Source organism: Pristiophorus japonicus, chromosome 3 (genome assembly GCF_044704955.1).
Source record: "Pristiophorus japonicus isolate sPriJap1 chromosome 3, sPriJap1.hap1, whole genome shotgun sequence".
NCBI classification, from domain to species: Eukaryota; Metazoa; Chordata; class Chondrichthyes; family Pristiophoridae; genus Pristiophorus; species Pristiophorus japonicus.
The window spans coordinates 274,730,633-274,874,811 of record NC_091979.1 but is presented as its reverse complement, the minus strand read 5'-3'; the positions used below and the strand labels follow the sequence as shown (position 1 = coordinate 274,874,811).

Genomic DNA, 144,179 nt, shown 5'->3' with positions numbered 1-144,179 from the left:
AAAGTTTTGATGAAGGAATACAGATTCTCAGATGGTTGTTCACCTGCAGAAGCAGGTGTGGTCTTTCAGACTACACAAAAAGGCAACTTATGAAATATAGCTAAATAATTAATTTGTAGCACCTTTTTAAAATGGGTAGTGGGGGTCATGAAATATATATTTTTTTTTAAATCAGCCTGCTGTACTAAAGTCTATTTTCAAATGAATAAAAAGGGGACTACTGTGATTCAATTTATTGAGCCACTTCCAGCAAGTTCCTGGACTATTATTGCAATAGCAATTCCCTTTGTCAACACAACAACCTCGAAACATAATTTGCAGAGCACCACCCTTTACTTCCCTCAAACCACATTTAGTTGAGAAAGAATACTGAATAAATTATCCTTATTAAAAGGCTTCACTTTGGAGATCATTGGACACTTAACTACTTTAAACTGGGTTAGAAAATTAATCCGAAAAGTAGCTCCCATTCCAAATAGAGTTCTGCATTAACACGTTATAGAATAAGTGTGGGCATACTAGACAGCAGAAATCATGCACACAATAAGCAACAATATCCACTGAAAATTATATAATCCAAGTACATGATTTATCAGATTTTAAACAAAGTCATCTTTTTCCACAATATTGTTTTACAAACATCACAGAATTCTGCACATTATACTCCAACAAATCTCATGTATGAGTAAATTACAAAAGGCATTAAGCACAAAAATGAAGTTTAAAAAAAAGACCTACCTACGCATGCGTTGAGAAAGAGCCAATCCGATCTTTTCATTCTGTTTTTTATTTGTTTGAGTCTTTTAAAGTCCACTTCCAGCTCTTCTTTACTGCCAACAGCCCCAGGTGCCAGCTCAATCCTCTGAAAGTCCATTTTCATCTCAGATTCCCGTTTGGGTACTGGAGGAGACCTCCTCTGGCTATTGCCACTACTGCCACTGCTCCTCCATCGAGCCCTATCCTGCTCATTTATCAGTGATGAAGCTTCCTCCGGCTCTGCAAATTCAATTGCTTCCAAATTGTTAGGTCGAGGATAGTCACAGACTGCACACTTGCGAGACTTGGGACAGTTCTCATATGTGCAAGCCGTGCACGTCCAATGCAATGCTTTTGTGTTCAGTCTGTTTCTGTCATTATATTCTTCGCATGGGTCCTGAGAAGCCTGAACTGGTCTTGAAATACAACCAGATGACTGGGGAGACTCTGTAGGACTTCTGGTCCGGCGCTGGGACAAACACTGAGTGCATCTTATTGCTCTTGGCCAATTCAGGTAAGTACACATGTGGCATGACCACTTGCTTGCACTTTCTGAATTGTAGGATGATTTAACCCTTGGTCTAGCACTAGAGTCTGGACAAATCAGAGGGCTGCTGCCACCCTCTATACTTGCGGTATCCCAGTCTTGATTCATATCACTTGAGCTGCCCCTGATTGGATCTTCAGTAATTATAGTGCCATTTGGTCTTGGTGCACGACACATGGTGCATTTGATTGCAGACGGCCAGTTTTCATATGTGCAGTATTCACAGGCCCACTTTATTCCATATTCAGTCATAGTTGCTCACACCCAGCACCAGTTTCCAATTCTGGACTGGAGGCTGCAAAATAAAATTGAACAGAACTAAGTACAGAGATTCTGTACAAGAATTGTGCCAAAGCAACAATATATTCATTTTCTGCTTCAAATTATTAACTTAATTGGTTATCAAACTAATCAATGTGACCACAATACAGTACACACATTTGTTTGACATCTCAAACTGGTAATATGGCTACTGTAAAACACCAAGATGAAAATTTGGTCAGTTCTCAAAAAAAAATAACTGCACTACATATTTTACCACCCCCCCCCCCCCCCGCCCCCCACCCCCACCCAATGTTTCATAAACACATGCTTTGGAAAGCAAATCCAGAACCCATAGCAAAATCCATTTGTTCAGAATCAGGCAGGGCTCGTATTCTTACTCCCCCATTAATTTGTTTAAAACAAACTTCACATGCGTATGAAAGCTGTTTGGATGCAAATGACAAGTTTATGCACTCATATATTGGTCTTCAAGCGAGTGACTTCCTTTTACACCATTTATGTAAATCTTACATTTTACTAACTGGTCACATTACCTATATTTTTCTTTATTCAATAAATGCCTCAGTATAAAGTGACTTGTTGCGGAGAGAACTGATGAAACGTTGTCCACTGTACTTCCAGTTCCAGCATTTCCAATTGGCAGATTTGCAATAAAAATAGCATTACCCTGTACTGAATATTCTACACTGCTTCAAACAAAAGCTATTCTGTTTGATTTTGCTACTGGTACTCTTCCATCTGCCGCACTTACTCTACAAGACAGATTTGAGAGCATCAGCAGCAAAAACTATGCATACACGCCTTGTGGTTTAAGTTATGACTGCAACTTGCATTTTGTCTTCAGAAACCTTCCCCAACTTGGCACAAGGCATGTATAAATCAAAGCTAGACAGTGCAATTTACTCAAGTATTTGTTTGTATTACAGGGTTAGTATTACAGTAATGAAGCTACTCCTTGCATCCTAGCTTATTACTGCAATAGTGAACATTTCATCACAGTAGGTGGGGTATAGTAGTTCAGTGGTTATGATACTGGACTAATAATCTGGAAGGCTGGACTAATACAAGAGTTCCAATCCCACCATGGCAATTTGAGAATTTTAGTTCAGTTTTTAAAATCTGCTATCAGTAAAAAAGTGACCATAAAGCTATTGGATTGTCGTAAAAACTCAACTGGTTTACGAATGCCCTTTTGGGTGAAGGAAATTTGCTCTCCTTACCTGGTCTGGCCTATATACGCGACTCCAGTTCCACACAACTTTGGACTGCCCACTGAAATAGCCGAGAAAGCCACTCGTTTCAAAAAAGGTGGCTTATCACCACCTTTTCAAGACAACCAGGGTTGGAAAGACGCTAGCCTTTCCATTGATGCTCACATCCTAGAAATGAAAATGTTTTAAAAAGCACTGGAATTTTATTTTTTTTAAAATTAAAAATGAACCACCTGGAAAGCCCAACATTCCCAAGACCAACTATCAGATAATTGCTTGCTCACTTCATGGACTTTCTGCTTGTTCACTGGGACCAAACCAAATGAATGATCATAGAATCATACAACACAGAAGGAGATCACTCAGCCCATCATGCCTGTGCCAGCTCTTTGAAAGAGCTATCCAATTGATCCCCCTCCCCTGCTCTTTGCCCATAGCCCCACAATTTCCCCCCTCCAAAAGTATATATCAATTGCTATCAACTGCTTCCATCACCCCTTCATGTAGTACATTCCAGATCATAACTATTACTTAAGACAAGTACTGTAAATTGAGTTTTGATCAGAATGGACAGAACTTAGCTCCAAAGGAGTTGCATACCTGTATTACAAAAAAAGTTAAACCCGACACGAATCTGAGGTATTTTCCATTTATTTTTATTCTAAACTCATTCAGATAATCCAAGATACAGTAGTTGAAGCCAACTACCCTGCATATTTACTTCAAGACATAAAGTGCTTCAGTTATTCAGTAAGTCAGTCAGCACTTTAAGAGAAAAGTTACCCTATTTTTACAGCTGCAGATCTTTTTGGGGAATTGGAAATTTTCAGTTTTCATTTCTGGAAAAGGGTATACACTTGAAACATTGTCCTATCTTAGTATTTACAAATACTGACTGGCCCTCTGTTTTTCCAGCATTTTTTTTTAACTATACTCTTTATAGAACAAGTTGTCACATCCCTCAACTGTATATACATTACTGATGTTGCTCCTTGCAGCAGTAAAACCACAGTCAGCATCATATCCAGTGTAACATTGGAGCCTCAGCCCAGATGAAAATGTTATTTGAGCTCCAAAACAATGGCTACCCTCAATAGAAATTAGATTCCAACTATCCATGAAAAATGAAACTTGCCTGTGAACACATTTTGCTCTAAGAAATTAATTTTCAAAAAAAGAGACATACATGAATCCTTCCTAGAAAGTAGCAAGTAGTGCAAGGTATTTGCAGGTTCTGATTTCAGCGACTACTACTGTACCGTTTGAGAGATTCAGCATAACCAATAGAAAACAGAGATCCACTGCAAGTACACAAGATACACATTTACATTTGAGAGGAGAAATAAAATACAAAATCTGATTCACAGAATTTTTCCCACACATATATACTTCTGTATATCAAAACCACAAATGTAAAATGTTCTGGAGTAACTTTTCTTTTGAACCCCATAATCAATTCCAAAATGTTGATCTACTTGAGCAGTATCAATTTCTAAAAAAAAACTAGACCACATCAGGTTCTAAGTATATTAAAATTCTCATTTTTACAAAAAGGATAGTTACTATGTTTGATTTAAAATAATTTACAAAATCAAAGAAATTTAAGCATAAAGAAACTTAACAGACCATACACAACAGACAAAAATTAGTCAAAATTACTTTGACCATTTACAGTAGGTCTGTCAAACACTGTTAGAAAATGAATGCTGCAATGATCACTATTGTTTCTGAAAAGCAGTCTTGCAGTTCAAGACCAAAATAAATTTGAAATCCCATTCAAAATGTCATACCTTGCATGATTAAGGTACACTAGTTAACAAAATAGATAAAGAGATTCACTCGTTTAAAACACTGAAATTTAAACAAATATAAAAGCCTTCCATATATACATTAGGCAATAGCTTTACAACATCTCAACTTGCATTATGCAAGATGTCTCATCTGCAGGAAACTTTAAAATGCCTTTGATTCAGGAAAAGTGGATGCAAGCAGTGGAAGAATGACAGCACAATAAAAAACAAAGGTTTGGACAAATATTTTGAAACCAGGGAGGGAGGTAGGAAGTCAAATCCCATCCTCTCACACACATGCAATTTCCAAGAGATCAATACGGATCAGTAGGATTGCCACTGTTGCTTTTGGCCCAGTGGTGAGGAAGATCATTGTAGCACCCAGTGCTCAACTAACTCAACAAAAAAAGTTTAAAATTAAACTCGGGGCCTTCCTAGCCATATAGCTAAATCCCATAAAGGAACTTTTAATCCAGAGCAATCACTACACACAGAACATGCTATACATACACAATCTATCATAGAATACTCAAAGTTAGCCCTTTACTAATGGAACCTTAAGCCACAACATATAAATTTGAAGCAAAATAGCTTTTTGACTAAAGTTTGATATCATCTATACTATTACAATCCCAGGAGAGCACCTCACAATACAAACATTTATTTAGTACAGCAATTCTGAAACACCCCAAAACATTATGCCTTCTGATTATTAGAATAGTCCTATAGAGAGTTTAACAGTATTAAAAGAACATAAGAATTAGGAGCAGGAGTCGGCCATGCAGCCCCTCGAGCTTGCTCCACCATTCAGTAAGATCGCGGTTGATTTACGACCTCAACTTATGACAGAAGTACAAGCTTCAATGCCTGAAGGTAACAAAATGGAGCTTTAACAAGGTACAATCAAGGAATTAACAAATTATTATAAAGAAACATCTGCTACAAGACATTTAATGAGTGTGGAAGGGGAGAAACAGCAATAGCATTTACCAAAGAATAAAATTACATTTTCTGTTGCCACAACTTCAACATCACCCCCTTGGTCTAACTGAGATTACTAAAGATAGAAGTACTCAACACCAAGCAAGTACTGTTTAATTTAGCATCAGACTGTATGAGGTCTACATTCTGTTTTTTGCACTATGATATTATCCAATAATTTGAATTTAGCAAAAACCACAGCAAAGTGAGGATTTAGAGTTAAAATATCAGATAATTTGAATGAAGCAAATTTGAATTAAGAGTTGACTGTACACTGCATTTTGGATTTCAGTAAATTTGGATTAACTTAACTACAGCATTGGATTGAGGCGGGGGGGGGGGGGACTAAGAGGATTTGTTAGATTACGGTTTAGCAAACGTGACAAAACGATTCACCATAAATGTATTTAATAACCCAGCGTTTCTGGACAAAGAACCCCCATTAGACAAACTGTAAACGGGAACAGTAATAAGCACAGCTCGAAAAAAGACTCAATTTATAAACGTTTACAGACCTGACGTTAAACTGGAATGTCAGTCTCAATGCAAAAGATTTACAAAATACTGCAAAAATCACACATTTACAAATGTTTTACTTTTTGGTCACCGAGATAGTAACATCACAAAAAAATAAGGGTTTTAGCAACCGCTGTAACTAGCAATGGCGGAATAGGTGACGCTTTCCTGCTGGTACAGTAGTCTGTTTGCAAACACTTGGGCTGTTCATTCGAGGTAAGTAAACCTCCACAAACGTGGCATTCGGTCTGGAGCAAATGCAATTGAAAACAAAACCCCAGAGAAGGGAAGTCTATTATTGTTTCTCAACACCTTTTTTTATTTTTAAAACGACCGTAAATGTGAATGATTATACAGAGGATATTGTAATATCTATCGTACAGCTCATTTATGAAAAATCCGCGATACATAAACACAAAACTAACTTCCACCTACACAATAAAAAGTGTCAAACCAGTTTTTCCTGACGTGACACCGAAATCGTGACTCTTAATGACAAACTTTTGAAAACTGAAAACTCTGCTTAAAACTATTAAATAAAAGCTTTGTTTAGGCTGAACCCAAAATCAGTACAACAGGTCAGCAGAGTCCATTTCAGTATTTTTCTTTAAAGTAGCTGCTACAAGAGGCGACGGTGCATCTTTTACTCTAACTTCACGCTTGGAGCTTTAAAAGGAGCGGACCTGAGCAGATCTGACCTCACGCTGCGCCGGCCGGGCTACGATCAGGTTTCTGTCACTTCGCGAAGGAGCAGTAAAACAGCGCGATTGGAGCTGCGGATTTTTCGTTCCTGACAACCAGCAATTCGCCCAATTCCAGATCTCGGGCACCAGCCTCACACTCAGATGCGCTGGGCTGCCCCATCTTTACCTTATGCTTACGTTAGTGTCAGAGGGGCCGCATACAACAAACAGACCTTCTCCCCCGCGCACTCTCGCTCTCTTGTCTCTCCGCCGCCGCCGCTCCAGTCGATCTCGCTTTTCCAACCTCCCCCTCCCTCCCCCACTGCCTCCGCCGCCGTCGCTCTTTTCCTTACATGGTGGCCGGGTCAATACAAAAACCCCGCTCACTCCCACCGCACCGTCCGACTGGCGACCTCCGGCTTCCCCCAGCTCCTTTTATTTTATTATTTATGACATTTTTTTTCTCCCTCTTTCCTCACGCTCCTCCGTTCGACTCTAATGGCGACGGCAAAGACAACATAAGACAAAGTTTGCTGGGATATTTAAAACGTCACACCGCACCTCGCGCCCGCCCCTTCCCCGATTGGACGCTGCTCCAACCAAGGCGAGGGACGAATCACAATCGCCGTCCTTGGTGTTTTGGAATGGACGTCACCCCGAGTAACCAGGCTGTGACGGCGTCGCGTAAACAAAATGCGAGCGAAGGGGGCGGGCTCGCGGCCGGTCACGTGATGCGACCTGCTCCGCTTTCGATTGGCCCGTGATGACATCACACAGTTCGGTCGAGTGGAATGCTCCTCAGCTGACGAGTTTGTGGCGAAGTTTGTGCGCAGTTTACACCCTGCTCTATTGAAACTTTAAATGGAGTGACTCACCTTAAAATTATTGGGTTTTTAAAATCTTCTAAATCGAACTAACTCGACGCGGAGGATCATTCCAACTTATTTCGCGGTACAAAACTAATGGGCAACTTTCTGGGATCCGGAGGGAGGAGAAAGCAAATGTTTTTTTCGTGGGTAGTTAACAGAAATACGTTTTCCTTGCACATCTGCCTTTGGCGTTAACTTTAAGACCTGGAGGTGGCAAAACAGTTTGTTTCAAATTGATTTTAATAATGAAGCAATCTTCTGTTCCAGTCTTTCATATTTTCTTCAAATTTGAAATTTAAAAAATTAAGATGCTTTACTCTTATAGTGATTTGAGCACACAATCGAGGCTGATACTTCAGTGCAATACTGAGGGAATGCTGCGCTATGAGAGATGCCCTATTTCGGATGAGACATAAGAACATAAGAATTAGGAACAGGAGTAGGCCATCTAGCCCCTCGAGCCTGCTCCGCCATTCAACAAGATCATGGCTGATCTGGCCGTGGACTCAGCTCCACTTACCCGCCCGCTCCACATAACCCTTAATTCCCTTATTGGTTAAAAATCTATCTGTCTGTGATTTGAATACGTTCAATGAGCTAGCCTCAACTGCTTCCTTGGGCAGAGAATTCCACAGATTCACAACCCTCTGGGAGAAGAAATTCCTTCTCAACTTGGTTTTAAATTGGCTCCCCCGTATTTTGAGGCTGTGCCCCCTAGTTCTAGTCTCCCTGACCAGTGGAAACAACCTCTCTGCTTCTATCTTGTCTATTCCTTTCATTATTTTAAATGTTTCTATAAGATCACCCCTCATCCTTCTGAATTCCAACGAGTAAAGACCCAGTCTACTCAATCTATCATCATAAGGTAACCCCCTCATCTGCGGAATCAGCCGAGTGAATCGTCTCTGCACCCCCTCCAAAGCTAGTATATCCTTCCTTAAGTAAGGTGACCAAAACTGCACGCAGTACTCCAGGTGCGGCCTCACCCATACCCTGTACAGTTGCAGCAGGACCTCCCTGCTTTTGTACTCCATCCCTCTCACAATGAAGGCTTCTTGATTACCTGCAAACTAACTTTTTGGGATTCATGCACAAGGACCCCCAGGTCCCTCTGCACCGCAGCATGTTGTAATTTCGCCCCATTCAAATAATATTCCCTTTTACTGTTTTTTTTTCCAAGGTGGATGACCTCACATTTTCCGACATTGTATTCCATATGCCAAACCTTAGCCCATTCGCTTAACCTATCTAAATCTCTTTGCAGCCTCTCTGTGTCCTCTACACAACCCGCTTTCCCACTAATCTTTGTGTCATCTGCAAATTTTGTTATACTACACTCTGTCCCCTCTTCCAGGTCATCTATGTATATTGTAAACAGTTGTGGTCCCAGCACCGATCCCCGTGGCACACCACTAACCACCGATTTCCAACCCAAAAAGGACCCATTTATCCCGACTCTCTGCTTTCTGTTTGCTAGCCAATTCTCTATCCATGCTAATACATTTCCTCTGACTCCGCGTACCGTTATCTTCTGCAGTAAACTTTTGTGTGGCACCTTATCAAATGCCTTTTGGAAATCTAAATACACCACATCCATCGGTACACCTCTATCCACCATGCTCGTTATATCCTCAAAGAATTCCAGTAAATTAGTTAAACATGATTTCCCCTTCATGAATCCATGCTGCGTCTGCTTGATTGCACTATTCCCATCGAGATGTCCCGCTATTTCTTCCTTAATGATAGCTTCAAGCATTTTCCCCACTACAGATGTTAAACTAACTGGCCTATAGTTACCTGCCTTTTGTTTGCCCCCTTTTTTAAACAGAGGCGTTACATTAGCTGCTTTCCAATCCGTGGGAACCTCCCCAGGGTCCAGAGAATTTTGATAGATTATAACGAATGCATCTGCTATAACTTCCGCCATCTCTTTTAATAAACCAAGGCCCATCTCCCCACTTAGTTGGACATAAAAGATCCCATTGGCACTATTCGAATAAGAGCAGGGGAGTTTGCCTAATGTTCTTGCCAACATTTATTCCTCAATCAACACCTAAAACAGATGATGTGCTCTCTTTCGTATGGTATTAGCAAAACAAATCAAATGTTGGATATCCAGGCCAACTCTTCCACCCATGGAGAAGGTGGCAGCATCTACCATGATCAGTTTTGAGGCGGTTGATGGTTGTCCATTGTTGCGAGGAAGGTTTGATCCTACAGGTTGTACTGCAGGCTCCTCTATAAGGAATCCATTGCATATGTCACTGAGGGGTTTTGGCGACAGTTCAAAATGGCCTTCTAGATTTGAGACTGGTTGGTGGTAGGTTGTTTAAGTTGGCCTGGATCAGCATGTCTTTGCTGGTGTAGCGGTTGTATTCTCTGGATATTTGCAGCGTAGGTGTGGCGGTGCAATGTTTGTAAGCATGGGCAGCCAAGGTACTGGTGATAATTCTCATAATAGAATTCAGCAGGACATCAATGGATTTGACATGCGGACTGGATAACTATGCCGGAGAGCAGCACTCCACTGTAGAGTACACCAGGGTGAATGATGCCAAGTAAATTGAATTGCAATCTCTGATAAATTATAGTGATTAGAGGGGAAAGAAAACATTGCTCATATCTGTCCTGTGCCAATCAGCAGAATGCTAACTTTCTGAACTGATGAAGATGCCATAACGTGCTTATTTTCCATACCCCTTAATTAGGTATGGAGACTTTGAGGAACCAATCAGCTTTTTTTGGTTCGACAGTTGGAGTGATGCTGTAGTTACAGTGTAAATGTAGTTGGAATCTGAAGTCAGAGTTTAACCTAACATTGGAGCAAGGCACTTGAAGTCAGTTTAAGCCTCAACACTAGAGTTCACAATTCCAGTTGGTGACAGTTCTGGATGTTTGATCACATGATGTTCTGACCACATGACACCTTTTAAAAACTTCTCAAAAGCTATTGTTTGACCAAGCTTTCAGTCACCTCTCCCAACTCTGGTCATCGAGGCTCTTTTTATTACTTTTATTTTTTGTGGTTTTTGTTTCCTGACTCGCACCCCATGGGACATTTTTTTTTTTACATTAATGATTCTATATAAATGCAGAAACCAAGTACAGACAGCGGAAGGAGTGTGCGGCAAATCAGTCTCTCCACCCACCCTTTCCTTCAACCACTGTCTGCCCGCCTGTGACAGAGACTGTAATTCCCGTATCATCATCATCATAGGCAGTCCCTCGGAATCGAGGAGGACTTGCTTCCACTCCCTAAGTGAGTTCTTTGATGGCTGAACAGTCCGATATGGGAGCCATAGACCCTGTTACAGGTGGGACAGACATTCGTCGGGGGAAGGGGTCGGTAGGGCTGGTTTGCCGCGCGCTCCTTCCGCTGCCTGTGCCTGGCCTCTTCATGCTCCTTGCGTCGAGACTCAAAAAGCTCAACGCCCTCCCCGATGGACTTTCTCCACCTCGGGCGGTCTGCGACCAGGGTCTCCCAGGTGTCAGTGGTGATGTCGACTGTACAGTCTAATTCCCGTATTGGACTGTACAGTCACCTGAGAAATCACTTTGAGTGGAAGCAAGTCTCCCTCGATTTCGAGGAACTGCCTATGATGATGATGATGATGATAAATGCACAGCTGTTGTTTAGCCTGCAAATACTAGCATTACTTCAATACAGAAATACTTTCACCTAAAACTATGAGAAATACTAGCCTATTCATTAAACTGGTTGTAAGCATATCCCAGTCTTCATGTCCACGATCAATGTAATTCAGATTTTATCTACATGTAGGGTCTAAACAATTTTTTTAAAGCATCTTACATCAACCATTGAAAATAATTGATTGTATCTTGTAGAAAAACTAGCAACATCCTGGATTTGTAGGAACAATGCAGGTATCTTGGGTAAACTAGAAGGTTTAATCAGTGAATTGTGGGAAATCATAGTAAAGGGGACCAAACATCCTAGAACTGCGTTTCTATTTAAAACTTGGTAACAACTTCAACTTGGGTCTGATTGAGACAGCGGACTAATGAACTGATTGGTCTGTGGATAAATAAGTTTCATAACTTAAGAAGAACCTTGAGCTACCCGGATATCGGAAGAGGTTTCTTCAGAGTGATTTAGGCACTAGCAATGAGATGACATTTAGAATCTATTTGGAGACCTGCCAGTCATCGAGCTAATTAAACCATGGTAATTAAAGTTTCTGTCCCTCCTATTCCCAGCAGAGCCAGAGGTGCCACTGCACAAGGTTTCTCTCCTGCTATTATCTCCTGCCCTCACCCCCCGTCCTCAACAAGATCTCTTTCCAATCTCCGAAATAGATGTGTCATTTCCTTTGGAAAATGATCTTGTTGCTGTTTGTTCTCTCTCTCTCTCTCTCTTTCCTCCCACAGCATCATCCCCAGGTGGTTCTCCCTCCATTCTAAATGTGTCTCATTCACGCTTCTCCATTTCCCAGGTCACAATGCTACTGACGTAAATAGTAGATGTTCATTCTTTGGCGAGAGAGAGAACGTCCTGTGCATGCACAGGTATCTCCTCTTTATTGACTATCAATTAGGATGATTAAATCATTAATCGGAATTACTTAAACCATATGTGCACCCTCCTAAAGGGCCACATACAAGAATTTCCAAATTATAATAAAACTAATAGAAAAACGTATCAAATTATAATTTTGTTTCCTGTATCCACTATACATTCCAGACACTTTTGTGCCTACTGGTCACGAAAACCCTCGAGCGTACCGGTGGACACTGCATGCTCCCTCTCCAGAGACACCTGGGCATGGACATAGCCACAGAAAGGAGGCAGGCAAGCGGAACGAACACCTCCCAGCGATCTTGTTCTACCTGGACCTGTTAATGGCCACCTTGGCCAGGCCCAGGAGCAGACCGATGAGGGGATCTTCAGACTTGCTCACTTCCCTTTGCATCGGATGACTATAGATCAGGGGCGTGGGACTGAAGTGCAATGCACATGTGTCTCATCATCATCATAGGTGGTCCCTCGAACGAGGATGACTTGCTTCCACACCAAAAGGAATGAGTTTGCAATGTTTCAATGAAGGACCTGATATTCCAGTCCAGAACTCGAGGGGTGGAAGATGCCTTTGCGTGGATTTTTTTAACATGTGGTGACCGTTGCACATCAGCCACCACACGGGCTTGACAGAGCTAGGCCTTTATCCAGTGGCAAGCGTTAACCAGGACAACTGGAGACCTGCTCTGCTGCACGGACCTAGTGCGCACACACAGCGCAGTATGGGCTGGCCCGTGCTGCCCCTGGGCCCTCGACTCTTCTGAGCCCTGTACCCCATTTGCTGCACCTCCGCCACAAACTCTCGCCGCTCATCCGCCCCGATCTTCCCGCTTCTCTGCTGTACCTGGGCCCCGCCGATGTTGCTGCCCATGCTCCAAACGGTGACCTGAGTTTTGATGATGTCACCCAGTCGCCCACCTTGAAGCCATCGCACACTTGGAGCAGCTCGCGCCAGAAGTTGTAGTAGCATGCTCCAACTCTTCACACCATCGCAGGTCGTGAGGATAAAAGAGCTGGAGCATGGGCCCCTGCAACATCGTGGGCCACCTCGACCTGCGAGAGGATACCACCGCAGGACGGGAGGATAAAAGAAATGTATCTAGGTCACTGTTGGTTATATCAAAAGACAAGAGCACACCTTTGCAAATGCATTGAAACTTTGTATGTGCAGTGGATCCTGGGAAATGTAATCTTTTATATCCGAGACAAATTTCTACCCATATACATTTTTTGTTTTACATCAGGGTTGTTACAGCAGTGTTCTGATGCGAGGAATCAACTGGTTGGGTCGGGACCATGAGGTATTGCAATGGGTAAAAGGAAGTGTACCTGGAACACCTTATGGTTAGAGACTCGGCAGGATGTTTTGTGCAGGTTGTGGAAGAGAGTAAAATTGAAGTGTAATTTTTTTAAATTATTTTGCATTCTTATCTGTATATGTAGTAAGGTGGGTAAGGAACAGTCATGGCTACTATATGGGGATTATAGAATGTAATTAGAATGTTTTCCTGGTAAAATTTGATTGTGAAACTTTTTGGTAGAATGCAATTGGGTAGATTGTTTTTTCTAATCTAATTGGTCAATAATCAAATGGAAATAAGAAAAACACAATCTTAACCAATGAGAAAAACTAACGTGACCATCACAACAGATTCAACATACACCACAGACAAGAAATTGATCATAGTAATGTTTAGGAGTGTTATATATGCAATGTTGCAATATAATAGATAGAGCGGGTTTGATGAGCTAAATGGCCTTTTCTTCCTTTGGACTTTGTTCTATAATATACTAGTTTATCTCTCATGGCATTGCTCGTGGAGGGGGAAAATTGTTTGTTTCTATAGCTGCCTGACTGTGTCTAATTCCCATCCCTTGATCCCTCTATCCTTGTAAACCACCGCCCCATCTCCAACCTCCTTTACTCACCAAAGTCCATGAACATGTTGTCACGTCCCAAATCCATGCTGAACTTTCCCACAACTCCTTGTTGAACTTCTCCAATCTGGTTTCCGCCCCACCATAGTACTGAAAAACGGCCTTGATCAAAGTCACAAATGTCATCCTATGTGACTGTGACCGTGGTAAACTATCCCTCCATCTTTCTGTCTGCAGCCTTTGACACGGTTGACCATACCATCCTCCTCCAAAGCCTCCCCTCCGTTGTCGAACTGAGTGAGACGGCCCTTGCTGGGTTCCATTCTTATCTATCTAGACATAGCCAGAAAATCACCTGCAACTTCCCTCATTTGTATAATTACTTCTGGAATCTCTGGAAGATCCATTCTTGGTCCCTTCTATTTTTCATCTACATGCTGCCCCTCGGCAACATCATCCAAAAACACAGTAATATTCCACATTTACGCTGACACCCACCTCTACTTCATCACCACCTCTCTCGCTCCTCCACTGCCAAGGATTTGGCACACTGCTTGTCCGACATCCAGTATTGGATGAGCAAAAATTTCCTTCAGTTACATATTGGGAACACTGAAAGTGTTGTCTTCTGCTCCAGTCACAAAGTCTGTTCCTGAGCCACCAATTCCATTCCCCTCCTTGGCCACTGTCTGAGGCTGAATCAAACTGTTTTCACCAAAGCATTCCATTTTATCCTGAGTTGAGCTTTCGACCCCATATCCTTTGCATTACCAAGGCCGCCCATTTCCATCATCATCATCATAGGCAGTCCCTTGGAATCGAGGAAGACTTGCTTCCACTCCTGAAGTGAGTTCTTTAGTGGCTGAACAGTCCAATACGAGAGCCACAGACTCTGTCACAGGTGGGACAGATAGTCGTTGAGGGAAGGGGTGGGTGGGACTGGTTTGCCGCACGCTCTTTCTGCTGCCTGCGCTTGATTTCTGCACGCTCTCGGTGTTGAGACTCGAGGTGCTCAACGCCCTCCCGGATGCACTTCCTCCACTTAGGGCGGTCTTTGGCCAGGGACTCCCAGGTGTCAGTGGGGATGTCGCACTTTATCAGGGAGGCTTTGAGGGTGTCCTTATAATGTTTCCGCTGCCCACCTTTGGCTCATTTGCCGTGAAGGAGCTCCGTGCAGAACATTTGCTTTGGGAGTCTCGTGTCTGGCATATAAACTATGTGGCCTGCCCAGCGGAGCTGATCGAGTGTGGTCAGTGTTTCAATGCTTGGGGATGTTAGCCTGGACGAGGACGCTGATGTTGGTGCGCCTGTCCTCCCAGGGGATTTGTAGGATCTTGCGGAGAACTCGTTGGTGATACTTCTCCAGCGACTTGAGGTGTCTACTGTACATGGTCCAGGTCTCTGAGCCATACAGGAGGGCAGATATTAATGCAGCCCTGTAGACCATGAACTTGGTGGCAGTTTTGAGGGCCTGGTCTTCAAATACCTTTCCTCAGGCGGCTGAAGGCTGCACTGGAGCACTGGAGGCAGTGTTAGATCTCGTCGTCGATGCCTGATCTTGTTGATAGGAGGCTCCCGAGATATGGGAAGTGGTCCACGGTGTCCAGGGCTGCGCCGTGGATCTTAATGACTGGGGGGCAGTGCTGTGCAGCGATGACAGGCTGGTGGAGGACCTTTGCCTTACGGATGTTTAGCGTAAGGTCCATGTTTTCGTAAGCCTCACTAAATACGTCGACTATGTCCTGGAGTTCAACCTCTGTATGTGCGCAGACGCAGGCGTCGTCCACGTTCTGTAGCTCGATGACAGAGGTTGGGGTGGTCTTGGACCTGGCCTGGAGATGGCGCAGGTTGTAAGCCTTTGACACTGTCATCCGCTAGGGTCTATGGAGTGTCCTCCTCTGTTTCAGATGCCCCCAATACGATTCAGCAACGGCACCTTTTCAGTAAATTGTCTTCGAGTTGCATACGTTAACTTTTAGCCTCTAGGCTGTAATCTGCACTCCAGACGGATTAAACATAAATGTTGTGCTGTGCTAGTTACTTCTGTAGTTTAGTTCCACTCCAGCAAGGAGCTTGTTGACTGTGAGGTGGAGCATGGCGGCGAGAAAGATTGAGAAGAGGGTTGGGCGATGACGCAGCCCTGTTTGACCCCGGTCTGTACGTGGATTGGGTCTGTGATGGATCTGTTGGTAAGAATCACTGCCTGCATGTCGTCGTGGAGTAGGCGGAGGATGGTGACACCCTCAAAGCCTCCCTGATAAAGCCCACCTTTGGCTCATTTGCCATGAAGGAGCTCCACGTAGAGCACTTGCTGTGGGAGTCTTGTGTCTGGCACGCCCACTTCCACCTCCGTAATATCACCTGTCTCCGGCCCTGCCTCAGCCCATCTGCTGCTGAAACTCTCTTCTATGCTTTTGTTACCGCTATACAAAGACTATTCCAATGATCTCCTGGCCAGTCTCCCATCTTCCGCATTCCATAAACTTGAACTTATCGAAAACCTTGCTGCTCGTATCCTAACTTGCACCAAGTTCCATTCACCTATCACCACTGTGCTCGCTGACCTACATTAGCTCATGACCAGCAATGCCTCAAATTTAAAAGTTTCATTTTTGTGATCAAATCATTCAATGCGCAGAGATAGGGAGGGGCGAGGCCCTGGAGGGATTTGAAAACAATGATCAGGCAGCCACTCCCTTCGCTTGCCCTACCTGTGGTTCCCAGCCCCTCCCCTCCTCCACCTCCACCTCCAAGCAGGTTCCATGGCCCTTCCCTCAGTTTCCAGGTCCCGCCCATCCCCTCGGGTTCCAGGCCCCGCCCCGGTTCCAAGCCCCGCCCCTCCCCGCGGGGTCCAGGCCCCGCCCATCCCCTCAGCTTCCAAGACCCACCCCGCGGGTTCCAGGCCCCGCCTCCCAGGTTCCGAGCCTCGCTCCTCGGCCTCACACAGCGCTCCTGCCGCTGAAGATGGCGGCCCCGGTGCAGCGGTTGAGTCACCTTGCCTTTCACGTTGCCAGCAGCGAGCGCTTGGCCCGTGACCTGGTCCGCCGCTTCGGTTTCCAGCTGTGCGGCGGCCGCGAGACGGAGCAGGCCAGGCAGCTGGTGCTCCGGAGCGGCTCTGCCGTGATCATCGTGAACGAGAGCCGGGGAGGCCGGCGCCTCCTGTACGACGCGGCTCCGGACCAGGTGGTGGACACCGCCTGCAACGTGTCGTTCGAGGTGCAGGACGTGGAGCGGGCGACGCAGCGCCTGGACCGCCTGGGCTGCCCGATCCTGGTGCCGCCGAGCCCGGTGGAGGACGAGCTGGGCTTGGTCACCTATTCGGTGGTGGGTTCGGTGGTCGGCAACATCCGTCACACTCTCCTCGACCGGAGCGGCTACTGCGGGACCTTCCTGCCCGGCTTCGGGCCGCCGCCTTCTCCCGGGGACCGGGCTCCGGAGCAGGAGGCCGGAGTCACCCATTTCGACCACATCACCTACGCGTGTCCCCAGCAGCAAAGCGCCCAGGTGATGGACTGGTACCGCAGCTGCTTCGGCTTCCAGCGCTTCCTCACGAACCGGTGAGTGGGATTTGGACAAGTTTCCATGTAAGAAAGTAGAGCTTCTATCCATTCTGTACATACCGTGAATTACTTTTGAAACGCAGCGATAGTGGTATTGGCAATCTGACCTGTGTAAGTGTGCCATTTCATAACCATATGTTCACATGTGTGCACTGCCACACTTGTAGCAAGAGAGGCAGTGCTTGCATGTCAACACATGGATCTGTGGTTATTAACTGGCAGATTTATCTTTTGCTCTCTCCCCATCGCAAAGGCATTTGAGCTACTTCTGCCCTCACCTCATCCTCACTGCTGTTTAAACCTTGATTTGTACTTTTGTCCCTGACGACTATGTGTGCAGGAAGTGTATCCACCTCCAGCTCCTGACGGTCCGCGTTGCGGAGTTGGAGCTGAGGGTGGATTCACTCTGGAGCATCCACGATGCTGAGAATGATGTGAGTATCATGTGTAGCGAGTTGGTCGTACCGCAGGGAAAGGGTCCACAGCCAGATAGGGAATGGAAGACCAATAGGAAGAGCAGTGCAAGGAAGGTCGTGCAGGAGTCCCCTGTGGTCATCCCCCTGCAAAACAGATACACTGCTTTGGGTACTGTTGAGGGGGATGACTCATCAGGGGAAGGCAGCAGCAGCCAAGTTCATGGCACCGTGGCTGGCTCTGTTGCACAGGAGGGCAGGAAAAAGAGTGGGAGAGCGATAGTGATAGGGGATTCAATTGTAAGGGGAATAGATAGGCGTTTCTGTGGCCGCAACCGAGACTCCAGGATGGTATGTTGCCTCCCTGGTGCAAGGGTCAAGGATGTCTCGGAGCGGGTGCAGGACATTCTAAAAAGGGAGGGAGATCAGCCAGTTGTCGTGGTGCACATTGGTACCAACGACCTAGGTAAAAAAAAAAAAGGGATGAGGTCCGACGAAATGAATTTAAGGCGCTCGGAGCTAAATTTAAAAAGTAGTAATCTCGGGATTGCTACCAGTGCCACGTGATAGTCAGAGTAGGAATCGCAGGATAGCGCAGATGAATACATGGCTTGAGCAGTGGTGCAGCAGGGAGGGATTCAAATTCCTGGGGCATTGGAACCAGTTCTGGGGGAGGTGGGACCAGTACAAACCGGACGGTCTGCACCTGGGCAGGACCGGAACCAATGTCCTCGGGGGAGTGTTTGCTAGTGCTGTTGGGGAGGAGTTAAACTAATATGACAGGGGGATGGGAACCAATGCAGGGAGACAGAGGGAAACAAAAAGGAGGCAAAAGCAAAAGACAAAAAGGAGATGAGGAAAAGTGGAGGGCAGAGAAACCCAAGGCAAAGAACAAAAAGGGCCATTGTACAGCAAAATTCTAAAAGGACAAAGGGTGTTAAAAAAACAAGCCTGAAGGCTTTGTGTCTTAATGCAAGGAGAATCCGCAATAAGGTGGATGAGTTAACTCTGCAAATAGATGTTAATAAATATGATGTGATTGGGATTACGGAGTCGTGGCTCCAGGATGATCAGGGCTGGGAACTCAACATCCAGGGGTATTCAACATTCAGGAAAGATTGAATAAAAGGAAAAGGAGGTGGGGTAGCATTGCTGGTTAAGGAGGAAATTAAGGCAATAGTTCAGAAGGACATTAGCTTGGATGATGTGGAATCTATATGGGTAGAGCTGCAGAACACCAAAACGTTAGTGGGAGTTGTGTACAGACCTCCAAACAGTAGTAGTGATGTTCGGGAGAGCATCAAACATGAAATTAGGGGTGCGTGCAATAAAGGTGCAGCAGTTATAATGGGTGACTTTAATATGCACATAGATTGGGCTAACCAAACTGGAAGCAATACAGTGGAGGAGGATTTCCTGGAGTGCATAAGGGATGATTTTTTAGACCAATATGTCGAGGAACCAACTAGGGGGGAGGCCATCTTAGACTGGGTGTTATGTAATGAGAGAGGATTAATTAGCAATCTCGTTGTGCGAGGCCCCTTGGGGAAGAGTGACCATAATATGGTGGAATTCTGCATTAGGATGGAGAATTAAACAGTTAATTCAGAGACCATGGTCCAGAACTTAAAGAAGGGTAACTTTGAAGGTATGAGACGTGAATTGGCTAGGATAGATTGGCGAATGATACTGAAGGGGTTGACTGTGGATGGGCAATGGCAGACATTTAGAGACCGTATGGATGAACTACAACAATTGTACATTCCTGTCTGGCGTAAAAATAAGAAAGGGAAGGTGGCTCAGCCATGGCTATCAAGGGAAATCAGGGATAGTATTAAAGCCAAGGAAGTGGCATACAAATTGGCCAGAAATAGCAGTGAATCCGGGGACTGTGAGAAATTTAGAACTCAGCAGAGGAGGACAAAGGGTTTGATTAGGGCAGGGAAAATGGAGTATGAGAAGAAGCTTGCAGGGAACATTAAGACGGATTGCAAAAGTTTCTATAGATATGTAAAGAGAAAAAGGTTAGTAAAGACAAACGTAGGTCCCCTGCAGTCAGAATCAGGGGAAGTCATAATGGGGAACAAAGAAATGGCGGACTAATTGAACAAGTACTTTGGTTCGGTATTCACTAAGGAGGACACAAACAACCTTCCGGATATAAAAGGGGTCAGAGGGTCTAGTAAGGAGGAGGAACTGAGGGAAATCCTTATTAGTCGGGAAATTGTGTTGGGGAAATTGATGGGATTGAAGGCCGATAAATCCCCAGGGCCTGATGGACTGCAACCCAGAGTACTTAAGGAGGTGGCCTTGGAAATAGTGGATGCATTGACAGTCATTTTCCAACATTCCATTGACTCTGGATCAGTTCCTATGGAGTGGAGGGTAGCCAATGTGACCCCATTTTTTTTAAAAAGGAGGGAGAGAGATAACAGGGAATTATAGACCGGTCAGCCTGACATCGGTAGTGGGTAAAATGATGGAATCAATTATTAAGGATGTCATAGCAGCGCATTTGGAAAGAGGTGACATGATAGGTCCAAGTCAGCATGGATTTGTGAAAGAGAAATCATGCTTGACAAATCTTCTGGAATTTTTTGAGGATGTTTCCAGTAGAGTGGACAAGGGAGAATCAGTTGATGTGGTATATTTGGACTTTCAGAAGGCTTTCGACAAGGTCCCACACAAGAGATTAATGTGCAAAGTTAAAGCACATGGGATTGGGGGTAGTGTGCTGACATGGATTGAGAACTGGTTGTCAGACAGGAAGCAAAGAGTAGGAGTAAATGGGTCCTTTTCAGAATGGCAGGCAGTGACTAGTGGGGTACCGCAAGGTTCTGTGCTGGGGCCCCAGCTGTTTACACTGTACATTAATGATTTAGACGAGGGGATTAAATGTAGTATCTCCAAATTTGCGGGTGGCAGTGTGAGCTGCGAGGAAGATGCTATGAGGCTGCAGAGTGACTTGGATAGGTTAGGTGAGTGGGCAAATGCATGGCAGATGAAGTATAATGTGGATAAATGTGAGGTTATCCACTTTGGTGGTAAAAACAGAGAGGCAGACTATTATCTGAATGGTGACAGATTAGGAAAAGGGGAGGTGCAAAGAGACCTGGGTGTCATGGTACATCAGTCATTGAAGGTTGGCATGCAGGTACAGCAGGCAGTTAAGAAAGCAAATGGCATGTTGGCCTTGATAGCGAGGGGATTTGAGTACAGGGGCAGGGAGGTGTTGCTACAATTGTACAGGGCCTTGGTGAGGCCACACCTGGAGTATTGTGTACAGTTTTGGTCTCCTAACCTGAGGAAGGACATTCTTGCTATTGAGGGAGTGCAGCGAAGATTCACCAGACTGATTCCCGGGATGGCGGGACTGACCTATCAAGAAAGACAGGATCAACTGGGCTTGTATTCACTGGAGTTCAGAAGAATGAGAGGGGACCTCATAGAAACGTTTAAAATTCTGACGGGTTTAGACAGGTTAGATGCAGGAAGAATGTTCCCAATGTTGGGGAAGTCCAGAACCAGGGGACACAGTCTTAAGGATAAGGGGTAAGCCATTTAGGACCGCGATGAGGAGGAATTTCTTCACCCAGAGAGTGGTGAACCTGTGGAATTCTCTACCACAGAAAGTTGTTGAGGCCAATTCACTAAATATATTCAAAAAGGAGTTAGATGAAGTCCTTACTACTAGGGGGATCAAGGGGTATGGTGAGAAAGCAGGAATGGGGTACCGAAGTTGCATGTTCAGCCATGAACTCATTGAATGGCGGTGCAGGCTAGAAGGGCCGAATGGCCTACTCCTGCACCTATTTTCTATTTTTCTATGTCTATGTTTCTATGTCGCCTCCAGGCACAACCTCACCACAGCTCTCTCTACTGGCCCCTCAAGATCCACCTGATACAAATGGCAACTCATCTGTGGGTAGCACACTCGCCTCTGCGACAGAAGGTTTCCAGCTTCAGGTCGCGCTCCAGAGACTTGAGCACAAAATCTAGGCTGACGCTACAGTGCTGTACTTAGAGAGTGCAGCATAGTCAGAGGAGCTGTCTTTTGGATGAGCTATTTTTCTCTGGTTTCCTGGTTAATGCTTATCCCTCAACTAACATCATAACATTACAAAAAATGTGGTCATTATCTAATTTGCTGTGTGCAAATTGGCTTCTGCATTTCCTACAGTGCAAAAATTACACTTCAAAAAGTACTTCATTGGCTGTAAAGTGCTGTGGGCCATCCTGAGGTTGTGAAAGGCACTATATAAATCCAAGTCTTTCTTTATGAATCCTATTATTATATCCTCACTGATCTCCATTGGTTCCCTATTCTCCACTTTGAATTCAAAGTTGAAGTTTACAATTCCCTCCCCTTGCTTTGCCCTCACCCAACCTCTGCAATCTCCTTTCGCCTTACATGCCTACACACTTTGATTCTGGCCTATATAACTCCTAGACATTGCAGAAGGTCAATGCCTAGAAATGAAAGTCAGTCATGACCTTCAAACAACTTTGGAAGCTTGTCAGCACAGTTATTTTAATGTTGCTGCTAGTGTTATGGGACTCAATTTTCCCCAAAGCATTTTTTTGGCTTAAGTACGCCCCCAAAAAAATTCTAAGATTCCCCTTGCTGGTCCGGTCCCATTCTCGGTCCCCATTCTCCCAATCTGGTCCCATTCTCAGTCCCTGGTTCGGTGTTCTCTGTCTCTGTCTCTCTCTGTGTGTGTGTGTGTGTGTGTGTGTGTGTGTGTGTGTGTGTGTGTGAGTGAACCGGGGGCAGAGAATGGGACCAGGCAGCCTTCGGGTGGGGTTGGAGGTAAGTTGCTGCTATGTGTTTTTCAATTCTTTGTGTGTCTGGGCATCTGCTGCACCGATTTCCTTAACTCTCCGGAAGGTTTTTCTGCAGAGGCCACGTACGCTGGCCTATGCACAGCTGGAGTAACTCTCAGCTGGCCAAACTTCCCTAAATGGCCAGAATTGGCGTTGGTGGCTGGTTACGCCCCCTTTGGCTGAATAAAAAACTGACCTAAAAAAATCGTAACTAACTAACTGATTTACGCTGGTGCAAATTGATTGGGAAACTGTGGTTTTTCAACTTGGGCCAAAAAAAGCAGCCTGCTCCAAAAAAAAGGTGCAAATCACTGGGGAAAATTGAGCCCATGGAATCTATTCTGCAGTGTAAAAGGGGCAGTACTGTACCACGGCACTGTGACTGAAGTATTTTACAAAAGCCTATATATTTCCTCTCTGCCCACCCTTCTCCATCTTCGGCAATGGAGTTTTTAAGCTATCTTGGCCCTACACTCAGGAACGCTCCCCAATTTTAAAAACCATGGCTTTGGTCACATCGCCTAATTTTCTTATTGCTGCTCAACATCCATTTTTCATCTTGAGGAAATTTTCGATGGTAAAGGTGCAAAAGTTGGTTTGTTCAGTTCTTCAAATGGATTCGCTCATCTCCCAGTTGTGACCAAGCCTCGACACTAAACATTAGCCATATTTTTCTCTATTTGGATAGTGGGGTACTTTTCATTTTAGATAATCAGCATTGGTAAAAATTATTTTATCAATACAGACTCCCATCTCCAACATCCACTCATTGGGCTAGAATTTCATCAAAATCCGCCACCGCCGGATTGCCGGCCAAACAACCATTAAGATTATTAAATTAACACCGGCGAAAAATTGATCAAAATAAGCAAAAAATTCCATCGTGAGAAAAATGGGTCTTGCGCGTGGATTCTTGGCGGAAAACGCGATCCTGGTCAAATTGGGTGGTACTTACTCAAAATTTAGTCCAAGGCTGCGAGTTAGGCCTACAGAGGGGGAAAACAAAAAACATTTTTCCAAAAAATAAAAAATCTGAAAACATTCTCGGGACTCTTTTTCACTGAATTGTTGTTAAAGAATTAAAAAAAAACGTTAACTTTTTTTTTGCAGGGTTTCATACCTACCGCCTAGCTTCGGTGGTTTCTCATGGGCATTTTTTTCCTCCTCGCCTACGGGTCACCGCTGTGACCAAACTTGGGCGGTAGCGTTTTTTTTTGACGATGCACGCCGGCGGTCCACTCCCCAGCAGTATTTCGAAACCGCCGGCGAGACTCTTTGATGAAATTCCAGCCGGGTGGTTTTCTGCCGAAAACGAAGAATACCACCAAAAATCCCGGTGGTAATGCTCACAAAGTTCCAGCCCATTAAGTGGTTGGACCTGTACACCGAAGCCACCATTTCTATCGTGCTCTCCCGTGTAAATCATCATAGGCAGTCTCTCGGGGTCGAGGATGACTTGCTTCCACACTAAAAATGAGTTCTCAGGTGACTGATGAACTTATTTTAAACGGTGGAAGATGCCTGTGCGTGAATTCTTTTAACATGGCGTGGCTATTGCACACCAGCCATCACAATAAGGAGCTGATCAATAACAGTTTTGAGATGAGATTCTTTGCCAGACCCCTCTTTCCTGTAACTTATTCTTACATTTAAATCATATATCTTCATTATATGAAGCCTTGTACTGTTTGTAATTTCAAGAAAGATGCATGATGTATTAGCTGACTGCTGCATGTCCGTAAGCTTTCACTCTACCTTGCTTGCCTCTATAGATCTGCCCTCGACATTGCAGAAGGTTAATGCTCAGAAATGAAAGTCACAGTCATGACTTTCAAATGACTTGGGAAGCTTGTCAGCGCAGTTATTTTAATGTTGCTGCCAGTGTTGTGAAATCTACCTTGTAGTGTAAATAGGGCACTTCCACAGCACTGCGACTGAAGTCTTTTACAAAAGCAATTCTACTACACTCACAACAGGAGGCACAACTGAGGCTTTAAAAAGAATGTTCAGCGTTCAGTAGTTTCTCAGTTGTCTCTCCACATTTAAAAAAAAAAAAAAAAAATCCCCTCCAAAATCTAAATCCATTCCATTAGCTATTCCTATTTATTTATTTTCTTTAACTCCCCCCCAAAGTGCCGGAGACATTTTTTACATTAAATACAAGGGGCTATATAAATATAACTTTTTGTTTTGGGAGTAACCCGCTAAAAAGCTGAATTATTTAGAGCTTTTTAATGTGAATAATTTGAAACATGATGGTGTTAAATAATTTTTTTCAATTTTTCTAGAAGTGACAATGTAGATAATGGTTATGTCATTGAAGGGAATGACATTGGACTGCGCTTGACTGCTATGGAGTACTGGAAATGCAGTGAGGTTGGCATGTCAATCCCTCCTACTGAAGGGAAGAAAATAGACTGCAAGTTTGTGATCGCTGAATCCTTGCCCTATCAAGGTACATTATTATTTACAGTTATTGACACCTAAGTAATCTTCTCAGGCCTTACATATTTGTGCATATTGTAAATTAGTATTGTTTCAATACTAAGACTGCATTTTAAAGCAAGGATACATTCAGACATTCCTCACATATAATGTCTTCCAATGCCTTAATTATATTAATTAATCGTCCGGATATAATTAAGCCATTTCCATTACAATTCATTGGTAGAAGATCTAATATGAACCTTTTCTTTTCATATGTGAGCCTTCAGCAATAATGTATGCTGGTGACATTCCATGTGATTATAAACACGTCTCCATATTTAAAAAGGGGCACAAATTTGATTCAGGGAACTACCAATCCATTAGCCTAACATTTATTTTAAGGAGCAGGCTGGTTGGCTAACCTAACCTATGTTAGCAATAGCTTAATAAACAATCAGCATTAATTTAGATGGGGAAGATTATTTTAAGATGTTAATAAAATAGATATAGGAACCCTCTATACACTGATTTATTTGGATTTTCTGAAAGCTTTTGACAAGGTTCTGCGTGAAAGACGTCAACATTAAATCATGGAAACCCAGGGTAGAACATGCGGACTGGATTAAAAAAAGTTAAATAAAAACAATAAGAATTGGAGAATAATCTGAGAGATGTAGTGTCAGAGCATGGTGAAATACAGAGTTGAGTACCTCTGGGGTAAGTACTGGGACTCCTGCCGTTTCTTGTATATCTACATCATAAATTATCTGAATGCAGAAAGCAATTGTAAACTTGTTAAAATTGCAGACCAAACTAAAATAGGAAGAGCAGTAGGAACAGAAGATGCATTTAAGAATTTGCAGAAGGATTCTGCCACTACGGAGAAGCAAATGGAATGTTATGCATAGCTAAAACAGTGGAGGACAATTCTATAATGGTTATTCTGAGGCTTTATAATTGGGTATGGTTATGCAATCAGGCAGAGAAATGGCAAATTAAATTTAATACGGAGGAATATCATTTTGCATCTTGGGATGAAAAAATAAGTGTTTTGGTGTACAATAAAGGGACTAAGCACACCCAGAGTTAGAAATGGGCCTAAAGAAGAAAGAAAGATCAAATTGCACTTAAATAGTTTAAACAATACCTTGCATCCTCACTATTATTTTGTGAGATGACTCAGGGATAGGTCATATGGCCTTTTATCATCTCCACCAGGAACAATGTTTGGTCTACTGACTTTTGGTCCTGTCTCCTGCCTTACAAAATGAATATTCAGGTGTTTCTTGCTGCCTTATTCTGCTTTTTTTAATATCTGATATTGATAGTGGTCGCTGTTATGGATCGGAGATTCTCTTGTTTCAAATCATTTAAAGGACTATATTAATACTTGTTCAAGGGATTTGGTAGTTGTACAGCTTGTGATTATTTTAATTTGATTATTATGTGTTGGAAGAGGAGACGGTGTTACACATCTGCCGTACTGATGACATAAAAGGCAGATAAATCATCTTTATCTAGGTGGATTACTTCAGGAATAGGGCTTTAAACTAATAAGCAGGAGCGAGGGTTCAGATAAGGGTAAGTGTACAAGTCTGAAGAGAAAAGTCAATGCTGTAGTGCAGACTAGCAATTTGGGTAAAACCAAACAGATTGTGTCAGGAAGGGAGAGAGAGTTTAATACCAGTAATGGGGCATTAGTAACTTAAAGCCACATCAGGGAAAAAAATAAAAGTCAAATTACAAGCATATCTGAATGCACAAAGTATTCATAACAAAATAGATAAATTCATGGCACAAATTAGAGATAAATGAGTTTGATCTAGTAGCCATAATTGAGATGTGGTTCTGAGGTGACCAAGGTTGGGAACTAAATATTCCAGGGTACTTGATAGGCAAAATAGAAAAGGAGGTAGGGTAGCCCTGATAAAGGATGAGATAAAGGCAGTAGGGAGAAACGAACTTGGCCTAGATAGACAGGATGTAGCACTGAAGTACTGATCACACTTGATCAGCTCCGCTGAGCAGGCCACATAGTTTGCATGTCAGACACGAGGCTCCCAAAGCAAGCACCCTACTCTGAACTCCTTCACGGCAAACGAGCCAAAGGTGGGCAGCGGAAACGTTACAAGGACACCCTCAAAACCTCCCTGATAAAGTGCAACATCTCCACTGACACCTGGGAGTCCCTTGCCAAAGACCCCCCTAAGTGGAGGAAGTGCATCTGGGAGGGCGCTGAGCACCTCGAGTCTCGTTGCCGAGAGCATGCAGAAATCAAGCGCAGGCAGCAGAAAGAGCGTGTGGCAAACCAGTCGTACCCACTCATTCCCTCAACGACTATTTGTCCCACCTGTGACAAACTGTGGTTCTTGTATTGGACTGTATAGCAACCTAAGAACTCATGTTAAGAGTGGAAGCAAGTCTTCCTCAATTCTGAGACTGCCTATGATGATGAGACAGGATGTAGAACCAGTATGGGTGGAGCTAAGAAATAAAGGGCAGAAAACACTGGTGGGTGTAGTTTATTGGTCAGTCCCCTAACAGTAATCGTAGTATTGGACAGAGTATAAATCTGGAAATTAGAGGAGCATGTAACAAGGGTAATACAATAATTGTGGGGGACTTTAATCTTCTTATCGACTGGGCAAATCAAATTGACAAAAGTAGCTTGCAGGACGAGTTCATGGAATGCATTCAAGTTAGTTTTCTAGAACTATATGTCAAGGAACCAACTAGGGACCAGGCTATTTTGGATTTGGTATTGTGCAATGGGACCGGGGTAATTAGTAACCTTATAGTAAAGGATCCTCTGGGGAAGAGTGATCATAATATAAAATGTCATACTAAGTTTGAAAGTGATGTGATTAAGTCCGAAACTAGGGTCTTAAATTTAAACAAAGCCAATTACGGAGGTATGAGGGGCAAGTTGGCTGTGATAGATTGGGAAATTAGGTTAAAAGATATGACGGTAGATGAGCAATGGCAGCCATTTGAAGAAATACTTCATAATTCTCAACTGATATACATTCCCTCGAGGAATAAAAACTCCACTGGAAAGGTGGTACAGCCATGGCTAACTGTAGAAGTTAAAGATATTAAAGGAAAAGCAAAATATTGCGGATGCTGGAATCTGAAATAAAAACCGAAGATGCTGGAAATCTCGGCGGGTCAGGCAGCATCTGTGGAGAGTAAAATAGAGTTAACGTTTTAGGTCGATGACCCTTCGTCAGAACTGACAAAGGGTCATCGACCTGAAACGTTAACTCTATTTTACTCTCCACAGATGCTGCCTGACCCGATGAGATTTCCAGCATTTTCGGTTTTTATTAAAGTTAAAGATATTATTTGATTAAAGAAAGAGATTTACAATGTTGCCAAAAATAGTAGTAAGCCTGAGTATTGGGAGGGTTTCAAAAATCAGCAAAGGATGGCCAGTAAATTGATAGAGGGAGAAAATATGAGAATAAACTAGCAAGAAATATAAAAACAGATTTAGTACCTTTACAAGTATATCATCATCATAGGCAGTCGAGGAAAACTTGCTTCTACTCTTAAAATGAGTCCTTGGGTGGCTGAACAGTCCAAGACGAGAGCCACAGTCCCTGTCACAGGTGGACAGATAGTCGTTGAGGGAAAGGGTGGGTGGGACAGGTTTGCCGCACGCTCTTTCCGCTGCCTGCGCTTGATTTCTGCATGCTCTAGGCGATGAGACTCGAGGTGCTCAGCGCCCTCCCGGATGCACTTCCTCCAAGCATATAAAAGGGAAGACATTAGCGATGTCGGTCCCTTAGAGACCGAGATAAGAGAAATTATAATGATGAATAAGGAAATGGTAGCGGCATTACACAAATATTTTGTGTCTGTCTTCACAGTGGAAGATACAAATAACATCCCTATAATTGTGGGGAATCAAGGGTCTAATGAGTGTGAAGAACTTAAAATAATTAATATTAGTGAAGCAAAAGTACTGGAGAAATTAATGGGACTAAAATCTGACAAATCCCTTGGATCTGAAGGCCTATTCCCTAAGGTTTTAAGAGGTGGCTGCAGAGATGGTGGATGCATTGGATTTGATCTTCCAGAATTCCCTAGATTTTGGAACGGTCCCAATGTATTGGAAGGTAGCAAATGTAACCCTGCTGTTCAAGAAAGGAGGGAGAGAGAAAACCGAGCTACAGGCCAGTTAGCCTGACATCAGCAGTAGAGAAAATGCTCGAATCTTATTAAGCATGTGGTAATGAACACTTGGAAAATCGAATATAATTAGGCAGTTAACACTGTTTTATGAAGGGGAAATTGTGTTTGGCAAATCTATTAGAACTTTTTGAGTGTGTAACTAGCAGGATAGATAACATGCAGGCATAGCAAGTGATTAGGAAGGCAAATGGTATGTTAGCCTTTATTGCAAGGGAGTTGGAGTATAAGAGTAAGGAAGTCTTGCTGCAATTATATAGGGCTTTGATGAGATCACATCTGGAGTACTGTGCACAGTTTTGGTCTCCTTACCCAAGGACAATATTCCGCCTATTTTTGGGGGGAGTGTGCGGCCCCTTCACAGTTTCTTTAACATTGAAAAAGACAGTCCCAGGCTGTGCATGACTTGTAGAGAGCTACATGGCCGCGCAGCTTACAGGGAATGTTGCCTAAGGAAGACTAGAGGGGGTGCAACGAAGGTTCACCAGATTGATTCCTGGGATGAGAGGGCTGTCATATGAGGAGAGATTGAGTAGAATGGGCCTATATTCTCTGACGTTGAGAAGAATAAGATATAATTCTTGGAGGACTTGACAGGGTATATTCTGAGAAGCTGTTTCCCCTGGCTGGAGCGTCTAAAACTAGAGATCATAGTTTCCGGATAAGGGATTGGCCATTCAGGACTGAGATGAGGAGAAATTTCTTCACTCAAGATTGTGAATCTTTGGAATTCTCTCAATTGATGCGTGTATTCAAGAACGTGATCGATAGATTTTTGGTACTAAGGGAATCGAGGAATATGGAGATAGGGTGGGAAAGTGGAGATGATGTAGAAGTTAAGTCATGATCTTATTGAATGGCAGAGCAGGCTCAATGGGCTGTATGGTCTACTCCCGCTCTTATTTCTTATGGTCTTATGTTGGTTGCAAAATTCACTCCGTCGTTACAGACAATTAATATTGATTACCAGGTTCCAAGAAGACGACTCAGCTAGGGATTGCTAACCCACTGAGATTGTGAGTTTGTTGTAGCAGGCATTTCAGCCAGGGTGTTAGTTTCACAATAAGAGCATGTCTGACAGAGAAATAAATGAGTAAAGATTAACTACATAGTTAAACTAGCTCTTAATTGTAATCAAGACCACTGATTTAGCTTCAATACAAATACTGTAAATACATCATCGAACTCGAGACCAACAATTCACTAAATGTTCCTACAGTACTCTAATAAATATGCAATTTGACTCATTAATCACCATAAATCAGTAGATCTGACATACTATATGCTACATGCATTGTATAAATGTTGTATAGTCTTACCTGGAATAAAACAGTATTAATTCCTGTCGCTATGAGCACTACCATAGAAGATCTGTGCACCCGACGAGGACTGTGTGCTTGTGTGTTGCTTAATCTATTTGTTTACAATACATTTCTAAACATAAAAACCTGAGGTTAGCACAAGTTTAGCTCTGTTCACAGCCAGCCCTTTTTGTAGTTTGGCACTGATCTGTGTAAGAAATATATAAATGAGTTAGTGGATATTTTCACATACTTTTGTTTGTGTTTAGGTAAAAACCAAATTGACACATTTCTGGAGCAGCACCATGGAGCTGGGATACAGCATGTGGGATTGTACACAACTGATATAGTTTCTACTTGTAAGTCCTTTACAGATGCTGGGGTTCCATTTTTCTCTCCCCCTCCTGCATATTACACTGAGGTACAGTACTAGTTCAACTACTTTGCTGATCTTGAAAGGAAATACAATTAAATTGCAATGTGTCAAAAAGGCACCAATTAAATATAGTATTGTCTGTCTGCATAAAATGAAGTTTGTATCGTTTTTAAGAGGCAGTGAAGTGGCTAGTGATTAGATTTCTTTTATATTGAATTAATGATAGTCAAGCAGCAATAGGTTTGCACTGACTGCCTAGAACTATTTAAGTTTGAATAGTTGTCACTAACTGATCATTCAACTCCTCATGGTTTCTTTAGAAAAAGTGTTGTCATTGCATTGATGGAAGAAGTATTTCTTAAAATTTAGTACTTTAGGACCGTGCTGTCCAATAGAAATCTCTCACTTGCCACAGGCATGGCTACGGTCAAGCCACATGCACTAATTTTAGTATTTCTCACCTACATGTTGCCCCTTGGCGACATTGTACGAAAACACAGTCAGTTTCCATATATACGCTGATGACACCCAGCTCTACCTCAATACCAATTCTCTCGACCTCTCCACGGTCTCTAAATTGTCAGAATCTTGTCCAACATCCAGTTCTGGTTGAGCAGACAATTTCTCCAATTGAATATTGGGAAGATCGAAGCCATTGTTTTCGGTCCCCAGCATAAACTCCATTCCCGAGCCACTGACTCCATCCCTCTCCCCAACTTCTTTCTGAGGCTGAACCAGGCTGTTCGCAACCTTAGCGTCAAATTTGACCCTGAAATTAGCTTTCGACCACAGATCCGTAGCATAACTAAGATCCCGCGTATGTCCACCTCCGTAACATCGCTCGTCTCCACCCTTGCCTCAGCTCATCTGCTGCTGAAGCCCTCATCCATGTGTTTGTTACCTCGAGATTTGACTATTCCAATGCATTCCTGGCTGGCCTCCCACATTCTACCCTACATAAACTAGAGGTGATCCAAAACTCGGCTGCCCGTGTCCTAGCTCGCACCAAGTCCCGCTCACCCATTACCCCTGTGCTCGCTGACTTACATTGGCTTCCAGTTGAGCAATGCCTCGATTTCAAAATTTTCATCCTTTTCAAATCCCTCCATGGCCTCGCCCCTCCCTATCTCTGTAATCTCTTCCAGTCCCACAACCCCCTTGAGATGTCTGCGCTCCTCTAATTCTGCCCTCTGGAGCATCCCTGATTATAATCACTCAACCATTGGTGGCCGTGCCCCCAACTCTGGAACTCCCTGCCTAAGCCTCTCCGCCTCTCTACCTCTCTCCTCCTTCAAGATGCTCCTTAAAAGCTGAGTGAATATTGAGACCATGCCGCCAACAACAGTGTCTATTTCTCTCTTTATTTACTAATCAAGAATGCAATTATCCACATCTGGATTACAAATTAACAACATCTGGCTAGTGGCTAACACATTGGACAACACTGCTTTATGATATATTTAATAATATTACACTTTGATAAGAATGGAGAATTGGAGAGGCTGCCTGCAGAAGTAGCTGGCATGCTGCGAGGACTTTCTTGCCAATGTAATGCTGAATAAATTGTTACTTGTGTAATGCAACTCCCATTCGTTCACCCTTGTAGGTATATATGCCATCCATTTCTATATGAATGCTAAAAATCTTAAATACTGTGTTTTACTGCTAATCATGAAAAGAGAGTAACTGAGCTGAGAAAAGTGAATATTCAGCTCCTTTCACGTGCTCTATCTTCTTGGATCATAAGTGTGGTTGTGGAATTTTCATAATTGCATATAGTCTTTTGCTTGCCGTAGATAGCGTAGTCTCGATTTGTAAACATAAAGGAGTGAAAATCTGACTTGGAAAAAGTTTGTTTCATTTCATAAGGAATTCTCATCATTTTTATTCATTCATAGCTTGGCAAGTCACTAAGAAGTTTAAAGTGAAAACCATGGCTCCTGTGATTACGAATTCTTTTTGTCTTGGTTTGTGAACCAGCAGTTAAAGTGTAATGTGAACCTCTATATTTGCATTGCATTGCTTAAAATAGAAGTAAGTCTATTTGCAGTAAATTGGCTGATACTACAGTGTCTCCAATATTAGGAGCTAGAATCATAAAAAATGTGTTCTGTGATCACCCTGATGGCCAATGGCAGTTAAGTTGTTGTACTTACCCACTAGTTACCCACTAAACACATCAGAAAAAGATAGGGCTGGTGCCCTAAGTGAATTTTTAACAGCATGATAAGTCGTAAATACCACCAATCAACCTGTCTAGCATTGAAAATTTAATTTCATAAATGTGGAGAATCATTCCTTCAGAATTTAATTATTGTTGGAGATTTAAACCAAATTTTAAAAAACGTTTTCTTTCTGTCTTTTATCTCTCTCTCTCAATCCCATCTTTCTTTCCCTCTTTCGCTTTCTGTTCATGATTTTACAATGAATTAAGTATTCTAATTTTGACTTCCTAGTTTAGACTGCGTGTCTTTTATTGAGGATTCTTCAGTCTGATTGGTTGAAGAGCCACGTTGTTGCTTTTCCTACTCCCACACGCCACAGATCCCCTGTAGAGGGTGCTGCATTTAAAATGATCTCTAACTACCATAAGTTTCCGCGCAAAAGCCCATGATAAGTCTGTGAGCATTGCAAGCGTGATGAATGGCAAACACCTTTTTTTTTGTTGCTAATCGCAAAATCTGGGCCAGTATTTGCCTTCACAGTCCTGACTCGCAGCCATTCAGTTCAGTAGAACACACGCATATGTGAAGCGTGTTAGCTCCCCCTCAATCACTAGTCATGCTGGCAATGTTGAGGCAAATGCATGCATAAAACACGTTCACATAAGGCAGCTTCTGCATATTAATAGTAATTTTAAAATAGGTGGAAATCGGGTGTGAAACATGGGCAACTGATTATACTAAACTATAACATTCAAAAACCACCAGCATAACCCTCATCACCAACAGTAATTTCTCGGCCATAAACATTGTGTCCCACACGAAAAATGACATAATCAACGTTCCCGTGAAGCTATGCGGCCGCACAGCGGTCTTGCGATCCCGCGCAGCCCGCTTTTAAATGGAAAGAACCACGCAAGCGTGAATGGGTCACACAGCCAGTTAAAGGGATCGCGCACTTTATATTTAAAAAAAATTAGAGGGAACATTGGGCACAACCTAATGCTCCTGTGATCTAACATTGGATTTCTTTCTGGTTTTTTTTAGATTTCTTTATAATGTTGCACTTGGTCATTTTTACAGTATCCTTCGTGAGGACTAGGTGATCAGTGGTTGCTATAAATACTGAACCTTACAGGCAGGTTGTTTTATAATTCTTAACAGCTGGGAACACTCAACTGTTTAGAAATTAGTGTTTTCTTTGAAGGACAGTATATAAATTCATTTTCCCACCCAAGTTTTAAATGTATTTAAGAGTTAATTGCAAAATATGCGTGTTTTGTTTTGGCCCATTCTCAATAGTTGATTCTGCTTCTAGTATCTGTCTTTAGGAAGTCCAACTTTGTACTTGGTTTCCATCCCTTGTATACATGTTTCTTTCACAGACAGAGAAACGTCAGGAGATCTTGAAAGCAGGACAAGACCCAGAGTTGCTTTCGCAGTATGGCATTCTTCTGGATACCGAGGTAGATGATGAGCATTCTAAAGGAGAAGCCAAATCTCAAGGACCAGCTAATAACAAGAGAAGGTTTGTTCTCTGAACCAAAGTTACTGGAAACTTTATGGTCAATTGAACGTTAAGTCTGTATAATTAATAAATGAAGCATTGAAGGAAAGAATCTATTAAAGTAACCATTTTTTTAGTGAGTGCTTTCTAATTTTCATCTTGGACCAGAAACCAGTTGTGAGTAACCTGCTGGACACTCTCAGTACTACTGAGTCAGCCCTCAGTAGCAGTGCAAGAATGGGCTTAGGACATACTTGGCCTCTGCTCAGTTCCTTCCTGTAAGTTCCAATCACCCATTAGCTCTCAGGCCGCAATATCCCGATTTAAAAATTATCATCCTTGTTTTCCTTCCATGGCCTCGCCTTATCTCTGTAACCTCAGCTGTACAACCCTCAGAGATATCTGCGCTCTTCTGGCCTCTTGTGCATCCCCGATTTTCGTTGCTCCACCATTGGTGGCAGTACCTTCAGCTCCAGAATTCCCACCCTAAACCTCTCCCATGCTCTCACACTCCCTTTTCCTTTTAAGATGCTCCTTAAAACATACCTTTCCATGTCTTGATAACTCCTTATGTGGCTTGGTGTCAAACTTGTTTGATAATGCTCCTGTGAAGTGCCTTTTGCTATTAAAGGCCCTATATAAATGGAAGTTGTTGTTGTGGCTGAAATTGGGATCTTGACAACACGAAGCATAGAACCTGCACTCCACACTGGTATCTAATGCATTTGCAACACCGTTGTCCTTTGGTCAAGTGTCTGGAAAATGTAAGGTTTTGTACTTTTTTTAATCTGGAAGGGGGTTTAAATTTAACTTGTTAATTTTAAAGAAATGTACTATATTGATGAGCAGCGACCCGGTGCTTTCATATCCATATGATTAAAAATATTGTGTGCGTATATCCTGTTATGTTTGTTGTCATTTTATAATTCCTTTGTCCACATTTATAATGGAGATCTGTGTAAGCTTGTCATGAGTATTGCACAGCCACAGGTAACTCTGGAGCTGTTTTCTGAACAGTCTGTGCCAGCTTTTATGCCATGCTGTTTTTTCCTAATTCTGGAGAAGTTAGATATTGAAGCTTTTATTTGACCATTTAAGAATTTTTTTTTTCAAATATTCAACTTTTAAAATGTTATACTCTTCATTAGAGTATCGTAGTGATAAAAGATTATGTATTTTGAGGGCTGTCCAGCTTCCCCTTTCTCTAGCTTGCAGATTTTGGTGGTCTAGGTTTATTTTGATTTTAAAATGAATGTATAATTGTTTATAAATAAGTTTGAACTTTTAAATCAAACAATGTTTCGTGCTCCCTGGTTGTGAAGATCTTCTCAGCCTGCAGTTCTGTTCCCCAACCCCCAATGCTTAACCACTTGGCCTGTTCCTCTACACTGCCCTGCAGTACCTCCTGAGTACTGGTGCAATTGACCAATACTGGAACCAGTTCCTCGTATTTAAGATCGCAGTCCCATTCACTGCCTGATCCCGTGTACCTGGTTACAGAGCAACATAATCCTGAGTATATGAGGTGGGAAGCAAAACTTGGTTCACTTTGTTTCATAATAAATATTGCAACTTGGTAGTACATTTTTTATTTTGTGCGTATCTTTTATAACCAAAATGTTTCCTTTATTGTAGATATCTAATGCAAATGTTCACAAAGCCAATCTTTTCTGAAGAGACTTTTTTTCTTGAGCTTATTGAGCGAAAGGGTGCCTCAGGATTTGGAGAAGGGAACATCCGTGCACTGTGGAAATCTGTTCAGACTTGCATGGACCAGCAAGAGGATAAAAAAATTGGAAAAGAATTATCAGCTGGGAATGGACTTGCTAGTGATGTGAACAACTGAAGACTGCTGTGTAGCAGGGGAAGTCCATTGGGCCAGATACCAGCTTCTGGCAGTGGGCTTCTTCTATGTGCCTTGCACAGAAAAATAACTTTCTTGTTTAAATGCACTGTGTTCCATGTATGTCAACTGTTGTAACTAGACCACAAGAACTGAAGTGTAATAACCTATATCATGACATTTTCAAGGGCCTTATGGATATACAGCTGCTGGTTTAAAGGTTTTTTCTGAACTTGGCAGAATGCAGGAACTCTCTAACTGCCCGCCTGATCTTCCACATTGCTTCAACCAGGGTGACTGATGGAATGAGCCAGACAGCATTTTGGAACCACTTAGGTTTTCAAAATGTGAATCATTTGATTTGAATTTAGCTTGGATCCAATTAGATTTTTAATCCTACTGTTCAATCAGTTTCATTTCTCTGGTTTCTACTAGAAAGCCCTATACTCAGATTGTGTGTTTTCCAGTCAATGTATCTGTTTTCTTCCCTATCTAGATTGCAATATATGTATTGACCCTAATACAGAATCTATTAACTGCTTCCTCTTTCACAAGGTTCCATTTTAATTGGAAACAAATCAGCCTTAGCAACACTCTCACCCGAGTCGCAAGGTCATTGGTTTAAGTCTTATGCCGGAGACTTGAACTCAATTTAGGCTCATATTTCAGCCCAGTGCTGAAGGAGTGCTGCACTGTCAGATGAGATGTTAACCTGAGGCACTGTTTGCACACTCAAGTGGATTTAAAACATCTCATGGCACTATTTGAATAAGTGCAGAGAGTTTGCTCAGGATCTTGATCAATATTTCTTCTCTTAGGCAGTCCCTCGGAGTCGAGGATGACTTGCTTCCACTCCAAAAGTGAGTTCTCAGGTGACTGAAGAGTCCAATGCAAGACCTACCATCTCTGTCACAGGTGGGGCAGACAGTGGTTGAAGGAACGGGTGGGTGGAGAGCCTGGGTTGCTGCACACTCCTTCCGCTGTCTACGCTTAGTTTCTGCATGCTCTCGGCGATGAGACTCGAGGTGCTCAGCGCCCTCCTGGATGCTCTTTCTCCACTTTGGGCGGTTTTGGGTGAGGGATTCCCAGATGTCGGTGGGGATGTTGCACTTTATCAAGGTGGCTTTGAGGGTTTCCTCTGCCCACCTGGGGCTTGCTTGACGTGTCAAAACTCCGTGTAGAGCGCTTGCTTTGGGAGTCTCATGTCGGGAATGCGGACGATGTGGCCCACCCAGCGGAGCTGATCGAGCGTGGGCAATGCTTCAATGCTGGGGATGTTGGCCTGAGCGAGAATACTGACGTTGGTGCGTCTATCCTGCCAATGGATTTGCAGGATCTTGTGGCGGCAGCGCTGGTGGTACTTCTCCAGCGTTTTGAGGTGTCTGCTGTATATAGTCCACGTCTGTGAGCCATATAGGAGGGCGGGTATCACTACTACCCTGTAGACCATAAATCAACGTCACTTTAATCACCAAATAATTTTTTTTTAAAGTGATGTTGATTGTGGGACCTTGCTGTGTGCAAATTGGCTGGTGTGTACTTTATTGGTTGTAAAGTGCTTTGGATGTGCTGAGATTGTGAAAGGCGCTAGATAAATGCAAGGTTTTCTTTTCTCTCTATCAAGCTTTCAATGTAATTTGTAGGGTTATTTTCACTCTGAGTCTAGATTTCTACGCGCAAGTTCTTTTTAAGTATTGGGACTGTCCTTGAGGTCTTAAGCATTCCCACAGATTAAAGAGATTGACCAGTAGTATGCCACTGCTTGAATTTTCACAATTGTGCCTTGTTTTGTTTTACTTGAGACTTGATACAAAATTTCTTAATTTTCTCCCTCATGTTCTGCCAGTGTTGTTGTTAGCTGAAGGAAATGCACAAGATCAGCCCACAGAAGAGACTACTTTTTGATTTCCATCTTCCAGCAGTATTGAGATTGGGATCATAGCAGAGTGGAGATTGGACCCATAGTCATATAACGCATACTTGTGTTCTATATATTGTTCTGAGATCTTTTTAAAGTAATCGAATTGTAGCCTATTTCCCCTTTTTTAATAAAAAATTGTTTTCCCTAGTATGGAGAACATTTCTGTACAATATTTGTACTGTGATTGAACGTCCTTGCCTGTGCAAGACAAAGTAATTATAGAAGGTTCTAGGTAGTGGATCCTTATTATAATCCTTTATGCACTGCACATATGCACTGAATTTGATTTTTGTTGCAGATTTAGTGTTTAAATGTTTGAAAGTATTAACTTATTAAATATGCTATGGTTATAGCTTTGAAACTTGCTCGAGAATTGTTTGCTTTGAGATAACCTGGAGATGTGATGAGGATGTTAAAACTAGTCATCTTTGTACGTTGCAGTTTCAGTTGAGACTGATTAGTTCCAAATACCATTCAATACTGTATTGAAAAACCTGTAATTATTGCCTTAAATGACTTTTATTCCAGTTTTTAAATTTTATTTTCCAACAGCTAGTCGCAGCTAAAGTGAATACTTCAATTCTGATTATTTTTGTACTTTTTTCTAACTTTGACATATCTTGAATTCGCAATTTGTCATTCACCTGTTGCTTGGATTTTTTGATGGATTTATTCAGGGTGAGGAAATATACATTGGGGGAAAATTGCAGTCAGAGGATTCCGATCGGACGCCTCCATTCGCTATGCAGCGTACCGGAATCTGTTCTCCAGATACGGATGCGTATGTTTTTACAAGCTCCCATTACTATCAATGAGAATACCTCCCTAAAACAAGAAACACAGCACAATAAATAAAAAAAACAACACTCATATTTCAAATTAATTGAAAATGAATGTAATTAAATGTTTTAGAATTGTTTTTTTTGAATTTTTTAATGTGTTTTAATAAGGTTAAAAAATAAACTTCCCTTGATGGACAGAGTTTTTAATATAAAATTGTGATTAAATTTAATTTTTTCTATTTTAAAACTCATACGCTGGTAAACGTAAGCTATACGCCTGCTTTTACCGGGCGTAAGAGTTTGAAGGACATTCGTTGGGCAAGAGTTGGGCAAATAGCCCAATCTCTGCCCCGTGGATGTCCTTCTTACAGGGATGTGTTCGATCTGTCAAAAGAAATTGAGGGATTGGAAAAGCCGGTTCTTGGCGCATGCGCATCACATGCCAAGAACAGACAGTGGCAAGGCTTTGCCGGGTATGTGCGCACTTAGCATGCATCCAGCGAGGTTGCTATTTTTGGCCTAATAGCTTCCAAATTACTGATGATGTTGAACAATTAAAACTATTGTTACTGCTGTTATTTTTTATTGGTGACCAGGTTACAGCTGTCAATGTTAAAATGCCTATTTCTGTTTATAATAAACTGATTTCTGTGACTGGATGCTTATTTTGTCTTGTTTTAACTCATTTAATCTTTTGTGTATCCTTCCTGTCAGAAAGTGAGTAAGCATCTTCTCCCAACCCCCTGGCCAATAACCTGAGGTAACCATGCCATTGTTTCCTCTGTACAAAACATCCATATCAGGACGAGTGGGTGATTGTGATTAAAAGAATACAGCAATATTACCTACCTTGTAGGGTCTTCAACTTTTGGCCTTGTGTTTTTTGATCTTGATTTCATTGGAATCTCCATGATACCTTCATTCTGTTTGATCTTCTATTCCTACAAACAACTTCCTTTAAAAACTCTCATCATAAAACAACACTGCACATATTCTACAATATAAGAAGCCATACCTGTGGTGAAACTAAACTCGACTATATATTGTTCTGAAAACTAGAGCTACATGATATGATTGAGTCAGATCCTGCGTGCTTTCCTGTAACTGGGAAATGTAACAATCATGAAAGGAAGGCTAAAGTTGATTACCTTGATCTACAAGTTAACCTCCCAAAAAATGATGCAATTACACAGTAGAATCTTAAGCCCTGCCATGAACTCTAATATACATGGGTAAAAATACTTTGAAATGATTAGTGCCTTCTCCAAGATAGTTATCCAGGCCCACCTTCTGACTGAAAATTGCAGAAATATATGTTTCTGTGGGGATCCATATGTGATTGAGTGAAATCCCACCTGCTGAAAGGTATAGATTAGTTGATAGACTGCCGACATAGCAGACTCCAGCCTGGATCAATGAGTCATCTAGATATGGAGATTTGTAAAATACTGCAGCGATCAGTAGATAGTAACTACTAAGAGGCACAATGTAATGATGCTGAAAGCCTGGGAAAAGCTAAAAGGAAGAGCTCTACTGCTAAATAAAGCATGAATTCTACGTGGAAGTACGTATCCTTTAGCTTTGTAACTGGAAACCAGTCTTCCGAGCACCACTTGCGTAATATGTGGGAGTGTAAATGACTTATTAACATTTTTATAGCAAAGAAGCAGGCATTTCAACCCATGTCTGCACTAAAGAAGCCATTATTAATCCACTTCCCTCTGGTTTCTGCTTCAACAACAGCTTCTGGTGGGGAATTCCTGTCCTAACAACCCTCTGCAAACAAAAAAAATTCTAACATTCTTTTGCTGATATGTTTGCAAAAAAAATTCTAACCGTATTCATTCTTTTGCTGATATGTTTATGGCTTCTAGTTATTGACTCAGCAGTGGAAAAAAGGAAAAACTATTTACTTATAAAAATCCTTCAATTTTTGAACAGTCTTAAATCCGTGCTTGGTTCCTTTCTTCATTACTAAAGTCTCTCATCCCTAGTACCATCTGAGTGAATCTCTACCCTCAGCAAGAGTATTTACAAAGTAGGACTCCCAAAACTGGACAATATTATAGCAAACAGAAAATGCTGGAAATATTCAGGTCAGGCAGCATCTACGGAGAGAGAAAGTTAACGTTTCAGGTTGATGACATTTCAGACATTGGGCTGGATTTTTGCATTTTCGCCTGTCAAAAATTTAGAACCGGGTTAACTAACACCAGAGCTTGCAACTTTCGCCGAATGAAAGTTTACGGGGAATGTTAGTGTTAATTCTGACATTGCACCACACACTGCTGCAGAATCGAAAGGTATGACGCTGAAAGAAATTGGCCATTCTGTACATGCGCAATATTTTTTTCTTCCCGCGCTTCTGGTCTTGTCTCCAGTCGCAAACGCTAATGCAGGCGTCCAGCCGCGTACAAGCGTACATGCGCAGTACAACCAGGGCTGAATCAGCCAGTTTACATTTTCATTTTGATCATGGAGGACGACTATTCCAGACAGCGTGCCAGGCGATTCAGCCACAAGGCTAATGAAGCTCTCGTAGGGACTTTGGAAAGAAGATAGCAGGAGTTGCATCTTCAGGGTGGATCAAAACCATAGCCATCCATATTTAAAAGGATTTGGAGGCACATAGCAGAGTAGCTCTCTGCTTCAGACACTGGTCAGGACTGGCACACAATGCCGAAAAAAGTTTAATGATCTGACAAGGGTCGTCAAGAGTGAGTTCAATATTAATTCATGCACTCCTTCATTACTTCAATTATAAATCTGACACTATTTGTTCTCATGCTGTTGGTGCCTCTCAGCACTCTGCCACTCATATAAGATGGCTCCCCACTTTGATGTCCTGATGAACCACTGAGGGTGTTGATCCTCGTTCAGATACTGAGGGTAAGTCCTGCAGATTCCCTGAGATTGGTTGCGACAATGTCCTGCCGTGTCTCTGGACTAGATATAATGGAGTAGCGGCGGTCCTTCAAATGAGCCTGTGCTATGCGACCTTCCTCATGTCACCCTGCCCCCTCCCCTGCTGCTAACCACTCGTCTGTTGCTTTCTACTTCCAGATGACCTGTCACAGGTGCAGCATCCCTCAAGGGACCCCTCCACATCAGGCCAACATCTGGAGGAAGAGGAGGATACGGAAGAGCAGACTCCGACACAGCATCCGCCGCAGCATCAATCCACCCCTGTTCCACCACCGGCACTCAGCTCCTCTGAGGACAACGTTACGTGCTCGGGGTTTGAGCCTTGCGAGGCCCCTGGGAAAAGTGGCGTGCAGCAACGCAGTGCTGGGGTTGAATCCCGCATGCCATCTCCGGAGAGTGAGTCGGCAAAGTCCGTCTGCTGACAGACAGGCTGACGTGGGATTGGACAAGGTGGGAATGTCCAGGGAGAGCATCCAGGTCAGCCGTCTGCTCCTTGATGTCGGATTCCCGCGAGCATCGACAGTCTGAAAGCAACCATTACGGATGTCGGGTCGCAGATTGTCAGTGCGAGCTGCGAGGCCATTAATGCCCATACGAGTCTGGTGGCCTCCAGCAGTGACAGTGGAGTCCTGGAGAGTGTGGCGCATCACAGGCACAAGCTCTGCTTGTGCTTGGGTAGGTGATGCAGTCCATGCCTGCCACCATACTCTCTACGTTCACCACTGTCACACTCAAACCACCTGTGACTGGCGACGCCGATGAAGAGGCTAGCCAGTCAGAAGCTGGGCCTTCCATGCCACGAGCTGTTCCAGTGCGTCCCCAGCCATCTTGGTGCCACTTGGGCAGGAGCAGCAGGCGAGGGAGGGTGGTAAGGGGAAGGGGGGCAAAAGACGGTGGGAAAAAATAGTGGGGCAGGAATTGATGATGCTGTATTATGTTGTTGATGCTGGATGCATTGTATGTTTTCATGTTACCGATTATGTTAAAGCTTCACACTGGATTATGTTGAATTATCGCTGTTGGATGCAGCTTATTTTCTTTTATTTAAGTTTCACAATAAAGGTTACAAAGTTTACAATGTTTAATACATTTTTTTGTTCACTGTAATCATTCCTGTGTCGTGTCTCATTGGCAGAATAAGAGGGGGAATAGTTAACATGGTGGGATAGAGTGGCCAGGCAACGTTCAAACGCTTCAAAGTGTTCAATTATGAGCTGCCGACGTAAGGCTTTTGCAGCGGCGAAATCTCCACTATGCCTCCCCGTGGTTGTGGTGGTGGCATGGGTTCCTCGCCAGGCTCCTCTTACTCGTCTTCCTCCTCCCCTGCCCCACCCCCCCCGCTTTCTCCTGAGGTGGTTCTGCAATTCCTGTCCCCTCATGATGACTGAGTTGCGTAGCATGCAGCACACCATAATGAACGCCGAGACCTGCTGAGGGAGTATTGTCGGCAGCCTCCAGAGTGGTCCAAGCATCAGAAACGCTGCTCAAGCACTCCAATTGTCCATTCGATGATGTGGCTGGATGGCTCTCATTATAATGATGCTCAGCATCTGTCTGAGGGTTCTGGAGTGGGGTCATGAGCCAGGTGGCGAAGCAGTGACCTTTGTCCCTGAGCATCCAGCTCTGGCCTTGTGGTTGACGCTGGAACATGAGACACTGCTCTCATGCAAGATGAAAGCATCATGGATGCTCCCTTGATATTGGACATTGACTGCCATGATGCGCTGAGTATGGTCGCAGAAAATCTATGTTCAAGGAGCGGAATCCCTTTCGGTTTCGGAAAATCTCTGGATTCTGTAAAGATGCTCGCAGGGCAATGTGCATTCAGTCCAGGGCCCCCTGAACCTTGGGGAAGCTAGCAAATCGTTCAAAACCTGCAGCCCTCTCATTTTGAGTCTCCCTGGTCATTGGGAAGTTTATGAAGTCCATTCTGCATGCATTTTCAGTGGCGAATGCAGCATATGTCCCCACTGATACCTGAAAGGAGCCGGACACACAGAAGGTAAATGCCAGTCACCTTCACCTCAACAGGCAGTGCAGTCCTGTTGCTGGTGGTAGGCCTGCCGGTATGAGTTGGCATATCTGTGTGACCACCTCTTTTCAGAAGCGCAGCCTTCTAACACACTGTGCCTCGGAGAGCTGGAGGTATGAGAGATGTTCTCTGAAACCTCATGCATAAGGCCTCCTCCCCATTCATCTGCAACCTCTTAGATTAGGTTACAAATGATCAACAATAAGCTGTATGAATATAGCAGCCAGGATTACTGGCTCCCGAATGGGCATTGGTCCCCATCTTTTAAAATGTCCTTTTATAAAACAAACTAGAAACTTTCAAACTTCACAATCAAAAGTATGCAGTCACGCAGTGTTCTACTCCCAATCCCATTAATCACTCATCTCCAACTTTCTCCTCAGAATTCAAAATGGCACCGTTAGCACCTGGTGCGCCCTGCGTCAGTGAAAACCATTGGCAAAAGTTCCACCTGGATGCAAAATGTGTGCCTCGTTTTACGCCCCCCCCAAAAAAAAATCATTTTTGTGCCCTGCCGAGTCGCTAAATCGGGTGCAAATCAGCCAAAATTCCAGCCCATTAACTGATTCTCTCCAGATGCTGCCTGACCCGCAGAGTAACCTTTTCCAGTACTATTTATCCACAAACTTAGCTAATTGGTCGAGCTCAAACTTTTATTCCTATTGTCAGTCTTCTGTGAAAATGGAGGTAAAGTACTCATTTAGCATCTCTGCCATCCCTTCATCTTTCACTTGGACTTCAGGAATAGATTTCAATTTCCTGAGATTGAAATGGGGCAATGGGTACCACCTTTTGAACAAAAAATAAAACAATTAATTCCAGGCCACATGCGGGGTACATACTAGATAGCTCCTAAATTTGGAACATTTAACATTTTGATAATGAATTGGTCACAAGTGGATCCTAGAAATTAGCATATCATCCTCAAAAATGTGGAATGCAAACTTGAAATGGAGATTGGTTTGGGCTGTCTCTAGGACATGAATCAGATAATTGTTGCCAAATAAATACTGTAGATGCCCTAGTCATTCCAATAACTGCAACACAAGCTCTCAGCTACCCAGCTCAGTACATTGTGTATGTTTGGGGTAAGGTATTCAAATTTGCCATCCACAGCAATATAAAAAGGATGCCCCCCCCACCCCCGCATACTTTATTTTTGCACATCTGTCCTATCCCTAATGTTTGAGAAATTGGATTTATATTTACATTGAGGTTTCCACCAACACTTTCACCACCACCAAAAGCACCCTTCCCATCAAATGGAAATTAATTATTTGGAGTTGCAATTCCCAAGGTTGACTGCCTACCCACTTTCAGCCAAGGATGGCATCTACCATGAGGACATTCTAACTGATTGGAGAAAAACATAAAAGGTCGCAGAGCACTAGCAATTAATGAATGCCCATTGCAGACCCAACCTGATCCCCAATGCACTGATTTCAAAATCTGTGCCCAAATCTTTGCATTGCCTCTCCCCGTCCCACGTATAATCTCTGGTGATAGAACTTTTAGCTGTCTAGAGCCTCCTGGTCTTTAAAAGTACCTTTTCAAAACCTACCTATTCAACTAAGCCTGGTCATTTCCAAATCACCACTGTACTCAGTGTCAATTTTAATCTTCTGTAAAACCCCTTGGGATATATATTTTTTGAAAGCAGTTAGCGACCACTAGTTCTCAAGGAGAGGGACACAGGTCCACTATTCACACATGACACATGCACTCTATTACATACATTAGGGTTGTTGGGAGCATCCTATAAAAAATACTTGTGTACAAAAATATAATGGCAAGATAGTATTTTCTAGTCCAGATCAGTTTTCATCCCATTAGTCTATAGCTCAGTTTATTGGTCTCAGGTTTGTGGATTCGTATTTTTAACGGCTAGAAATTATCTTGGGTTCCACTCCCCGCGCCCCCTACCCCACCCTACCCCCCCCCCCCCTTCAGGGGAGAAGGGAAATCAACTCAAATTTCTTCAGAATCACTAAGGCACATTTTATGGAGCAAATTTGGACTATCATTGGAAGATAGCCGGTGAGCAAAGTTGAGAGAAATTGGATTCAATGAAACTACATCTATCATTTGAATTGATGATGCAGTGATGGAATGACATTGCAGCAGTGAATTCTAGTACAGTTTGTAATTCATTACTATTGCAATGTAAACTGGTCAGAGCTATAACCCAGAATGCCACCAGAACAGTCAGAGATCATTCAGTATAAACAGAACATACAAGGCAGCAAACAGGGATAAAGTTCAGCAGTAAAAACAGCATATCAATGATTAAGTGGCATTTCACACTTTTTTATTTTCAATAGTGTAAGTATTTCCAAGGACAGGGAAGATAATATCCATTAAGAGGTTTCCTTTGCCACTCATTTTTACAGACTTGGCATACAATATTTTGGGTATATGCATATTATAAAAAATTAACTGCATCTTCATACTTTCTACATTTCCATTTAGCACTAACTTGCCGACTCAAAATACTTCATAGACACAGTGCAATGCTAAGGTTTGTTCACTGTAACTTTCTAAACTGCCAGTGAATACTTTATAATTCAGAATCAATCTAATCTAAGTACATTCTACTAAATACCAACACTGGTATTCAAAACTATGTAGAGTAGGTCATCGATGACCTTCCCTCGTGACCTTGTCACTAGGATATAGTGCCACCACCGTCATCAACTACCTTGTGATGCTGTACCAAAGGCTCGGTCAATAATGACTGGAATTTTTCAGAACAGATAGTAAATGGTGCAGTAAGTATTCAGTTTTCCCCCCCAAGAAAACTACAGAGCATAAATTAACTGCTAGAGAATACTGCTAGAATATTTCACACCAATAAGCATTTCAAATTTCAGAGAAAGATTTGGTTCTCAAGGAGAACCCATCTCTTGCTCTGTTAAGAGTGCTTTGTGCAATTTCATGAGAAAACCTTTGGGAAGCCAGTCTTGAGCAGAAAGTAGTTAGACAGTAATATATGGATCCTAGACATTAAACATCTTTAGTTTATTGCCAACAAGTTCACTGGGATTCATTCCTGCTACAGTCCCAATCTGAACACCAAAGTTTTACTGCAATTGTAGCCTGAATATTCCATACAGTATAAATAATTTTTGTAAAACAGCTGACTGCACAACTCAGTGACAAACTTGGTGTTTTTTTTCAAATACAGCAGCCATTATGGTAGCTTAAATCTGTCAGTAGTAATAATGGATACAAAGTCCAGCAAATACAGACGGAAATGAGTGTTAGATGGGTGCAATACTCTGATGATTATAGTTCAAGATCAGAATGTGTTGGTCATAAGTTATTTGTTATTGTCCACACAAGACATGGCTTCCCAAACTGCAATGAGTTTAAGATTTTTTTTTTTTTTAAAACAGAAAAAAAGGGAAAAACCAACTGTTCGTTGTTAAATTAAAAATATATAAACTTAAATTTAAGGCCCCAGGATATGGTTATATGAACTGGTGAGAGCATGAATAGGCATTTAACTTTAGTCAAGTCCCATGCAATATTGAGAGTAGCAAACATGAGCTGCTATCAATTTCTGCAACTGTACAGTACATAAGCTTACTGAAAATTAAAAGTAGGCAACCATTAATTTGGCTGTCATTTAAATCCGAATTTTAGTGCTTGTAAGGTAAGGGATGACCGCGCTGGTGAAAGGAAGCGTTTTACACTTTGTATACAGGTTGGAGCATTACACTCTTCCATTTCTGAGATTAAATCAGAGCCTCTTCTCATCGGCAGGGAACATTAACCAATCTCAGAGTACTCCAAAAATTCACCATTGTGCCACTTCCACTGCTACTAACCCTGTGGCATTTTGGTAGCCATGATTATGTGCAGCCTCTGAATTTAGAAGCCGTGGAAGAAACATTTATACAAGACGAATTGAATTATGCAATGGTTACTGCTTATACTGATATCATGAAGTATTTTAGTACCACTGAAAATAGATGCATTCTCTAGACTTCAAAAACTAATTTTATAATTGATTTTTTTCAAAAGTGAAGTTTGACGCTAAAACCTTTTATTCCAGTTTATCATGTTACTGCTGTTGATTTGCTTTAAACAGCTACATTTATATTAATTTTGATTATTAATAAACCTAATGAATATTGCTAAATTTCAAATGTTGCATCTGCAAGTTTTAATTACCATTTACGAATACCACTTCAATTATAATTTAGGAAACAAATTGCGTGCAAACTTCTGTAATCATATCCTATCATTTGACGGTAAGAGCAGCATTCACATTGTGAAATCTAAATGTTGTTCTGATTATACAAAAATGTAGCATCAGTCAGGAATCAAACAAATAGTGAGAAAATCATTGAGCCATCAGTACATTCTCCTTTCATGTTAGTTATTAGCATGTCAAATTGAAACCGTTCTAAAACTAAACTGTTCAGATGTAATGCACACCAAATCAGATTTGTTACTGACAAAATTATAGGGACAATACATTTGGTGTTGTACAACAGTTTGAAAATACACAGCTTAAAAAAATGTTTTAATGAAGTTAGGTTAAAACTTGATCAGAAATTTACCATAGTAGATGCCCTCAGGCTCATAAAATCTGCTTGGGGAGTTAGTTCTCTTTGAAATGGATACGATTCGTTGTTCTCTAGTGTATGTGTGTGGTGTGTGTGTGGTGTGTGTGTGGTGTGTGTGTGGTGTGTGTGTGGTGTGTGTGTGGTGTGTGTGTGGTGTGTGTGTGGTGTGTGTGTGGTGTGTGTGTGGTGTGTGTGTGGTGTGTGTGTGGTGTGTGTGTGGTGTGTGTGTGGTGTGTGTGTGGTGTGTGTGTGGTGTGTGTGTGGTGTGTGTGTGGTGTGTGTGTGGTGTGTGTGTGGTGTGTGTGTGGTGTGTGTGTGGTGTGTGTGTGGTGTGTGTGTGGTGTGTGTGTGGTGTGTGTGTGGTGTGTGTGTGGTGTGTGTGTGGTGTGTGTGTGGTGTGTGTGTGGTGTGTGTGTGGTGTGTGTGTGGTGTGTGTGTGGTGTGTGTGTGGTGTGTGTGTGGTGTGTGTGTGGTGTGTGTGTGGTGTGTGTGTGGTGTGTGTGTGGTGTGTGTGTGGTGTGTGTGTGGTGTGTGTGTGGTGTGTGTGTGGTGTGTGTGTGGTGTGTGTGTGGTGTGTGTGTGGTGTGTGTGTGGTGTGTGTGTGGTGTGTGTGTGGTGTGTGTGTGGTGTGTGTGTGGTGTGTGTGTGGTGTGTGTGTGGTGTGTGTGTGGTGTGTGTGTGGTGTGTGTGTGGTGTGTGTGTGGTGTGTGTGTGGTGTGTGTGTGGTGTGTGTGTGGTGTGTGTGTGGTGTGTGTGTGGTGTGTGTGTGGTGTGTGTGTGGTGTGTGTGTGTGGTGTGTGTGTGGTGTGTGTGTGGTGTGTGTGTGGTGTGTGTGTGGTGTGTGTGTGGTGTGTGTGTGGTGTGTGTGTGGTGTGTGTGTGGTGTGTGTGTGGTGTGTGTGTGGTGTGTGTGTGGTGTGTGTGTGGTGTGTGTGTGGTGTGTGTGTGGTGTGTGTGTGGTGTGTGTGTGGTGTGTGTGTGGTGTGTGTGTGGTGTGTGTGTGGTGTGTGTGTGGTGTGTGTGTGGTGTGTGTGTGGTGTGTGTGTGGTGTGTGTGTGGTGTGTGTGTGGTGTGTGTGTGGTGTGTGTGTGGTGTGTGTGTGGTGTGTGTGTGGTGTGTGTGTGGTGTGTGTGTGGTGTGTGTGTGGTGTGTGTGTGGTGTGTGTGTGGTGTGTGTGTGGTGTGTGTGTGGTGTGTGTGTGGTGTGTGTGTGGTGTGTGTGTGGTGTGTGTGTGGTGTGTGTGTGGTGTGTGTGTGGTGTGTGTGTGGTGTGTGTGTGGTGTGTGTGTGGTGTGTGTGTGGTGTGTGTGTGGTGTGTGTGTGGTGTGTGTGTGGTATGTGTGTGGTATGTGTGTGGTATGTGTGTGGTATGTGTGTGGTATGTGTGTGGTATGTGTGTGGTATGTGTGTGGTATGTGTGTGGTATGTGTGTGGTATGTGTGTGGTATGTGTGTGGTATGTGTGTGGTATGTGTGTGGTATGTGTGTGGTATGTGTGTGGTATGTGTGTGGTATGTGTGTGGTATGTGTGTGGTATGTGTGTGGTATGTGTGTGGTATGTGTGTGTATGTGTGTGTATGTGTGTGTATGTGTGTGTATGTGTATATATACACACACACACACACGAGAAATTCCCAAGTATAGGATGAGTATGTTAGCTAGTGTAAAAGCTCCCTGTGATTGGCAAATGCAGCACAAAATTAACAGCTTGTACACATACTCCTTGTCTCAAGTTGTACAAAAGATTGTCACCTTTTCAAACTACCCCAAAGTAAAGATCGATTAATGGACTTCCTAAATTTAACTGGATGATTTTAAATCTTATCAGCCCCATTTTGGACAAATTCAGAAGCTAGTAAATTAAAACATTTAATTCTTGTACATTTCTCCTACAAGACTTGCTTCTGTTAATCTCAACTTTACTTGAACTCTGGTTAAGCCAATGAGCAAACTTGTTGGCTATCGTCTTTTATAAACGGAAACCCCTTCTCAGCTCCATTTAAAAAAAAAAACGCCTAGACTAAAAATTTGGCAAACAGAATTGCAATAAAAATCAAGAAAATTACAGCACCCAAAAAAGGAATATAGCAATAATTCTAGTAAACAGGAGAAGTGAGCAGATTATTTTTTATATACAAATTTTGCTATACTACCACCAGTCAGGCACATCATTGATGAAGAAACCAAAGTTTTTTTGGATTACATACTGGCAATTTACATTTCCATTTTTTAAAAGGACTGAATGGTTAAGTGCAGTGATACAGTACACTACACAACTTCAAAATGTCCAAATAAGACAGTCCTACTCACAGATAATTTCACAACGTGCAAGCTAAAGCATTTATATAATCAATCTTTGTTCAAATTAGGCTGCAAAGAATTGAACAAGCACTAATTTGGCTCTTAATGGGGTGAATTTTGAAGGCCGCTGACAACGTTCCCTTTTGTGAGCCCGCAAAAAAGGCAAAAACAAAATATAGTGCAAGAGGTACGGTATTGTCAATTTAAAACAAATTCTTCATTCGGTACAGACCCAGCAGCGATTGGTTTAGTCTGTGATACCACTTTAAAAAAAAAAATCTGGTGCTACCATTGTGTGCCAATAATTGGTATTGTGCCTTTGGAAGCAATTTTTGGCCATTACATGTGAACATTTCTACAGAGTACAGAAAAAGAATCCTTTATCCTGTTTATCTGAAATGATACTTTTCACAAGGCAATAAACCATCACATGTAGGATATTTAAGCTTTCTGCACACAGCAACCTTCCTGTTACACATCGATGCAATTGCTTGGCCTGAAAACCATCTTCTTTTTCGCATCTTTCAAAATTAATGTGCATCACAAAATTAGTGCCATAAGAGTCTGTTATATTTGTGAAGTTTGAGGGCCATTTGTATCTTCATCTGGATGAGAACTCGGAAACATTTCACCCAACGCAGTGTATTCACTGTCAGATGTTTCTGAAGGTTCGTGCAAGCTTACATAATTGTCCTCTTCATTATTAACAGTATCTCCGTGTGCTTTTTGTGATTGGGGACTCCCCATTCTGCTTCCATAGTAATTGGGAGCACTTGTGCTTGGTGAAGCTTTACCAGCAGAACCCACACCCTGTAACCGAGGCACATAAACACTACTCATCACCTGCAAATTGCCCCTAGCAGTATCAGATAGATCAGGATTAGGCAACAGAGCAATAGAGGGGTCCAAGCTTTCTTGCATATGTACTTCCATTACTTGTCCAGGGCAGGTCCGCAGGATAGGTATATGGGCTGAATTTTCTTCAGTTAATCCTCTATTCAGTGCAGATTCTTGAAGCTCTAAGTGGAAAAATATGAACAAACAAATTATTAGAAAGTACTGGATACATCATCACTTATGCATTTGTCCAAAGAAAACAACTTGCACATGCAGTTTAAATGTTGATGTTCTAGAAACCAGAAAGCGGAGTGGCTTCTATGACACTGGGAGCTACAGGTAATATTTACAGAATTATTGGCTAAAGCATTTCTACAATATACAAGCAGCAGCAGTAGGGAGAGTTTATACACTACATTGTGATGACAACGTTAAAAATATAGCGAGTACATCACAACTGTGTCTGCAGAGCACAACAGAATTTTAATCAGGGTTTAAAAAGTGATTTGTCTGGGCTACTGGTTCGGAGCAGCATGTATTATAAACGGCAGTCCAGATACGATAATTTGCAGTAGCCATCCAAATTGTTTTAATTACTTGCTACTTTAATATTTTTTAATCTTTAGGCTGCAGCAGGTTTGGGGAAATCAAAGTCTCCCTGGGCCTTCTGATTTTACAAGCGACACAATGGGCCGAAATGGCCTCCTTCTGCGCTGTAAATTTTTATGTTTCTATGTTTACGCAGTAATGAAACAAATTCAGCAGTAGCTTTATTACTGTCATATTAAACCAAATCTACTAAAATGTGCATCTTCCAACTAGTTGTAAATAGAACATGAAATCTGCTTATCTGGTCATCCATCTGGTCATACTCGCTATGTTTTCAATATTGTCATCGCAATGTAGTGTATAAACCCTCCCCTCTCGGTTCTTTCCTATGCAGAATATACCGCTCTCTACTGCTGCTCCATCGTCATCTCTATTCACTTCTTTATAATTCTATAGGCACATACATAGTAAAAGGGTAGCAAGAGGAGGGGTGGGGCTGATTAGGGGCCAAAAAGGAGACCTATTCATGGAGGTAGAGGGTATGGCTGAGGTACTAAGTGAGTACTTTGCATGTCCTCACCAAGGAAGAGGATGCTGCTACAGACATAGTGAAAGAGCAGGTAGAGAAGATACTGGATGGGATAAGAATTGATAAAGATGAGGTATTAGAAAAGCTGGCTGTACTTAAAGTAGATAAATCACCAGGAGTGGATAGGTGTATCCTAAATGCTGAGGGAATTGAGGGCAGAAATCGCAGCGGTACTGGCCATAATATTCCAATCCTCCATAGATACCGGGGTGGTACCAGAGGAGTGGAGAATTGTAAATGGTACACCATTGTTCAAAAAAAGGATGCAAAGATAAACCCAGCAACTACAGTTCAACCTCGGCAGCGAGGAAGCTTTTAGAAACAGCAATCAGAGACAAAATTAACGTCACTTGGATAGGGATGGATTAATTAAGGAAAGCCAGCACGGATTTGTTAAAGGAAAATCTTGTTTAACCACCTGATAAGAGTTTTTTGATGAGGTAATAGGGTTGATAAGGGTAATGCGATTGACGTAGTGTACATGGATTTCCAAAAGGCGTTCGACAAAGCTCCACATAATAGGCTTGCCAGCAAAATTGAAGCCCATGGAATAAAAGGGACATAGCCAGTTTTGTATCCAGGCTACCAAAGTGACAGAAAATGTTGTAGTGGTAAACGGTTGTTTTTCAGACTGGAGGAAGGTATACCAGGGGTCGGTTCTAGGACGATTGCTTTTCTTGATACATATTAATGATTTGGACGTGGGTGTAAAGGGCACAATTTCAAAATTTGCATAGTGAACAGTGAGGAGGAGAGTGATACTTCAGGAAGGCAGACAAGCTGGTGAAATGTGAGATTAAATTTAACATAGAAAAATGTGAAGTGATGCATTTTGGTAGAAAAATGAGGACGACATATAAACTAAATTGTACAATCCTTAAGGGGGTGCACGAACAGAGAGACCTGGGGGTATGTGTGCATAAATCGCTGAAGCTGGCAGGGCAGGTTGAGAAAGCAGTTAAAAAAGCTTACAGGATCCTAGGCTTCGTAAATAGAGGTATAAAGTACAAAAAAAAAAGTGTGAAAATTATGATGAACCTGTATAAAACACTGGTTCAGCCCCAACTGGAGTATTGTGTTCAATTCTGGGCACCACACCATGGGAAGGATGTGAAGGCCTTGGAGAAGGTACAGAAAAGATTTACAAGAATGATTCGAGGGATAAGGGACTTCAGTTATATTGATAGACTGGTGAAGCTGGAGTTGTTCTCCTTGGAGCAGAGAAGATTTGATAAGAGGTGTTCAAAATCATGAGGGGTCTAGACAGAGTAGATACAGAGAAACTATTCCCATTAGCAGAAGGGTCAAGAACCAGAGGGCACAGATTTAAGGTAATTGGCGAAAGAACAAAAGAAAAAACTTTTTTGCGCAGCGACTGGTTAAGATCTGGAATGCACTGTCTGAAAGGGTGGTAGAGGCAGACTCAATTTTATCTTTCAAAAAGGGAGTTGGATAGGTATCTAAAGGAAAAAAATGTGCAGGGTTACAGGGAAAGGGTGGGGGAGTGGGACTAGCGGCACGGGCTTGATGGGCCGAATGGCCGCCTGCCATGCTGTAACTATTTTATGATTTCTATGATTCTCGAGCACATTTTTTTCTACCTAACCTCCTCTTCCTAACTTTAAAACCTTTATTTATTTTCTTTCACCACAAGTCATTTTTAGAGTCAAGAACTAACAGATTAGGTTTAAAAACGACCTAAAAGGGCAATTCTCAGCCAGCTGAAAGCAAGCACATTCTCATTCCAAAATTAGAAGCAGCTCTGCTGACCAGATACGTAAACATCCCTGCACTACTGGCTTAATTGTTTTTAATTTCTTTTCTGAATCCGTGCTTGGCATCTTTGGGCACAAATAGTTAAATTGAGCAGATTGATTTTGCAGGCTTAATTTTAATTGTGTGAAACTAATGGTCTGTCACACTGTTGAGGAATACTTTCAAACTGGTATTCATCTAAAAGTACTGAGTCCCACAATTTAGACCTGACAAATTTTGATTAACTTTGCTATCCACCTACAACAGCCAACAATGAGCATACATGGTGTAAACAAACTACTCAGATTCCATTATGCCTTTATATAGCAAACACTTTCATCCAAGTATTTTTCCCTTCAGTTTAAAGATATTTTTGTTATTATAGCTCTATTTCATTGCATTTTGCATACTTAATACAGGAAGCTGCTAGCTATGCAAGCGGGAGTCAGCTGCTTGCTCATTTTTGTTTGTTCAAGAAAATTAAATATCAGTTCTTGGTGAAAACCACTCAGCATCGATTTTTTTTTAAATAGTCTTTTTTTCATCCTAGCAGGATGCAATTTTATACTTCATTGTTACTTACTCTTTTCCTCCTCGATCTCTCTTTTCCTACATGCTATTTGTTTCTTCAGTTTATTTACTTCTAGTAGATAACTTTCAACTGTTCGTTCACTTTTTTCCACTTCTCCACATACAGTCTGAAGTGTTAAAAAAATAAGGTAATTAAAGTACACTATATTAATGGTCTTCAAAGCAAAAATGTACTTTTAATTCAAATACATCAACAACTTGCATTTATATAGCGCCTTTAACATACTGAAGTATCCTGGAGTGGTTCACAGGAGCATGCGCAAGACAAAAATTGACAGTGAAAAAGACGACATTAGGATAAGTGACTAATAGCTTGGTCAAAAAGATAGGTTTTAAAGGAATGTCTTAAAAGGAGGAATAGTTGAGAGGTTTGGGGAGGGAAGTCCAGATCTTGGGGCTAAAGACGTGGCCACAAATGGTGGGGCAAAGGAAGTCATGGATGCACAACAGGCCAGAATTGGAGAAATGCAGAGTTCCCAGAAGGCTGAAGGTGGTCAGAGATGGGGTAGAACGAAGCAATGGAGGGATTTGAACACATGGATGAGAATTTTAAATTTGAGGCATTTCTGGGCAGAGAGACAATGTCAGCGAGCACAGGGGTGATGGGTGAACGGGAATTGGTGCAAGTTAGAATACAGGCAGCAGAGTTTTGGATGAGCTCCAGTTTATGGAAGGTCGAAGATGGGAGGCCGGGCAGGAGAGCATTAGAATCTGGAAGTAACAAAAGCAGGGTTTCAGCAGCAGATGAGCCGAGGCCAGGGCAGAGATAGGCACTATTACAGAGTTGGAAGTAGGCTGTCTTGGTGATGGAGAGGATATGGGATCAGAAACTCAGGATTGGATTCTCCACGGAGATTTTACCAATTTGTTTTAGGGATTTAGCAACAAAGTTCCAGAACGTCGCGTGAAGTGACTGAAAGCTCTCGGTCACTGCTAGGGCAGCAACAAGAGAATGTATAAAGAGGGTGGAGTCAGAGGACCAAAAGGTGTGGTAAGGGATGTATCATTGGAGGAGGGTGCAGAAGTAGGGAGGACTTGGATTTAAAATTGGATGCACTGCGGGGGCAGAGGTGAGACACCATGCAGGCAGCTGCGTTTGACAGGTTGAACAATTTGGGAGTTGATGAAGCTGATTATTATTAGGTTGCCTCAATGCGATACACAATTATCCTCCAGATAGAGCAGGATAAAAAAGTGTACGTAGCAGGCGATTACAAAACACTAGGTGCAATGGTGCTCCCTGGTGTTTCAGACACATGGAGGAAGGGCTCAAATCATGCCCAAAGCACTCAGATCGCGATATGTAAAGTTATGTACTGAACAAATTGTCAAGATGTAATACCATTCATCATCATAGGCAGTCCTTCGGAGTCGAGGATGACTAGTTTCCACTCTGAGTTCTCAGGTGACTGAAAAGTCCAATGCGGGACCTCCAGTCTCTGTCACAGGTGGGACAGACAGTGGTTGAAGGAAAGGGTGGGTGGGAAGCCTGGGTTGACGCACGCTCCTTCTGCTGTCTACGCTTGGTTTCTGCTTGTTCTCGGCGACGAGACTCCAGGTGCTCAACGCCCTCCCGGATACTCTTCCACCATTTTGGGCGGTTGTGGGCCAGGGAATCCCAGGAGTCGATGGGGATGCTGCACTTTATCAAGAAGGATTTCAGGGTGTCCTTGAAGCATTTCTTCTGCCCACCTGGGTCTCGCTTTCCGTGTCGAAGCTCCGCATGGAGCGCTTGTTTTGGGAGTCTCGCTTCGGGCATGCGGGTGATGTGGCCCGCCCAATGGAGCTGATCGAGCGTGGTCAATGCTTCGATGCTGGGGATGTTGGCCTGAGCGAGAACACGAACATTGGTGCGTCTATGCTCCCAGGGGATTTGCAGGATCTTGCGGAGGCAGCGCTGGTGGTACTTCTCCAGCGTTTTCAGGTGTCTGTTGTATGTACTTGACATCTCCGAGCCATATAGGATGGCAGGTATCACTACTGCCCTGTAGACCATAAGTTTGGTGTCAGATTTGAGGTCCTGGTCTTGAAACACTCATCCTCAGGCGACCGAAGGCTGCACTGGCACACTGAAGGCAGTGTTTGACCTGGACGTCGCTATCCGCCCTTGTTGACAGTAGGCTCCTGAGGTATGGAAAATGGTCCACGTTGTCCAAGGCCTCGTCTTGGATTTTGATAATCGGCGGTCAGTGCTGTGTGGTGGGGTCAGGTTGGTAGAGGACCTTTGTCTTACGGATGTTTAATGTACTGGGTACTTGGTGCACTGATTATTTTTTTAAAAATATGCACATCTTCACAATTTATAGCAAGACTAAACTAAACCATCAATTACTTGAGGCACAAATGTGTGATTTTGCTTTCAATTATTCCTAGTTCAGTTAACTTCATACATATTGATCGAACTTACTTGCAGTTTTTCCTGAAGCGCATTGTACACCTGATAAATGGCCCTGATATCTTTAATCACTCCATCTTTGTCAAAAAACTCAGCCCTGTGTAGAGAAAATAAAAACAATAGTTTATTAACTCAAGCTTGAAATTGCATTTATGCACCATGTTTAAGAGCTACACGTCTTTCCAAAGGACACTGTAAATCAAGGCCTGTTCATAATACTGAATGGTAAAGAATTAAATTTTTTTTTAAGTTTTAGTAACTACGTGTGATTAAAAAAAAAAATTAAAAAAAAAAAAGTGATATGTGTTAGTGACTGGATAATCAGCAAATTAAGTTCTATAAAGGTAATATTGTGGGGGCGAAATTGGTCGTCCGTCCATTTCTCAGCATGTTGTTTCGTACCGCTGGGGCGGAGTGTGTGCGATTTTTGTCCCTTTTTACTCGGCAGTATCCCGAGCAGAGTGCAACCAGTGAATAAGTTTCACTCGGGAATCTTCGGGTCCAGGCAAGGGAGGAGGGGAAAGAGGGAATCGCTGCTTTGGGGGGGGGGGGGGGAAAAGAGGCAGTGGTGGTGGTGGTGGGCAAGAGAGATTGCTGTTTTTGGGGGGGGGGGGGGGGGGGGATCGCTACTTGGGAGGAGACCGTTGTGGGGGGGGGGGGGGTGAGAGTGAGAGAGATAAAAACATTTTTACAGGTAAAGATGCATACCGCCGACTGAAGATCGACTTAAAACCACCTTTTCCAGGGTGGTCTGCAGTATGCTGGAGCTAAGTGATGAATTTGACAATTTTGGGTGGTATGTTGGCAGTATGCATTGGCGGGCGGTAGGCCTACCGCCTGGCGGTATGTCGCTGCTGAATTTTTCGCAGGGCGGAATGTAGTTATTTTTCGATCAATTTGGCGATTTTGGGCAGTATGTCGGCGGTCCGGGGGTGGTATGTTCATCAATTCCGGGCCTTATATCTGTACACGGGATGGGCATATTGAGCAATAAGGCCTTCTTGTTCTGTACTCGTAACACAATATCCAGCAGCTTATTTTATGTAGTCTTCACAGCTACTGAGAAACCAATAATACTTCTAAATGTTATAAAATACTGCAACAGATTGATTAAAAAAAGATTGTGATTCAGAAACGAGACATACCCCATAACATGTATTCAAATTCAAACTTTTCTTGATACAATTTTAATTCAGTATCCTTCATTTATTGTTACCCTGCAAAACAATTCTAAAATGCACTTCAGTGAAGTTTTTATCCTCCAAATTTCTCTTTCCCCCCCTTTTCTCCTTGTTGAGCATGGTTTCATAAGGTAGCATGCACACTTTGATATCGTTTCCAACTCACTGTTATTCATGTGTGAGCCTCAGAGTGTCAACAGTCTACTTGACTCATGTGGTGGGGGGAGAAAGAGAGAAAAGAAGGAGTTTCGCACGACAGCTCAACCATCAGGTCCTCATCTGATGTTCAGCAGGGGCAAATAATGAATAGCAATCAGGAGAGGGAACTGTAGCCACTTTTCTTCTCCCATTACCAGCGACATGAAAATCAATTGCAATATGCCTACTAGCTGGCGGAGATCAGCAAATTCAGGCAGAACTGTATTTGAAACCATCATGGATTGTATGGCGCAACTATTCACTAGATAGTGACTACCCAATAAAATAATTGTATTGCGAATTTCTGCACAAAGTTCGATCCATGTGCACACCATCATGTCCAGCGTGCACTGAATAAAGTGTGGACAACCAACTCTAAATGGACTAATCTGCTCTTAACTGTAGTCATCATTGTAAAAATGAACTGTAATTTGTCTCAACTATGTGAAAAGACATGAAATGTAATCCTGCAGGAATATACTAGATGGCAGGTCACATCACAAGTTCATGTGACTTTCAGTTACATACCAAATTGTGCATGGTCAATTTAAAGCTCATTTTGAAAGGATCCCTGCACTTGTCAGGGTCGATCATGGATCAGAAAACAGAACATTTTCTTGCAGTGCTGTAAACTGCAATTAGATTCATGAAGCAGTAGACAAGTTTGAAACCAATTTGCTTTTTTGTAACCAATATAAATACCACAGTGGCTGGCTCTGCTGCACAGGAGGGCAGGAAAAAGAGTGGGAGAGTGATAGTGATAGGGGATTCGATTGTAAGGGGAATAGATAGGTGTTTCTGCGGCCGCAACCGAGACTCCAGGATGGTATGTTGCCTCCCTGGTACAAGGGTCAAGGATGTCTCGGAGCAGGTGCAGGACATTCTAAAAAGGGAGGGAGAACAGCTGGTTGTCGTGGTGCACATTGGTACCAACGACATAGGTAAAAAAAGGGAATGGGGTCCAATGAGAAGAATTTAAGGAGCTAGGAGCTAAATTAAAAAGTAGGACCTCAAAAGTAGTAATCTCGGGATTGCTACCAGTGCCACGTGCTAGTCAGAGTAGGAATCGCAGGATAGTGCAGATGAATACGTGGCTTGAGCAGTGGTGTAGCAGGGAGGGATTCAAATTCCTGGGTCATTGGAACCGGTTCTGGGGGAGGTGGGACCAGTACAAACCGGACGGTCTGCACCTGGGCAGGACCAGAACCAATGTCCAAGGGGGAGTGTTTGCTAGTGCTGTTGGGGAGGAGTTAAACTAATATGGCAGGGGGATGGGAACCAATGCAGGGAGACAGAGGGAAACAAAAAGGAGGCAAAAGCAAAAGACAGAAAGGAGATAAGGAAAAGTGGAGGGCAGAGAAACCCAAGGAAAAGAACAAAAAGGGCCATTGTACAGCAAAATTCTAAAAGGACAAAGGGTGTTAAAAAAAACAAGCCTGAAGGCTTTGTGTCTTAATGCAAGGAGAATCCGCAATAAGGTGGATGAATTAACTGTGCAAATAGATGTTAACAAATATGATGTGATTGGGATTACGGAGACGTGGCTCCAGGATGATCAGGGCTGGGAACTCAACATCCAGGGATATTCAACATTCAGGAAGGATAGAATAAAAGGAAAAGGAGGTGGGGTAGCATTGCTGGTTAAAGAGGAGATTAATGCAATAGTTAGGAAAGACATTAGCTTGGATGATGTGGAATCTATATGGGTAGAGCTGCAGAACACTAAAGGGCAAAAATCGTTAGTGGGAGTTGTGTACAGACCTCCAAACAGTAATAGGGATGTTGGGGAGGGCATCAAACAGGAAATTAGGGGAGCATGCAATAAAGGTGCAGCAGTTATAATGGGTGACTTTAATATGCACATAGATTTGGCTAACCAAACTGGAAGCAATACGGTGGAGGAGGATTTCCTGGAGTGCATAAGGGATGGTTTTTTAGACCAATATGTCGAGGAACAACTAGGGGGGAGGCCATCTTAGACTGGGTGTTGTGTAATGAGAGAGGATTAATTAGCAATCTCATTGTGCGAGGCCCCTTGGGGAAGAGTGACCATAATATGGAGGAATTCTGCATTAGGATGGAGAATGAAACAGTTAATTCAGAGACCATGGTCCAGAACTTAAAGGGTAACTTTGAAGGTATGAGGCGTGAATTGGCTAGGATAGATTGGCGAATGATTCTTAAGGGGTTGACTGTGGATGGGCAATGGCAAACATTTAGAGACCGCATGGATGAACTACAACAATTGTACATCCCTGTCTGGCGTAAAAATAAAAAAGGAAAGGTGGCTCAACCGTGGCTATCAAGGGAAATCAGGGATAGTATTAAAGCCAAGGAAGTGGCATACAAATTGGCCAGAAATAGCAGTGAATCCGGGGACTGGGAGAAATTTAGAACTCAGCAGAGGAGGACAAAGGGTTTGATTTGGGCAGGGAAAATGGAGTACGAGAAGAAGCTTGCAGGGAACATTAAGACGGATTGCAAAAGTTTCTATAGATATGTGAAGAGAAAAAGGTTAGTAAAGACAAACGTAGGTCTCCTGCAGTCAGAATCAGGGGAAGTCATAACGGGGAACAAAGAAATGGCGGACCAATTGAACAAGTACTTTGGTTCGGTATTCACTAAGGAGGACACAAACAACCTTCCGGATATAAAAGGGGTCGGAGGGTCTAGTAAGGAGGAGGAACTGAGGGAAATTCTTATTAGTCGGGAAATTGTGTTGGGGAAATTGATGGGGTTGAAGGCAGATAAATCCCTAGGGCCTGATGGACTGCATCCCAGAGTACTTAAGGAGGTGGCCTTGGAAATAGTGGATGCATTGACAGTAATTTTCCAACATTCCATTGACTCTGGATCAGTTCCTATGGAGTGGAGGGTAGCCAATGTAACCCCACTTTTTAAAAAAGGAAGGAGAGAGAAAACAGGGAATTCTAGACTGGTCAGCCTGACATCGGTAGTGGGTAAAATGATGGAATCAATTATTAAGGATGTCATAGCAGTGCATTTGGAAAGAGGTGACATGATAGGTCCAAGTCAGCATGGATTTGTGAAAGGGAAATCATGCTTGACAAATCTTCTGGAATTTTTTGAGGATGTTTCCAGTAGAGTGGACAAGGGAGAACCAGTTGATGTGGTATATTTGGACTTTCAGAAGGCTTTCGACAAGGTCCCACACAAGAGATTAATGTGCAAAGTTAAAGCACATGGGATTGGGGGTAGTGTGCTGACATGGATTGAGAACTGGTTGGCAGACAGGAAGCAAAGTGTAGGAGTAAATGGGGACTTTTCAGAATGGCAGGCAGTGACTAGTGGGGTACCTCAAGGTTCTGTGCTGGGGCCCCAGCTGTTTACATTGTACATTAATGATTTAGACAAGGGGATTAAATGTAGTATCTCCAAATTTGTGGATGACACTAAGTTGGGTGGCAGTGTGAGCTGCGAGGAGGATGCTATGAGGCTGCAGAGCAACTTGGATAGGTTAGGTGAGTGGGCAAATGCATGGCAGATGAAGTATAATGTGGATAAATGTGAGGTTATCCACTTTGGTTGTAAAAACAGAGAGACAGACTATTATCTGAATGGTGACAGATTAGGAAAAGGGGAGGTGCAAAGAGACCTGGGTATCATGGTACATCAGTTATTGAAGGTTGGCATGCAGGTACAGCAGGCGGTTAAGAAAGCAAATGGCATGTTGGCCTTGATAGCGAGGGGATTTGAGTACAGGGGAAGGAGGTGTTGCTACAGTAGTACAGGGCCTTGGTGAGGCCACACCTGGAGTATTGTGTACAGTTTTGGTCTCCTAACCTGAGGAAGGACATTCTTGCTATTGAGAGAGTGCAGCGAAGGTTCACCAGACTGATTCCCGGGATGGCGGGAGTGACGTATCAAGAAAGACTGGATCAACTGGGCTTGTATTCACTGGAGTTCAGAAGAATGAGAGGGGACCTCATAGAAACGTTTACAATTCTGACGGGGTTAGACAGGTTAGATGCAGGAAGAATGTTCCCAATGTTGGGGAAGTCCAGAACCAGGGGACACAGTCTAAGGATAAGGGGGAAGCCATTTAGGACCGAGATGAGGAGGAATTTCTTCACTGAGAGTGCTGAACCTGTGGAATTCTCTACCACAGAAAGTTGTTGAGGCCAATTCACTAAATATATTCAAAAAGGAGTTCGATGAAGTCCTTACTACTAGGGGGATCAAGGGGAATGGCAAGAAAGCAGGAATGGGGTACTGAAGTTGCATGTTCAGCCATGAACTCATTGAATGGCGGTGCAGGCTAGAAGGGCCGAATGGCCTACTCCTGCACCTATTTTCTATGTTTTTATGTTTAAGAGGGGACAGAGTGTCGTGTAACAAAATTTGCAGATGACACAAAGATTAGTGGGAAAGCGGGTTGTGTAGAGGACACAGAGAGGCTGCAAAGAGATTTAGATAGGTTAAGTGAATGGGCTAAGGTTTGGCAGATGGAATACAATGTCGGAAAGTGTGAGGTCATCCACCTTGGGTAAAAAAAACAGTAAAAGGGACTATTATTTGAATGGGGAGAAATTACAACATGCTGAGGTGCAGAGGGACCTGGGGGTCCTTGTGCATGAATCCCAAAAAGTTAGTTTGCAGGTGCAGCAGGTAATCAGGAAGGTGAATGGAATGTTGGCCTTCATTGCGAGAGGGATGGAGTACAAAAGGAGGGAGGTGCTGCTGCAACTGTATAGGGTATTGGTAAGGCCGCACCTGGAGTACTGCGTGCAGTTTTGGTCACCTTACTTAAGGAACGATATACTGGCTTTGGAGGGGGTACAGAGACGATTCACTAGGCTGATTCCGGAGATGAGGGGGTTACCTTATGATGATAGATTGAGTAGACTGGGTCTTTACTCGGAGTTCAGAAGGATGAGGGGTGATCTTATAGAAACATTTAAAATAATGAAAGGGATAGACAAGATAGAGGCGGAGAGGTTGTTTCCACTGGTCGGGGAGACTAGAACTCGGGGGCACAGCCTCAAAATACGGGGGAGCCAATTTAAAACCGAGTTGAGAAGGAATTTCTTCTCCCAGAGCGTTGTGAATCTGTGGAATTCTCTGCCCAAGGAAGCAGTTGAGGCTAACTCATTGAATGTATTCAAGTCACAGATAGATAGATTTTTAACCAATAAGGGAATTAAGGGTTCTGGGGAGCAGGCGGGTAAGTGGAGCTGAGTCCACGGCCAGATCAGCCATGATCTTATTGAATGGCGGAGCAGGCTCGAGCGGCTAGATGGCCTACTCCTGTTCCTAATTCTTATGTTCTTATGTTCATATGTTCAATGAGACTGGATGTCAAATGTCAGCAGCACCACTTATTTTTTTTAAAAATAGTTACAAAGAACAGAAAATGCTGGAAACACCAAGAAAGGTCCCCATCTGAAATGTTTTGTCTGTTTCTCTCTCCACAGGTTAAACTGCTGCATTTCCAGCATTTTGTGTTTTTGTTTTAAATTTCAAGCATCGGCAGTATTTTGCTTTCAGCTACAAAATATGTCCTTTAGACATTATCAGGCTTACTGGTTAACAGGAGTTAAGATCCCAGCAATGGGAGGGACCATAAGTTTAAATTACCAAAATCATACAAGTAGAAGTTCAAAATCGAAGTGTTTCACTGAGCAATGAGCACCCATCATATTAGCTCAGATCAACATAAACTGATAATGTCCCAGAAGCCATTGCACATCACACTGCAATGATCAGTAGATAGATATTTACTGAAGACTTGTGTCTCCTGATGACATGCACATAATTCATACAAGTTACTGAACAGACAAGTTTAGATACAGACAACATCACTGCAGGATTTTCAATCATCTCACTACATATCATTTATTAAAAGAATGTTTTGTTGGAATATTTTGAAAATAGTAGTTGAATACGCACCCATGTTCTGTTACCACTTTGTCATAATTCCACGACGTGTTTGGCACCGAAGAACTCTTGTACTCCTGTTGACTGGTATTCCCCAAATTAGGAATTGTGAGCGAAACTCTCTGATCATACCTTCAGGAGGAGAGGACATTTTAAAAACTTACAATACACCATAGGAACAATAGCCACAGTACCTGCATAAGACAGTTGCGCATGATTATTTTCTTAATTATATTGTTACAGGTTGAACCTTCCTTATCCGGCACCCTCGGGACATGGCCTGTGCCGAATAAGGGATTTTGCTGGATGAGGGGAGGTCAGCGACCCGAGGTCGGGGGGGGGGGGGGGGGGGGGTGGAGAAGGTCGATGCCCTGGGCAGGCCTGAAGTGTTGGCGGGCCACGCCAGCAGGCCGGGCGTCCGAGCGGCCCCAAAATCAGTGTGGAGGACGGCTGCGTTCTGCGCATGCGCCCCCGGAATCATGCCGGATAAGGAAGCCCCGGGTAAGGGAGGTCCAATCTGTACTCAATCTATTTAACAATCTAAAGGTTTCTATAAACTCAAATATAAACACATTCTAACTTCAGTACCTTGTAATTCTAGTTGACCCATAATCGCAAATATATACATTGAACTTATTAAAACTTGTATCTTTTATATACAATACACACATATCCAACCATAAATCAACATGCTGAGAGGTGGACAGTGAAAGTGAGGATTACCGTTAAAACTTAACAGTTTTACTTGGTGGTTATGAAGTAAATACTCAAAACTTTTAGAATTCATTCATTCAATAAATCTTTACATTGAGGCAGCATTTGGCCAAGTGTGGCACCAAGGAGCCCTAATAAAACTGAAGTCAATGGGAATCAGGGAAAAAAACTCTCCATTAGCTGAAGTCATATCTAGCACAAAGGAAGATGGTTGTGGTGGTTGGAGGTCAATCATCACAGCCGCAGGACATCGCTGCAGGGGTTCCTCAGGGCAGTGCCCGAGGGCCAACCATCTTCAGCTGCTTCATCAATGACCTTCCCTTCATCATAAAAGGTCAGAAGTGGGGATGTTTGCTGAATGATTGCAGTGTTCAGTGCTATTCGTAACTCTTCAGATAATGAAGCAGTCCATGCCCACATGCAGCAAGACCTGGATGACAGTCAGGGTTGGGCTGATAAATGGCAAGTAACCTTCGTGCCACACATGTGCCAGGCAATGACTATCTTCAACAAGCGAGAGTTTAACCACCACCCCTTGACATTCAATGGCATTACAATAGTTGAATCCCCCATCAACAACATCTTAGAGGGGTCACCATTGACCAGAAACTTAACTGGACCAGCCACATAAATACTGTGGCAACAAGAGCAAGTCAGAGGCTGGTTATTCTGCGGCGAGTGTCTCACCTCCCGACTCCCCAAAACCTTTCCACCATCTACATGGCACAATTCAGGAGTGTGATGGAATACTCTCCCCTTGCCTGGATGAGTGCAGCTCCAATAACACTCAAGAAGCTCAACACCATCCAGGTCAAAGCAGCCCACTTGATTGGCACCCCATCCACCACCGTAAACATTCACTCCCTCCATCACCGGCGCACCGTGGTTGCAAGTTTGTACCATCTACAAGATGCACTGCAGCACCTCCCAAACCCGCAACCTCTCCCACCTAGAAGGGCAGCATGCACATGGGAACACCATTACCTGCAGTTTCCCCTCCAAGTTATACTTCCAAGTCAGGATGGTCTGGATCGCCATTCTTTCATCGAACTCCCTCCGTAACAGCACTGTGGGAGTACCTTCACCACATGGATTGCAGCGGTTCAAGGCGGCGGCTCACCACCACCTTTTCAAGAGCAATTCGGGATGGGCAAATAAATGCTGGCCTTGCCAGCGACACCCATGTTCCATGAATTAATTTTTAAAAAGACTAAGCAAGCTAGAATGGCTTACCGGCGATTGGGCCTAAAGAGCACATACTCCAATGCATGTGTTGAGTTGTTTGCTGTGGAGATGAAGCTAAATAGAAGGAAGACTAGATCAGGCACTCCAAGGATGTTTGTCAGCTGCTTATGGATAATGTGTTCTCTGTAGGACATCTGCTGCTGTGTATTCCTTCTAAATCTGTACCAGCCAATAACATTCTGCAGAAGAAGGAAGCTATTAGGACTTTCATGCGTAAGAAACCCATTTAACATAATTACAGTGCAACACATGGTTCAAATATTTGAAGGGTGGCTGCTGAAATTTTTCCATGAGAAATTTGATTCTGAACCTGGAGAAGTTAACACTTAAAAAAATTCAGATACTGTTCCTCCCTTATTCAAAATGTATGAAAGAAATTAAGTAAAACTGAATGATAACCACGTAGCAATGTAGCCATCTTCACTCTTTTGTACGTAATTATATTTCTGAACTAAATCAAGGGTCGGTGGGAGCACTACAACTAGCCTCAGAGGAAACATTTCCATCCAAAGACATCATCTGAAAAGTATGCATGTAGACACCAGGTGAAGTTGCATTGCCTTCCAACATAAAATCACAGGTACAAAAAGTACTGAAATCTTGGCCTTTTTCTCAATGGTGCTGGAATACAAAGGGAAGGAAGTTATGTTTCAGTTATACAGAGCCTTGGCCAGACCTCATCTGGAATACAGCATTCAGTTTTAGGCACTGCACATCAGGAAGGATTCATTAGCCTTGAATACTACATCGCAGATTTCCCAACACACCAGGCCTCTGCGCGTTAAATTATGAGAACTGGTTGCATAAACTTGGCTTGTATTCCCTGGAGCTTAGAAGATTGAGGGGTGATCTAATTGAGGTGTTTAAAATGATAAAAGAATCGATATGAGTAGACTCAAAGAAGCTATTTCCTCTGGTTGTGAATTCCAGAACAAGGGAGGGGACAACCTTAAAGTTAGAGCTTGGCCATTTAGGAGTGATATTGGGACACTCTTTTTCCACACAAAGGGTAGAGCGGAAATCTGGTTATCGCCCCAAATGGCTGTGATGCTGGATCAAATTTTTCCAACCAACAGTTTTTTTGTTAGATAAGGTTATTGATGGATCGGGATCAAAGGTGGCTAAATGGAATTGAGGTCCAGAACAACCATGAACTAACTGAATGGTACAACAGGCTCGTAGGGCTGAATGGCCTACCCCTGTTCCTATACTTCAATGTTTACTTAAAAAGGAAGTGCGGGCAAAGTTTACCAAAAAAAAGGTCAACACTTACTTTCCTCCTTCCTTTGAGGATTCTATCCAGACTTTCTTCATCAACTCTTCCTGCATAGTCATAAAAGCTGAAAATGACAAATTTTAGATTAAAAAGGATCTAGTCCTTGCAACACTACAATAATATTTCAACGCAAGCAAAAGTCTGAGGACACCTTAATTTGTTTAAGTAAAATGGGTTTTGGAGGACAGCACCAGAGAGTGTATACATCTACCAGCGGATTGAGAAACTGGACCATCGCGTACACATTCCATGTTAATCACAGGCACCCGTCTATATTGGACAATTAGCACTAACCATTTGCCAGGTCTAAATGAGCCAATTACAAAGGCGCTGCTTAACACAAGTTAAGAGCGCAGATTATTTTGGGCAGTTCAGCAAGTTTTTTTTTGCACATCATTAATCTGCTGTATTTACCGATTTACTCACTGCTTCACAACATCCCTCTACCAGCATGATTTTTTTTTTTTTAAAAAGCACTTGGGATTTCTGTGACAAATTATTCCAAGTTAAACTGGAGTTGTATGAACACAGAAATGAGGATAGTGAGGATTAAAATATCCAAGAATCACAAGAACCGCATACGTTAAAAAAGCTGGCCCATGCTTGCAGATGTGAGTAAATATCTTGAAGTTACTTGATCTGGACATTAAAATGCTTGCAGATGAAAATATAGTTGTGTTTTATGTTTCTTCAATTTAATCTGTACATGTTCTTCTGTTGGTCTCAAACATGAGGCAGTCGTGATAAGTTCATATATAATGAATTGCAGAGTTGACTGTTCTATTGCTTATAGTGGCAGAGCCACCAACGGACCAGTTATGAGTGGTAGGGACCATATTTTCAATTATTGGCATTTAAGAAAGTCAAAATTAAAAACCAATGACAAACAGCAGCCTTATGAATATTGAAATATTACATTTAAACATCAGCATTAAGCCACAGTTTAATGTTGTCGCCATATGACTAATTTATGAGCGACAACACTGATGCTGCACTACAAAAGCTAAACATCGTACAGCATCATCATATGGCTGTGTAGTGTAACTACCTGGAGGTAGTGTCCTCAGTACTGTACATTCGCTGCATTATATCTGCAATCAACAATACTGACCAAATACATATTATGATATTCAGTATTTGACTGACCAGAAAGAATGGCTTCAAAATGCTAAACAAACCTTGTATCTGACATCCAAGTAAAATTATTTCCAAACTGCAAGACTGCACAAGCTTGTGACCCCAGGGTCTATAATTTCAAACCAAGCTGTGAGAGCAAACAATACACTGCCTTGCTGTTCTATATTGCTTCAAAAATAGCAATAGCATAAAAGTGACTGAGGCCGTGGAAAGGAAACTCTGCCAAGCAAGGGGAGACGTGTATTTTTTGATAGGCTACAGAACTTCATTTTTAATTTAGGGTATTTGCTTGACTATTGCCTCATATGGTCAAAGTTCTTCCCCAAATTCTCTGTTTATACACAAATTAACATTAAGTTAGCACTTTTTTCCACAAAAAAAATACCTTGGAGTCTACGAAGGTGCAAATGTCAGAAGTACTGTTAAACAACAGTAATTCAAAACACAAATTCATTTCACCTACCCACATAAGTGTATTCTTGCATCATAATAGAATACGATGAGACCATCCGTGCATCAATTAGTTGTTTATAGGCCCCCAAACAGTAGTGGTAATGTAGAGCACAGTATAAATCAAGAAAGTAGAGCTGCATGTAACAAGGGTAATGTAGTTCTCTATAGTAATCATGGGGGACTTTAATCTACAGAAAGACTGGGCAAACCAAATATGCAGTAATAGTGTAGAGAATGAATTCATGGAATGTATACGAGATGGTTTTCTAGATCAGTATGTTGAGGAACCAACTAGGGAACAAGCTATTTTAGATCTAGTATTTTGTGCAATGAGAAAGGGTTAATTAATAACCTTGCAGTAAATGGGCCTTTAGGGAAGAGTGACCATAATATGATTGAATTTTCTATTGACTTTGAAAGTGATTTTGTTAAATCCGAAACTAGGATCTTAAATCTAAACAAAGGAAACTATGTAGGTATGAGGGACGAGTTGGCTAAGGTAGTTTGGGAAACTACATTAAAAGATATGACGGTAGACAAGCAATGGCTAGCATTTAAAGAATTAATACATAATTTACAACAAACATACATTCCTTTAAGGCAAAAAAAAGTGGTCCAACAGTGGCTAACAAGAGAAGTTGGATAGTATGAGATCAAAGGAACAGGCTTATAATGTTGCCAAAGAGAGCAGTAAGCCTAAGGATTTTAGAATTCAGCAAAGGAAGACCAAGAAATTGATATAAAGGGAAAATAGAACACGAGAGTAAACTAGTGAGAGACACTAGTTAAAGCTTCTATAGGTACATAAAAAGAAAAAGATTAGCGAAAATAAATGTGGCTCCCTTTCAGGCTGAGGCAGGAGACATTATAATGGGGAGTAAGGAAATGGCAGAGAAATTAAAAAACACAAAAAAATCTCAAAAATAATGGAGAACCAAGGGTCTAGCGAGAATAAAACATAGAAATATAGAAAATAGGTGGAGGAGTAGGCCATTCGGCCTTTCGAGCCTGCACCACCATTCAATAAGATCATGGCTGATCATTCACCTCAGTACCCCTTTCCTGCTTTCTCTCCATACTCCTTGATCCCTTTAGCCGTAAGGGCCATATCTAACTCCCTCTTGAATATATCTAACGAACTGGCATCAACAACTCTCTGCGATAGAGAATTCCACAGGTTCACAACTGTCTGAGTGAAGAAATTTCTCCTCATCTCGGTCCTAAATGGCTTACCCCTTTTCCTTAGACTGTGACCCCTGGTTCTGGACTTTCCCAACATCAGGAACATTCCTCCTGCATCTATCCTGTTAAGGGCAGAGAAACCCAAGGCAAAAATCAAAAAGGGCCACATTACAGCAAAATTCTAAAGGGACAAAGTGTGTTCAAAAGACAAGCCTGAAAGCTCTGTGCCTCAATGTGAGGAGTATTCGTAATAAGGTGGACGAATTAACTGTGCAGGCAGCTATTAACGAATACAATATAATTGGGATTACGGAGACATGGTCCAGGGTAACCAAGGCTGGGAACTCAACATCCAGGGGTATTCAACATTCAGGAAGGATAGACAGAAAGGAAAAGGAGGTGGGGTAGCGTTGCTGGTCAAAGAGGAAATTAACGCAATAGTAAGGAAGGACATTAGTTTGGATGATGTAGAATCTGTATGGGTGGAGCTGCGGAATACCAAAGGGCAGAAAACGCGAGTGAGAATTGTGTACAGACCACCAAACCGTAGTCGTGAGGTTGGGGACAGCATCAAACAAGAAATTAGGGATGCGTGCAATCAGCTACAGCCGTTATCGTGGGCGACTTTAATCTACACATAGATTGGGCTAACCAAACTGGTAGCAATACGGTGGAGGAGGATTTCCTGGATTGTATTAGGGATAGTTTTCTAGACCAATATGTCGAGGAACCAACTAGAGGGCTGGCCATCCTAGACTGGGTGATGTGTAATGAGAAAGGACTAATTAGCAACTTGTGCGAGGCCCCTTGGGGAAGAGTGACCATAATATGGTAGAATTCTTTACTAAGATGGAGAGTGACACAGTTAAATCAGAGATTCGGATCCTGAACTTAAGGAAAGGTAACTTCGATGGTATGAGATGTGAATTGGCTAGAATATACTGGCAAATGATACTTAAAGCGTCGACGGTGGATAGGCCGGCAGACATTTAAATATCACATTGATGAACTTCAACAATTGTACATCCCTGTCGAGTGTAAAAATAAAACAGGGAAGGTGGCTCAACCGTGGCTAACAAGGGAAATTAAGGATAGTGTTAAATCCAAGGAAGAGGCACATAAATTGGCCAGAAAAAGCAGCAAACCGGAGGACTGGGAGAAATTTAGAATTCAGCAGAGGAAGACAAAGGGTTTAATTAGGAGGGCGAAAATAGAGTATGAGAGGAAGCTTGCCGGGAACATAAAAACTGACTGTAAAAGCTTCTATCGATATGTGAAGAGAAAAAGATTAGTGAAAACAAACGAAGGTCCCTTGCAGTCAGATTCGGGTGAATTTATAATGGGGAACAAAGAAATGGCAGACCAGTTGAACAAATACTTTGGTTCTGTCTTCACGAAAGACGACACAAATAACCTTCCGGAAATACTAGGGGACCGAGGGTCTACTGAGAAGGAGGAACTGAAGGAAATCCTTATTAGGTGAGAAATTGTGTTAGGGAAATTGTGTTAGGGAAATTGATGGGATTGAAGGCCGATAACTCCCCAGGGCCTAATAGTCTGCATCCCAGAGTACTTGAGGAAGTGGCCATAGAAATAGTGGCTGCATTGGTGATCAATTTCCAACAGTCTATCGACTCTGGATCAGTTCCTATGGACTGGAGGGTAGCTAATGTACCACTTTTTTTTTTAAAAAGGAGGGAGAGAAAACAGGTAATTATAGACCGGTTAGCCTGACATCAGTAGTTGGAATCAATTATTAAAGATGAAATAGCAGCGCATTTGGAAAGCAGTGACAGAATCGGTCCAAGTCAGCATGGATTTATGAAAGGGAAATCATGCTTGACTAATCTTCTGGAATTTTTTGAGGATGTAACTAGTAAAGTGGACAAGGGAGAACCAGTGAATGTGGTGTATTTGGACTTAAAAAAGGCTTTTGAAATGGTCCCACACAAGATATTGGTGTGTAGTGGGGTGCCGCAGGGCTCAGTGTTGGGACCCCAGCTATTTACAATATACATTAATGATTTAGATGAAGGAATTGAGTATAATATCTCCAAGTTTGCAGATGACACTAAGCTGGGTGGTGGTGTGAGCTGTGAAGAGGACGCTAACAGGCTGCAGGGTGACTTGGACAGGTTAGGAGAGTGAGCAAATGCATGGCAGATGCAGTATAGTGTGGATAAATGTGAGGTTATCCACTTGAGGCAAAAACACGAAGGCAGATTAGGAAAAGGGGAGGTGCAACGAGACCTGGGTGTCACGGCACATCAGTCATTGAAAGTTGGCATGCAGGTACAGCAGGCGGTGAAGGAGGCAAATGGTATGTTGGCCTTCATAGCTAGGGGATTTGAGTATAGGAGCAGGGAGGTCTTACTGCAGTTGTACAGGGCCTTGGTGAGGCCTCACCTGGAATATTGTGTTAAGTTTTGGTCTCTTAATCTGAGGAAGGACATTCTTGCTATTGAGAGAGTGCAGCAAAGGTTCACCAAACTGATTCCCAGGATGGCAGGACTGACATATGAGAGACTGGATCAACTGGGCCTGTGTTCACTGGAGTTTAGAAGGATGAGAAGGGATCTCATAGCAACATATAAAATTCTGATGGGACTGAACAGGTTAGATGCAGGAAGAATGTTCCTGATGTTGAAGTCCAGAATCAGAGGGGACACAGTCTGAGGATAAGGGGTAAGCCATTTAGGACCGAGATGAGGAGAAACTTCTTCACTCAGAGTTGTTAACCTGTGGAATTCCCTGCCACAGAGAGTCGTTGATGCCAGTTCATTGGATATATTCAAGAGGCAGTTAGATATGGCCCTGATGGCTAAAAGGATCAAGGAGTATGGAGAGAAAGCAGGAAAGGAGTACTGAGGTGAATGATCAGCCATGATCTTATTGAATGGTGGTGCTGGCTCGAAGGGCCGAATGGCCTATTCCTGCACCTAATTTCTATGTTTCTATGTTTAACATGCAGGTACAGCAAGCAATTAAGAAAGCAAAGGGCATGTTGCCCTTTATTACGAGGATTTGAATGTAAGAGTAAAGACATCTTGTTGCAATTATATAGGATCCTGATGGCACCTGGAGTATTGTGCACAGTTTTGGTCTCCTTAACTAAGGAAAGACATACTTGCCATAGAGGGAGTGCAACAAAGGTTCACCAGACTGATCCCTGGGATGGTGGGGGGATTATCCTATGAGGAGAGATTGAGCAGTCTAGGCCTGTATTCCCTAGAGTTTAGAAGAATGAGAGATGATCTCATTGAAAAATACAAAATTCTTACAGGGCTCGATGCAGAGAGGATGTTTCCTCTGGTTGGTGAGTCTAGAACCTGGGGTCACAGTCTCAGAATAAGGGGTCGGCCATTTAGGACTGAGATGAGGAGAAACTTCTTCACTCAGAGGGTGATGAATCTTTGGAATTCTCTACCCCAGAAGGCCGTGGAGGATCAGTCTTTGAATATCGCCAAGACTGAGATCGATAGATTTTTGAATATTAAGGGAATTAAGGAATATAGGGATAGTGCAGGAAAGTAAAGTTGAGGTAGAAGATCAGCCCTGATCTTATTGAACGGCGGAGCAGGCTCGAGGGGCCGAATGGCGTACTCCTGCTCCTAATTCTTATGTTCTTGTGTACTTAATTAGGAGAGCTGTCCCACAGACTAGTCAAACAACATCCTGACAGTCATACTCTCAATCATACCTTTCAGCCAATGTCCCAGACTCTTCCATCATCATCCCTGATTTTGTCCTGCCACACCAACAGGACAGACTCCATCATGGTATACAGTTGGGTAGAAGTGGCCCCAGGAGTCCTCAACATTGCCTCCTGACCCCATGAAGTCTCAAAGCATCAGGTCAAACATAGGCAAGGAAACCTCCTGCTGATTACCACCTACTGTTCTCCCTCAACTGATGAATGAGTACTCCTCCACGTGAACACCACTTGGAAGAAGCACTGAGGGTAGCAAGAGCAGAGAATATACTCTGGATGGAGGATTTCAATATCCATCACCAAGAGTGGCTTGGTAGCATCACTACTGACCAAGCCCTGAAGGACATAACTGCCAGAGAGGGCCTGTGGCAGGTGGTTAAAGAACCAACACGAGGGAGAAGCCTACATGACCTCGTCCTCGCCAATCTACCCATCATAGAGAGATCTGGTCATGACAGTATTGGTAAGAGTGACCACCACTCAGTCTTTGTGGAGATCAAGTCCCGTCTTCACATGGAGGACACCCTTCATCGTAATGTGTGGCACTACCGCTGTGCTAAATGGGATAGGTTCAGAACAGATCTAGCAGCTCAAAACTGGGCATCCATGAGGCACTGTGGGCCATCAACAGCAGCAGCAGAATTGTATATCACCACAATCTGTTACCTCCTGACCCGGCATATCCCTCAGTCTACCATTACTATCAAGCCAGGGGACCAACCCTGGTTCAATGAGGAGTGTAGTAGAAAATGCCAGGAGCAGCATCAGGCATACCTAAAAATGAGGTTCCAACCTGGTGAAGCTCGAGCACAGTTTTCTGTTTTGTAGCCAGCTTGCTATCTATTCTGCTACTTGTTCCCTGACTCCACATGCCTTGACCGTAGTCATGAGTCTACTATGTTATCAGGGCGGAGGAGCGGTGAGAGATCGTGGCCGAGATTCGGCACGTGATCATGGCGGAGGTGCAGCGAATGTTTTGCAGCGGAGGAGTGGCGTGAGATTGTGGCGGAGGAGCAGTGAGAGATCGTGACGGAGATGCGGCAAAGCCGAGAGCCCAGGGGCAGTACGGGCCAGCCCACACTGCGATGTGTGCGCACACTAGGTCCGTGCAACAGAGCAGGTCTCCAGTCATCCTGGTTAACCCTTGCCACTGGATAAAGGCCTAGCTTGGTCAAGCCCGTGTGGTGGCTGACGTGCAACAGACAACACACGTTAAAAAAATCCACACACAGACATCTTCACCCCTGGAGTTCAGGATTGGAATATCGGGTCCTTCATTGAAACATCTGTGAACTCATCCCTTTTGGTGTGGAAGCAAGTCATCCTCGTTCGAGGGACCACCTATGATGATGATATGCATGCTAAACAGAGGAACCATCTCCGCCTCCTCCTGGGACAATACATGTGATATCAAGAAACAGCTAAGCACACTGGATACAGCAAAGACTATGGGCCCCAACAACATCCCAGCTGTAGTGAAGATTTGTGATCCCAGAACAGCAGCGCCTCCAGCCAATCTGTTCCATTACAGCTGCAACACTGGCATCGACTCGACAAAGTGGAAAACTGCCCAGGTATGTCCTGTTCGAAAAAGCAGGACCAATCCAATCCACCCAATTACTACCCCAACAGCCTACTCTCCATCATCAGCAAAGTGATGGAAGGTTTTGTCAACAGTGCTATTAAGCGGCAGTAAATCTCAAATAACTTGCTGACCAATGAGCAGTTTGGGTTCTGCCAGGATCACTCCCTCCCAGACCTCATTACAACCTTGGTCCAAACATGAACAAGAGAGTTGAATTCCAGGGGTGAGGCAAGAGCAACTGCCCTTGACATCAAGGCAGCACTTGACCAAGTGTGGCATTAAGGAGCCTTAGTAAAATGGAAATCAATGGGAACTAGGGGAAAAAAACTCCACTGGCTGGATTCATACCTACCACAAAGATGGTTGTGGTTGTAGGCCAATCATCTCAGCCCCAGGACATCACTGCAGGAGTTCCTCAGGGCAGTGTCTTAGGCTCAATGAACTTCAGCTGCTTCATCAATAACCTTCCCTCCACCATAAGGTCAGAAATGGGGAAGTCCGTTGATGATTGCACAGTGTTCAACTCCATTCACAACTCCTCAGATAATGGAGCACTCCGTGCCCGCATGCATCAAGATTTGGACAACATTCAGGCTTTGGCTGATTAAGGGGCAAGTAACATTCCTGCCACACAAGTGCTGGGCAATAACCATCTCCAACAAGAGAGAGTCTAGCCACCCCACCTTGACATTCAAGAGGATTACCATCACCAAATCCCCATCATCAACATACTGGGGTCACAGTTGACCAGAAATTAAACTGGACCAGCCACATAAATACTGTGCATACAGTAACAGGTCAGAGGCTGGGTATTCTGCAGCAAGTGACTCCCCTCCTGACTCCCGAAAGCCTTTACACCATCTACAAAGCACAAGTTAGGAATGTGATGGCATACTCTCCACTTGCCTGGATGAGAGCAGTTCCAACACTCAAGAAGCTCGATACCATCCAGGACAATGCAGCCCGCTTAAAAAGGCACCCCCATCCACCACCTTAAACATTCACTCCCTCCACTACCGTGCACAGTATCTGCAGTGTGTACCATCTACAAGATGTACTGCAGCAACTCGCCAAGGCTTCTTCGACAGCAGCTCTCAAACCCACGATCTCCAACTCCTAGAACGATAAGGGCAGCAGTCACATGAGAATACCACCACCTGCAAGTTCCCCTCCAAAAAAAAAAGCTAGTATCAGTAATGGTGACCAGCAAACTACCGGATGGTCGTAAAAACCCATCTGGTTCACTAATGTCCTTTATGGAAGGAAACCATGATCCCTTGCCCTATGTGGCTGACTCTTAACTGCCTTCCGAAATGGCCTAGCAAGCCACTTAGTTGTTCCAAATTGCTACGACAAAGTTACTGTGGGAGTACCTTCACCATAAGGACTGCGGCTCACCACCACCTTCTCAAGAGCAATTAGGGATGGGCAATAAATGTTAGCCTTGCCAGCGGCATCCACATCCCATGAACGAATAAATAAGAGTCACACACTATCATGACTTGGAAATATATAGCCGTTCCTTCATCGTAGCTGGGTCAAAATCCTGGAACTCCAGGAGTACCTTCACCTCACAGACTGCAACAGTTCAAGGTGGTGGTCATCACCACCTTATCAAGTGCAATTCGGGATGGGCAATAAATGCTGGCCTTACCAGCGACACCCACATCCCATGAATTAATTTTTTTTTAAAATTGCGATTTTACAACAATTTGGCAGCAAATCAAGGCCCGCAGCATTTTATGAGCTATTGCGGCTTTGTTTGTTTATTACATCTTAACTTCTTCATTGATACACTGCCTTTTAAACTGAAGACATTTCCTTTCATGTACACTGTACTGAACATTTCAAAGTTTGTTTGTAAATGTCAAGACATCTGGGAGGTTAGCAAATTTCAGGTTCCAGGATAAAATGGCTGCAAAAAAAAATTACAGGACCTTGCCAAATGCCTAATCAAGAGACAAATTGTTGTAAAATCGCAATTTAAAAAAAAAAATTAATTCATGGGATGTGGGTGTCGCTGGTAAGGCCAGCATTTATTGCCCATCCCGAATTGCACTTGATAAGGTGGTGAAGGTATAACAGGGTAAGGTGTTGAGAGAGAACATCCCAGAATATGGGGCAAGATGGTTGAAACCTCTGCCACCGACTGTAGAGCAGAGAAGGAGAAGTGGAGACCAGAATTGGAAGCAGAGGATTCAAGCGGGGAAATAGGACTGAAGTGGTTGCAGTGGTAATGAGGACAGAGGTATTCATAAATTATTTCTATCCCACCGGTCTCAAAAAAGCCAGCACATCACCCACAATAGTTTCTCTTCCTGTGCCCACATGGATAGCTCTAGAGTGCCACAGGATTTAATTCTCGGCCTCCCCAATTCCTCATTGATCAGCTGCCCCTCATATATTGATGATAGCCATCTTTACCACTCCGCTACTGCCCTTGATTCCATGACTGCCAGTACCTGTCCAACATCAAGTTATGCATGAGCCATGACTTCTTGCAGCTTAACAAAACCAAACCCATTCTCTGCAGCCTCTACCAGAAACTCAGTGCACGAGGCCAATCCAACCCCACATCCTGGATTCCGGCTCTAGCTCAACCCATTGATATGCAATTGCTGTCATGCTCGGTCATAAGCTGAGATTTACACCCCATATCCAATATTCCCCATTTCTACATTAATATAACCCAACTCCATCCCCATCTCATCGCCACTGCAACCCTTAACTCATGCCTTTGTCACCACCGGATGCTATTTTTCCAGTGCCCTCCTCATTGGCTTCATGAGGTTCACCCTATATAAACTTCAACTTATCCAGAATTCTTCTGCCCACATTCCACCCTGCACAAAGTCCCACTCATCTAATCACCTTGTCCTTGTTATTCTCAAAATCTCAACAATGTGCATTCATATAGCACCTCTAACATAGCAAAATGTCCCAAAGCATTCCAGAGGTTGGACCCAAGCAAGGGGACGATTAGGGGAGGAGGCCAAAGACGTAGGTTTTGCATGAGGAGAAAACAAGAAGTAAGACAAGGGACTGGATTTTCAGCAGGGTTTTCGCTGCGATTTGACCCTCCGCGGCAAAAAACCCAGTCGCAAAGCCCGGGCTGGATCCTCGGGTACCTGTTTGCGGTGGCGCTTCCAAGTACTGCCGGGGAGAAGTGCAACAACTCGGATTGCGTTTGCATCCGAGTTTCGGCACCCTCCCGACCCGTACGGCGTGCCCAGAATAGCGACAGGTCAAACCTGTTGGTGCAGCACTGCCAGCAGCAGTAAGTATGAAAACCTGCAAAAATAGCAAGTTAGTTTTTTTTTGCTGCGATTAGATAGTTAAAGATCTTGTAAATGTATTTGGAATGTTTTTTGGAATTTTTTGCCCCCCCCTCCCAAGGCCTCTCTCGCAGCGCTCCCGGACTGAAGTTGCCGAAACTCGTGGTTTGCGCCGCAAATGCGTGTGCAATGCCTCCCTGCAACAGATGTAAAGGTCAAAAGTTCAGGCTAAAAATGGTAGTGCACTGAAAACGGTAAGTTTCACGTATCGCAACCGTTAAAAGCCCCGAAAGCTGAAAATCCGGCCCACTGAGAGTGGGGTTCAAATGTGAGGCTAATATAGTTGAAAGTTCTACCACCTATGGTAGAACAAAGGGAGGAGAACATGCATTAGATCAAACATGACAGAACAGAAGATACCAGTAGGTGCGTAGGGTTGGAGGATGTTCAAACAGTAGGAAGGAGCTGACAGTGGAGGGATTGGAGGATAACAATTTTGAAATTTGTGTTGTGAGAGATGGGAGCCAATTGATGTTGGCATAGGTAGAGCTAGGAGGTGAATGGAATTTTATGTTGGATAAGATGCAGGTGGCAGAGATCGAGATGGATTGAACAGTGAGGTTATGCACCATAAGATTGAGTTTTAGTAGGCATTCAAGGTTGATGTAATCAGTGGCTAATGTCGAGTTCCTAATGGTTTTAGTCTAGCCTTTGTTGAGATACAGAACATTCCAGTTCACCTATGACTATGTTGGACAGGCAGTTGGACAGCAGTGACAGTCGTGGAATGAAGAGCTGTGGTGAAAGTGAGGTTAAACAGAGTATCTGGATATGTATATGAAAGCTGGCTCCATGCTTACAGAACAAAAATCTAGACGAGATATTATGGCACTTAACAAGCAGGAAAATCCAATCTCATCATTCAATGAAAGCAAGCTCAGCATTTTGCCCAATATTACAGCTTATTATGAAGAGCACCTCAAAGGAGAAAAGCTTTGCCAGTGACATCAACAGTTTATCAGTAAAAACAAAATGAAAGAAACCCTGAAATCATAAAATATACAAGTAGTTCATGACTGCAGGACATTCCAAAGTACCTCATAGGCAATGAAGCACTTTTGAAGTGCAGTCACTGTTATAGGAAAATGCACCAGTCAATTTGCGCACAGCCAGGTCCCACAAACATAAATAACTAGATGATCTGTTTTTCTTTATAAAAATGATTTTGGTTGAGGAATAAATGTTGCCCAGCTCACTGGGACAACTCTCCTGCTCTTCTTTGAATAGCCCCATGGGATCTTTTACAACAAGCCAAGACGGCAGGTGGAGCCTCATTTTAACATCTCATCCAAAAGATGGCAACTCTGACAGTGCAGCAGTTCCTCAGTACTGACTGAAGTGTCAGCCTAGATTATGTCCTTCATTCTCTGGAGTGGGGCTTGAACCCACAACCTGACTAATCGGTGAGAGTTAACAACCAAGCCAATGCAGACAGTCAAAATCAGCTGAACTTCTAATTCGGATTGCTGTCCGGCAATCTCTGCTGGTGTGCACGTACAGAGAGTGTCGCTGGCAAAGCTTTTCTCCTTTGAGGTGCACTTCATAATAAGCTGTAATATTGGGCAAAATGCTGAGCTTGCTTTCATTGAATGATGAGATTGGATTTTCCTGCTTGTTAAGTGCCATAATATCTCGTCTAGATTTTTGTTCTGTAAGCATGGAGCCAGCTTTCATATACATATCCAGATACTCTGTTTAACCTCACTTTCACCACAGCTCTTCATTCCACGACTATCACTGCTGTCCAACTGCCTGTCCAATTTAGTCATAGGTGAACTGGAATGTTCTGTATCTCAACAAAGGCTAGACTAAAACCATTAGGAACTCAACATTAGCCACTGATTACATCAACCTTGAATGTCTACTAAAACTCAATCTTATGGTGCATAACCTCGCTGTTCAATCCATCCCGATCTCTGCCACCTGCATCTCATCCAACATAAAATTCCATTCACCTCCTAGCTCTACCTATGCCAACATCAATTGGCTCCCATCTCTCACAACACAGATTTAAGAAGGATAGACAGAAAGGAAAAGGAGGCGGGGTGGCGATACTGATTAAAGAGGAAATTAATGCAATTGTAAGGAAAGACATTAGCTTGGATGATGTGGAATCGGTATGGGTGGAGCTACGGAATACCAAAGGGCAGAAAACACTAGTGGGAGTTGTGTACAGACCTCCAAACAGTAGTAGTGATGTTGGGGAGGGCATCAAACAGGAAATTAGGGGTGCATGCAATAAAGGTGCAGCAGGTATCATGGGTGACTTTAATATGCATATGGATTGGGCTAACTAAACTGGAAACAATACGGTGGAGGAGGATTTCCTGGAGTGCATAAGGGATGGTTTTCTAGACCAATATGTCGAGAAACCAACTAGGGGGGAGGCCATCTTAGACTGGGTGTTGTGTAATGAGAGAGGATTAATTAGCAATCTCGTTGTGCGAGGCCCCTTGGGGAAGAGTGACCATAATATGGTGGAATTCTACATTGGGATGGAGAATGAAACAGTTAATTCAGAGACCATGGTCCAGAACTTAAAGAAGGGTAACTTTGAAGGTATGAGGTGTGAATTGGCTAGGATAGATTGGTGAATGATACTTAAGGGGTTGACAGTGGATGGGCAATGGCAGACATTTAGAGACCGTATGGATGAACTACAACAATTGTACATCCCTGTCTGGTGTAAAAGTAAAAAAGGGAAGGTGGCTCAACCGTGGCTATCAAGGGAAATCAGGGATAGTATTAAAGCCAAGGAAGTGGCATACAAATTGGCCAGAAATAGCAGCGAACCCGGGGACTGGGAGAAATTTAGAACTCAGCAGAGGAGGACAAAGGATTTGATTTGGGCAGGGAAAAATAGAGTACGAGAGGAAGCTTGCAGGAAACATTAAAATGGATTGCAAAAGCTTCTATAGATATGTAAAGAGAAAAAGGTTAGTAAGACACACGTAGGTCCGCTGCAGTCAGAATCAGGGGAAGTCATAACTGGGAACAAAGAAATGGCAGACAAATTGAACAAGTACTTTGATTCGGTATTCAGTGAGGACACAAACAACCTTCCGGATATAAAAGGGGTCAGAGGGTCTAGTAAAAAGGAGGAACTGAGGTTCCTTATTAGTCGGGAAATTGTGTTGGGGAAATTGATGGGATTGAAGGCCGATAAATCCCCAGGGCCTGATGGACTGCATCCCAGAGTACTTAAGGAGGTGGCCTTGGAAATAGCGGATGCATTGACAGTCATTTTCCAACATTCCATAGATTCTGGATCAGTTCTTATGGAGTGGAGGGTAGCCAATGTAACCCCACTTTTTAAAAAAGGAGGGAGAAAAAACACGGAATTATAGACCGGTCAGCCTGACATCGATAGTGGGTAAAATAATGGAATCAATTATTAAGGATGTCATAGTAGCGCATTTGGAAAGAGGTGACATGATAGGTCCAAGTCAGCATGGATTTGTGAAAGGGAAATCATGCTCGACAAATCTTCTGGAATTTTTTGAGGATGTTTCCAGTAGAGTGGACAAGGGGGAACCAGTTGATGTGGTGTATTTGGACTTTCAGAAGGCTTTCGACAAGGTCCCACACAAGAGATTAATGTGCAAAGTTAAAGCACATGGGATTGGGGGTAGTGTGCTGACGTGGATTGAGAACTGGTTGGCAGAGAGGAAGCAAAGAGTAGGAGTAAATGGGGACTTTTCAGAATGGCAGGCAGTGACTAGTGGGGTACCGCAAGGTTCTGTGCTGGGGCCCCAGCTGTTTACATTGTACATTAATGATTTAGAGGGGATTAAATGTAGTATCTCCAAATTTGAGGATGACACTAAGTTGGGTGGCAGTGTGAGCTGCGAGGAGGATGCTATGAGGCTGCAGAGTGACTTGGATAGGTTAGGTGAGTGGGCAAATGCATGGCAGATGAAGTATAATGTAGATAAATGTAAGCTGGTAAAAACAGAGAGACAGACTATTATCTGAATGGTGACAGATTAGGAAAAGGGGAGGTGCAACGAGACCTGGGTGTCATGGTACATCAGTCATTGAAGGTTGGCATGCAGGTACAGCAGGCGGTTAAGAAAGCAAATGGCATGTTGGCCTTCATAGCGAGGGGATTTGAGTACAGGGGCAGGGAGGTGTTACTACAGTTGTACAGGGCCTTGGTGAGGCCACACCTGGAGTATTGTGTACAGTTTTGGTCTCCCAACATTGAGGAAGGACATTCTTGCTATTGAGGGAGTGCAGCGAAGGTTCACCAGACTGATTCCCGGGATGACGGGAGTGACGTATCAAGAAAGACTGGATCAACTGGGCTTGTATTCACTGGAGTTCAGAAGAATGAGAGGGGATCTCATAGAAACGTTTAAAATTCTGACGGGTTTAGACAGGTTAGATGCAGGAAGAATGTTCGCAATGTTGGGGAAGTCCAGAACCAGGGGTCACAGTCTAAGGATAAGGGGTAAGCCATTTAGGACCGAGATGCGGAGGAACTTCTTCACCCAGAGAGTGGTGAAACTGTGGAATTCTCTACCACAGAAAGTTGTTGAGGCCAATTCACTAAACATATTCAAAAAGGAGTTAGATGAAGTCCTTACTACTAGGGGGATCAAGGGGTATGGTGAGAAAGCAGGAATGGGGTACTGAAATTGCATGTTCAGCCATGAACTCATTGAATGGCAGTGCAGGCTCGAAGGGTCGAATGGCCTACTCCTGCACTTATTTACTATGTTTCTAGGACAAGAGCAGATGCAGCTGTGATGCCTTGCCTGCTGTCTCCAACCCCTGCAGTTGCAACACTCTGTCGAATCTCGTACTTTAAAAGGAGAAACGCTGAAATAGCACCAATGGAACCAGCAAGAAGCAAGTGTCATGTGTAGAGAAGGGGAAAGAAAACCTTCACCTTAACACATGAAAGTTACCCTTGTGCACTTTCTCCCAGTGCAGTCCATTATAAAGCACTGCAACCAGTAATCAAGCTGAGAGGCAACCACAGATTCAACTACTAGATTAGAATGACAAGCAACATTGGCATTTGAAATGAAAACTATTCACAAGTAATCTCTATGGTTTTCAAAATAGTTTCAAAAATTAGCAATTAAACAGATTATAATGGCTTACCTAAAGAGCTGGTAACCAGGCTCATGGTTGTGGATTTCTGCAATGAAACAGAAATAAACACACATTTTAATACTAAATCTAAGCCATATTGCAGAATAACATTTTTAGCATCTTTAAAATAACCGTACACATTATTATGCAAATCGTGCAGCAGACTGAGGATCTGAGAGGATAAAAACAGTATAAGCACCAGACACTACGGATGCATATCACGATCCATTAACAAGAGCTGCACACGTACAACTTTGGCATTCTATATGCTCTTACAGAAGCCAGCCAGCAGTATGTATAAATTGTTAAGCACAGTACATAGGGCCCAAGTTTCAGGCCACGCCTAGAACGGCGCAGCCCCGACCTGGACGCCCGTTTTTCGCGTCACAAAGTGCGCCTAAAGAAAACCTCCAGATTCTCCGGCTCCCTGCTGGTCCTCTGGAGCCGGGCGCGGTGCAGCAAGAGCTGTAGGGGGCGGAGCTAGGTCCCTGCGCTGAAAACAGTGCCGGGACCTCTGCACATGCGCACTACAGTGGGCGCACATGTGCAGTAGCTCCAGACGTCCAAAACTGTGTGTGAGGGGTCCGAAGCACGCAGCCCCTAGCCCTGGCCCAATGGCCTCACTGGGGCTGCATGCATAAGGCTCCTCCCATGCCCAGCTCCTGCTTCCTCCCAACCCGACTCCCGCTCTCTTCTCCCCCTCCCCGCCTGCACCGGACCTGACCCGACTCCCGCTTCTCCCCCCGCCCCCGGACCGGACCGGCGCCCCCACCTGACCTGACCTCCCTCCCAGTCTCCCTCCCCCCCGACCCGACCTCCCTCCTGACCCAACCTGACCTCCCTCCCCGACACTAACCAACCCGCGCTCCCTCCCTCCCCCCTACCCGAACCAACCCGACCTCCATCCTCCACCCCCCCGACCCGACCGCCCCCCACCCCCCGGACCGGACCCGACCCGCGCTCCCCCCGACCCGACACGCGCTCCCGACCCCGGACCCGACGCCACCTACCTGTAAATCTGGTGCTGGGGACCGGGCCCTGTCCGAAGTCTTGGGCCCGGCCGGGCACGGCCCTGTCCGAAGTCTTGGGCCCGGCCGGGCCTGGCCCGTTCAGCCTTCCCCCCTCCCTCCTTCTCCTTCTCCTCTCCTTCCCCTTCTTCTCTCCCCCCCCTTCCCCCCCTTTCCCACCCCCCTCCCTTTCCGCTTCCCCTCCCCCTCTCCTCCCCCCTTTCCCTCTCCCCTCCTCCCCTCTCCCCCTGCCCCCCTCCCTGTCAGAAACACAGACACTGACAGACAGAGAGTGAGACACACACAGACAGACAGAGAGATAGAGACACTGACAGAGACACACTGGGGGGGGAATTCCAACACACTGTTGGAGGGCTCCCGGTGCTGCAGTCAGTAAGTAGAAAATGTTTTATTTATTGATGTTTTTAAAAAAAAATTATTAATTTTTTTTGATTGAGTTATTGGTTGATTTATTGATGTTATCATCATTTATTGTTGATGATGGCTCTTTATTTGTAAAACTGAAGTGTTTAATGTTTGTAAACTTCCCTTTAAACCCCCCCCCCCCCCCACCCCCATTCTCTACGCCAGATTTTCTAAATTGTAGACAAGGTTTTTTCGAGCGTACAAAAATCTTCACTTACTCCATTCTAAGTTCGTTTGGAGTAAGTTTTCACTGCCGAAACTTTGAAAACAGGCGTAAGTGGCCGGACTTTTGAAAAAAAAATTCTGTTCCAAAGTGAAACTGTTCTAACTGACTAGAACTGGAGCAAACTAAATGCCGAGAATTTGAATTTCTAAGATACTCCGTTCTACACCAGTTGCTCCGAAAAATCAGGAGCAACTGAGGCCGAAACTTGGGCCCATAGTTTGGGTACTGTAATTTTCTAGGGTTCCTAACTTTAGCAAATGAAAAATAGCTAGATTTTTTTTAAAAAAGAAGTCCAAGCCACAGTAACCCTTCAAAAATCAAACTCTTTTCTGGAAAGATTGGTGCAGAAATATTATTCACCCAGAGAGTGGTGAACCTGTGGAATTCTCTACGACAGAAAGTTGTTGAGGCCAATTCACTAAATATATTCAAAAAAGAGTTAGATGTAGTCCTTACTACTAGAGGGATCAAGGGGTATGGCGAGAAAGCAGGAATGGGGTACTGAAGTTGCATGTTCAGCTATGAACTCATTGAATGGCAGTGCAGGCTCGAAGGGCCGAATGGCCTACTCCTGCACCTATTTTCTATGTTTCTATTAGTTACTTCTGCACTTGTATTGCCGAATTACTTCAGGAAGCAGCTCAGCCATACCTGCAGAAACTCCTGCTACTGTGGAAACTATCTCATTTATATTTCAGGATGGTTTCATGCTAGGTTAAGGTCACTAAAATCTGCACACTTTTTTTTTTGAAGTCACAGTTCAGGATTATTTCCCACTATCAGAGTGCATTCCACATGGTACCATCCTACAGCACCGGCTCCTGCCTTGCAAAGAATAGGAAGGGGACAAAAATACAACTGAAAATAACTGCTGACAAATGAGCTTTATATACTGCCATAAAAATAAATTTGGGAATCTATTAAAAGCCGACGTGTTGGCAGTTTTACACAATTCCAGATATAGCAAACAGCTAAATTCACAATTATTTGGTTCGACTTTATCAAGTCACACAAGTTCCTTTAAGGATTCATCAATAGGAGTTATATAAAGGTTTGTTTATGGCGTAGTTCATTTAACCATACTGCATATTACAGAATTTTCTATTCTACTATCCCTTCTCAGTTTGTTCCAGTTTGCTGTTCCCTCTCCTCCAGTTCATTCCCATTAGACTTCCAACAAAAAAAATCATATCAGATAGATTTGATTCCTTTGTCGTGGTTTTGGTTAACCTCCCCAGCCAAACCCACAGCAGAACATGAAGTTTTTAAAAAACCTGCTACGCTCAAGACAATAATTCAACTTTAGGGATTTGCTGCCATTTTAAGTAACTAAAGTTGTATAGTTGCATTTTATATGACAGCAGAACTTAAACAAGTCTCCATTTCTCAGTGATGAACTGTTATTACTTAACTCGAAGTGACTAGGTCACGATTCTTAATCCTTCAGCGTGGATATCAATTGTGAAGCATCCAGCCAGTGAATAACCACTCCAATTGTTTACATTAGAATCTCAGAATACTGCCTTCAAATTTCTCCTAACAGATCAATTATTCTCCATTTTAAACAAAGATCAATGTCAATTTTATTAATCCTGTGGGAGAACTCGCACGATTGCACAACCTAGTTGTTTGTAGCTTTAGTAAACAGTCCCTTCACAACATCTCATGAGAAAATGATTTCTGCAGGAATTTCTACACTCCCCTTGGTCAAAGTGTTGTAGTGCAGCGCAGATTAGATCCCCAAATACACAGAAGGAAACAAAAAAAATCTCCCAGCAGTAATGCTGGCAATGAAGAGGGAGAAAATATTCAACCCTTTTATCACTGATTTATTTTCATGTCTCTCAGGATGCACAGAGCCGCTATGGTATGTTTCACAAATTAGAACTGGAGTATGGAGGTGAACGTCAAGTTAAATAAAGAATGGCAAGAAATCCCTCTGTAAATTTTACTTAAAAAGGACAAAGGATAAACAGCCAATGAAAATATTAGTTTATCACTGATTAAAGTATCGGCGTGATTCCAGGCAACGACTAAATGCTGCGCAGTGGCTTTCTGGCGCAGAACTCTTTCCGGGTCATTGCCCACTTAAAGTATTAGCTGCAATAGAAATAGCACCCAGCTTATAAACAAACCAGTGGTTAGATCAGGAAATGCAATTGTAATCACATCAGTTATCTATCTCAACACATGGCAAAAGAATTAATGACAGGATACCTCTATTTGACTCAAGTCTGAATTACTATTACAACAATGACATCAGAGATGTCTGCGCTCCTCTAACTCTTTCCTCGAGCATCCCTGATTATAACTGCTCAACCAGCGGTGGCCGTGCCTTCAGCTTCCTAGGCCCCAAGCTCTGGAACTCCCTCCATAAACCTCTCCGCCTCTCTTCTCCTTTAAGATGCTCCTTAAAACCTACCTCTTTTACCAAGCTTTTGTCATCTGCCGTAATTTCTTATGTGGCTCGGTGTCAAATTTATTTGTTTTGTATTAAAACACATCTGTGAAGCGCCTTGGGACGTTTTACTACGTTAAAGGTGCTATATAAATACAAATTGTTGTTGTTGTACTATTATGCATTGTAAATGGTAGGGCAAAAGGTCCTCCTTCAGTTGATCAGGTAGTTTACAGATATTAGGCAAAAAGCAAGGTGTTTACCCACAGAGAATGACTACCTAGAAGAATGGAAAAGGAGAAGTCCCTTTGGGCTATTCGTGTGTACCCCCTAGTGGCCAACTTGAGAGCAAATCAGTCAGTGCTGAGGTGAGAAAAAATAGCTCCAAATTCAAGTAAAAACCAAGCCAATAAAAAGGTACATGAAATTATACAGTATTTGGTGAAATACCCTTAATAGATATATCTCTTCAAAACTGTTTAAATCTATTTTTAAATTACTAATATTGTGTAAAACAAGTTTGTAACTTCAAACTCCTTCATTGATACTAGTGAATGAAATGTGCCAGTGTTAATTATGCTTCAAACACACAGCAACTTGTATTTATATAGTGCCTTTAATGTAGTGAAATATCCCAAGGCACTTCACAGGAGTATTATGAGATAAAACAATTTGACATCAAACCACCTAAGGAGAAATTAAGGCAGATGACCAAAAGCTTGGTCAAAGAGGTAGTTTTTAAAGGAGGAAAGAGAGGTAGAGAGGCGGAGAGGTCCAGGCAGGGAGTTCCAGAGCTTGGGGCCTAGGCAACAGAAGGCACGGCCACCAATGGTTGAGTGGTTATAATCAGGGATGCTCAAGAGGGCAGGATTGGAGAAGCGCAGACATCTCGGGGGAGTTGTGGGGCTGGAGATTACAGAGATAGGGAGGGGCAAGGCCATTGGGGGATTTCAAAACAAGGATGAGAATTTTGAAATTGAGGCATTGATTAACCGGGAGCCAATGTTGGTCAGCAAACACAGGGGTGATGGGTGAGCGGGATTTGGTGCGAGTTAGGACGCCGCAGCCGAGTATTGGATCACCTCTAGTTTACATAGGGTAGAATGTGGGAGGCCAGCCAGGAGTGCGTTGGAATAGTCAAGACTAGAGGTAACAAAGGCATGGATGAGGGCTTCAGCAGCAGATGATCTGAAGTAAGGGCGGAGTCGGCAATGTTACGGAGGTGGAAATAGGCGGTTTTAGTTATCCTGCAGATAAGTGATCGAAAGTTCATTTCAAGGTCAAATATGACACCAAGGTTGCGAACAGTCTGAGGCTGAACCAGACAGAAGTTGGGGAGAGGGATGGAGTCAGTGGCTAGTAAACGGAGTTTGTGGCGGGGACCGAAAACAATGGCTTTGGTCTTCCCAATATTCAATTAAGAGAACATTTTTGCTCATCCAGAACTCCAAATTGATATGGTTTATTAAACTATTTAAGGACAAATTTTAAATTGTCGTTGTCTCATTATTGTATGTCCATTGTGCCCCTTAGTGGGTTGAATCCACATTGCGTCTCTGGGAGGAGCTCTTCAGCCACTGGGAGAAGGTGAATGAGGAAGATTCTTGCGATGACTTTCCCTGTGGCAGACAGCAGGGAAACTCCTCTGTAATTAACGTTGACTGGTCACCTTTCTTGAAGATGGTCACGATTACAGCGTCTGAGATCCCCTGGCATGCTCTCCAGCCTTCCCAATAAGAAAAATAAGTTTGTGGATTCGCGCCAATGGTGCTTCTCTGTCATGCTTTAATGCTTCGGTGGGGATTTCATCTGCTCCGGAGGCCTTGTTCTTCAGTGGTTGGATGGCCTTTTCAATCTCATACTGGGCTGGGGTTGTACTGAGATGGTGGCGGGAGGCATGCTGCGGGATGGAGTCGAGGACACTCACGTCAAAGACAGTGTCTCAGTTAAGGAGACTTTCGAAGTGCTCCTTCCAGCGGGCATTGCCTCTATATCCTTGATGAGTACCTCTCCGCTCTTGGCCCTCAGTGGAGTCGGGCCTTGGGTGCTTGGGCCGTAGGTGGTCATGACTGCGCTAAAGAATCCACGCACATCATGATCGTCAGCTAGTTGCTGGATCTCCTGCGCTTTTTCCACCCACCATCTGTTCTTTAGGTCACGAGTTTCACGTTGGACCCCGGCCTTCAGACGTCTATAGAGTTGCTTCCTTGCTCTCAAGATGTGTTGCTTTTCCAGCTCAAGAATGCACTTGCAGCTTATTAGCGCCTGAATCTTGCGGTCGCTCTCGTCGAATCAGTCTTGATGTTTCCTGGTCGAGTGACCAAGTGTCTCTTCACAGATGCTAATTATGGAGGCCTTGAGGGCAGACCAGGTACTGTGGGCACTCTGCATCTCCGGTTCCCTGGAAATAGTCAGGTTGGTTGTGAGGCGCTGGCTAAATAAGGCTTTCTTAGCAGGGTCTTTGAGTGCTCCAGCATTGACTTTCGTGCGGCAGCATTTCTGTTGCCATCGCTATTTTGGGGCTATATTGATGGAATTGACAGAGCGGAATAGGCGGTGGTTAGTCCAGCAGTCAGCAGCTCCTGTCATGGCGCGGGTGATGCGGATGTCCTTGCAGTCCCTTGCTCGGACGATGACATAGTCTAGCAGATGCTAGCGTTTGGAGCATGGGCATTACCATGAGGCCTTGTACGTGTGTCTCTGACAGAACACCGCGTGTCAAATTCAAGAAAAATGCAGGGAGCAGCACCAGCCTCTGTTCATGGCCTTTTTTTGACCTCAAAGGTTCGACACCGATAGGGATTATGGAGTGTCCTCCTCAAATTCGGCTACCCTCAAACATTTGTCACAATCCTCCGCCTGCTCCATGATGACATGCAAGCCATGATCGTGATCAACAGATCCACCACAGACTCAATACACGTGCGCACTGGGGACAAGCAAGGCTGTGTCAACGCTCTTCTCGATCTTCCTTGCTGCAATCCTCAATAAGCTCCCCGCTGGAGTGGAGCTAATCTATAAAACAAACGGGAAACTGTTCAACCTCCGTCGCCTCCAGTCCAGATCCAAGGTCGTCTCATCCTCTGTTATTGAATTACAGTATGCAGACGATGCTTGCATTTGCGCCAACTCCAAACCATCGTCAACACCTTCACCGAAGTGTACGAGAGTATGGGCCTTACACTAAACATCTGTAAGACAAAGGTTCTCTACCAACCTGCCCCGCCACATAGTACTGCTCCCGATTTTCGAGATCCATGACGAGGCCTTGAACAACGTGGACCATTTTCCATACTTTGGGAGCCTTAGCCAAGGGCAGACATAGATGACGAATTCCAACACCGCCTTCAGTGTGCCAATGCAGCCTTCGGTCACCTGAGGAAGGTGGTGTGTGAAGACCAGGACCTCAAACCTGGCACCAAGTTCATGGTCTACAGAGCAGTAGTGATACCCGCCCTCCTATATGCTTCAGAGACATGGATTATGTACAGCAAGCACCTCAAAGCACTGGAGAAATACCACCAATGCTGCCTCCGCAAGATTCTGCAAATACATTGGCAGGATAGACGCCCCAACATCAGTGTTCTCGCTCAGGCCCACATCCCCAGCATCGAAGCGTTAACCATGCTCGATCAACTCCGTTGGACGGACCACATTGTTTGCATGCCCGATACTAGACTCCCAAAACAAACGTTCTACTCAGAGCTCCAACACAGCAAGCGAGCCCCAGGTGGCCAGAGGAAACGCTTCCTGGATATCCTCAAAGCCTCCTTGAAAAAGGGCAATATCCCCACCGACACCTGGGAATCCCTGGCCCCAGACCACTCAAAGTGGAGGAGAAACATCCGGGAAGGCGCTTAGCATCTGGAGTCTCTTCACAGAGCACGCGCAAGTCAAGCGCAAACAGCAGAAGGAGCGCATGACAACCCAAGCACCCCACCCACCCGTCCCTACAAGTACTATCTACCCCACCTGTGACAGAAACTGTAGATCCCACATTGGACTCAGTCACCTGGGAACTCATTAGTGTGGAAGCAAGTCATCCTCGACTCAGAGACTGCCTAAGATGATTATAGTAGTCTTTAGAAACAGAGTTATTTCTGTTCAATCTCCCAATAGACTTAAGCTAATTTACTACTCGTCACTGATGTCTTATAATCTTACAAGCCTTAAGAGCATTAAAATGCTATTTCTTCATTGAGGAAAGTAAACTGGCTGGTTTAAAAACCAGCATTGACCCAGTTCTGCAAACAGGGCACTCTTCAGCTCTTTGAGTCAAGCATTGGTCAGTTCTGTAAATTCTACAATTTTTTTGTTACTCTGTCAAGTTTAGGGATTTCTGACTATGCCAACACAGGAGGATTTTGGTGCATTAAAAAAGCTATTATTAAATTCAATGTGCCTTTTAATGAGTTAAATTCATAGAATATCAGAACTGGGAAATGTAGATTAGGATCCAGATTAAGCATCTGAACCAGAATTCTTCAGACCATGGGAGTTAGCCTAGGTATCCCAGTGAACATCCACAGATCTTGTCATGCTGAGAATATACTTTTGGGAAACAGATAGCTGGTTTGTTTGACAGGCTACAGGAAAATTCTTGAATGGGGAAGGAGTTGTGAGGGGCAGTCTTGAATAAGAAGAAAAAGGACAATCGGAAAAAGGACATTAAGTCAGCCAATCCAATTTGGTATGTGAAGGAAGCCCAGCTTCATGAGAGAAATCTTGTTCATCTTAAGCTCAGGGCCTGCCAGAACTAGAAGGTTGTGTAGGAAAAAAAGTTAAGTTACCTATTAACGTAGAATAGTGTGGTGTAGTTTTTCATTAAAAAAAATTCACAAGGAGTAGTTTGAACTTAACTGAATTTTAATTGTAACTGTCATTATACATTCACTTGTCTGTAAAGTAAAGCAGTTTATCAATTTGTATTTGGCCTCATCTCGCAGAAATGTTTGCAGTCATCTGCTGAAAGACTGGAGACATGCATGTGAAGGCACGCGAGAAAGACACAATATCCAATCAGATGTCATGGGAGAGCTATTATATGATTAGTTATTGGGCAGTACAGGCACATTCCTGAATGCAAGAATCGCTTACAGGACCGACTTGCACTACTGAATCCAAGAGAATATCTAAGGCAGACTCAAAATCTGTAAATTAAATGGAAGGAATTTATTAGGCATTGTGCTAGTTGAATCAAACAACATCTGATATTATCAAAGGAACTTATGGCCAATCACCATTGAATCTTTGGACAAGGTTGCATAACCTTAGGTTAAAGTACCTGCCTTTGAAACCTCGAGGCAGGATTATTTCCATGCCCTCCCTTTTGCCTCATCGTCCTCCACAAACTCTTCCCATATCGTGACCCACTAGCCAATCCCCATTTTTCGATGACCAACACTGGCTCTATGCCTCCAATGTAGTAAGTTTAAACTCCTTGCCCTCATTTTCAAATTCCACCATTGCCATGAAGCGATTTGAAGACATATGGCCCATTTGATCTATCCACCACCGTCAGTTTTATATCCCCAACCCCACCCCCTTTTGTCTGCCATCTTCGTTGTTATTAACAGTTACATAGTAGTACAGTAAGACAGGTAAATACAGGACTCAGAAAAGACATGCAACATTGGATTGCAACACTAGGAAGCTGAAGGGACAGAGTATTGTCTGAACAAGTATGGCTATTCTCTTCTAGAACATGCATGTTTTACATATGATCCAAAAGATGCATTTAAATTAATGTTGAGTGCTGCAATATGATCATTTCTGCTATGCAGTGTTTCAGTTGGCAAGTGAACTTCAACATAGTCAAGTGAGAGTTAGTACATTTTGGGAGGAAGAATAAGGAGGCCACATACTCCTTGGAAAATAAGTGTCTAAATGGGATAGAGGAGCAGAGGGATCTGGGGATACGGATACACAAATCACTAAAAATAGCAACACAGGTTAATAAGGCCAATAAAAAAAACAAATAAAGCACCAGAGTTTATTTCTGGAGGGATAGAATTCAAAAGCAGAGAAGTTATGTTAAACTTGTATCGAACCTTGGTTAGACCGAGAGTATTGTGAACAGTTCTGGTCTCCATATTATAAAAAGGCACTGGAGAAGGTACAAAAAATTTACTAGAATGATACCAGAACTGTGAGGTTATATTAATCAGGAAAGATTGAACAGGCTGGGGCTCTATCCTCTAGAAAAGAGAAAACTGAAGTGTGACCTGATGGAAGTTTTTAAGTTTATGAAAGGGCTTGATAGGGTAGACATAGGAAAGATGTTTCCACTTGAGAGCGAGACCAGAACTAGGGGCCATAAATACAATATAGTCACTAATAAATCCAATAGGGAATTCAGGAGAAACGTTACCCCCCCCCACAGAGTGGTTAGAATATGGAACTTGGTAGCACAAGGAGCAGCTGAGGCAACTAGCATAGATACATTTAAGGGGAAGATAGATAAACACATGAGAGAGAAAGATATGCTGATGGGGTTAGATGAAGGAGGCTCATGTGGAGTATAAGCATGGACCTGTTGGGCTGAATAGCCTGTTTCTGTGCTGTAAATACTATGCAATTCTCTAGGCAATATTAGTTTAGAATATTGATGCACTATGGATGCAAGTCCTTAATCTTCTAAAAACATCATTTTCCTATAGAAAATAAAAATTGAATTAAGTTTTCATGCCACAGGTGAAACAGGCACCTTTATAAATTTTAGCTACATTCCCCAATTCAAGTTAAGTCTTTCTTGGCCAAGTGCGAAATGCTGCTGAGTCCACAGAATTCTTTCCACAAATGTTGTGCAACAAGTTACAAATTTATATGGGATATAGTCATACTGAACCCCTGGGAGTAATGAAAGGCTCTACATTTTACATTCTTCAGTGCACTAGCAGACTTCTCAGTAACTTGGATGTTTTTGTTATATTACAAGGACAAAAATGAAACACTTAAACTAAAGTCCTGACTGCCTGCTCATGTGGGTGTAAAAGATCTGATGTAATTATTCAAAGAATAGCACAGGAGTTCCCCAATGTCCTGGTCAACCTTTATCCCTCAACTAACACCACCAAAACAGATTATCTCTTATCTCATTGCCGTTTGTAGAACCTTGCAATGCTTCGGGATATCCTGAGGATGTAAAAGGTGCGGTATAAATGCAAGTTGTTTCTTCCAGGTTTTTGCACCCAATAGTAACTGGATTGTACTCAAAGCTCTTTGGACGTTTGAGAAACAATGAAGTGCGATATAAATCTATTATTTTTCTTTTAATGAACATCCATCAAAGATCACCGCTATGCTGCACATTTAAATATTGTCTTTTGTTTGCATCTACAAAATTGGCCATCACAATAATTCTCAACTTTGTTATGCAGTCTTGACATATGTACTACTGATATCATCATCATAGGCAGTTCCTCGGAGTCAAGGATAATTTGCTTCAACTCAAAATGAGTTCTCAGGTGAGTGAGTCGTCCAATGTGGGACCTACAGTCTCTGTCACAGGTGGGGCAGATAGTGGTTGAAGGAAAGGGTGACTGGAGAGCCTGGGTTGACGCACGCTCCTTCCGCTGTCTACGCTTGGTTTCTGCTTGCTCTCGGCGATGGAACTTGAGGTGCTTAGTGCCTTCCCGGATGCTCTTCCTCCACTTTGGGCCGTCTTGGGCCAGGGATTCCCAGGAGTCAGTGGGGATGTTGCGCTTTGTCAAGGAGGCTTTGAGGATGTCCTTGACGCATTTCCTCTGCCCATCTGGGGCTCGCTTGCTGTGTCGAAGCTCCACATAGAGTGCTTGCTTTGGGAGTCTCAACGGAGCTGATCGAGCTACAGTACGCAGACGACATTTGCGTCTGCGCACACTCAGAGACCGAACTCCAAGCCATCGTCAATACCTTCACCGAGGCATATGAGAGCATGGGCCTAACACTAAATATCCATAAGACAAAGATCCTCTACCAATCTGATCCCGCCACACAGCACCGCCCTCCCAATTAGCAAAATCCACGATGAGGCCTTGGACAACTTGGACCATTTTCCATACCTCAGGAGCCTACTGTCAGCAAGAGCAGACATTGACGACAAGGTCCAACACTGCCTTCAGTGCACCAGCACAGCCTTCAGAAGAGGGCGTTTGAAGACCAGGACCTCAAATCCGGCACCAAGCTCATGGTCTACAGGGCAGTAGTGATACCCACCCTCCTATACTGATATCAACCTACAGCAGTTTGTTTATATTTAATATGCTCAAAACCATGTGTGCTAACTTGATACACTGATTCAACCTCTACTAACAGCAGTTAAATGTTTTCAGTACATTTCTCAAACATATTACAATGGGCAACTTGGGATCAAAACTGCCCATTATAAATTTGGGTCTTGGCTTGGATATTCACTCACATACAGTGATACTGCTTACTCCCATTAGTGGTCCTTACTTTTAACAACATAAGCAGTGTAACCCAGGGGTGCAACAATAGAACCCACATCGGTTCTGAATTAAATATTTGCGTTTTTTGCACATGCAACTCTCCAATCTCATCATAGGCTAACCAAGAAAACTGGGCAAGACAAGACCAGCACAAAATAAGTTTTGTTTTATTTTAGTCTCACTTAATTACAACCTACCTTGGCATAATATAATAAATATACTTCCCCACATTGGGTCATTTTGCTCAATTTAAAATAACTTCTAAAATATTGTCCTGATTCTAACCTTTTGAGTGATGAAAGCCTGCCCTGGCAACTTTCTGTTTAAAACCCGCCCGAGTGCATTTCTGTCCCTATTTTTAATCTCCGTATTCACAGCCGCAAGGGAGGGCTTATGCTAAAACAAACCTCATCAAGCACCTGGGACCAAGGACTTCTATCACAATGGGTGCAAGACATTTATCAACTATACAGACTGAACAAATGATTTTATTGTTTTTGGTTTTTGCAGAAATTATTTCAATGCCTAGCTTATTACCTTGGTGCTTCTTTATTTAAAAAAAAAAACTTGTTCGGAAACATTTTACTTTAAAAACTCAATTAAATGCAACTCTCTCCCAAAATTCTCTCAGGTAAAAATGGCCAGAGCTCCATAACATAATACCTCCCTTTAAATCAATGCTTGAAAATATTAATTGCAGAAAATGTTTAAAGGCATTCAGAATTACTTTTTAGTTAAAAACTTACAAGTTAAATTTGTCACCATTCACTAATCAAAGTCTTAGAACACAATGGAGCGGAAGTAAAAATAACTTTCCCGATCATTTCTTCACTGGTCTCCAGCAGTCCCTTTAAGACCTGGGAAAAACTAGTCAGAGCATGCACATCGCATGCTCCACCTAGTTTTCCCACACAATTTGCAGCAGGATCCTAAATGGGCGCAGGACCTTCTCTGCATATTTAAATTAATCTAGATCAAACCTCATAAAATATAAAACATAAAATGATGTTGACACCCTAGAGGTAAGAAAATTCCAAGGTCACAACAGATGTTATTTCCAGTTTCAAAAGACTCAAGGAAAAACTAAGTGACTCCATTTCACACACAATCTATTACACTGCTGGCACTGTGTTTTTGCACTACATCTATCACTTTAATTCAATAACTATGATAGATAAAAACAGAAAAGTAATATTTCTGGAATATATTAATAACATTTTAACAAGGACTATCCAAATTGCAGACCCCAAAAGATCATTTGAGATTTAGTCAACTGCATCAATATAAAATGAATACTTTACAACAAAAGCACTGCAAACAATGTCATCTTCTATAAGCACATTCTAATTCCCACTGACATCACAAAGCATCCATGGTTTTCTCCCACACTTCTTGGATGGATTCAATTAACTTATTCTCAGGAACAAACATTGCAAGTTTCACTTCTCAGCCACTGTGTCATTGTTCCCGAGTTGACAATTTAAGCACTAAGTTTACTTCTGGTATATTCTAAACAAATATGAACTGCTTTGATGCAGTGGAAAATTAAAATATTAATGCCAGATTTGTTTAATTGTACATAATCCGATATTTTAACCCTCCATTCCTCCTCCCCTTCCAATTTTTAAAGTTCAATACAATGCATCATTAGTAATGGGGAAACTAGAATTACAACTTTTCAGTAGACCTACACAGAATATGAAATTAAAATAGAAGTACTCCCTGCCTTTTAGTTAGAAGCGGCCTGGTGATTAAGTAATCAATTCTTCTGATTACTTCCACAAAATCACTTTACACCAGTAATGCCAAAGTCAACAGTACAAAAAGTTGCATTGCAAGTCGTAACTTTCAGTTTTAATCAGATCTCATTTCAGATCCCTTGCACCCCACTCTGACATGGTCACATGTACAAGGTTAGCAGACTTACCTATTACTTGCAGTAGCTCGGTGTTGCTGATCTGTGAATCACTAATACTGAAAGTCTCAAGTTGTTTTACATCTCCCAAGAGAAAGCCTTCCTGCAATGAAAAACCCAGTTAAATTATAACACAAATAAGGAAATACAAGACTGCAAAATAAGTCAATAAATCAATTGGAGAAACAGGCAGAAGTAATAAAAACAAAATCAAGTGCTTCCGCTGTAATTAAGAGCTAACTTGCTCATCCCAATTGGACAGCAGATAAACTTGATGCAGTACAACGAAAATACTCCACTGATAGAGCGGTGATGCATTGCCAGTTCAGTTGTTTGAAGACCACCACTGCTGTTTCTGACAACTGGGTAAGTAGCATTTGATTGTGACTCGACTTGTCAGTCAAAACAAACCCGAGGCTCAAATGTTATGTCTAGCTGACAAAATTCTACACTGATGTCTAGGCACACCAAAGTATGCAAAGACAATTCTGTAGCAACGATTTGCGCATCAAGAAAACTGGGTCCGCCGCATTTGAAAAAAATATAAAAGTTAGAGCAAAAACAGTCCTATAAAGGAAAGCCACAACACTGCGCATTTCTTGCCTCGAAAACTTTCCCCCCGGTCTCCGTTGAAAACGGTTCGCACTTGGGTTAAATAAACATTGGGACCAACAGATTACAATGTCACAAATCAGCTCCAGATACTGGATCAGAAAGTGGGCACATCCAGTCGGGCGGGACCCAGTTGCAGTCAAGGCTACAAAAAGCAGTGACTCTTGAGGCGGACTCACTCACTCTGCCGGCAATTCAATGTTTCGCAAACCATTTCCGCCATGACCTCTCGCCGGGGATAGAACAGCCGCCGGCCGGCCGGCCCGGGGGTTGCGCCTGTCACCGGCCCCATCCCGCGGGGGTTTACAGCTCTTTCAATGGTTGACCAAAACCCGAGCCCTCCCCGGGCCAGGAAAAGGCCAGGGTCCGGGCGGCGGGAGCCGGGGACTCGGCCTGCTCGCCAGGGCGAAACCCCGCACCAACAACAAGCTCACAGGCATCCGAAGCGCGGCGCTCGGCCCTCGGCAGCGCGGCTCGGGTGCCGGACGGCGGGTACCTACGTGGTCTGAGGGGCTGTTGGCGTGGTGATAAACTAAGGAACTGAAAGTGTAGCCCGAGACGGAGGCGGCCATCTTTTCCAACCTTCCCACCCACAGCCCCCCGCGACACGGGCACTTCCGTTCCCCACACGGACCGCCGGAAGCGCCCCGCTTCCGCCCCGCACACCCTCAGCTTCCGCCCCGCTCGCCCACTGCTCTTTGTATGGGCTGAGGCCAGGGTCTCACGTCAAGCGGGGCATTTGGGACCACAGCTGCAAAAAGCAAGGTCCTATACTTACCTGGCAGGGGAGTAACCCTGATCACCCAGGGGGTGCTCCCAGGCTGAGGCTAGCCCATTGCACTTGGAGTGTGCTGACTCCTGCAATGTCCCCAAACGTGGGATACTCGACTGCAAAATGTGTGCTAGTGGGGGACTGCGTCCACGCTCTCCCCTGGCTTTACAATCAAAATCAGAATTTAAAATACAAACATTTACAGGGAGCCACATTCTGCCCTCTTGGAAAGCTGCTCAATTCTGTGACTTGATCTTAACTGTTTCCCCATGTTGCAGCTCTGGGTATTACCTTGCCTGCTACAACTCTTTTGAGAGAATAATAAATAAACATTAAATCAAGTTCCCCCTTATTAAAGGAGGGGGATGGGAGGGGGGGAGAACACTTCAAACAGTTTACAAGTGCCCTTTTTTGTTCCTTGCCTGCTACAAATGCTGCTGACATTTACGTCCCATTCCTTCCCAGCTGAGGACCTGCAGACGCCAGTCATGGTGCCGAAAGTCTGGATTCAAAGCAAATGGGGCCAGATGTTCGTCATTCACCAAAGTGTAACTTTGGATGGTCCTTCTCTTTTGACATCTAGTTTATGTCAGACTAGAATTTCCCCACCATTGTTGTGTCTTATCCTACAGCAAGAAAAGCAGGTGTGCTTTGAACATTTTAGCCTAGTGCTGTTTAGTTGATGGGGAGGGATGGAGGAAGTCAAATCTGATCTGGCGATGGGTTAGCAGCTGAGAGTTGTAGATTGGCAGGTATGGGCCCCCTGACAGCTCATGTGATATGGTGTGTGTGTTTTTTTACTATTCTGGCCTCATGAGAATATCATTTTGAACTCTTAACGCTGCGTTTGCGTTAAATGCCTTAATCTGTCCACAATACCTTGGCAGTCTAATGGAGGTACTTTCTCTCCCATACCAGCCTTTTTATATTTGGATTTTCGATACTAATAACATAACTTTTAGATGTTTGAAATTCTCACTTGAAAATTCTTGAGTATAGTTTGCTTATCTTGTGCGCTCCAATATACTATGTCAAAGGAATGGTATGATATAGATTCATATTTTCCACACTGCAAACTCCTGAACTTGTGCTATCGCTCAAGAGAGAGGAATGGGAGAGAGAATGCTAGGCCATCTCCACAGAGGAACTTGGTTAAACCAAGAAGATAGAGTCATCCTCACAACTCTCAGGCATCTTCGCTAGTGCAAAAATAAATTTGGAGGATGCCTTCCTGCCCACCGCTGTCCACCTTTGGCTCGTTGCCGTCGACAAGTTCCGAGTAGAGCACTTGCTTTGGGAGTCTTGTGCCTGGCATGCGAACTATGTGGCCTGCCCAGCGGAGTTGATAAAGTGTGGTCAGTGCTTCAATGCTGGGGATGTTGGCCTGGTCGAGGACGCTAACATTGGTGCGTCTGGCCTCCCAGGGGATTTGTAGGATCTTGCGGAGACATCGTTGGTGGTATTTCTCCAGCAACTTGAGGTGTCTACTGTGCATGGTCCATGTCTCTGAGCCATACAGGAGGGCAGGTATCGCTACAGCCCTGTAGACCATGAGCTTGGTGACAGTTTTAAGGGCCTGGTCTTCAAACACTCTTTTCCTCAGACGGCCGAAGGCTGCACTGGTGCTCTTGTTGATAGGAGGCTCCCGAGATAAGGGAAGTGGGCCACGTTGTCCAGGGTTCTTGTCAGTAACACTTGACTGAGTGTCTGTCTATGTGATGAAAAATAGCATTGGCAGTGACTCCACAGCCCCTTCTTGATTTGCCTCATGAAATTGACGATTGAAATCACAAAATTGAGGACTCCAGGGCTGTTGTCTCATTTATAAGAATGAGAGATGATCTCATTGAAAAATACAACATTCTTACAGGGCTTGACAGGGTAGATGCAGGGAGGATGTTTCTTCTGGCTGAGGAGTCGAGAACCAGGGGTCACAGTCTCAGACTCAGGGGTTGGCCATTTTGGACTGAGATGAGGAAAATCTTCTTCACTCAGAGGGTGATGAATCTTTGGAATTCTCTACCCCAGAGTGCTGTGGAGGCTCAGTCCATGAGTATATTCAAGACCGAGATCGCTCGATTTTTGAATATTAAGGGAATCAAGAGATATCGGGATAGTGCACGAAATTGCAGTTGAGATATAAGATCATCCATGATCTTATTGAATGGCGGAGCAGGCTTGAGGGGCCGAATGGCCTACTCCTGCTTCTAATTCTTATATTCTTATGTTCATGTTTTGAGCTCATGTTTTGGTTAATCAAAAACAGTAAACAAAATAGATGTCCACTTACTTTAACTGTTAATACAGTTCATCTATCATTTTTAATGTTTCTGGATTAGGTGCTGGTTGACTAAGGATCTGCAACCCAAACTTCTGAAGTTTTATGGGGAAGAGGAGCCGATAGCATTAATTTTGCCAGTCATAAATATGGCGGCCGCCTGACGAGTCACACTCACTATTTACTGTGGGCAATTTTTTGCTGCCATCAGCTCGACTTCCTGGGTCAGCAGCAATGGAAGATGCGGTGCAGCCACATGGCTGCGAAAGGCAGGAGAAAGCAGCGGCTGAAAGCCTGCCCTTGGCGAATGAAGAATTCCAACCGTCTGAGTTAGGAACTAAACAGTAGTATGTTAGTTTTCTTTTTATTAAGTTGTATTTCAGTTGTGAAATGACGGCTGCATTTTACAACTGATCCAGTGCAATGAGAAGCGTTCACATATAGCGCGGCATTTGTTGAAGTTACATGACTGCACACAGTTCATGGCAACTCAGGAAAAAAATTATCAGTGCAACTCGAGTCCGACACTACGCGGCTGACTCCCATGCCCTCTGAAGTGGCAGAGTAAGCCGCTTCGTTGCAAACAGTCGCTACCGGATTCATAAATAAAGCAACAAGCGGGTAAAGCATTTGGCAATAACCCAGGCATTGTATCAGGCCATCTGGGTACTGGAGAGCTGTACCACAGACTAGTCAAGCAACAGCCTTGCATAGTTGTACGCACAGAATAATATCAGTCTTTACGGTAGAGGACACTAACCATCATCATAGGCAGTCCCTCGGAATCGAGGAAGACTTGCTTCCACTCTTAAACTGAGTCCTTAAGTGGCTGTACAGTCCAATACAAGAGCCACAGTCCCTGTCACAGGTGGGACAGATAGTCGTTGAGGGTAAGGGAGGGTGGGGCAGATTTGCTGCATGCTCTTTCCGCTGCCTGCGCTTGATTTCTGCACACTCTCTGCGATGTGACTCGAGGTGCTCTGCGCCCTCCCGATTGCACTTCCTCCACTTAGAGCGGTCTTTGGCCAGGGACTCCCAGGTGTCGGTGGGAATTTATCAGGGAGGCTTTGAGGGTGTCCTTGTAACGTTTCCTCTGCCTACGTTTGCGTGAAGGAGTCCCAAGTAGAGCGCTTGCTTTGGGAGTCTTGTGTCTGGCATGCGGACAATGTGGCCTGCCCAGCGGAGCTGATCAAGTGTGGTCAGTGCTTCAATGCTGGGGATGATAGCCCTGGTCGAGGACGCTAATGTTGGTGCGTCTGTCCTCCCAGGGGATTTGTAGGATCTTGCGGAGACATCGTTGGTGGTATTTCTCCAGCGACTTGAGGTGTCTACTGTACATAGTCCATGTCTCTGAGCTATACAGGAGGGCGGGTATTACTACTGCCCTGTAGATTTGAGGACCTGGTCTTCGAACGCTCTTTTCCTCAGGTGGCCGAAGGGTGTACTGGCGCACTGGAGGCGGTGTTGAATCTCGTCATCAATGTCTGCTCTTGTTGATAAAAGGCCCTGAGGTATGGGAAATGGTCCACGCTGTCCAGGGCTGCGCCGTGGATCTTGATGACTGGGGGGCAGTGCTGTGCGGCGAGGACAGGCTGGTGGAGGACCTTTGCCTTATGGATGTTTAGCGTGAGACCCATACTTTCGTACGCCTCAGTAAATGCATCGACTATGTCCTGGAGTTCAGCCTCTGCATGTTCAGCCATGAACTCATTGAATGGCGGTGCAGGCTCGAAGGGCCGAATGGCCTACTCCTGCACTTATTTTCTATGTTTCTATGTATGTGCGCAGACACAGGCGTCGTCCGCGTATTGTAGCTCGACGACAGAGGTTGGGATGGTCTTGGACCTGGTCTGGAGACGGTGAACGTTGAAGAGGTTCCCACTGGTTCTGTAGTTTAGTTCCACTCCAGCGGGGAGCTTGTTGACTGTGACTAACAATATCCCAACAGTGGATAGTCAAGGGGCTATGATGTGGAGGAACTTAACACAATCACAATCACTAAGGAGGTGGTAGTCAGTAAGATAATGGGACTAAAGGCAGATAAATCTCCTGGACCTGATGGCTTGCATCCTAGGGTCTTGGAGAAGCAGCAGCAGGGATTGTGGATGCATTGGTTGTAATTTACCAACATTCCCTGGATTCTTGGGAGGTCCCAGCAGATTTGAAAACCGCAAATGTAACGCCCCTATTTAAAAAAGGAGGCAGACAAAAAGCAGGAAACTATAGACCAGTCAGCCTAACATCTGTGGTTGGGAAAATGTTGGAGTCTATTATTAAAGAAGCAGTAGCAGGACATTTGGAAAAGTAAAATTCAGTCAGGCAGAGTCAGCATGGATTTATGAAAGGGGAGTCATGCTTGACAAATTTGCTGGAATTCTTTGAGGATGTAACGAACAGGGTGGATAAAGGGGAACCAGTGGATGTGGTGTATTTGGACTTCCACAAGACATTTAACAAGGTGCCACATAAAAAATTACGGCACAAGATAAAAGTTCATGGGGTTGGGGGTAATATATTAGCATGGATAGAGGATTGGCTAACTAACAGAAAACAGAGAGTCGGGATAAATGGTTCATTCTCAGGTTGGTATCAGTAACTACTGGGGTGCCACAGGGATCAAAGCTAGGACCCCAACTATTTACAATCTATATTAATGACTTGGAAGAAGGGACCGAGTGTAATGCAGCCAAGTTTGCTGACGTTACAAAAATGACAGGAAAAGCAATGTGTGAGGAGGACACAAAAAATCTGCAAAAGGACATAGACAGGCTAAGTGAGTGGGCAAAAATTTGGCAGCTGGAGTATAATGTTGGAAAGTGTGAGGTTATGCACTTTGGCAGAAAAAAAAATCAAAGAGCAAGTTATTATTTAAATGGAGAAAAATTGCAAAGTGCTGCAGTACAGCAGGACCTGGGGGTCCTTGTGCATGAAACACAAAAGGTTAGTATGCAGGTACAGCAAGTGATCAGGAAGGCCAATGGAATCTTGGCCTTTATTGCAAAGGGGATGGAGTATAAAAGTAAGAAAGTCTTGCTAAAGTTATACAGGGTATAGGTTGAGTAGGTTGGGCCTCTACTCATTGGAGTTCAGAAGAATGAGACGTGATCTCATCGAAACGTATAACATTATGAGGGGGCTTGACAAGGTGGATGCAGAGATGATGTTTCCATTGATAGGGGAGACTAGAACTCGGGGGGCATAATCTTAGAATAAGGGGCCACCCATTTAAAACTGAGATGAGGAGGAATTTCTTCTCTGAGGGTTGTAAATCTGTGGAATTCGCTGCTTCTGAGTGCTGTGGAAGCTGGGACATTGAATGGATTTAAGACAGAGATAAACAGTTTCTTAACTGATAAGGGAATAAGGGGTTATGGGGAGCGGGCAGGGAAGTGGGCCTAAGTCCATGATCGGATCAGCCATGATCGTATTAAATGGCGGAGCAGGCTCGAGGGGCTGTATGGCCTACTCTTGCTCCTATTTCTTATGTTCTTATCCACCAGCCAGCATTCCACCACCAGACTCTTTGATCACCATCGCTGGCTATGTCCTTTCCCATTGACAGGATAGACCAACTAGAGGGGAGGGCACAGGGTCATACTATTGGATTGGAGTGGCCCATTGGCTCCAGATCCTATGAATTTTTACGGCTTCAGGTCAAACAAGGCCAAGGAAACCTTCTGCTTATACTTACCTAATGCCCCTCCCCCAAGGGGCATTACGAATCAGTGTCCATCCATGTTAAACATTGAAGGAATTTCTGAGGGAAGCAAGGTAACAGAATGTACTCTAGACGTCCATTACCGAGTGGCACTACCACTGACCAAGTCCTCCAGGACCTAGCTGCCAGACTGGGCCTGCGTCAGCTGGTGAGGGAACCAACAGGAGGACGCAACCTACTTGACCTCATCCTCACCAGCCAACCAGTTGCAGACACATCAGTCCATGATAGCATTCGTATCACAAGTGACGCATCGTCTTTGTGAAGACAAAGTCTTGTCTCCACAGTGAGGAGACCCTAATCGTTAGTGTGGCACTACGGCCATGCTAAGTAGGACAGACTAAAGATAGTGTCCTCAGCCCAACCATCTTCAGCTGTTTCATCAATGATCTTCACTCCATCGAAGATTAGGACTGGGACTGTTCGCTGACTGTTCCAGCATTGATCTCCATTTGCAGCTCCTCCAATTAAGTAGCCTATTGCCACTGGATTCAATATCCAGCTCAACAAATGCAAAGTACTGCGGATGCTGGAATCTGAAATAAAAACAGAGAATGCTGGAAATCTCAGCGGGTCAGGCAACATCTGTGGAGAGAAAAACAGAGTTAACGTTTCAGGTCAACGACCCTTCGTCAGAACTGGCGAATGTTCGGAAAGAACAGATTCTTAAGCGCTGAACGGGAGAGGGGAAGAAAGAACAAAAGGGAAGGTCTGTGATAGGGTGGAAGACAGGAGCGATTAGAGAGACAAAAAGGATGATGAGCCGAATTAAAATGGTAATGATAGAGGTTAGAAGAAGGTTAATCTGGATACGGTGTGAATGGCGTAGTAATGACCAGCTGCCATTATAGACAAAGAGGAAAAAAAGAGAAGAAAGAAGAAAAAAAAACATAAGATGGGTGGGAGGGAAAGGGAGCTAAAGATGGCCAGAGATTATGCTCTGAAATTGTTGAATTCTATGTTGAGTCCAGAAGGCTGTAAAGTGCCTAAACGAAAGATGGGGTGCTGTTCCTCGAGCTTGCATTGAGCTTCATTGGAACAGTGCAGGAGTCCGAGGATGGAGATAATAGAGTGGGAGTGAAGTAGAGAATTAAAGTGACAAGCGACCGGAAGCTTTTGTCTTGCCTATCTCTTCTGCCTTCCAACCTATCGCAGACCTTCCTTTTTGTTCTTTCTTCCGCTCCCTCTTTCAGTGCTTAAGAACGTGCTCTTTTCGAACATTCGGCAATTCTGACGAAGGGTCGTTGACCCGAAACATTAACTCTGTTTTTCTCTCCACAGATGCTGCCTGACCCGCTGAAATTTCCAGCATTCAGTATCCAGCTCATTCATCACCAGGACGTTGTGGCTGCAGTATGCACAATCTACAGGATACACTGCAGCAACATTAATTGGACAGAATCTCACGCTGCAGCGATCTCTACCTGCAGGAATGTGGTGGGAACATTCAACACCTCCAAGTACCCTTCAAGTCACACACTATGCTGACTTGGACCTATATCGCTGCTGCTTCTTCATCACTGAGTCAACAATCTGGAATTCTGCACCTAATACCATTGTTGGAACACTATCACCACAAGGGCTGCAGCAGTTCAGAAGACCCACTGCCACTTTTCAGGATATCTAGGGATAGCCAATAAATAGCCTTGCTAGCATTGCTCGCATCCTGTGAACAAAAAAAACAGTTACAAAATGCTGCAAACATCATTTTCATAGATTAAAAGTTATCAAATTCTGCAATTAATTTGTGTAGTATTACAGCACAGTGTAGTATTATAATCATCCCATACAATATCTTGGAATTCAGCCTAAAGAAAGGCAGTTATTTCGTGTTGTTTTCTTCTGATGTGGAAATTTACAAATACCTTCCAAAGTGCAAACTTCCCTCACCAACTACTGTTCAGTAATTGATCTAAGGATTTGCCTACTTATGATTAGACTTTATGATTGAAAGTGCAGGCCAAGTAAAAGAGAGCTTGGCAGCAGAATAATACAATGTATGTTACATGGTACAGAGTTCCTGTTATAAACTCCTGGGTCAGATAGGGATGGATACAGATGGGGATATATTACTTCTGTTGCCTATTTAACGTGCTCCGTGGAGGATGGACTGAGGCTGCTCTTAAAATGATATTATTCTGAATTGGTTGTAATATTCCAGTTCCTTTTACTTAATAGTTGATTTTCTCAAAGTATCATGATATCTTCAGACTTCATCCAGCTGAAATTACAATTAAATACAAAGTGTTTTTTGGGGGTATGTATATGTCTACTTTTTGAGGAATTCAACATCCTTGGAAAATAAATAATTGTTATGTTGGCTTGTCTGTTGGTGTCTGTGGAATGCAGTGACATCACTGAGTATCAGCTTTCCAATCCACTGCGCATGCATGCCTCTGTTGCAACAATATGGTTAATCCCCAAAATACAGTCATTATTGGAAACAGAATGGGCTCTTCCAAACTGTCTGCACGATAGCATAGTTCTTTTGAGAAAATTTAATTACAGTATTTTTACAGCATTTTATCTTTGAATAAATTAAGTAGCTTGTTTTGATCTGCTCTTCTGTGTCTGTTACAATGAAGGTTTGATTTTAGTTTAAATACCTGAGAATTTTCTCTTGTTTCTTCTTGTAGTTGGGATCGTGCTTATGAAAGGGAGCTGCAGTTCTTTCATGATTCAGGAGACGTTGGTGACATTTGGTAAGAAGTAAAACAGAAAGAATAAAAGTATGAAAGACTATTAACCCTTGGATACGAATCAATGGCGGTATCTTCATGTATCTATTTTCCCCCACTCACCCCCTCTACTGGCTATTTAATTTAAGGGATAGTATAAAACAAGAGACGTTAAAATCTTGCAACACCATTGTCGGGACAGTACTATGTACTGATTACAAAGGTGGGTATTGAAACGTGAATTTGGATGCTCAGTTGAGAATCCCAGCACCAAAAGCTGTGACTCGTATAGGTTTCTGAGGGCCACTGCTGTGAATAGTTCAAAAATACTTTTTTTAACTTGGAAATGTTTGAGAATTACGTTCTTATAAACTCCAATTGTGAAATATTCCTTCAATAATGATAATTATTTTAAAAAATGCTAAAATATTGCTTTACATTATATATTAATGTTATTAATATTACTGATTATAATTTTATCTGCAGCAATTATTACTGTTCCATCAACATAATAGAGATCAAAAATGTACTTCCCTGTTGCACATTCGAACGAAAGATGTTGGAAAACTTCACAACAAGTTTCTTGCATATACACACAGAGTACATTGAAGGGCTACTTGCATGAAAGATTTTCAGTAATCCATTGAACTGGTCTTCTCTAATATCCAGTCCGTTGCTAAATTTTGTGGTCGGCCATGGCCTGGTAGATTAGTGTTCACTTTGAGCGTTTCATTACATCTAATGGTGTCCTTTTTTAATCTTTTACAAATGAGTTTGAAATATTTATATTACAATATAAATCTTCCCTAAATAGTCCCCTATAATTTAGTGGGTAAGCAGATCAGAAGGATTCACAATTTGTGCTGAGTTAGCTGCTCTCAGGTCGCTTGGGCACTACAATTGGTCTCTGAATCCCTGGGCTGTGGAGAGGGAAAATAGGCAGGTTTCATGTTCTTAATTACTACTTAATGACTCGAGCTGGAAAAGTGTTTGTGTGAGGGCAGGATCTGGTTGTGACTCCTTCCACTATTGAATAGCCTGCTGATGCTCTCTCTAGGCTCATAAATGAAAAATGCGTACTTGGCTGCGAGTGCCTTTGGAACTTTATCTCAGTACCTCCGGGATAGGAGGGGAGGGAAGAAAAAAAAAAGATTTCTAAATAAATTTGCAAAAAATTTTATAATTGACATTTTAATTTTTTTCATATATATATATATGTTTTTGAAAAGAAACTGAACAATAAATATTATTTTATAGATCCCGCAGATATATGGTTTACTGCTTGCTTGGTCGCCTGTTATTTGATGGATTTATTTCACGAATCAATCTGTGACAATAAATACTGATTTAATTTCTTGGGCATAATTACTGGTCAACAACAGTCACAACTCCGTTGTCCTTTAGGTTTGGTGAAGAAAGTATGGATCGGCAAATAACATGGTTGGAATCGCAAAAAATCCCAAAGGATACTGCCCTGCTGGATATTGGGACAGGAAATGGTGTTTTTTTGATTGAACTAGTAAGTATATTTCGTAATCTAAAAATATTTGATTAAAATCTGATTCATCGTAACCTAAATTAGCCTGTTGCCCATACTACAGCTGCATCCCCATTACCCTTGTCTTTGCCAGACTCTTTAATAGTTTTGACTTATCCTCACCTTCTGGTCCTCTAACAATGGTCTACTTCTTGCTCCCTGCTCCACTCTTAGTGGTCACTCCTTCGGCTGCCTTGTCCCAACCCACTTGAAGCTCCTCCCTCAGTGTCTGTGCTTTGTTATCCCCCTTGCTGTAAAAACCTCCTTAAAACCATCCTCTTCGAGCATGGTTTTGTCCCTTCCAAGCCTCTTTCTCCCTCCCCCCACTCCCTGCCCCCACCACCACAGCTTGGAATCCACTCAACATCCTGCAAAGTGCTCTGAGACATCGCTGTCTGTAATGAATAGTATAGAAATGCAAGTTGTTTCCTAAAAAACATTATACTGTGAATACCAATTTCCATATCCATTTTCAGTCCCTGGCTTGCTGTCTACCTGCAATTGAGACTGTCGGGTTCAGGACACAGCTCTACATGTACGTGATCGCATGCATGGGCAGAGCTTTATTCTTCGCTGTTAAAATTTCAATAGATTGAGAAGAAGGTGCATCATAGGAAGGTGCATCCACACTCTCGGTACTGTCCCCTACGGGGCACAACGGACATGATCTTTGCAGCGTGACAGCTACAGGAAAAATGCAGAGAACAGCGCCAGCCCTTATACATGGCCTTCTTCGACCTTACACAGGCCTTGGACACTGTCAAGCACGAGAGTCTATGGAGTGTCCTCCGTTTCGGATGCCCCCAAAAGTTCATCACCATCCTCCGCCTGCTCCACGACGTCATGCAGGCCGTGATCCTTACCAACGGATCCATCACAGACCCAATCCACGTCCGGACCGGGGTCAAACAGGGCTGCGTCATCGCCCCAACCCTCGTAATCTTTCTCACCGCCATGCTCCACCTCACAGTCAACAAGCTCCCCGCTGGAGAGGAACTAAACTACAGAACCAGTGGGAACCTGTTCAACCTGCGCCGTCTCCAGGCCAGATCCAAGACCACCCCAACCTCTGTCATCGAGCTACAGTACGCGGACGACGCCTGCGTCTGCGCACATACAGAGGCTGCACTCCAGGACATAGTCAACGTTTTTACTGAGGTGTACGAAAGCATGGGCCTTACGCTAAACATCCGTAAGACAAAGGTCCTCCACCAGCTTGTCCTCACGGCACAGCACTGCCCCCCAGTCATCAAGATCCACGGCGCGGCCCTGGACACCGTGGACCACTTCCCATATCTCGGGAGCCTCCTATCAACAATAGCAGGCATCGACAATGAGATCCAACAACGCCTCCAGTGCAGCCTTCGGTGAGGAAAGGAGTGTTTGAAGACCAGGCCATCAAAACTGTCATCAAGCTCATGGTCTGCAGGGCTGTAGTAATACCTGCCCTCCTGTATGGACCATGTACAGTAGACATTTCAAGTTGCTGGAGAAATATAACCAACGATCCGCAAGATCCTACAAATCCCCTGGGAGGACAGGCGACCAACATCAGCTTCTTCATTCAGGCTAACAACCCCAGCGTTGAAGCACTGACCACACTCGATCAGCTCCGCTGGGCAGGCCACATAGTCCGCATGCCAGACATGAGACGCCCAAAGCAATGCTCTACTCGGAGCTTCTTCATGGCAAACGAGCCAAAGGTGGGCAGCGGAAACGCTACAAGGACACCCTCAAAGCCTCCCTGATAAAGTGCAACACCCCCACTGACACCTGGGAGTCCCCTGGGAGTCTCTGGCCCAAGACTGCCCTAAGTGGAGTAAGTGCATCCGAGAGGGCGCTGAACACCTCGAGTCTCAACGCCGAGAGCATGCAAAAATCAAGCGTAGACAGCGGAAAGAGCATGTGGCAAACCAGTCCCACCCACCCCTTCCCTCAACAACTATCTGTCCCACCTGTGACAGAGTCTGTGGCTCTCGTATTGGACTGTTCAGCCACCAAAGAACTCACTTCAGGAGTGGAAGCAAGTCTTCCTCGATTCCGAGGGACTGCTTATGATGATGACTTTTAAAATTTAGGAGCAAGTTTAGAAGGTTCCCAAAAGGTCCAATGGAATCCCTGAGCACTTTGTGAACAAGGTTTGACACCACACTGAAGCTATACTCAATGTGATGTCAAATCTAAGTCATGTGACTCTGCCTTCTGTCGCAGATTTCACACTAATTGGTAAAACAGAACTCCTATTGGAAGCTGCAAATTCTGTGTCACTGCAAAGTAGATACCACTCGGCAGCAATGCTAGACTTGCAGTATATCACCAGAGATTGTCATAATTTTCAAAACTGAGAATATAACGAACACCGATGTGAAAATTCTCAAGTCTGAAAATTTGGTGGTGTGATTATTCCTAAAAGCATGTATATTAAAGATTGAAGACAGCCAAAAGCAAGACCATTTTATGTTCTAAATATATTCTAAACAGAATGTTGGTACTTTTTATTTATTTAAGGCAAAAGCTGGATTTACTAACCTGACTGGAATCGATGATTCATCCAGTGCTGTGAAATTTGCTAAAGCCATTGCTGAAAAGGAAGAGGTGTTGTCTTTGAAATTACAGGTGAGGATTTTAGCAAATATTTCCTTCAAACTTCATTTTACTTAAAACATGATAGTGGATAAGTCAAACCATTGTCAACTTTTACTCCGACAAATTTATCTTTTTCTCCGCACCCTCAAATTGTTTAATTATTTTTCTTCCCTGGTCCCCACGAGAATCATGGAAGTAGGTAAGCAAACTTCTCCAAGTCTCTGCTAATATCATTCTCGGACTGACTGTTGGGCAGGGGTGGATATGGTCTGGATTGACTCCCCATATTATTTCCACCCCTGAGGAGAAACATTGGCTGCAATCAGCATTTTTCCTGACGGTTTGGATGAGATTAAGAAGCCGATATGCGTGGAAACACTGACAAGAACATAAGAAATAGGAGCAGGAGTAGGCCATTCGACCCCTCGAGGCTGCTCCACCATTCAATAAGATCATGGCTGACCTGATCATGGACTCTGGTCCACTTCCCCGCCCACTCCCCATAACCCCTTATTCCCTTCTCAGTTAAGACACTGTCTAGCTCTGTCTTACATTTATTCAATATCCCAGCTTCCACAGCTCTCTGAGGCAGCGAATTCCACAGATTTACAACCCTCTGAAAGAAGAAATTTCTCCTCATCTCAGTTTTAAATGGGCGGCCCCTTATTCTAAGATCATGCCCTCTAGTTCTAGTCTCCCCAACAGTGGAAACATCCTCTCTGCATCCACCTTGTCAAGCCCCCTCATAATGTTATACGTTTCGATAAGATCACCTCTCATTCTTCTGAATTCCAATGAGTAGAGGCCCAACCTACTCACCTTTTAACATAAATCAACCCCCTCATCTCCGGAATCAACCTAGTGAACCTTCTCTGAACTGCCTCCAAAGCAAGTATATCCTTTCGTAAATAAGGAAACCAAATCTGCATGCAGTATTCCAAGTGTGGCCTCACCAATACCCTGTATAACTGTAGCAAGACTTCCCTGCTTTTATACTCCATCCCCTTTGCAATAAAGGCCAAGATTCCATTGGCCTTACTGATCACTTGCTGTACCTGCATACTAACCTTTTGTGTTTAAGCACAAGTACCCCAGGTCCCGCTGTACTGCAGCACTTTGCAATTTTTCTTCATTTAAATAATAACTTGCTCTTTGATTTTTTTCTGTCAAAGTGCATGACCTCACACTTTCCAACATTATACTCCATCTGCCAAATCTTTGCCCACTCACTTAGCCTGTCTATGTCCTTTTGAAGATTTTTTGTATTGTCAGCAAACTTGGCTATGTTACACTTAGTCCTTTCTTCCAAGTAAATAGTTGGTGTCCCAGCACTGATCCCTGCGGCAACCCACTAGTTACTGATTGCCAACCAGAGAATGTTCCATTTATCCCGACTCTCTGTTTTCTGTTAGTTAGCCAATCCTCTATCCATGCTAATCTATTACCCCTAACCCCGTGAACTTTTATCTTGTGCAGTAACCTTTTATGTGGCACCTTGTCAAATGCCTTCTGGACGTCCAAATACACTACATCCACTGGTTCCCCTTTATCCATCCTGTTCGTTACATCCTCAAAGAATTCCAGCAAATTTGTCAAACATGACTTCTCCTTCATAAATCCATGCTGACTCTACCTGACCGAATTATGCTTTTTTATATGTCCTGCTACTGCTTCTTTAATAATGGACTCCAACATTTTCCCAACCACAGATGTTAGGCTAACTGGTCTATAGTTTCCTGCTTCTCGTCTGCCTCAAACCTGCATCTTATTGCCTCTGGTGCAGCTTGTTGATGCCTCGATGTGCTGTGCTAAAAGGCTACCTAAGACTTTTTTTTAACTTCCCTTGTGAATTTCTCACTTGTCACAAACTGTGAATTGAAGATGATCTTCCATTTCCCATCCCCCATCCACCCCTTACCCCAGTGAAGGCAATGACTTCTGCTGGGGTTATGGCTCCATTCACAGTAGCACCCCACATACCAAAGTGCTCATTCTTTGTGTGACCTGAAACTTTCTGGTCTGTATGATTCATTTGCAAACTGCCTTAACTAACTTAACTTGTCTGCTATTTTTTTTTTAATGTGAAGTGATATATTTTGGTAAGAAGAACAAGGAGAGGCAATATAAACTAAAGGAGGTGCAGGAACAGAGAGACCTGGGGGGGTATATGTGTACAAATCGTTGAAAGCGACAGGGCAGTTTGAGAAAGCAGTTAGAAAAGCATATGGAATCCTGGGCTTCATAAATAGAGGCATAGAATACAAAAACAAGAAAGTTATGATAAACCTTTTATAAAACACCGGTTTGGCCACAACTGGAGTATTGTGTCTAATTCTGGGCACCACACTTCAGAAAAGATGTGAAGGCTTTAGAGAGGGTGCAGAAAAGATTTACAAGAATGGTTCCAGGGATGGGGGACTTCAGTTACGTGGATAGACTGGAGAAGCTGGGGTGGTTCTCCTTCAAGCAGAGAAAATTGAGAGGAGTTTTGATAGAGGTGTTCAAAATCTTGAGGGGTCTAGACAGAGCAGTTAGAGAGAAACTGTTCCCATTGATGGAAGGGTCGAGAACCAGAGGACACAGATCTAAGGTGATTGTCAGAAGATTCAAAGGAGACATGAAAAGAAAGAAAGCGTTGCATTTATATCATCATCATAGGCAGTCCCTCGAATCGATGATGACTTGCTTCCACGTCAAAATGTTCACAGGTATTTCAATGATAGACCTAAAAGTCCAGGTCCGAACTAAATCTTGAAGGGTGGAAGATGCCTGTGCTTGGATTTTTTTTAACGGTGGTGACTGTTGCACACCAGCCACCACACGGGCTTGACAGAGCTAGGTCTTGGTCCAGTAGCAAGGATTAACCAAGGTGACTGGCGACCTACTCTGCTGCACGGACCTAGTGCGCACACATATCGCAGTGTGGGCTGGCCCGTGCTGCCCCTGGGCTCTCGCCTCTTCTGGGCCCCGAACTCACGCCTCTCCTGGTCCCCGATCACGTCCCTCTACAGTCTCTCACCACTCCTTTGCCCCGACCTCACCGCTCCTGCAGTACCTGCCCACGCTCCAATTGCCGACCTGGACCTTGATGACGTCACTCTTCGCTGCCATTGCTCTCCTGCTCCAGCTCGTGTTGCTCCCTGGAGTGGGCTAGGCTGCCACGCTGCTCCTTCCGTTCCCCAGCCTGCTCCGACGGTGCGGCCCCCGGCCTGCGAGCACCATCTGAGCAGGCCGGGAGCGGAAGGAGCAGCGTGGCAACCTAGCCCAGCAGTCTGTGCATTTACATAGCGCCTTTCATGACCACCAGACGTCTCAAAGCGTTTTACAGCCAGTTAAATACTTTTGAAGTGTAGTCACTGTTGTAATGTGGGAAACATGGCAGCCATCTTGTGCAAAGCAAACTCCCAAAAACAGCAATGTGATAATGAGCAGATAATCTGTGTTTTTTTATGTTAATTAAGGGATAATATTGAGGAAAAACCTATTCACGCAGCAAGTGGTTATGATCTGGAATACACTGCCTGAAAGGGTGGTGGAGGCAGATTCAATTGTGGCTTTCAAAAGGGAATTGGATAAGTACCTAAAGGGGAAAAAAATTGCAGGGCTACGGGGAAAGGGCGAGGGAGTGAGACTAGTTGAAGTGCTCTTGCAGAGAGCCGGCACGGGCTTGATGGGATGAAAGGCCTCCTTCTGTGCTGTAACCATTCCATGATTCTATGAATGCCTTACATCTTCTAGTTCTTAAGTCCTGAGAGATTTTTAATGTTAAAATTCCTGGGAAATGGTTTATGCGGTCTCCTTTCATGAATTTATTTTGTAACCAACTTTTCCTCCTGTCGGACTCGTCTGCTTCCTTCAGCTGTGGGAATGGGAGGATGTACATGGGATTAAGTTCTCCATGTTAATGTTTCTGTGGGGCCCAATGATGCTGTTCATGTTATCTTGTCATCTCCCCGCCCCCCGCCTCCCATCATCATCAAAGGCAGTCCCTCGAATGAGGATGACTTGCTTCCATAAGAATTCACAGATGTTTCAATGAAGGACCCGATATTCCAGTCCTGAACTCCAACTGAGGGGGTGGAAGATGCCTGTGCATGGATTTTTTTAACATGTGGTGACCGTTGCACATCAGACACCACACAGGCTTGACAGAGCTAGACCTTTATCCAGTAGCAAGGGTTAACCAGAATGACTGGAGACCTGCTCTACTGCATGGACCCAGTGCGCGCCCATATCGTAGTGTGGGCTGCCCCTGGGCCCTCGGCTCTTCTAGGCCCCGAGCCCTCATTTGCCGCACCTCTGCCACGATCTCTCGCCGCTCCTCCGCCACAAACATTCACCGCACCTCCGCCACGATCCCTCACCATTCCTCCGCCACGATCCCTCGCCGATCCTCCGCCACGATCCCTCGCCGATCCTCCGCCACGATCTCTCGCCGATCCTCCGCCACGATCTCTCGCCGATCCTCCGCCACGATCTCTCGCCGTTCCTCTGCCACAAACATTCGCTGCACCTCCGCCACGATCTCTCACCGCTCATCTGCCCAACCTTCCTGCTCCTCCGCTACACCTGGGTCCTGCCAACGTTCCTGCCCATGCTCCAAACGGCGACCTGGATTTTGATGACGTCACCCAGTCGTCCACTTGGAAGCTGTTGCACACTTGGAGCAGCTCGCGCTGGAAGCTGCAGTGGTATGTTCTTTTATCCCCCCGACCTGCTGTGGTGTCCTCTCGCAGGTCAGGTTGGCCCACAATGTTACAGGGGCCCGCGCTGCTCTTTTATCCTCCGCCCCCCCCCCCCACGCCACACACCCACACACACCTTTCCCCACACCTCCCTCTCTCTGGAATGGAGTGTTCCACTACTATGTAGTATTTGAATGGCTCAGTTGAGACCACATGACAATTGAGGGGAATGAAATTTGAATGACAACCAAGACTGAAATATAGCTTGGAACCTCCAGAATAGGGGTCACATAGTCTGCTGTTACAGCCATTCCCAGTCTACCCTAATCCCAATTCCGAATACTTTTTTTTTCACTAAAAAAGCAGCCAACAACAACTTGCATTTAAATATCACTCCTCCCATGCAAGAAGATATCTCCGATGAGGAGGAAAAGGATATGGTAGACAAGGAGCATGGGAAAATGGGAGAGAAATGGAACGACTAGCATCGTGAACCAAAGGTCCAGTTAACGAGGAACGCTTTGAAAGCGGGGAGGGAGATGGTATGGCAGGGGGAATGAGTGTTGAGAAGAAGTCCAATCTTTGAGATTGTGCTGGGACATAAAGCAAGGGGACATCAGTAGGGTAAGGTGGGCCAAGGCTATCGAGTGACTTGACAACAAGAATGAGAATTTTGAATTCGACATTATGTTCCAGTAGAGCTTGGAGGAGATGGGGTGATGGGAGTGTGTATCTGAAGAGGGTGGCTTTGTCTTGCCAACCATCAGCTGGAGGAAGTTTTGGCTCGTTCAAATATCTTGGTATCAGACAACAATTTGATATTGTGGCAACAACCTTTGGATTGATGGAGGAGGCAGTGAGATAGAACTGGTTGTCCTCAGCATACTTATGGAAGCTGACCCCTGCTTCTAGAAAATGTTACCAGAGAGTGACATGTAAATAGTTAAGAGGAGGATGCAACTGAGCTGGTTGTGCAAACAGAGGGGAAGATGATGATGATAGCAATGTAGTGCCTGCATTGCCTTAGTTAATAGCAGAACCAGGAGAGAGCAGTGTCCCAGAACTGGACAGCAGAGAAGACATTGGAGCAAGATGAAGTGGTCAGTTGTGTTGAAGGTAACACAGAAAAGTTGAGGAGGATGAGAAGAAAGAGAGCAGCCACGGTCGCAAGCACACAAGATATCATTTGTGACTTTGATCAATATGGTCTCAGTACTGTGGGTGGGCCAGAAGCTAAATTGTATTGATTGGAATAAGGAATGGTGACGGAAGTTGGAGCATAGTTGCAAGACATTCCAGGACTTAAGAGTCAACCATATAATGTGAGACCAGAGTCCTATGTAGATCAAACCAAGTAAGGGAAACCGATTCCCTTCCCTGAAGGGTATTAGTGAATCAGTTGAGTTTTTATGACAATCTGGCAAATTAATGGTAATTTTCTGGTGCTAGCCCACAAATTACTAGACTTACTGAATTTAGTTTCACATGTGGGATTTGAACTCCTGACTTTTGGATTGCAAGTCCAGTACCCTCAGCACTAGGCTACCCCACCCTACAAGAAGAATTTCCCAAGCAGAAAAACAGCAGTTTTGAGGATGGTGCCAGAAAAGAAAGACAGGTTAATGACGTCAGCGAGCATGGGTGAAGATGGATGGTCAGGAGCTCCGATGGAAGGGGGTTGAAAGAGCAGGTTGATGGGCTTCATGGATAAGAGAAGTGAGCTAAGGGAAATGGGGAGAATCGGCAAAGAACAAGCATGGTTAGGTAGAGATCAGATGGGAAGAACCAGGAGAGGGCTGGGTTGTCCTGAGAAGGCAGCAGCTGCAATGCAGGCAGCCTCAAGTTTGGCCTTGTAGTTCATTGAGTTCCTCCTATTTTTGGTTGGGGGAAGGTCTGTGAAAGTGTTAGCAGTGTGGGAAAGGAATTTGGCCATTGTACTCTCAAGTATTCAAAGGGACTGGGAGTCAGCTTGTACATTCCTGTATCAGAGCATTTGTCAACATCTGGTTAGCTGGAATGTAAAGTAATAGTTAATGCAATTAAAATAGGTCTTTGGGTGTAATTGACTCATAAATTATATAGAGTAATTGCTCAGAAGTTAATTGCTGGTAACATAGCAAATGAAGGAGGTGTATTCTGATGCCAAGTTTATCTTTATCTTTGCAAATCCTTTGTGTTAGAATTTTGAGCACTTCTCGGGCAAGCTGTTATAGTACTGGCACCAAACAATTGTTTTAAATGCACTGACATTGATCCTGCATCAGCACCTCCGTGTGACTAAGTGCAGCAAATGATAGGGAAATCTAAGGCACTGTAAGTTGTTTATTCATAGTTCAAGTGAATGTAGCAGTAATAAATTGTTGTCATGTGTACACTTTACACATCAATCATTTTTTGCTACCAGTAAGCAGTACAGTTTTAACTTCAGCCCACAATAAATTACATCTTTTAACGATCATCGTAAACCACCCTGCTTTTAAGAGGGGATTACATTTGAGGCAAAAATGTGCCAAATATTCACAAAACCCAAACTTAATGGTCCATGTCATTCAGCACTGTGTTGCCAAGATAGCCAATCAATTAAGTATGGTCACATAGATGAATTTATGGATAATAATAATTACAGTTTGTAGCTCAGTGCTTATACCTGGATGTTTCTGGAGGAATATGACCACAATAACACGCGAAAAGGAAACTGTTTCCCCACCCCTCCTACCACATTAGTCTGTGATAATAGACGGGAGCAGTCAGGGCATCTGAAATTCTATACTTAACATGGCTTTGCTTTATTTTTAGGTGGCAGACTTTTTGCATCCATTTCCTAATCTTTCTCAGTATGAAATTTGCGTAGACAAGGGAACCTTTGATGTCATTAGTCTTAGTCCTGACCACCCAGCTGAAAGACAGAATTTTTATCGACAGTCCTTACATAGAGTTCTGAAGAATGGGGGCCTGTTTCTTATAACATCCTGTAACTGGACCAAAGAGGAACTCGTCAATCACTTCCGTGAAGGTAAATTATTGTTTTCATTATTTCATTGGGGTTTTAAATGACCAGCTTTATTGGGTTAGACTTTCCACTTTCAGGCTAAGACCGAAAAAAATGGGCCTAGTTCCAGCGATGCGGGACCTATCGCCCGTGCTGATCGCCGGCTCAAGGCCCATTTTTTTTTTAGATTTTCCGCTCTGCCTGAGCCCAGCGATGTCAAATGGGCGATGTCATTTCTCGGTGATCTCCTGATCGCCCAAAGAAAACGGAAGTGAATGAAAAAAAAAAAGCTTCACTAGCAACACATTACTGCGCATGTGCAGGTTGATTTTTTTTTTCAGGTTGATGCTTCGTCCCACGTTTTGAGAGGCCAAGGCTCTTCACACATGCTCAGAGGCTCTGGGTGGGTCTGGGGGAGAGAGAGAGAGAGAGAGAGAGGAGAAAGGAAGCAGGTCAGAAAGTCTTATCCAAATTACAGATAAATTTAAAGAATGGAGGGAGGTGCAGGAAAGAGAAGCCTTCAGCGAAGAGGCAAATGAGGCCCTCGTAAATGTTGTCAGCTCCAAATGGGAGGATCTGACACGGGGTGGGCAGGGGAAACCTCCACCCCGTGCATATTGCAGGAATTGGTCCGAAATAGCCGACGTAGTCACATCGGCCTCCAATGAAACACACAAAACGGACCAGTGCCGCAAACGGTGGAACAGCCTACTGGCAGCTGCGAGAGTAGTTGAAATTTATATTTATGTATTATTTAATGATCTAAATAGTAACTAGAATCTGCAATGTTATTGGGTTACATTTAAACATAACTAAATTTTACGCAACCCAACATAAAGTTAATTGTTCACTTGTTATCATTACTTAACTGTTCCCTTTCCATTCTTTCTGAAATGAACACTTGTTATCATCACTGTAATAGTCACTTGTTATCATCACTGTAATGGTCACTTGTTATCATCACTGTAATGGTCACTTGTTGGCATGACTGAAATGGTCACTTGTTGTCATCACTGAAATGGTCACTTGTTATCATCACTGTAATGGTCACTTGTTGGCATGACTGAAATGGTCACTTGTTGTCATCACTGAAATGGTCACTTGTTGTCATCACTGAGATGGTCACTTGTTATCATCACTGAGATGGTCACTTGTTATCATTACTTAAATGGCCACTTGTTCTGTTCATTTCATCTTCTTGTAACGTTTTGGGGATTTTGAGGGAAGGGTGGGTTGGTGCGGGGGTTGGAGGGAGGGTGGTGTTCATTAGTTCTTTGTTTGTTAATAAAAAAAAAAATTCTACAACTTTTGAACCTTCTCTCTTACTTACATAAGTTTTACAACATACAGTTCTTCATGCAGATTTGTTTGTTTGTTCTGTTTCCCCACGGAATATCATTAAATAACTTCACGATGTAAAAGCTATTTAATAAATAATTCCAATATATGCATAAATAACGTGATAATACCTATTTATATTCCCTGTCCCAAATTTCTGAGTACAATTTGCATCAATTTTACTCTCGAAATATCTCAGAACAATTCTCTACCCTTCCTCAGAGGCTAAAAATGGTATCCATCGTGCCCATTTCCCTCTCTCAGGCCCTGAAAAAGCAACTATTTTTGAACACTCTTTTGGGCCTTGCATCGGCCCAGCGAAGTGCATGCTAAGTGCTGAAACTTGGGATGTCCTTGTGTGGGCGATCATCTCAGCGATCAAAGTGGAAACTTGGAGGCCTATTTTTCCGGCGATATTTTGGGCTTCCACTTTTTGCTCAAAATGGGCGATAAGAGGTCCATTTTGGGCCATAGATGGTCCTTAGATGGGCGATATGAAGTGGAAAGTCTAGCCCATTGTCTTTAAGCTTGACACCGGAACTTTGATAAATAAGGAACTATAGTTTCAAAACTATATTTTACCATTCTGGCACTTTTATTTTGTGCTGTGCACCATTTCCATGAATTTGGTGAAGCTGCGAACAGATGGATTACTCTTCGAAGAACTATGCTTGAAACAAGAAACAAGAAACCATTCCCTAAGATGGCCGACTCTGATCTTCCAGGCCATTGTCTACGCCCTTTCTCAGGTGACCACTGAAGGAGATCACTGAATGACAGGAGGTTTAAGTTGTTTCCCTCGGATTTCTTCAGTGCAGTAAATAGTTTGATTCCCTTCAGCGCTGTGGGTAGAAATGCTGAAAGATGATCCCTGGACACATCTGCTGTGCCAAAGTACTTGAATGTAGGGCTTCTGGAGTACTCCTGTACAATAACATTATTTTAACAATGTGGAATGCCAGTTTGTATCAGACTTAGGCCACACCATTTCTGGCACCCTAGGCCTACATTGAAAGAGATAATGACTGTATGTATTGGAGACTGTATGTTTTAAAGTGTATCATTGACTTTCCAGGGATAACAATTATTTGTAATATAATAGCTATGTTCAATAACAGTAATGTGCTCTTTTTATTTGTTTCATTACAGGATTTGAGATGTTGCAGGAGCTACCAACACCTAAATTCCAGTTTGGAGGAAAAAGCGGAAATAGTGTAACAGTACTGGTTTTCAAACGGAAAGAATAAGTTTGGATAACTGCAGCTCACAAGAATCTTTCAGTGTTCAGCTCCAAATTACTATTCTCCTAGAACCAGAATTACTTCAACAAACTTGCAACTGGTCCACTGAGATTCGATTTTTCTTTTATTTGTACAATTTGATTTTTGAATCCTGCCATACAACAGACACTTCTTTGTGAAAATGATAACTTTCATACTGCGGTCAATCACTCAACAAAGCTTGAAGTTGTAACTAAAACGGTTGCAAAAATGTAACCTAAAATGAGCTGTGACATTTAAATAAAGAACTCTATTATTCCTCTCCGTGCCCCGCTGAAGGCTGTTCCATCGCACAGCATTCACAAAGTGCACTGATGGCCTCTAGTGGCAGCAAACTGGAAATGCTCCAATCTGTGGCATCACATTAATGCTATCTGTACTTGGGAAGAACTTCCATGGTGAAACAAAAGAATACAGTGAATTTAGAATTTCCTTGTTTTACACTCTCTTTGAAATCCTGTTTGATCTGTATTACAAGAGCAACACACGCTTGTTTTGGCGGGGGGGTTGTGTCAGTCGGTTGTGGGTGATTTGAAAGCTGTAAAAGAGCATTCACTCTTAAACTTCCAGACACTATCCAACGCATTGTGTTAATGTTTATACGAGTTTGCATATTTAAAATGTACGCATTAACAGCTTAGAGTGCCTTGGGAAAGATGGACTATGTGTGATAATCATTGACCTTGGTAAATAAGACTTGCTTAAACAAAGCGTAAAACTTTGAATTGGCACCTGAAGAGCCCGGATTACTGCTGGAAGTAGTAACTTATAGAATGGAAAGGTGGGATGAAAAAGTGGCAGTTTTGTGTTGAATTTGGCCCTGATGTAGCATACTGGCACAGCGAATTGGCAGTCCAAAACTGGGCATAGGATATGTGGTTGTGGCTTCTTGCGATAATATCCAAGGAATTGCGTGGATAGAATAGTCCACAAAGTCCACCCATTTTTTAGTGAATCTCATAAGGACTTTTTCCTACCACATTTGTTTTTATACACGAGGTGCTCAGCGCCCTCCCGGCTGCACTTTCTCCACTTAGGGTGGTCTTTGGCCAAGTTCTCCCAGGTGTCAGTGGGGATGTTGCACTTTATCATGGAGGCTTTGAGAGTGTCCTTGTAACGTTTCCGCTGCCCACATAAACAAGAACATAAGAATTAGGAACAGGAGTAGGCCATCTAGCCCCTCGAGCCTGCTCCGCCATTCAACAAGATCATGGCTGATCTGGCTGTGGACTCAGCTCTACTTACTCGCCCGCTCCCCATCACCCTTAATTCCCTTATTGGTTAAAAATCTATCTATCTGTGATTTGAATACATTCAATGAGCTAGCCTCAACTGCTTCATTGGGCAGAGAATTCCACAGATTCACAACCCTCTGGGAGAAGAAATTCCTTCTCAACTCGGTTTTAAATTGGCTCCCCCGTATTTTGAGGCTGTGCCCCCTAGTTCTAGTCTCCCCGACCAGTGGAAACAACCTCTCTGCCTCTATCTTGTCTATCCTTTTCATTATTTTAAATGTTTCTGTAAGATCACCCCTCATCCTTCTGAACTCCAACGAGTAAAGACCCAGTCTACTCAATCTATCATCATAAGGTAACCCCCTCATCTCCGGAATCAGCCTAGTGAATGTCTCTGTACCCCCTCCAAAGCTAGTATATTGTTCCTTAAGTAAGGTGACCAAAACTGCACGCAGTACTCCAGGTGCGGCCTCACCAATACCCAGTACAGTTGCAGCAGGACCTTCCTGCTTTTGTACTCCATCCCTCTCGCAATGAAGGCCAACATTCCATTCGCCTTCCTGATTACCTGCTGCACCTGCAAACTAACTTTTTGGGATTCATGCACAAGGACCCCCAGGTCCCTCTGCACCGCAGCATGTTGTAATTTCTCCCCATTCAAATAATATTCCCTTTTACTGTTTTTTTTTTCCAAGGTGGATGACCTCACATTTTCCGACATTGTATTCCATCTGCCAAACCTTAGCCCATTCGCTTAACCTATCTAAATCTCTTTGCAGCCTCTCTGTGTCCTCTACACAACCCGCTTTCCCACTAATCTTTGTGTCATCTGCAAATTTTGTTACACTACACTCTGTACCCTCTTCCAGGTCATCTATGTATATTGTAAACAGTTGTGGTCCGAGCACCGATCCCTGTGGCACACCACTAACCACCGATTTTCAACCCGAAAAGGACCCATTTATCCCGACTCTCTGCTTTCTGTTAGCCAGCCAATTCTCGATCCATGCTAATACATTTCCTCCATCTCCGGGTAACTTTATCTTCTGCAGTAACCTTTTGTGTGGAGTCTTATCGAATGCCTTTTGGAAATCTAAATACACCACATCCATCGGTACACCTCCATCCACCATGCTCATTATATCCTCAAAGAATTCCAGTAAATTAGTTAAACATGATTTCCCCTTCATGAATCCATGTTGCGTCTGCTTGATTGCACTATTCCTATCTAGATGTCCCGCTATTTCTTCCTTAATGATAGCTTCAAGCATTTTCCCCAGTACAACTAACTGGCCTATAGTTACCTGCCTTTTGTCTGCCCCCTTTTTTAAACAGAGGCGTTACATTTGCTGTGAAGGAGTTCCAAGTGGAGCACTTGCTTTGGGAATCTCGTGTCTGGCATGCGAACTATGTGGCCTGCCCAGCGGAGCTGATCAAGTGTGGTCAGTGCTTCAATGCTGGGGATGTTGGCCTGGTCGAGAACACTAATGTTTGTGCGTCTGTCCCCCCAGGGGATTTGTAGGATCTTGCGGAGACATCGTTGGTGGTATTTCTCCAGCGACTTGAGGTGCCTACTGTACATGGTCCATATTTCTGAGCGATACAGGAGGGCGGGTATCACTACAGCACTGTAGACCATGAGCTTGGTGGTAGTTTTGAGGGCCTGGTCTTCAATCGCTCTTTTCCCCAGAAGGCCGAAGGCTGCACCGGCACACTGGAGCCGGTGTTGTACACTGGTGCACCGCCTCCGGTGTAGTTACTAGAAAGCCGAGGGCTCCTGGACTGCTGAGCAATTCGGTGATTAAGCCAGATTTTAATGCACACCTTGCCTGCTAAAAATATATAACTTTCCCTGAGGGAGAGTCTTCCAAAATAAAACGGAGGCAGAGTAATGGTGGTAGGACTTTTAACCTTCACTTTTAGAAAGATGCATCACTGGGCAATCAATTTCTTAGAATTAGATAGAATATACGGCACAGAAACAGGCCATTCAGCCCAACCAGTCCATGCCGGCATTTATGCTCCACTCGAGCCTCCTATCTTTCCTCATCTAACTCTATCTGCATAAACCTGTATTCCCTTCTCCCTCGTATGCTTATCTAGCCTCCTCCTTAAATGCATCTATACTACTCGCCTCAACTACTCCCTATGGTAGCGAGTTCCACATTCTCGCCATCCTCTGGATAAAGAGGTTTCCAATAAATTCCCTATTTGATTTCTTGGTGACTATATTGTATTGATGGCCTCTCGTTTTGCTCTGAATAGTTTGAGAGAGAGCTAGCATGCATACTCATCCAAAAATAGTCTGAGAAAACAGTCAAATGAGAATTAACCCAGCTGAAGTCTGATGCATTTTTTATTAAGACCACTTGCTCCCTGACTGACTACTCAATGATACAGATCTACTGCTGAGGAACATACTTGATAGTAGAAGCATATGCTTGGAACAGTTACAACACAATTCCTCAAGCACATAGGAACAGGAGTAGGCAATTCAAATCTTGAGCCTCATCAAATGTCTTGGAAATCCATAAAGAGAACACCCAGAGACACTCCCCTATCCGCTATGCTAATGACCTCACAAAATGTAACTAGTTTCATGCTAACTCTTTGATTAGCTGATAATTGCCCAAGTGCTCAGTTCTTAAAAGTATACACCAGGTATCTCAGTACAGAAATTACCCCTTGTTGCAGCTGGAAGATCAGTTGGTATTTTTAACTCATTTTTAACAGAAGTTTCCACCCAATGGTGCATATATTCCTGTAGCTGGGTGATCAGGCCAGTCTTGGTCTTAGATTGTGTCAACATTGCCTTCTGATCTTCCAGTTAGACACCTTATTCAAGTGGGAAGTTGCTCTATGCTGGTTTCTCTCCCTCCAATGGAATATTTAGCTTCTGTATGAAATCTAGTTGAAAACTGGCCAAAATGAGGAGGCTGAGTTTGGGTCACAGGCCACCGTAGGACTCAAATTCACGGGCTTTAGTGCGCAGTTGAGCGCTCAACCACTTGGTTATGCCAATTTTGAAAAACACTGCTTTCACATTTTTATGGAAAGTGTTTCAAATATTGAGGCCTTTTAGGAATGAATAATGAGATCTGTTGTACACTGTGCCTTCAGAATTGTCAAGTGAACAGTAGGTGGTGATGTGTACCACACAGATCAATCATCCAGAACATTCATTGAAAATCTGTTGTTTTCAGTCAGTTTCGATAGATTATATACCCTTTAACTAAAGTAACTATCTAACACCTCCTCTGAAGGGTTGTCTTCTTTCACTGAAATATGGTAGCAGATATTTGAGACTTTATTGAACCAGAGTTGACACAGCCACCATGTTGACAATTTCCTATTGTCAAAATGGCAAATATTAAATAAATTCCTTATTTGTTTAAATGTCTTGTAGGAACTAGAAGGAAGAAACCATCATTATCTACAGAGATCTGATGTGAAAGCCAAAAGTAACTTACATTTCTGACATGCTTCTCTAGCACAGAGGGGCACCTCAGAATGCTTTACAGGCTGGTGGACAGCAAACAGGAGGGAGAAAGGGGTTAAGAGTGAGCAACAGTACAGTCAAAGGGAAGGGTCTTAAGGAACGTTTTGAAGGTGAAGCAATGAGGCAGGGAGTTCTAGTGGATAGTGGCTGAAGGATTGACAATTGATGGTGGAGTTAAGGGGGTGGGAAATGAGAAGGCCACTGTCAGAAATGCAGAGGATGTGCATAGCGTGATACAGCTGGATGAGAACATGAGATAAGGAGGGCAATATCATGAAGTGATTTGAAGGGGAGGATAAGAATCATAGAATCTTACAGCACAGAAGGAGGCCATACTGCCCATCATGCCTGTGCCAGATCTTTGGTAGAGCTATCCAATTAGTCTCACTCCCTGCTCTTTCCCCAGATCCTTTTCAAGTATATAGCCAATTCCTTTTTGAAGGTTACTATTAAATCTGCTTCCACATACATTGGGCAATGTATTAGAATCTTTTAAAAAATTGTACCTGTTCCCAGAAAGACCTTTAAAGGCTTTGAAAAGGTCAGAACACTGATCAGGGTAGAGAGGAGGTTAAAGAGATTAACTCTAGCGGAACTATTTAGCAAAGGGACTCAATTAGTTAATTAGGATGATTACCGGTACAAATCTAGCAATAGTTTTGTTGCGAGGGATGCTTAGACTGAGGGAGACAGTAAGTTAATCCAGGAGCAATGTGAGTCTGGAGTAGTGCACAGAAAGGAGTTTGGCTGGGGAGTAGGGCGAGGCAGCAAGGTGAACTGGGAATCATTTATTGGAGGTGGTCAAAAGTATGAGAAGATAGTGAGTTGGGAGAGGGTACAAGGTGATTTAAAAGAAAGAAAGACTTGGATTTATATCATGTCTTTCACAACCGCTGGACGTCTCAAAGTGCTTTACAGCCAATGAAGTACTTGTGGAGTGTAGTCACTGTTATAAGATAGGAAATGTGGCAGCCAATTTGCACTCAGCAGACTCCCACACCAGCAATGTGATAATTGTTTTTTGTTATGTTGATTGAGGGATGAATATTAGCCAGGACACCAGGGATAACTCCCCTGCTCTTTGAAATAGTGCCATGGGATCTTTTATGTCCACTTGAAAGAGCAAACAGGGCCTCGGTTTAACATCTCATCCAAAAGATGGCACCTCCAACAGTGCAGCACTCCCTCAGTACTGCAGTGGGGTGTCAGTCTAAATTAATGTGCTGAAGTTCCTGGAGCAGGACTTGAACCCACAACCTTACTGATTCAGAGGCGAATGTGCTTCCCACTGAGCCACAGCTGACACATGTAGGGAGGGGAAGGGTGGAAAAACAGAAGAGCTTGCACCTGGGATGGCAGTCATCTTGCAATCACAGTGGAAATGGGAGCTACGGATTTAAGTCATTAAACAGAGGTTACAACATTAGCATTAAACAGCAACGGTAAGAGTTTAAGTACGAGGATTGGTCAAAGATGCTGTGCTTGGAGCAGAAAATTATTCAGACAGTCAGGAGTCATGATCAGCCAGGAAGCCAGAGAGTAGTTTGTGGCCTGCATGAAGGTCACAAAATAGACCAGAGTGTGCACAAAGGTCAGAAGAATAATCCAGCATCAGCACAGGAGTCAGAAGAATCTGAAGTGGAAGTCAAAGAATTTAGGGTCTGAATAATAACATGAAGTACATAGTATGGAATATATTACTCTTGGTTATTTAATTTTTTTTGTACTTGCAATATGTCTCAGTCTCTCACAGTGTCATCAACCTGTGTATAATTACAGAGTTCCCAGTCTATGTCAACTATCCACACCTAATATTACCAAACGTACAGGAACTAATTTCCTCCCATGTTATTTTCCTTGTCCTTCTCAGAACAACTCTGTCTGCAATACACCTACAAATTTGTCATTTTAATTTTCCTTGAAAACCACGCCCACTGTGAGCAACATTCTGTAATTGGCAGTAGTGAAGTTAATAGCATCAGAAAGTCAGAAAAAGCAAGGCCATCTTGGGTTCCCTCAAATGTAAATTTTACTGAATAACCTTTAACCCATATTTGTTTTGTGTTAGTATTTATGTTGAATAACCCTGACGTATGAGCGACTACACCTCTAATTGCAGTCTCCTGGTTCTATTATTTTCAAAAATGTTTGACCTTTCTATTTTCTAAACATACTATGCCACCTTTATGTTGTCTCAAAATAACGCGGTAACTTGTTCACAATACTATGTTTTTTTTGGCGCCTGTTCTTTGTCCTCATTTTCTACTGTGGTAATAATGACAATATAGAAGCTGTGATTTGTGAAGTAGTGTGTTTCCAATTATTTCTGAACAGTGCTGCAAACAAGCCAATTTATGGAAATGAGCAGCCCTGGGGTGATGGTTGAGGTACAGGAGAATTCTTTCACTTGGCACTGCTGGCTTTGTAGTGAACAGCTCTGCTTTGTGACAGTAAGCTGACTGCGGAGTCATGGGTGAACCTTATTCCAGCTGTTGCCAAGTAACCTAAATTCCATCCCATTTTTCTGATTAACTGCTGCTGTCCCTACATATTATCCAACAGTGTTATTTTTCTTTGTCCTATCCCCCCTACACACCCCACATACCCATAATACCCACCATCTACACTCAACTTAGCTCCCTACGGCCCAAAGACTTGGGTTCAAATTCCTTGCTTTCAAATTCTTCCAAGGCCTTGCCCTCCTCTTTTTTTGGCAATCTTCTCCAGCTAAGCATTCTCGCCTGTATCCTCTACTCCTCTTGCTCTGGATTATTCCTTGTTCTTTGCTCCCTCTGCTCTACTACCATCTGATCTTTTAGCCATTACACCTCTGCCCTCTGGACCTTTCTTTCTGAATCTCTTTTGCCTTGTTACATCTCTTTCTACTCTCAAAAACCTTTCTTTGACTGTGCCTTTAATCTCCAACTCCCCAAATTCCTTTACTTCCTGTTCAGTGTCCTGCTCTTCTCATTTATGCCAATTGATCCCTTTTGAGGGTGTGGATATGCTACACTCAGAACACAAGGATGATATTGTGACAGGAGGTTATATTTGGGGGATTTCACCCCTAGTTTCAGGTTCATACATGAAAACTGGGAAACGCTGATGGGCAGATTTTAAAAAAGCTGACATAGCCCTAAAAAGCCAACAGCTCATACATACTCTAAATATAATTTTATTTCACTGGAAATGCAATGGAACACAGGTTTGTAACTTAAGATGTAGATACACCCAACATTCCTTCACTTGTATTGCAGAAAAAATGTCGAAGTACATCCTGACCTGAAGGCGATACACTTATTGAAGGCATAAGATTTAATTTCTAGAGGGCCATGGGGTCATACCCCACCCAGAATATGTAGATTTTTGACACTTTACTTGCTACATTTTATAGGATTTTGGAATCTGTAATTAATATGGGAATTGCAATTATTTCATCTGAAAAAATATGCGCAATTTTATTGAAAACGACTCTGTTTGAAGTTTGGGAATTAATTATATTTTGTTATATTCTTTCTGGAATTAGGCAAGTAGGGTGTGTGCGGATGAGGCGAGAGTGTGCACTCCATTTTAGGCAGCAGATATTCTATTCCTTGAAGCAAAATGTTTTAATTAATATTTTTATTAAATTTCCAAATAGTAAATTTAAACCCCATCTTATTGACCATGCGTTCATTCCAGTCAGGGAAGAAAGGGAGCACAATTTAGAATTGGTGCATTTCTTAATTGTTTATCTCCTCATCTCACCAGGATCGCCATTATGGTCAGTAATGCTTGTAACTAGCTGGCTCGGCATTTGTCCTTAGCTTTAGACCCAATTGTTCTGGAGATAACACTTGGATAAAATGTAGTTCTAATTGCTTTTACTCACTGGGAGCTGCTCCAACACTTCTGGTTATAACTCACTCAGTAATCCATAAACTCAAAGTAAATGGTGTCTCATTGTCACAATTAGCAGGTGAGTAATCAATCAAAGCAACAAATCTTGAATTGCCAGTGCACTTTAATCAAACCTTCCACCACTCTTCACAGTATCTCAAATAGTGCAGGCTGAATGAATTTTCCCTATTACAGAAGATTCAGGCATTGCTGATAAATTTAAGCTTAACATGAGAATCTAAGACAAGAAACTCACCCTGAGATACTACCCAGGTAATGCAAAATGGTCCTCAGGCTCAGCTTCACCATTCCTCAGCATACTACATTTTTTGCACCATTTCATGGTTGTGCTTTAAGGGCCAAATGTATGAAACTAAACTCACAATGGATATTTCATGATATGTGCTTCCTGTGGATGAGGCTACCCACCAGTAAAGCGCATTTGTAATGCAAGTATTAGCCTTTTAAAAAGGAGGAGAGGGGCAGGCAACATTTTTGTGGGGGATTTCCTTATCTCCCACAGAAGATCGGCTGAAACCAAAAGTTGGGCCGGATTTTGCGGTCAGCTCTGCCGTTTGTTACACTGGCACTACCCAAAGACTTTCTACGTGCTTTTGCACTGTAAGTTCCTGTCAGCCAACTATTGAAAAAGCACAGTGCCCTCTACAGGACATCTGGGACCTGAGTGAACAGGGCAAGCAACCGTGTATCCTTAACCAATCAGATTGAAATATCATGAACGAGAAGCGCAGAGTCTGAACCAGAAATCAGAATCTTACCAGCCCTGCAAGTGTGGGTTTAGAGGTGGGCCTGCTGTCAAAATGGCCCTGATTGACAGCTGGGTGGGATCCTGCTCTGAACCCGCCTCCTTGTCAGTTTCCAAAGTGCTGGGTCTGGTTGCGGTTCACAGTCCCGACACCAAGCGGCGGGCCAGCCAATTAACATCATTAAGAGGTACTTTAAAGGTATATAAAAATAATTTTACCAGGTACTTTCCATTTTTCCAACTTTTTCAGGAGCTTCCCATCGCTCAGGCTTCACGTCAGGTCAGGTTCTCAATGACACTCCATTGCTTTGACTAATTAACAGCTGCAGAAATGGTATAAAAGCTACCATTTCCCAACTGTTCACTTTCCAATATCAGAAGCTGAAGCCTTCAGGAATTGGAAGGCACTTTTAAGCTCTATGCAGTTTGGAAGTGTTTGCAGTGAACTCTCTATGCACTGTCACCTCCTTGGAGCAACCTCTCTCACCATTGACAGATCAATTCTGTCATCTCAACTTCAGCTGCCATCTATTCCATTGGTGCCTTTGAAAGAATCTCACCTTGGTCCTCAGAATCCCACCATGATCAGCCCCAACACCAACATCACTAAACACACTAGCATCACTGACAACAACACCAAACTTCTCGATAATCACCTGATGTTGCACAGGAAATAGGGCATCAGCACCTGACCACATTGCTGAGTAGAGCGCCAGAGCTGGCCTCACCATGAGTTGGCACCACCGCACACAAGCATCCATACAATGCCCAAGCCATTCCTTTCACACTCATCACCATTGTGCAGGGTACCCTTATGTCTGACCAACACTCACTAAGCCACTTCCAAAGGTGCACACAAATCTGTCTAAGAATGCAAATTATGTCATCAGACCTGATTCCTTCAATTGGCCAGGAACCTTTCAGGGTGGGTTTAACAAGTCCCATCAACAAACGATTCTTCACACAGAGCGTGATGGAGCCAGGAGCGGGGTTGCCACCCAGCACCGACCCTGGCTGCTCCAGACCCGCCGCAGTTGGCGAGATCACAGACAGAAAGTGTCAGTTACTATACTGAATTCAATGTCAAATCAGGTACAGAAAGCAAAAAAAAGAGAGATAAAGAAAGATTGGGTTAAGAGAGAGAGATAAAGGAGACAGAAAGAAAACATTATAAAAAAGATATTTACCGTAAAAAAAAATCTCCAACAATAATTAAATTCTGAAGCAATGAGACTCCACACTTGCAAAAGTTAATTTTCAGTGCCAGGGAGGTTGTTTGGCAATAATTAAGACATACCATGCCATTAAAAGTGTACTTACACTGGAATGGACAAGCTCTAACTTTCTGTGGCGAGCTTAGTCCATATCTATGAGGTAAGTACAGCAACTTCAGACCATTCAATGTATTTGAATGGGGAATTAGTACGCAAGATGCCATTCGGGAACCTTATGGAGGAGCAGGGCATCTCAGACAGCAGCTTCTGGATTTCCACGTTTAACTACGCATGTGCGGTTTCTGGAAGTTACTGCCTGGTTACCTCATAAACAAAGACATGGAAAATAAGTACAGGAGTAGGCCATTCAGCCCTTCGAGCCTGCACCGCCATTCAATGAGTTCATGGCTGAATATGCAACTTCAGTACCCCATTCCTGCTTTCTCACCATACCCCTTGATCCCCCTAGTAGTAAGGACTTCATCTAACTCGTGTTAGCCTCACCGTTATTTCTACTGCAAAATCCAGCCCAGTGTAAATGGCCGTTTATACCATTTCTCTGAGCTTTCTGATGATCTTTACTGATGTTACATGATCTCCCATGGTAATTCTACCCTCAAGTCAATAAGTCTGTCAAGAAAAACTGATATTGACAGCTACTTCTAGGAGATAACAACTTTTCCAATTATAAAAATGTCAGCTCTTTGGCTTGGTCAACATATTCAAACTAAATTGTAGTAAAAAAGACCAGAAAAGTTGTTAGAAGATCGTAATTCTCCAAAAGCTTGATGCTTGTGTATCACTATTGAGAGTGTTTGCAAAGCTTATAATGACCAGTGATGTTTTGCAGAGAAATCGTTCTCTTGGCCTAGACTTGGTACTATTCAAGGCCATTCAAACTAGGATTGGATTATAAATAAACATATAACATAATTACATCATACAAAGAATTGCTTTTATAATTGCACCAACTTATTATCAGGCAACTGTAACAGCCATTCTATACTAGAGTGTCCCACAAATAGCAATGAGAGGAATCTCTTTCATTCTATGGTTTTGGTTTAGAAAGGAATGTTGTCCAGAACACTAGGAGAATTTGTTCTTCAAATAACACATGGAATTCTAAATGTACACCCACACCACTAGATGTTTCATCTAAAGTATGGCAGACTCAGCAATGCAGCACTGCACCAGTACTGTGCTGGAGTGGCAGCCTAGATAATGAGCTCAAATCCTAGTATGGAGCTGAAGCCATAACATTCTGACCCAGAGGCAAGATTACTACCAACTGAATCAAGCTGATGATCATGCTCTACTCAAAGGCTACTCTCTAACATGTCAGAGATCTGGCTGGCTCATCATTCCTCCACAAGCTCCTGATTAAGTAGTATTACAAAAATTATTACTTCTTAAATTGGACATCCATGTTTATACCTGAAACACAAGACTTTATCTCGATATCCAGTGTCAGCCTGGCTTAGTTGTTACCCTTCTCACATCTGAGTCAGAAGGTTGTGGCTTCGAGCCTCAAATCAGGGTAGGAGCTTGTAATGGAGATTGACACTTGAGTGCAGCACTAAGAGAGTTGTTATATTGTTGGAGGTGTTGTGCTTTTCATAAAATGTTAAACTGAGGCCCAGTCTGACTGTTCAGCTGAACACAAAAGATCCTATGGCACTTTTTGAAGAAGAGCAGAGAGCCATCCCAGTGTCCTACTCAACATTCATCCATGAACAAAAAAACACCAAAATGAAACTGATTCAACATTCATTTAATTTGCTGTTTGTGGGGACTTGTGAACAATTTGGTTCTACACATCAAAAATAGTTAATTGGCTGTGAAGAACATTTTGGAAGTCCTCATAAGGGGCTATGTAATTGCAGGTTCTTTATATCAATCTGCATGGAATACTGACAGTAAAGAGTCACACACCATTTCTCTTGCCTTTCAAATTTTCTCTCTTAGACAGTGTTACATAGAAACATAGAAAATAGGTGCAGGAATAGGCCATTCGGCCCTTCGAGCCTGCACCGCCATTCAATGAGTTCATGGCTGGTTATTGCTTGAAACTCTACATTTTGTATGCAGTAACAATCATTTGCTCAACCATTGTCATTGAACTAAAAAATGTGTGGTCCTTTCAAATGTGTTCCATTCCTACAAGTAGTTTGTGTTCCCAGCAAACTCTAAGGTCAAATCTGTAACATATTTGTCTGCAGTACAGCTATCTGCAATGTACCCTTATGATTGTTGACAGTCACGAAGGAATACTGTAAGTTGAATGATCCATTTTAAACACATTAGAGCACAACTCAGCCTTCTAGTTCAGCAGAAACAAAATAGCAGAATGTTACATGTGATGAACCTTTCTGATAAGGACTATTTTGTTGAACCCCATGAGTTTCTAATAATGAAATTTAATCACAGATATATTTGTTGTTCCGCCAGCCATTACATTCTTGGTCATTAAATGCCTCAAGCATTTGATCAGCAAAAAGAGGCATTTAGTGCCTTATGCATGTGGGAATCGAAAAAGTAATTGCTAAATTGAATTTGGCTCAAATTGTATTTTATGCTTTGCCATTCCGGAAGTTTCCAAATAAAAACTGAACTGTAGAACCACTGAAAGTTGGATTTTTGTTAAATCAAATGTGATTAAATAGTGTACATTTGAGAAGCGTTCAACATATTCCTAATATTTTCAGGAACCAATGTGTACTTTGGAAATAAAGAATATGTATTTATCATAAATGTGTTTATACAGAAGTAAGTAATGTTATTTGGAGAGGGTTTACAGACAAATACAGATGTGTCTGGATGATAAGAATTCATAAATGTCCCAGCGAATGCTTTGGCAAACACAGGCCACTATGAAAATCCCATTAAGTTAATATTCTGTCTGGCACCCACACTCTTATGTTTACTGTAAAAGTACATCATGCATTGCAGAGTCGAGTGAGAGGATGTACCAAATTAACTAGATGAGTAATGTATTTTTCAGAGCCTTATTTGCTCTGATGGTTTTCTAGAGAGCAGTCCAGTTCCATGTACACTGTGGGGGGTGGGGTGGCGAAATTGGTCGTCCGCCCATTTCTCGGCGGTATGCCGGTGGTATGTCGTTTCATACCGCCGGGTACCGCTGGGGCGGAGCGTGCGTGATTTTTGTCACTTTTTCCTCGGCGGTATGCTGAGCAGAGTGCAGCGGGCGGGGCGGAGCGGAGAGCAGCCGCTGGTGTGCGGACGGTGAGTCATTTTCACTCGGGAATCTTTGGCTACTGCGAAGCTCCGCCCCCCCCCCGAGAGGCACAGAAGAGAATTTACAGAGACCGCCGGCCTGAGAGCGCTGTGCAGGTATATGGGGGTGGGGGGGGGGGGGATGAATCTCTGCTGCGGGGGCAGATCACTGCTGGGGGGAGATTGCTGCTTGGGGGGCGATCGCTGCTTGCTGGGAGATTGCTGTGGGGGGGGTGGAACAGATTGCTGTGGTGGGGTGGGGGGGGAGGGAAGAGACTGTGGGGTGGGAAAGATGGGGGGCATGAGAGATAAAAAAAAGTTAACAGGTAAAGATGTATACCGCCAACTGAAGCTCGTCTTAAAACCACCTTTTCCAGGGCAGTGTGCAGGGTTGGTGGTATGTCAGTGGTAAGTGATCAATTTGGCAATTTTGGGCGGTTTGTGGGCGGTGTGCATTGGCGGACGGTATGCCTACCGCCTGGCGGTATGTCGCTGATGAATTTTGCACCGGGCAGTATGTGGGCAGTATGTAGGTATTTTTCGATCAATTTGGTGATTTTGGGCAGTATGTCACATAGAAACATAGAAAATAGATGCAGGAGTAGGCAACTCGGCCCTTCAAGCCCGCACCACCATTCAATAAGATCATGGCTGATCATTCCCTCAGTGCCCCTTTCCTGCTTTCTCTCCATACCCCTTGATCCCTTTAGCCATAAGGGCCATATCCAACTCCCTCTTGAATATATCCAATGAACTGGCATCAACAACTCTCTGCGGTAGGGAATTCCACAGGTTAACAACTCTCTGAGTGAAGAGGTTTCTCCTCATCTCAGTCCTAAATGGCCTACCCCTTATCCTAAGACTATGTCCCCTGGTTCTGGACTTCCCCAACACGGGAACATTCTTCCAGCATCTAACCTGTCCAGTCCCGTCAGAATCTTATATGTTTCTATGAGATCCCCTCTCATCCTTCTAAACTCCAGTGTATAAAGGCCCAGTTGATCCAGTCTCTCCTCATATGACAGTCCAGCCATCCCTGGAATCAGTCTGGTGAAGCTTCGCTGCACTCCCTCAATAGCAAGAACATCCTTCCGCAGATTAGGAGACCAAAACTGAACACAATATTCCAGGTGAGGCCTCACCAAGGCCCTGTACAACTGCAGTAAGACCTCTCTGCTCCTATACTCAAATCCCCTAGCTATGAAGGCCAACATACCATTTGCCTTCTTCACCGCCTGCTGTATCTGCATACCAAGTTTCAGTGACTGATGAACCATGACACCCAGGTCTCATTGCACCTCCCCTTTTCCTAATCTGCTGCCATTCAGATAATATTCTGAATTTGTGTTTTTGCCCCCAAAGTGGATAACCTCACATTTATCCATATTATACTGCATTTGCCATGTATTTGCCCACTCACCTAACCTGCCCAAGTCACCCTGCAGCCTCTTAGCATCCTCCTCACAGCTTACACTGCCACCCAGTTTAGTGTCATCTGCAAACTTGGAGATATTACATTCAATTCCTTCATCTAAATCATTAATGTATATTGTAAAGAGCTGGGGTCCCAGCACTGGGCCCTGCGGCACCCCACTAGTCACTGCCTGCCATTCTGAAAAGGACCCGTTTATCCCGACTCTCTGCTTCCTGTCTGCCAAGCAGTTCTCTATCCACGCCAGTACATTACCCCCAATACCATGTGCTTTGATTTTGCACACCAATCTCTTGTGTGGGACCTTGTCAAAAGCCTTTTGAAAGTCCAAATACACCACATCCACTGGTTCTCCCTTGTCCACTCTGCTACTTACATCCTCAAAAAATTCCAGAAGATTTGTCAAGCATGATTTCCCTTTCATAAATCCATGCTGACTTGGACCGATCCTGTCACTGCTTTCCAAATGCACTGCTATTTCATCTTTAATAATTGGTTCCGACATTTTCTCCACTACTGATGTCAGGCTAACCAGTCTATAATTACCCATTTTCTCTCTCCCTCTTTTTTTTTAAAGTGTGTTACATTAGCTACCCTCCAGTCCATAGGGACTGATCCAGAGTCGATAGACTGTTGGAAAATGATCAACAATTGATCCACTATTTCTATGGCCACTTCCTTAAGTACTCTGGGATGCAGACTATCAGGCCCTGGGGATTTATTGGCCTTCAATCCCATCAATTTCCCCAACACAATTTCCCACCTAATAAGGATATCCTTCAGTTCCTCCTTCTCACTAGACCCTCAGTCTCCAAGGAAGGTTATTTGTGTCTTCCTTCGTGTAGACAGAACCAAAGTGTTTGTTCAACTTGTCTGCCATTTCTTTGTTTCCCATTATAAATTCACCTGAATCTGACTGCAAGGGACTTATGTTTGTCTTCACTAATCTATTTCTCTTCACATATATATAGAAGCTTTTGCAATCAGTTTTTATGTTCCTGGCAAGCTTCCTCTCATACTCTATTTCCCCCCTCCTAATTAAACCCTTTGTCCTCCTCTGTTGAATTCTAAATTTCTCCCAGTCCTCAGGTTTGCTGCTTTTTCTGGCCAATTTATATGCCTCTTCCTTGGATTTAACACTATCCTTAATTTCCCTTTTTTAGCCCCGGTTGAGCCACCTTCCCCATTTTATTTTTACTCCAGACAGGAATGTACAATTGTTGAAGTTCATCCATGTGATCTTTAAATGTTTGCCGTTGCCTATCCACCGTCAACCCTTTAAGTATCATTTGCCAGTCTATTCTAGCCAATTCACGCCTCATACCACCGAAGTTACCTTTCCTTAAGTTCAGGACCCTAATCTCTGAATTAACTGTGTCATTCTCCATCTTAATAAAGAATTCTACCATATTATGGTCACTCTTCCCCAAGGGGCCTCGCACAACAAGATTGCTAATTAGTCCTTTCTCATTACACATCACCCAGTCTAGGGTGGCCAGCCCTCGACATATTGGTCTAGAAAACCATCCCTAATACACTCCAGGAAATCCTCCTCCATGGTATTGCTACCAGTTTGGTTAGCCCAATCTATATGTACCCATGATAACTGCTGTACCTTTATTGCATGCACCCCTAATTTCTTGTTTGATGCTGTCTCCAACCTCACTTCTACTGTTTGGTGGTCTGTACACAACTCCCACTAGCGTTTTCTGCCCTTTGGTATTCCGCAGCTCCACCTATACAGATTCCACATCATCCAAACTAATGTCCTTTCTTACTATTGCGTTAATTTCCTCTTTAACCAGCAACGCTATCCCACCTCCTTTTCCTTTCTGTCTATCCTTCTTGAATGTTGAATACCCCTGGATGTTGAGTTCCCAGCCTTGACCACCCTGGAGCCATGTCTCCGTGAGGCCAATTATATCATATTCACTAATTGCCTCCTGTGCAGTTAATTCGTCCACCTTATTACGAATACTCCTCGCATTGAGGCACAGAGCCTTCAGGCTTGTCTTTTTAACACATGTCGGCAGTCGGTGGGCAGTATGTCCACCAATTTCAGGCCCTGCGTCTTTTTTAATGAATTCATGCTCCTTAACATTTAATTCTAATGCCCACTGATTTTGTTATTTTTCTCTCCCCTTTTTATCCTAGTCTTTCCAGGCTAACTGTGTTCGAGGGGGTCGGGGGTTGGGGGTGGGGGCGGGGCGGGGGGGTGCGGGGAGAAATGGCTGCTCCCAGACATCTTTTATTTCTGCTCTGAACCAATAACTGTGATGACTGTTTCTCTGATATTTCCTTGGCCCATGGGGAAATACCTGGCTCTGCTTGCCCATTATCGCAGCACCAATATCAAGCAGAAAGCATATAGCACCATCATTGACACCTTCACTGAAGCGTTCGAGAGTCTGGGCCTCACATTAAAAATCATTTAGATAAAGGTCCTCTACCAATCTGCCCCCACCACACAGTTATCAAGATGCACGATGTGACCTTATACAATGTGGATCACTTCCCATACCTTGGGAGCTACTATCAACAAGGACAAACATCGATGACGAAGTCCAACACTGCCTTCAGTGTGTCAGTGCAGCCTTTGGCTGCCTGAGGAAAAGAGTGTTCGAAGACCAGTATTTCAAACCCGGCACCAAGCTCATGGTCTACAGGGCAGTAGTGATACCTGCCCTCCGATATGCTTCAGAGACTTGGACAATGTACAGTAGGAGAAGTACCATCAACGCAGCTTCTGCAAAATCCTGCAAATTCATTGGTAGGATAGGTGCACCAACGTCAATGTTCTCTCAGGCCAACTTCTCCAACATCGAGGCATCGACCAGCTCCGGTGGGCGGGCCACGTTGTCCGCATGCCCGATGTTAGACTCCCGAAACAAGCACCAAGCTACGTCACGGCAGGCGAGTCCCAGGAGGGCAGAGAAAACACTTCAAGGACACGCTCAAAGCCTCCTTGAAAAATACAACATCCCACCAACTCTTGGGAATCCTTGTCCCAAGACCACTCAAATTGAAGGAGGGGCATCCTAGAAGGCACTAAACACTTCGAGTCTCTTTGCCGGGAGCACGCAGAAGCCAAGCTCAAAAAGCGAAAAGAGCATCCGACAAATCAAGCCCCCCATCCACCCGTCCCTCCAACCACCGTCTGCCCCACCTGTGACAGAGTCTGTCGATCCTGCATTGGTCTCATCTGTCACCTTAGAACTTATTTTAGTGTGGAAGCAAGTCATCCTCAACTCCAGGGGACTGCCTAAGAAGAAGGAGAAGAAGAATATCAAGACAAGATGCTCAGCAGTGTGGATGATCACAGGTGCAAATCAATGTCTTGTTATTTATAGAACCACGTGCTGTTGCTTCAATACATGGCACCAGCACCTCCCTGATTGATTAGTTTAACTTGCGGAATCAAGTTCAGGAATGTGATCCGATTCTATACATAATCATATTGTCGGCAACCACATATAGGCCCCGAAATTGATGACCGGTAAGGCTAGTACATTTTTCCTGGGCGGCATCTACCTTTTTGGCGCCCTCTGCTGCCAGGTCCCGTCGGGAGCCAGTTTCGGCGAGGTTGTGTGAGCAGCAGCGGCAGGCAATGGGAGTCGGGCATCAACGGGCAGTGGCATCAGTGGGCGGCAGGTGCAGGCCTCACGAATCAGAGAACTTCAGAGGCCCTGCAATGCGCAGGCACGAGATTATTTTTGTAGTCTTTTCATCCACCTGACGTCAGTTTGGCTGCGTTTGAGGCTCATGGGACACATGCGCATGCACTTAAAGGCACAGCATTCTCTTGCACCTGCAAGTTGGAGAGTGGAAAGTCCTGTAAATTGAGAGCCACAAAGTCTTCAGTAGCCATTTCCTTAATCATTGAGGATGAGTGGGAAAAAAACTTCAATGAAGATTGTCAAAACCAAGCCCAGAGCTCCCTTGGTTTAATGAAGAAGAATTGGAGGAGCTATTATCGGTGGTGGAGCGCAGGTATAAAGACCTCACCCGAGATGATCATGGAAAGCCTTCACTACCCCAATACTGACACATTTGGAGGGACATAAGAACATAAGAAGTAGGAGCAGGAGTGGGCCATACGGCCTCTCGAGCCTGCTCCACCATTTAATACGATCTTGGCTGATCTGATCATAGACTCAGGTCCATTTTCCTGCCCGTTCCCCATAACCCCTTATCCCCTTATCTCTGTTTTAAATTTATTCGATGTCCCAGCTTCCCCAGCTCTCTGAGGCAGTGAATTCCACAGATCCACAACCCTCTGAACAAAGCAATTTCTCCTTATCTCATTTTAAATGTGTGGCCCCTTATTCTAAGATTATGCCCCCTAGTTTGAGTCTCCCCCATCAGTGGAAACATTTCCTCTGCATCCACCTTGTCAAGCCCCCTCATAATTTTATACGTTTCAATAAGATCACCTCTCAAACTTCTGAATTCCAATGAGTAGATGCCCAACCTACTCAACCTTTCCTCATAAGTCAACCCCCTCATCTCCAGAATCAACCTAGTGAACCTTCTCTGAACTGCCTCCAATGCAAGTATATCCCTCCTTAAATAAGGAGACCAAAACTGCATGCCGTATTCCAGGTGTGGCCTCACCAATACCCTGTATAACTGTAGCATGACTTTCCTGCTTTTATACTCCATCCCCTTTGCAATAAAGGCCAAGATTCCATTGGCCTTCCTGATCACTTGCTGTACCTGCATACTAACCTTTTGTGTTTAAGCACAAGTACCCCAGGTCCCGCTGTACTGCAGCACTTTGCAATTTTTCTTCATTTAAATAATAACTTGCTCTTTGATTTTTTTCTGCCAAAGTGCATGACCTTACACTTTCCAACATTATACTCCATCTGCCAAATTTTTGCCCACTCACTTAGCTTGTCTATGTCCTTTTGCAGATTTTTTGTGTCCTCCTCACACATTGCTTTTCCTTCCAACTTTGTATCGTCAGCAAACTTGGCTACGTTATACTCAGTCCCTTCTTCCAAGTCGTTAATATAGATTGTAAATAGTTGGGGTCCCAGCACTGATCCCTGCGGCACCCCACTAGTTACTGACTGCCAACTCGAGAATGAACCATTTATTCCGACTCTCTGTTTTC

The 144,179-nt window shown here is 43.5% G+C and overlaps 4 protein-coding genes and 1 non-coding gene across 12 annotated transcripts in view; 3 read left to right on the top strand and 2 right to left on the bottom strand.

Moving 5' to 3' along the window:
* Positions 1–7,335, bottom strand: part of LOC139260295 (ubiquitin thioesterase ZRANB1) — an 85,789-nt gene extending 78,454 nt beyond the window's left edge. The window contains exons 1-2 of one of the 7 annotated variants that reach the window (XM_070876734.1): positions 7,123–7,335; positions 739–1,598 (exon numbers count right to left, since the gene is read on the bottom strand). In XM_070876734.1, the coding sequence (XP_070732835.1) occupies positions 739–1,555 (817 nt within the window). In that variant the 5' untranslated portion in view covers positions 1,556–1,598; positions 7,123–7,335. The other 6 variants (XM_070876727.1, XM_070876729.1, XM_070876728.1 and 3 more) reach the window with 6 other exon arrangements.
* A 9,647-nt stretch (positions 7,336–16,982) lies between these two features.
* hpdl (4-hydroxyphenylpyruvate dioxygenase-like) lies at positions 16,983–40,017 on the top strand. Its single transcript, XM_070876726.1, has 5 exons — positions 16,983–17,610; positions 25,139–25,305; positions 31,042–31,193; positions 34,696–34,838; positions 36,453–40,017. Exons 1-5 carry the CDS (start codon positions 17,018–17,020, stop codon positions 36,661–36,663), a joined length of 1,266 nt encoding a protein of 421 aa, XP_070732827.1. The 5' UTR covers positions 16,983–17,017; the 3' UTR covers positions 36,664–40,017.
* Positions 40,018–50,363: 10,346 nt separating this feature from the next.
* Positions 50,364–100,536, bottom strand: abraxas2 (abraxas 2, BRISC complex subunit). Its single transcript, XM_070875018.1, has 9 exons — positions 100,441–100,536; positions 99,341–99,431; positions 84,937–84,973; positions 68,418–68,484; positions 67,133–67,323; positions 65,198–65,317; positions 57,921–58,005; positions 55,506–55,620; positions 50,364–52,211 (listed from the first exon to the last, which is right to left on the bottom strand). Exons 1-9 carry the CDS (start codon positions 100,510–100,512, stop codon positions 51,760–51,762), a joined length of 1,230 nt encoding a protein of 409 aa, XP_070731119.1. The 5' UTR covers positions 100,513–100,536; the 3' UTR covers positions 50,364–51,759.
* A 174-nt stretch (positions 100,537–100,710) lies between these two features.
* LOC139260674 (U1 spliceosomal RNA) lies at positions 100,711–100,874 on the top strand. The gene has a single exon (XR_011592850.1). It is a non-coding gene; the product is annotated as a U1 spliceosomal RNA (small nuclear RNA).
* A 2,286-nt stretch (positions 100,875–103,160) lies between these two features.
* Positions 103,161–130,821, top strand: eef1akmt2 (EEF1A lysine methyltransferase 2). 2 transcript variants are annotated; one of them, XM_070876725.1, is made up of 7 exons: positions 103,252–103,337; positions 107,990–108,145; positions 109,345–109,410; positions 110,791–110,905; positions 113,432–113,539; positions 120,991–121,207; positions 123,671–130,821. In XM_070876725.1, exons 2-7 carry the CDS (start codon positions 108,141–108,143, stop codon positions 123,766–123,768), a joined length of 609 nt encoding a protein of 202 aa, XP_070732826.1. In that variant the 5' UTR covers positions 103,252–103,337; positions 107,990–108,140; the 3' UTR covers positions 123,769–130,821. The 2 variants fall into 2 exon arrangements, with proteins under 2 accessions (XP_070732825.1, XP_070732826.1); XM_070876724.1 differs by lacking the exon at positions 107,990–108,145 and having other exon boundaries at positions 103,161–103,337.
* The last annotated feature ends 13,358 nt before the right edge of the window (positions 130,822–144,179 follow it).

Excerpts from the sequence above, each read along its gene's own strand:
- hpdl (XM_070876726.1), top strand. The coding sequence starts at position 17,018 with ATGGCGGCCCCGGTGCAGCGGTTGAGTCACCTTGCCTTTCACGTTGCC. Across the intron at positions 17,611-25,138 it reads CAGCGCTTCCTCACGAACCG|AAGTGACAATGTAGATAATG; the intron begins GTGAGTGGGATT and ends CAATTTTTCTAG. Across the intron at positions 25,306-31,041 it reads TGAATCCTTGCCCTATCAAG|GTAAAAACCAAATTGACACA; the intron begins GTACATTATTAT and ends GTTTGTGTTTAG.
- abraxas2 (XM_070875018.1), bottom strand. The coding sequence starts at position 100,512 with ATGGCCGCCTCCGTCTCGGGCTACACTTTCAGTTCCTTAGTTTATCAC. Across the intron at positions 68,485-84,936 it reads CCTGGTTACCAGCTCTTTAG|CTTTTATGACTATGCAGGAA; the intron begins GTAAGCCATTAT and ends TGTCATTTTCAG. Across the intron at positions 52,212-55,505 it reads AGAGATCGAGGAGGAAAAGA|AGCTTCAAGAATCTGCACTG; the intron begins GTAAGTAACAAT and ends TTTTCCACTTAG.
- eef1akmt2 (XM_070876724.1), top strand. The coding sequence starts at position 103,225 with ATGGAAGATGCGGTGCAGCCACATGGCTGCGAAAGGCAGGAGAAAGCA. Across the intron at positions 103,338-109,344 it reads GAGTTAGGAACTAAACAGTA|TTGGGATCGTGCTTATGAAA; the intron begins GTATGTTAGTTT and ends TTCTTCTTGTAG. Across the intron at positions 113,540-120,990 it reads TGTTGTCTTTGAAATTACAG|GTGGCAGACTTTTTGCATCC; the intron begins GTGAGGATTTTA and ends CTTTATTTTTAG.